The following is a 125,957-nucleotide window of genomic DNA, read 5'->3' on the forward strand; positions in this document are numbered from 1 at the left end:
GGCACTATTCAGATAGTCAGAGATATATCATAAAATTGTTGTAATTACAATTAATTATCCTTAACTAGAACAACATTTTCAGTATCGGTAACAGAACCGTTTTACTTGTTATGACTGTGATGTTTAAAAAAAAAATCAAACTTGGTTGAATGCACTGACTGTAAGTTGCTAAAGACAAGAGCAGGTCCAGATCCAGATAGGTAGTTGATAAGTTCAGTTATGGTTTATAGATACAGGTTTGGTGGCAGTTATGTGGAGAGGCTGGGCAGCAGTTGAAGAACGACTAATGGAACAAACATGTTTGGAGTAAGGAGATAAGGTGTCCAGAGATGCACATCAGTGGTTTCCACTAGACATGAGGAACTCTACACTCCACTCAGACTGCAATGATAGTAGCTGGCGCTGAAGCCAGAGTCTAAACAAAATGGATCCTCCAGGAGAGTATGTTGTAGACCCAGGATTGACTGTCAGAGGAGTAGTGGGGTTGCTGCTGGTGATGAGAGGTTTATTATACTGCTGCTATTATACTGCTGCAACGTGCCGTAGAGTGCTGCATCTCTTCTGCCTGAGCTGACCATGGGACTGACGACTGTTTCAGAGAGAGTATAGAGCGACAGCTAGGGGCATTCCTCAGGTCTGCTTCTGATTGGGCCTTAACAATTAGGCACATATCTAGGATTAGCTTGTTTTCCCTTAATTGTAACCTTAACCATTAGGGGAGTAAACACAAGACTGATCTTAGTGCAACTGTATCCTAGTCTGTGACACAGTGGAATGAATGCTTGCTGTCTGGCATAATATTGTGCTAACTCCTCCACCTTATCTATAGAAGCTATAAGAGTCAAGATGAGAATTGTGTCTTACTTTTGTGGTCACATTGACAGATAGCAGTCTTTGCTGTGATGGGCGTAACCAATGATAAATGTCCATATCCTGAACCAGTAGGTCTATTGGAGGGAGCAGTCTGGCAGCGTAGGATCCTAATTGTATACAGCTCCGCCAGTGATTACATAGACCCGGCATACTCCCAGAAATATTTACTGTACAGCCTGATTTCAGTTGGGATCAGTGTATTTAGATGAGGCGCTGTGTTAGTTTAGCAGCGTCAGTGTGTAGATGAGAGAATACCAACCAGCCTGATGCTGTTACTGTCTGTCAATGTCTTAATTATTCCCTCGTTAGTGGACTGTCAAGCCTGGATCTCTAACTAAGGACAGATGGGTTAGGACACACACACACACACACATCCACACACAAATCCACAGCAGACAGTTGGATACACTCAGAAAGAGATTTACGCCAAACCACAGTTAGAAACCAAGCATCTTGTCTCCCGAGCAACAGTTACGCTATAGTCTCCAGGCCCCCATCCGCCATTGCCTCTAAATTAGATTATGCAACTGTACTTATTATTGAAAGAAAAACTTGTGCCAGATTTCAATGAACCTGATGATTGATCCGACATGGGATGTCTCAGATACCTCAGATACCTCTGGAGCCATTTACAGAAAAGTGGTTCATAAAAAAATGTCTCCCTGTCCAATGTCAGTCATTCACCAAATTATCATTTGAAAGAGGATGCTTCCTCTTCCTCTACTTTAAGCATATGTTTTCATTTCAGTCTCCTCCATCTCCACTAACTGAAGTTAATTGTAAAGATTGGTTTTATTAATAGTGTAAAATGAACAGCTGTACAGAAAGAGTCATATGAAGGCCTAATTACAGAGGAGGAACTTCTAGATACAATGTTTTACATGTTTTAAATACTCCTATAAAAATGGTATACTATCAGATACTCAGCATAAAGGTCTGATTTCACTATTACTGAAACAGAACCCAGCTGGTAAATATAAAGATCCAGTCCACCTAAAAAAACTGGAGACCCTTTTACACTTCAGTGTTGCGATTTTTTGGGGCAAAATGCATAGCGCATGGAATTAAAATGGTATTGTCGGATATTATTCATCCTAATCAGACAGGTTTTTTACATGGACAATACATATAAGACAAGTACTGGAAAAAATAGAACACTATGACAAATCTGGGAAATCAGGTCTGGTATTCATAGCTGACTTTAAAAAAGGCCTTAAAGTACGACTGGAATTTATATAAAAAATTCCTGGACTATTTTAATTTTTGAGAATCTTATACAATGGGTTAAAGTTATGTACCCCAGGTGTGAAATGTAAATAATGGCTACTTCTCTGGAAGTATTAAACTGTCAAGAATCCATAATTTGCAAATAAATTCATAGAAAATCCCACAATGTAATTTTTTTTTCTCATTTTGTCTGTCATAGTTGAAGTGTACCTATGATGAAAATTACAGGCCTCTCTCATCTTTTTAAGTGGGAGAACTTGCACAATTGGTGGCTGACTAAATACTTTTTTGCCCCACTGTATCTATTTATGGCCCTGCCTTCAACTAACGACTTGTTTTTTAAATTATACGAGCTAAACATATTCCACTTTATTTGGAACGTCAAGCCAGACAAAATTAAGCGGGCCTATTTATACAATGAATAATGAATTTGGAGGGCAGAAATAATTAAATATTTAAGCATTGGACCTCTCACTAAAAGCTGCAGTCATACAAAAGTTATACTTAAATTCAAAATGGTTCTCCAGCAGATTAGTATGAATGGCTCACCCTGTGTTCAAGAATGGCCTTTTCCCCTTTAATCCGATTACAAACTCCCACTTCAGTTGTTTGAAAATTAAATAGTCTCCAGAATATCGCTAAATTTAAAACAAGCCATAGAAAGCTGGTTGCAATTTCAGTTTAATCCACCAGAAAATCTAAACAAATATTACAACAAATATGATGGTTAAATTCAAATATACTAATCGATGAAAATAAAAAAAAATCATTGTTTTAAGATTATTTAAAAAAAAATGGTATAATCTTTGTAAATTATATCATAAATAGGACTGGTTGAGTTACAGTATGTCACACATGCGGTAAACAAAAATATATAGAAATGTCTGCTCTATCCAAAATTACAACCAACTGATTGCAGCATTACCGCAAAAATGGAAGAGGCAAGTGGAAGGGGGAGGAGGTAAGGAACTTGTCTGTCGGCCCTGCATTAAAGACCAAAATTGGTTAAAAGAAATTGTGATAAATAAAAAAGTATACTCATTTATTTTAAGGACCAAAAAATGGACAACTGTGCCATACAGGTTGCAATAAAGTTGGGAAGAGATTTTCGATGTACCGATTCCATGGCACATGGTTTATGAACTGATACACAAAATGGCGACAGATTCTAAACTTAAGAGGTTTACCATTTAAATGACTATACAAAATTCTTGCAACCAACAGAATGATGTATATACAGTATATGGGGGATACAACCATCTGAGCTCTGCAGATTTTGGTGTGAACAGCACAATGGAAATATATATGGCAATTAGAAATACAACTGGATGGTCTTCATAGATAGATGGAAGGGGTTGAGGGTAGCAGAAGGGTTGGACTATAAACAAACAAAAAAATATAATTAATGTAAAATTTACTGTGGATCTTTTATTTCAGCACATGAAACATGGGACCAACACTTTACATGTTGAGTTTATATTTTTGTTCAGTATATAATAATAATAATAACAATATACAGTCATGGCCAAAAGTTTTGAGAATGACACAAATATTAATTTCCACAAAGTTTGCTGCTTCATTGTCTTTAGATATTTTTTTCAGATGTTACTATGGAATACTGAAGTATAATTACAAGCATTTCATAAGTGTCCAAAGGATTTTATTGACAATTACATGAAGTTGATGCAAAGAGTCAATATTTGCAGTGTTGACCCTTCTTTTTCAAGACCTTTGCAATCCGCCCTGGCATGCTGTCAATTAACTTGTGGGCCACATCCTGACTGATGGCAGCCCATTCTTGCATAATCAATGCTTGGAGTTTGTCAGAATTCTGGGTTTTTTGTTTGTCCACCCGCCTCTTGAGGATTGACCACAAGTTCTCAATGGGATTAAGGTCTGGGGAGTTTCCTGGCCATGGACCCAAAATATCGATGTTTTGTTCCCCATGCCACTTAGTTATCACTTTTGCCTTATGGAAAGGTGCTCCATCATGCTGGAAAAGTCATTGTTCGTCACCAAACTGTTCCTGGATGGTTGGAAGAAGTTGCTCTCGGAGGATGTGTTGGTACCATTCTTAATTCATGGCTGTGTTCTTAGGCAAAATTGTGAGTGAGCCCACTCCCTTGGCTGAGAAGCAACCCCACACGTGAATGGTCTCAGGATGCTTTACTGTTGGCATGACACAGGACTGATGGTTGCGCTCACCTTGTCTACTCCAGACAAACTTTTTTCTGGATGCCCCAAACAATCGGAAAGGGGATTCATCAGAGAACATGACTTTACCCCAGTCCTCAGCAGTCCAATCCCTGTACCTTTTGCAGAATATCGGTCTGTCCCTGATGTTTTTCCTGGAGAGAAGTGGCTTCTTTGCTGCCCTTCTTGACACCAGGCCATCCTCCAAAAGTCTTCGCCTCACTGTGCGTGCAGATGCACTCACACCTACCTGCTGCCATTCCTGAGCAAGCTCTGTACTGGTAGTGCCCCGATCCCGCAGCTGAATCAACTTTAGGAGACGGTCCTGGCGCTTGCTGGACTTTCCTGAGCTACCTGAAGCCTTCTTCACAACAATTGAACCGTTCTTGATGATCCAATAAATGGTTGATTGAGGTGCAATCTTACTGGCAGCAATATCCTTGCCTGTGAAGCCCTTTTTGTGCAAAGCAATGATGACGGCACGTGTTTCCTTGAAGGTAATCATGATTGACAGAGGAAGAACAATGATTCCAAGCACCACCCTCCTTTTGAAGCTTCCAGTCTGTTATTTGAACTCAATCAGCATGACAGTGATCTCTAGCCTTGTCCTCGTCAAAACTCACACTTGTGTTAATGAGAGAATCACTGACATGATGTCAGCTGATCTTTTTGTGGCAGGGCTGAAATGCAGTGGAAATGTTTTGGGGGGATTCAGTTCATTTGCATGGCAAAGGGGGACTATGCAATTAATTACAATTCATCTGATCACTCTTCATGACATTCTGGAGTATATGCAAATTGGCATCATGCAAACTGAGGTAGCAGAATTTGTGAAATTAATATTGGTGTCATTCTCAAAACCTTTGGCCACGGCTGTACACTACTGTTCAAAAGTTTGGGGTCACTTAGAAATGTCCTTGTTTTTGAAAGAAAAGCACATTTTTGTCCATTAAAATAACATCAAATTGATCAGAAATATAGTGTAGACATTGTTAATGTTGTAGCTGGAAACGGCTGATTTTCTACATAGGCGGACAGAGGCCCATTATTAGCAACCATCACTCCTGTGTTCCAATGGCACGTTGTGTTAGTTAATCCAAGTTTATCATTTTAAAAGGCTAATTGATCATTAGATAACCCTTTTGCAATTATGTTAGCACTGAAAACTGTTGTCCTGATTAAAGAAGCAATAAAACCACCCTTCTTTAGACTAGTTGAGTATCTGGAGCATCAGCATTTTTTGTACGCCTAGAAGGCCAGCATCCCGGAGTCGCCCCTTCGCTGCTGACGTTGAGACTGGTGTTTTGCAGGTACTATTTAAGGAAGCTGCCAGTTGAGGACTTATGAGGCATCTGTTTCTCAAATGAGACACTCTACTGTACTTGTCCTCTTGCTTAGTTGTGCACTGGGGCCTCCCACTCCTCTTTTTATTCTGGTTAGAGCCAGTTTGCGCTGTTCTGTGAAGAGAGTAGTACACAGTGTTGTATGAGGTCTTCAGTTTCTTGGCAATTTCTTGCATGGTATAGCCTTCATTTCTCAGAACAAGAATAGACTGAATAGGTCAGTTTAATTGCTTCTTTAATCAGGACAACAGTTTTCAACACAGGCGTGATGGTTGCTTTTAATGGGCCTCTGAATGCTTATGTAGGTATTCCATAAAAAAACAGCCGTTTCCAGCTACAATAGTCATTTACAACATTAACAATGTCTACCTTTCTGATCAATTTGATGTTATTTTAATGGACAAAAAATGTGCTTTTCATTCAAAAACAAGGACATTTCTAAGTGACCCCAAACTTTTGAACGGTAGTGTATATATATATTTACAAAAAAAACATATGGGGGATTGGAAATTATGCAGACAATTACATTGATAGAAGCCACAATCTATCTGCAATATTAAAGCTGATCCACCCCCCCCCCCCCCCTCCAAATAGAAAGTAAAGTAAAGTGAGCAGAGGGTACTGGTGATGCAGATCACATCTGAAATGGCACCATGTTCCCTATATAGTGCACTACTTTTGAGCCCTATGCAGGCCCAGGTCAACAGTACACTATAAATTATAAATTGTGCCATTTCAGGCGTACCCCCCATGGCTTCTCTGGTGGAGAAGAAAAGGCCTCTCTGACACACAGAGCCTAAAGACCTTGAGTCAGTCAGTGGGTAGGACTGTTAAAGTAGATGACCTGGCTGTGTACACAGTAGCAAAACACCTTGGAAAACAAGCCTGACAAATGGCCTTCTTTGTCATGGCACTGATCCTGACCAGAGCTGCCTGCTACTCAGTCCGTTTATGGGGTGAGGCGCTCTCTTAAACATGTCAAAGGCATTAGCAGCCTGGGCCTAATGTGCCCACAGTGTGTGAGTGACAGGCTGTCAACAAATACACCTCAAATACCAAGCGCTGGCTGTTAGCGAGCACACTGTGGAGGGCAGGGAGAGTGAGAGGAAACGGGGGAGGAAAAGGGAGAGGGCTGGTAAGCGAGGGCAGGAGGGAGCATACATAATGGAGGGAAGGAGGTAAAAACAAGGGAAGGCTGATTGACCCCCACAGGTAAGAACAACAAGCCATCAGCCAAGCGATTGTTAAATCCACAGGGTTTTTCCATGTGGGGTGTTCACCCGAGGGACTATTAATCCTACAGAAATCATGGGTCATAACACGTGCTATATTGGTCACACACACAGTCAGGGCTCTTATATGGTAGAGAAATTTATTCAATTAAAACCTTTCATTGGTAGCACTGGTGGCTCCAAACCTAAAAAAGTTAGGAACACCATATAAAATTTAGGAGCACCATCAAATAAGATTTTTTTTCATGATTGAGGTACAGACTTTATTGGGCCTATATGAATTCTAGCTACTATGTTGTGCCCTAGAAACTAATATATAACTCTGTCAAGACATATGTTTATTATAAAAGCTCAAATGTTTATACAAATACCTGTCACTGAAATTACAAAGTAATTTGTGGAATATTAGGTTTCTACATTGAGTAAAAAGCAAGTGTTGAAAATTGTCCACTGTCCCTTTTAAGAGTGTTACATTTGTGTGTGTTGACATGACATGCAAATCTGTCATTCATTAATCACTATGATCACTGATCTCCTGAAGAAGGTATACCTTTACCATTCTTTATGTGCCCCCAAATGTTTGGACATACTGGTAAAGGAACCACTTTAAAGCTTAGCGGTGGTAATATGGTAACAACTTTTGAACGGTTTGGGCCACAGACAAGCGGTTTTCTCAGTAGTAATGGTGCAACCACCACAGTAACGAATCTGTGCTAAAAATGGAAACAGAGGTACAGTGAAGCCTAATCATTACAACAATTATAATTTGGCAGATTCTTTTGTAGTCGCACTGGGTTCCCAATTTAAAATGTCAGGCCGCACAGCAAAATATTGAAGACTATACTCGACCACAATGGTCGCACTTTAGAGCCCTGCACACAGTCAAACAAACACACACACACAGTCAAACACATACTCACATAGAAAATAAGCACTGTCAAAAATGCTCATATAGTACAATGCACTTAAAATAGAAGAACATGACTAGAACTCACACACACTGGATGCATACACAATATGCTGAGCAAATTCACATGGTACACAGGCACACACACAAAAACACACATTCTCCCACAATGTGAACTGAACTTGGAAAAAGTATGTCCATGTATCCTGCCTCAAGTCACAAATCCCTGTGCTGCTGAAAGACAGCAGTTTCCAAGAGAGTCTTTAGGGTGATTGAGGTCTTTCTGGAGAGGAGTGGAGGATTACCGGAAATCTGTCCTCCGTCGACCGCTGAGCCTCATCCCCGAGACAGGTCCCTGTCAGACGTCCCCGAGGAGACAGACCCACTTTTTAAAAAACGAATCATACAGTAGGAGAGCAGTCCTACCTTGGAGTACAACAAGTGTATATTTTGGGTTCTGATGGGGTACAACAGTTGGTCATGAGGTATTTATAGGTTATTTTCTTCAAGAATCAGTGGGTACTTATCATACATTTAAAGTAAAAAAATGGATGTAGCAACTAAGGATTGCCTCTTTAATAACAGGCAGTGACCTTCATATAGCAGAAATATGCTGACATTTGAACGTGTTCCATTAACCTACCCCCCAAAAATGTATTCTGTCCACTGTTCTGCAAAATCATTCCCTTGTCCCACATTTGGCCATTTTAGATGTGGTCACTCTAATTCCAGTGGTGGAAACATTGCTCGTTGGACCTGCGTTTACAATGTATCCACATGTGAATCTGCAAAATCACATGTGAAAGTGAGATTTTCACAGTTGGAGTTTACTTACATGTTAGATTTTCACATGTACATGTTTTTCACAAGTGAAAACATTTTATTCTTCTTACATGTGAAAAAGTGGTGTTAACATGAGAGATTTAAGCTCAACATGTGAAAATGGTTATTTTACATGTTTTAAGGGACACTTTTTTTAAAGGGTGTTTATATTAGCGCGCTGTGGGACTGTGGGGCTTGGCATGCCTCAGTGCCCTGGCCTGAGACACAAGGACTGAAGGGGTGGTACAGGATACAGAAAGGGTGTGGTACCAGACCATTCTCACTCACGCACGCACGCACACGCACACACACTCACACACACACACACACACACACACACACACACACACACACACACACACACACACACACACACACACACACACACACACACACACACACACACACACACACACACACACACACAGAAGCCTGTTCCACCCCCACTCCCGACATAGGAGATAATGAACTTGTTTTAAATTCCTTCACCTCTTGACAGGATTTACATTCCAAGCCTTGAAAATAGAGCGGTTGGAACAAAGACAGGAAGTGATGTGAGAGGACTTGTATCCGCCGCCCTCCCCCTCCTCTCTCTGCATTTATATTGACCCTGCAAACTGGACTCCCTGAACAACCGGCCACCACAACCTAACACCCATGTGTTAGACTTTATTCCCTCACCTAATCCTTGGCCAATAACACCAGACAGACTGATTGTAATTATCTGCACAATAATTATTTTGCAAGTTGGTTAGGACATCTACTTTGTGCATGACACAAGTAATTTTTCCAACAATTGTTTACAGACAGATTATTTAAATTATAATTCACTTTATCACAATTCCAGTGGGTCAGAAGTTTACATACACTAAGTTGACTGTGCCTTTAAACAGCTTGGAAAATTCCAGAAAATTATGTCATGGCTTTAGAAGCTTCTGTTAGGCTAATTGACATCATTTGAGTCAATTGGAGGTGTACCTGTGGATGTATTTCAAGGCCTAACTTCAAACTCAGTGCCTCTTTGCTTGACATCATGTTAAAATCTAAATAAATTAGCCAAGTCCTTAGAATGTTTTTTTCCAAATGCCTGAATGTACCACATTTATCTGTACAAACAATAATACGCAAGTATAAACACCATGGGACCACGCAGCCATCATAACGCTCAGGAAGGAGACGCGTTCTGTCTCCTAGAAATGAACATCTCAAGACATCAGTCTGCCATAAAGCTTTGTCACAAATGGGTCTTCCAAATGGACAATGACCCCAAGCATACTTCCAAAGTTGTGGCAAATGGCTTAAGGACAGCAAAGTCAAGGTATTGAAAAGCCCTGACCTCAATCCTATAGAAAATTTGTGCGCAGAACGGAAAAAGCTTGTGCGAGCAAGGAGACCTACAAACCTGACTCGGTTACACCAGCTCTGCCAGGAGGAATGGGCCAAAATCCACCCAACTTATTGTGGGAAGCTTGTGGAAGTCTACTCGAAACGTTTGACCGAAGTTAAAACAATTTAAAGGCAATGCTACCAAATACTAATTGAGTGTATGTAAACGTCTGACCCACTGGGAATATGAAGAAAATAAATAAAAGCTGAAATAAATCATTCTCTTTACTGTTATTCTGACATTTCACATTCTTCAACTAACGTGATGATCCTAACTGGTGTATGTAAACTTCCGACTTCAACTGTATGTTTCCTGCTGCAGTTGATTGAAGTATTCCCGGTGAGAAGTATGAGGATGCATGGATAAAGGAAAGGGAAAGGGGGATACCTAGTCAGACATACAAATGAATGCATTCAACTGAAATGTGTCTTCTGCATTTAACCCAACCCCTCTGAATCACATGTCCTGGTCCTGTTTGGGTTTGATCCAACCTAAACCTGCTGTGATCTCAGGCAGGAAGAGCGGAGGCAGCAGCGGGAAAAGGATGTCATGTCTGTAATATGTTAATGTAGCTTCAGCTACTCACTAATATTACGTAGGCCTTAAATAAGACCGGCTGTTCCATTTGACTGTTGATTTTGTCACACTCACTTAAATGCAAAGAATGTTCAAACTCATTCAACATCATCTCCAAACAACCCAATAAAATATGCACATCATTGACATTTTCCTGAGGAGCAGTTACTTCAATTTCCTCATCCCAACCACCTGAATTAAGGTTCTTGGACAGAAGGAGCTGTCGTTCAGCACCATGAAAGCTATATCAGGGGGGCTGTCCTTAAAGATAATATTCCCCTCTTAAGGATCCGCCCCTTTTCATCAATTTTTGCCTAAAATGACATACCCAAATCTAACTGTCTGTAAGGCCCTGAAGCAAGGATATGCATATTCTTGGTACCATTTGAAAGGAAACACTTAGAAGTTTGTGGAAATGTGAAAGGAATGTTGGAGAATATAACACAATAGATCTGGTAAAAGATAAAACAAAGAAAAAAATTACCGTTCTTGTGCATCTTTGAAATGCAAGAAAGGCCATAATGTATTGTTCCAGCCCAGCTGTGATTTAGATTTTGGCCACTAGATGGCAACAGTGTATGTGCAAACTTTTAGACTGATCCAATGAACCATTGTGTTTCTTTTGTAAGACTGCCCAAATATGCCTATTTTGTTTATTAATAACTTTTTATTTTTCAAAACTGTGCACTCTCCTCAACAATAGCATGGTATTCTTTCACTGTAATAGCTACTGTAAATTGGACAGTGCAGTTAGATTAACAAGAATTTAAGCTTTCTGCCAATATCAGATATGTCTATGTCCTGGGAAATGTTCTTGTTTACTTACAACCTCATGCTAATCGCATTAGCCTATGTTAGCTCAACCATCCCGTGGAAGGGAGACCGATCCCAGAGAAGTTTGTTTTGGTTGACCACCTGCATTGTACCCAATTCATGGAAACTATCCAATATTATACCTGTACCAAAGAAGCCTGGAGCTACTCTTGAATGATTTTAGACCAGTGGCACTCACCTCCATCCTGAACAAACATATGGAGAACTAATCACCTTACAGCTTCTGTGGATAATCCAGTTTGCTTATAAAAGCCACTGATGCAACTCTAACATTATGCAATACAATGCCAAACATCTCCAGAAATCCAAGGCTTATTATGCCAGAGTTGTATTCATACATCTTAGATCTGCTTTTAACGCCACGAAAACACACATTCTCCTGCAAAGGCTCATTGAACGGTGGGTGAACGGTGGTCTTATTCTCTGGATCAGAGACTTCCTCTCTAACCACGGCTCTCCAACCCTGTTCCTGGAAAGCTACCCTCCTGTAACCAACCTGACTCAGTTTATCAACTAGCTAATTATTAGAATCTGGTGCGCTAGATTAGGTTTGGAGGGAAAACCTACAGGATGGTAGCTCTCCAGTAACAGGGTTGGAAAGCCCTGTTCTACCCGGCCACAAAGGGTCTCCACTAATGGTGCCATGTCAGAGCAGCTGGTTTTAAACACCAGGGCAACTCAAGGATGTGTTTTTTCAGCTGTATTATTTTCTACCTATGCACACAAAATCAAATCAAATTTTATTGGTCACGTACATATATTAAGCAGATGTAATCGCGGTTGTAGTGAAATGCTTATATTCCTAGCTCCAACAGTGCAGTAATACCTAACCATACACACAGATCCCAAAAATTCCCATTTCTGACTTAAGAAATATAGAAATATTAGAACGAGCAATGTCAGAGTCTGGAATATAAATATATATGTATATGATGGTGTGTATAGACATTATGGACAGTATATGAATAGAAAAGGCATGTACAGCAGTAGTTATATAGGATGACCCTTGACAAGAATACAGTATATACATATGAAGTGGGTAAAACAGTATGCAAACATTATTAAAGTGACCAGTGTTCAATGACTATGTACATAGGGCAGCAGTCTCTAAGGTGCAGGGTTGAGTACTGGGTGGTAGCCGACTAGTAACAGCGACTAAAGTTCAGGTCAGGGTACTGGGCGGAGGCCAGCTAGTGGTGACTATTTAACAGTCTGATGGCCTGGAGATAGAACCTGTTTTTCAGTCTCTCGGCCCCCACTTTAATGCACCTGTACTGTCTCCGCCTTCTAGGTGGTAGTGTAGTTAACAGGCCAGGGCTCGGTTGGCTGAGGTCCTTGATGATCTTCTTTGCCTTCCTGTGACACCGGATGCTGTAGATGTCCTGGAGGGCAGGCAGTGTTCCCCCAGTGATGCATTGGGCTGACCGCACCACCCTCTGGAGAGGCCTGCAGTTGCGTACGGTGCAGTTGCCGTACCAGGTAGCGACACGTCCTCGTGTTCGGCGCTGGCCCAGGTAGGCGGCACTTTGTTTTCCTCAAAACGGGCAAAGAAGGTGTTTAGCTTGTCCGAAAGCAAGGTGTCGGTATCCACAACATGGTTTTCTTTATAATTTGTGATTGTCGGGAGTCCATGCCACATACACCTCGTGTCTGAGCCGTTGAATTGCAACTCCACTTGGTCTCTGTACTGACGTTTTGCCTGTTTGATTGCCATACGGATGGCCTAGCTGGTCTGTTTTTACCCTTCCGTGTTCCCAATCACCTTGTCGTGATTAAATGCAGTGCTTTCAGTTTTGCGCAAATGCTGCCATCTATCCACGGTTTTTGGTTTGGGTAAATTCTAATCTTCAGAGTGAGAACAACATCCTCTATGCACTTCCTGATGAACTGAGTCAGTGTATACATCAAAGTTATTCTAAGAGGCGACCTGGAATATCTCCCATTCTGCATGATCAAAACACTCTTGAAGCATAGATTCTGATTGGTCAGACCAACATTGAACAGTCCTTACCACAGGTACTTCCTGTTTGAGTTTCTGCATTATAGTAAGGAAGGAGCAGAATAGAGGCATAATTGTAATAGGGCCTTGTAGCCAGGGAGCGTAGTAAAGGTCAATATTTCTTGATGAGCGAGTAGCGCAGGCAATGTGTTGATAAAACTTCAGTAGCATTTTTCTCAGAGTTGCTTTCATAAAGTCCCCAGTTACAATAAATGCAGCCTCAGGATATGCGGTTTCCAGTTTGCACAAAGTCCATTGTAGTTACTTGAGAGCCGTCGATGACCAAAGAGAATTCTCTCGGGAGGTAATGCGGTCGGTATTTTATAGTGAAGTAATCTAGATGGGGTGAACAAAAGGACTTCCTGTATTTCAGTAACTGAAAGGTCACTGGTTTGAATTCCTGAGCTGACTACGTGAAAAATCTGCCGATTTGCCTTTGAGCAAGGCACTTAACCATAATTGCTCCTGTAAGTTGCTCTGGATAAGAGCATCTGGTAAAATGTCAACCTGTCGACCGTTTAAATACTACTTGTTTTTTGACAACTCTTTGAATTTTACTGTGAACACTGACTATATTTTTAAGAAGGCAATGCAGTGATTTTATCTGTTCAGGAAGTTAAACAGCTTTGGTGTGAGCCATCATATTCTTGAGATAGTGTACTAAAGTCTGGTAGGAAGTCTTTCTTACTTACAAAAAAGTATTTAGTCAGCCACCAATTGTGCAAGTTCTCCCACTTAAAAAGATGTAATTTTCATCATAGGTACACTTCAACTATGACAGACAAAATGAGAAGAAAAAAAACCAAAATATCCCATTGTAGGATTTTTAATGAATTTATTTGCAAATTATGGTGGAAAATAAGTATTTGGTCACCTACAAACAAGCAAGATTTCTGGCTCTCACAGACCTGTAACTTCTTCTTTAAGAACTTGTTATCAGTATAAAAGACACCTGTCCACAACCTCAAACAGTCACACTCCAAACTCCACTATGGCCAAGACCAAAGAGCTGTCAAAGGACACCAGAAACAAAATTGTAGACCTGCACCAGGCTGGGAAGACTGAATCTGCAATAGGTAAGCAGCTTGGTTTGAAGAAACCAACTGTGGGAGCAATTATTAGGAAATGGAAGACATACAAGACCACTGATAATCTCCCTCGATCTGGGGCTCCACGCAAGATCTCACCCCGTGGGGTCAAAATGATCACAAGAACGATGAGCAAAAATCGCAGAACCACACGGGGGGACCTAGTGAATGACCTGCAGAGAGCTGGGACCAAAGTAACAAAGCCTACCATCAGTAACACGCTACGCCGCGAGGGACTCAAATCCTGCAGTGCCAGACGTGTCCCCCTGCTTAAGCCAGTACTTGTCCAGGCCCATCTGAAGTTTGCTAGAGAGGATTTGGATGATCCAGAAGAAGAGTGCGAGAATGTCATATGGTCAGATGAAGCCAAAATACAACTTTTTGGTAAAAACTCAACTCGTCGTGTTGGAGGACAAAGAATGCTGAGTTGCATCCAAAGAACACCATAACTACTGTGAAGCATGGGGGTGGAAACATCATGCTTTGGGGCTGTTTTTCTGCAAAGGGACCAGGACGACTGATCCGTGTAAAGGAAAGAATGAATGGGGCCATGTATCGTGAGATTTTCCATCAGCAAGGGCATTGAAGATGAAATGTGGCTGGGTCTTTCTGCATGACAATGATCCCAAACACACCGCCCGGGCAACGAAGGAGTGGCTTCGTAAGAAGCATTTCAAGGTCCTGAAGTGGCCTAGCCAGTCTTCAGATCTCAACCCCATAGAAAATCTTTGGAGGGAGTTGAAAGTCTGTGTTGCCCAGCAACAGCCCCAAAACATCACTGCTCTAGAGGAGATCTGCATGGAGAAATGGGCCAAAATACCAGCGACAGTGTGTGAAATTCTGTCATTTCCAACAAAGGGTATATAACAAAGTATTGAGATAATCTTTTGTTCTTGACCAAATACTTATTTTCCACCATAATTTGCAATTCAATTCATAAAAAATCCTACAATGTGATTTTCTGGATTTTCTTTCTCATTTTGTCTGTCATAGTTGAAGTGTACCTATGATGAAAATTACAGGCCTCTCTCATCTTTTTAAGTGGGAGAACTTGCACAATTGGTGGCTGACTAAATACTTTTTTGCCCCACTGTATGTTAAGGCAACCTGAGTGCCAAGAACAGGACAAAACTGTCCAGAGTAGTATATATGGGCAGCAAGATAATTGGTAAATCTCAAAGGCTGCTCAGTAACATGTACTGTATGTGCCGAGCACTCAGCGGAATGCACTGACTATTGCCAATGACCCCTCTCATCCCCTATTCCCAGAGTTTAAAATGCTCCCCTTTGGGAGGTGGTTCAGGATGCCGAGGACCTCTAAGAATATCTATAAAAAGTAATTTGTCCCAAGTTTCATTAGCATAGGTGCTATAATGTTCATGGATCATGATGTACTGTATGTACATAGGAATAATTGAATCATGTAGATGACCAGGTGCCCTTCAATCTTTTAGACCAATGATGAAATGTATACTAACTTGAAACTAAACTTGCACTGTAGCACTTTTGTGCTTTGTATACTTTATTTTAATTTATAGTGTTATTATTTTCTTTTTATCTATTTGCTAAATTTCCTACTTTTTAACTGCATTGTTGGAAAAGGGCTCGTAAGTAAGCATTTCACGGTAAAGTTCATATTCGACGCATGTGTATTCGAATAGTTGTATTCGACGCATGTGACAAATAAAATGTGATTTGTTTTGATTTGATTTAATGATCTTGAGGATGCTGTGCTCCTGATGGTGTTTAATGTCTGCTTTAAGACAACTTTCCACATTGCTTGGACAATAACGTTTTTCTAATTCTAATTAAGACAACAACGTCAGGAGAGCTGTGTATGTGTCTAGCTAATATAAATGTAACTAACCAGCTTTAATCTTAACTATATGAGTTGATCTTTTAGAAATTTGGGGGGACTATGAACTATATCTGTCTTGAGATAGGTCTCCATCCAGAATGTTGACACATTAAACAATGTGCAGAGGTAATAATTGTTTTGTGGGATTTTTCTTTTTAATGAACTGTTCTATAAGCCTCGGCGTTGATGTGATGATTTACAGGGCTATATTAAATTGGGAGATATAGGGTGGTAGAAGGAAAGGCTTTTAGCCTGCACTGACTCAATCTCCAGAAGCAGACTTTCCGGCCCATGGCATGGTTGCTTCCATCTGTTTAACATTATACCACAGCATTGTAGAATACTCGTTTCTGAAGGACATTCTAAAATTGACATTAAAACCAACAAATGGGACATTTGTATTTATTTGTATTTGTATTTATTGTGGATTCCCATAAGGCAGCAGCTACTCTTCCTGGGGTCATGCAAAATTAAGGTAGTTATACAATTTCAGAAACATGTGCCCTCAGGGCCCTACTCCACTACCACATACAGTGCCTTCGGAAAGTATTCAGACCCCTTGACTTTTTCCACATTTTGTTACGCTAAAGCCGTATTCTAAAATGGATTAAATACAAAAACAAAAACCTCAGAAATCTACACACAATACCTCATAATGACAAAGCGTGAAAAGGTATTTGGAAATGTTTGGAAATTTCTAAAAAATAAAAATCTGAAAAACTTTATTTACATAAGTTTTCAGACCCTTTTCTATGAGACTCATAATTGGGCTCAGCTGCATCCTGTTTCCATTGATCATCCTTGAGATGTTTCTACAACTTGATTGGACTCCACCTGTGGTAAATTCAATTGATTGGAAAGGCGCACATATAAAGTCCCACAGCTGACAGTCCATGTCAGAGCAAAAACAAAGCCATTAGGTCGAAGGAATTGTCCGTAAAGCTCAGAGACAGAATTGTGTCGAGGCTTAGATCTAGGGAAGGGTACCCTAACAATTATGCCGCTTTGAAGGTCCCCAAGAACACAGTGGCCTCCATAATTCTTAAAATTAAGAAGTTTGGAAACACCAAGACTTCCTAGAGCTGGCCGCCTGGCCAAACTGAGCAATCAGGGGAGAAGGGCCTTGTACAGAGAATGACCAAGAACCCGATGGTCACTCTGACAGAGCTCTAAACTTCCTCTGTGCAGATGGGAGACCCTTCCAGAAGGACAACCATCTCTGCAGCACTCCACCAATCAGGCCTTTATGATAGAGTGGCCAGATGGAAGCCACTCCTCAGTTAAAGGCATATGCCAGCCCACTTAGAGTTTGCCAAAAGGCACCTAAAGACTCTTAGACGATGAGAAACAAGATTGAAGTCTTTGGCCTGAATGCCAAGCGTCACATCTGGAGGAAATATGGCACCATCCCTACGGTGAAGCATGTTGGTGGCAGCATCATGCTGTGGGGATGTTTTCAGCGGCAGCGACAGGGAGACTAGTCAGGATCGAGGGAAAAAGATGAACAGAGCAAAGTGCAGAGAGGTCCTTGATGTAAACCTGCTCCAGAGAGCTCAGATCCTCAGACTGGATCGAAGGTTCACCTTTCAACAGAACAACGACCCTAAGCACACAGCCAATATGACTTAGGAGTCTCTGAATGTCCTTGAGTGGCCCAGCCAGAGTCCCCAATTGAACCCGATCGAACATCTCTGGAGAAACCTGAAAATAGTTGTGCAGTAACGCTCCACATCCAACCTGACAGAGCTTGAGAGGATCTGCAGAGAAGAATGGGAGAAACTTCCCAAATACAGGTTTGCCAAGCTTGTAGCGTCTTACCCAAAAAGACTCAAGGCTGTAATCGCTGCCAAAGGTGTTAAAAAAAGTACAGAGTAAAGGGTCTGAATAATTATGTAAATGTCATATTCTAGTTTTTATTATTTTGAATAAATTAGCAAAAATGTCTAAAAACCTGTTTTAGATTCATCATTATGGGGTATTGTGTGTAGATTGGAGGGGGAAAAAAACATTTGAATCACTTTGAATAATGCTGTAACCTGACAAAATGTGGAAAAATTCAAGGGTTCTGAATACTTTCCGAAGGCACTGTATCTACAACACAAAATCCATGCCTACGTGTGTGTATAGTGCATATGTTATCATGTGTGTGTATGCATGTGTCTGTGCCTATGCTTGTGTTGCTTCATAGTCCCCGCTGTTCCATAAGGTGTATTTTTATATATATTTATCTGATTCTATTGCATGCATCAGTTACCCGATGTGGAATAGAGTTCCATGTTGTCATGGCTCTATGTAGTACTGTGCGCTTCCCATAGTCTGTTCTGGACTTGGGGACTGAAGAGATCTTTAGTGGCATGTCTTGTGGGGTATTCATTGGTGTGTAAGCTGTGTGCCAGTCATTTATACAGACAACTCTGTGTTTTCAATATGTCAATACCTCTCACAAATGTAAGTAGTGATGGACAATATCACTTCCACTTTGAGCCAGGAGAGATTGACATGCATATTTTTAATGTTTGCTCTCTGTGTACATCCAAGGGTCAGCCGTGCTGCCCTGTTCTTAGCCAATTGCAGCTCTTTGTTAAGTGTTGCAGTCATTTCAGCCAATGTAGTAGCTGTCGTGTATAGTGTTGAGTCATCCACATACATAGACACACTGGGTTTACTCAAAGCCAGTGGCATGTGGTTAGTAAAGATTGAATAAAGTAAGGGGCATAGACAGCTGCCCTGGGGAATTCCTGATTTTACCTGGATTATGTTGGAGAAGCTTCCATTAAAGAACACCCTCTGTGTTCTGTTAGACAGGTAACTCTTTATCCACAATATAGCAGGTGGGGTAAAGCCATAACACATTTCTTAAATATTTAAATCAGCACCTAAAATGCACCTGATTTCATTCTGAATTTTACATATGAAAATGTATTTTAAATGTTCGCAAAATACATAACTTTAACATCAGGAAAATATTTATTCGTACCTTTTATTCAGCACTTAAAAAGCACGTGATGTCAACGTCTGGGAAATACTTCTAAAAGATGTCTTTTCAACTTCATTTTCATTACTGGTATGGCCAAAACACTTATCCCATATTGAACCTTTAATGCAGGGAGGTAGGACTCGGTAGGCTCAAAGCCCTTGCTTTAGATTAGTGCACCACCAGGCTGGTACAAAGCCATTCTCTGTGGGGGGGGGGGGGGGGGGGGGGGTGTCAGGTCTTTCCCCCTCTGGCTCTGTGTTGTCAACTGGTTGGCTCAGATAGAGAGAGAGTGGGAACCCTAGGATATCCTGGTGTCCCAGTAAACATATGGTAAGTATACTGAACAAAAATATAATTGCTGAGTTACAGTTCATATAAGGAAATCAGTCAATTGAAACGAATGAACTCAGCCCTAATCTATGGATTTCACATGACTGGGCAGGGGTGCAGCCATGGCCCACCCACTGGGGAGCCAGGCTCAGCCAATCAGAATTTGTTTTGCCCAGCACAAGGTGCACCTGTGTAATTTTCATTTATTTTTATTTTACTAGGCAAGTCAGTTAAGAACAAATTCTTATTTTCAATGACGGCCTAGGAACAGTGCCTGTTCAGGGGCAGAACGACCGATTTGTACCTTGTCAGCTCCGGGATTCGAACTTGCAACCTTTCAGTTACTAGTCCAACGCTCTAACCACTAGGCTACCCTGCAGCCCCGTAATGATCATGCCGTTTAATCAGCTTGTTGATATGCCACACCTGTCAGGTGGGTGGATTATCTTGGCAAGGGAGAAAATGCTCATTAACAGTGGTGTAATAAAGTTTGTGCACACATCTGAGAGAAGTAAACTCTTTGTGTATAGAACATTTCTGGGATCTTTTATGTCAGCTCATGAAACATGGGACCAGCACTTTACATGTTATGTTTATATATTTGTTCAGTGTAGATTCAGAGAGGGTAGGGGAGAGGTTGGAGGAAGGGTATGGGGTGCTTTAACATTTTTGAGTCTGGGCTGATGCTGTCGATGAGTGGGAGCGTAAACAAAGAAGCAAGTGCTGCATTGGGTCTCTTTCACAGCTAAATCAACGGAATGTTTGTGTTATCCCTATTCACTTTGTAGTCTAGTGTTCTGATAACAGCCTAATCAATGAGTTTTGTGAATGTGCATGTGTGCCCCGGTCAATGCACACTCAGAAGAGACTCCTAATGTTCACTTTGTAGCAGCATAGTGCCCTAATAACCGATGGTGTCAGCAACCTCTCCATGTGTCTTCATGAAGAAAGTTTTAGTACTTAACTCTTTTTGTATCAGAAAGACACACATACACCATCAACTACTTCACTATATTCCTTGTTTTGTTGTTCTATGTTTTCTTTTGATTGAATTACCATTTGATTAGCCTAAGTTGGATTGATTACTTATTGTTTGAATTGTTTATTATTTCGAATTTTACCTTAATGATGTATTGAATAATGTACATTTCCTTTTAAACTGATTGAACATTTGAAACTGTAATGAATTTTGGAAAAAACAAATAAATTGACCTTTATAAAGAAAGTTTTAGTAATGAACTATTATATTAGAGTTACTGTCTCAGTGTGTGTGATGTGAAGACTCAAAGCCCTGAAGTTCTGATAACTCTTTTCGCAGTCTGCTCAGCTTCCAGAAGAATACAAATGTTAGTGTAGTTGATATACAAAGGAGTTTAAATGCATGAGTGTCTTTGGCAAGAAGCAAACTCTTTCTTATTGAAACAATGAATCCTTGAGTCAAACATATTTACGGTGTATTTTAACAGTTTAGATCTGGTTTGGTGATTGAGGTGAGTGCGCATGCAGTTACAGCTAGTAGCTCTAGGTTTACTGGGGTTGTGTCAGGTTTACGGTTTAGGATGTAGGGTCAGTGGCCTGTGGGCAGGTGGACGTAAGGCTAGCCCTGTGTTTGTTTGTTTCTCTCCCCCTCTTGTTGTTTCTGCTCATTCATCTATTTGTGGTGTCCTCTCCTCAACCTTCCTTTCTCCAACCCAGGAAGGTTGTTCCCAAGACCCCTGTCACAGTGGGGTTCCCAGAAGGTACGGACCCTATAACAGACCCCCCTCTACTCAGAGGTGATCTCACTTCCTCACTTACACTTAGGGGATCTTATTCGCTCCCGCTTACCAACGTAGTCTCAAGCTGTTTCAGTTAAATGATCCTTTAAGCATCTGTACTGTACTGTCTGCATAATAATTGACTTTACAAACTTCACAGTATACTTCATTCAAAGTGTACTTCATACTATTACTTCATTCTCTGCCACATAATACAACATTGGCAGGGATGGGATATTTAATGTTCTGTACCTGGTTTTTACTTTTGTTTTTACTTATCTGTGAATGACACTCTTTAAAGGGAAAGTGACCTTGTGAGTGTTCAAACAGGTGTGTGTTTAACCTCAGAAAATATATTTATTTTGCCTCAACTATCCCTTGTAACAGTAAATATGGTGCTTATTTGTTAGTTCATTAGGTCATTGTCATGTAAAAATGTCTCCATATAGACAACAGTCATATATGGAAATCCACCACATTTAAACCACTATTCCATTACTACCATACCAACATAACAATTAATTTAACCCATGTGTTTTACATCCTTCCCACTTCCTTTTACTTTCCTTTACATTGTAATATATAATATATACATTTTTGGGCGACCTGACAAAATTCACATAGAAATGTTAGTTATAGATTTGTCACTCTCATTGAAAGCATGTCTAAGAAGCGGTAGATCTGTTCTATACCCGCTAATTCTATACTTCCCATTCATAAAGGGTTAACTTCACAATTTTCAATTTCTCATTCATCATCCCCATCACCACCCCAACATCAACATATGTGAAAATGGTACTCTTATATGTTTTGTAGTAAAAAAAAAGATAGAGGAAGATAAGTACTTCCAATGACATCAACAGTGTGCATCGTGTGATTTTGACCAATTGTGAGTATGCATTGTCTACTAATTGCCTACTAATTGGTTGATCATGTCATTAGAAACACTTACCTTTCTCAATTTTGTTTACTACAAAATATAGAAACGAACCATTTGTGGTGAGTTGTGAGTAATCGCTGTTCTGATGTCCAGAAGCTCTTTAAGACACGGTAGAAGCAACCTTATGTACAAAATAAGATACAAACAATGCACTTAAAAAAAAATAGCACGGTTGGTTAAGAGCCAATAAAACGGCAGCCATCCTCTCCGGCTCCATCTTAGAACCCTGATCTCCGTGTTTAAAGAGTGATTTATTGTCTTCCAGAAACACAGTAACATGGTTTTATGGCCATTACTGTAATCATAAAAATAAGTAATTACTACAAGCAAATGGACCCTGAAACTGGTCTGGTGTTGGCATCCTTCCTGAGTTATGGAAAGGGGCTTTGGCTGCCACCCAACCTGAACATTATAGTGTAGCTCCCTAACTGAGCTTTATAGCAGTCAGACCAGTCATATCGATCCCTCTCACCATGTACTCTCTCTGCTCCCTGTGGTTGGCTCTCTTGGAAAACAAGGTCCTTTTAATGACATCACCAGTGCTTTTAATGATATCACCAGAGTCCAATTTATGTAAAGGGATGAAATAAAGGCTTCTATAGTATAGCGGCTCCCAAACCACAACTATATAGTACTATAGAACAATAATATCATAGTGGTTTCAAAACTTGTTTTCTTACGGACCAACCAACCAACCTAAAACATTTTTTAAAGTCCTTGTGAAACGCCTTATAGATCAAATGTTTCTAACCACAAACTAGGCTTTAGCCGACTATTTGAGAAACTGTAAACTTGGTGTACTGTATGGTACAGCACAATTTTTTTTTTTTGAAGCTCACTACTCCTCTTTGACCCCTACCCCCTAGACCTCCCTGTCCCTGGTCTGAATTCTCTTCATGGGTAGCTCTCACCCCGAGAGAGGAAGACTGAAAAAGAGGAGGAAGAGGAAAAGGAGCAGGATGTTGGGTCACTTCCTAACTAGAGGCGTTAATATAGACTTTGGGTATTGGTGGATGTTTACGTTTTAATATAAAGTAGCTCATTATGATTCAATGGAACAGCTTGGAGAACGTTTCCCTATATCAGGGTTTCCCAAACTCGGTCCTCGGTACCCCAAGGGGTGCACGTTTTGTTTTTTGCCCTAGCGCTACACAGCTGATTCAATAATCAACTAATCATCAAGCTTTTATCATTTGAATCAGCTGAGTAGTGTTAGGGCAAAAAACTAAACGTGCACCCCTTGGGGTCCCGAGGACCGAGTTTGGGAAACGCTGCCCTATATATAGTCATGTGTTGTCGTGATGTGTATTGTCTATTCTCTCACTCTCTCTCTGTCCTAAGAGGATCCCTGTGAGTAGGCCGAGGTCAATAAGAATAACATGTGTTCCAGTAAAGTTAGCTTCTTAGTGTTCAGAGCCAAGGTTGTCAACTGTACCGCAAAAATGGAACGTAAATCACAGAAAATAGTTGTTGTGGTGGCAGCTGGAGAGAAGTATTTGGGTGTACGAGATTTTATTGCAGAGGATTTACAAGGTGTGCTGAACGATATCGTCCCATTCCTCCCAGAATGTCGGCCTGGGGTAGGATCAGATAGGGCCAAGTAGTGGAATAGTGGTGAGGTTTTAATGGTCAGTCAACTCTTTATGTTTATGAGTAGGGCCTGGAGTTTTTCCTTGTCAGGTCATGTGGGCAGGAAAACGTCCTAGCCCCATAAGTATTCAGTAAGTCATAACCATTGGTCTAAGCCTGATAGACATTACATTAGATAACTATACTTGCATGTGCATGCATGCGTCACAAACACACACGCGCACACACACAATGGAATTTAGTAGGCTCCAGCCCTTACTGTGCTGTGGACAGTGGATGTTGGTCTATTACAGTACACATATCATAGATAACAGAACAGGTGTTCCAGGTTATCTGTGTCGAATCGACACTTCCTTCCTCTCTGAGCCGTGTCTCTCAGCCAGCTGTGTCGTAGCCCCTATGATTAGGTCAGTAGTTCTCTCGATTGTTGAATTGGTATATAGTAGTCCCATATGTTTCACAGTATTGTAACGGTGGCTACTCACAAAACAATTGTTCTTTGGAAAGGGTGATGGTTCTATGTGGAACCATTATGACTCAAAGAAACCTTTGAGCTCTTCAATGGTTCTTTAAAGTTCTCAAAAGGGTTATTTGCTCTTTTGTGACAATTCAAATGTAGGGGAGCGGCTCATTAGAATATTTTTGGCCGTGGTTTGCGCAGAGCTCTTTTTGTGCAACCATTTGTGGGTTGTCATTCCAGTTTATGTAATGTGTTGTGTTATGCCATTTCATACAACAGGTGTGTCTAATCCTGAATACTGATTGGATAAAACCTCATTCTAGCTGGTGTCTATTATACAAGTTATCACCGGCGGAATGTATGATGTTAAAATGCCTATTTACCCTTTTCCATCTGACTGCGCAATCCATTGTCTCAATTGCCCAGCCAAGCAATTTATAAACTTGATCTCCACTATAAAAGCATCTAGACATTATCTCACATTTTGTTAAGACTAACATGTAGTTTCAACAGTGGAAATATGTGTATAAACCTTGACATTTGCAACATTGTTTCAATATTAAAATTCCATCTCCTGTCACGCCCTGACCTTTTATGTCTCTATTTTGGTTTGGTCAGGGTGTGATTTGGGTGGGCATTCTATGTCCCTTTTTCTATGTTTTTGTATTTCTTTGTTTTGGCTGGGTATTGTTCTCAATCAGCGACAGGCAGCCTTTCTCAGCCAGTCATGAATCAGCTGGCATCATTTTTATCGATATATTCAAAGAAATGTCAGCTAAAAAAAGGTAAAACGAAGTGCAGCTAGTTTTGCAGTCTTTCCAGCTTCAGTTTGAAGTGAATGTGTTAGCTGTGTTGTTGGCTAGCTCCTCTGAACAACAGTGTCCTGACGAGTGTGCAAATGTTCTATGCCAGGCAAAATCGTGCCTCATTTGCTCATTGTTATGGATGTATCCAAATAAAGGCCACTATACCACAGCTTAAGCAAATGCAAATGCAGCTACTTTGCTATTATTCTGACGTGACTGTAAGTTAGCAGTAGTTGGCTGGTTAGCAAGCAAGGGATAATAATGTTGCCAGCCAGTATGGCAATGGAACATTTAGAACGACTGGGTCGCATTTACTTTGTCTCGGGCCTAACAGCTCCCATGCCAATATATCCTTTGATGAGCTCACAGCTCTGACAATGATATGGAATGTGTGTGTGTGTGTGTGTGTGAGAGCGCATGCATTTGGCATATTTCATCTGTGGACATGCCTGTAGAAAATCACTAAATTCCCTCTGCTGGTGTTGAAGGGTAAGGACTTGAGGTACTGTACAGTCTGTAAACTATTACTACTGTAAACTCGCAATACGGTGCACCCTTGCAATTCCCAAGCACTTTAGTAAAAGGGGGTAAAGTGCATTGAAGGGGTAGGATGAGTAATCCCTGTAGCTAAGTAGTCTTGGGAGGGGGTAGGGATACAGCGAGACTTAGTATCACCTGTTGTTTCCTTTCCTCTCTCTTTTGATCCATTGTAGTTCCCCAGCTGAGGTATGCTCTCAGACCTGAGTCTAAGGGTGGATCACGTTTCTGAGACAGAATGTGTAAGATACCCTGTGTGGGAAGGAGCCTCTGCCTGTCGTGCTGTTGGTGACAGCTTGGGTTTCACCGTTGAGAGTGGTGGCCTTTGTTAGTATGGCATGATGAATAATTGTAACGTACAGTGATACTGTAGGAGAGAGAGAGGGAGAGAAAGAGAAAGACAGGGAGAGAAAGAGTATGGATCCATAGTTATGTTATGGAGAGCAGAAGTGGGGAAGACAGCTGTACACCAGCTGTACACTCCTTCTGGGAGTTGCCATTACAGTTAGAGGGGACCACTGTTACGAAGCAGATCCACAGCCAAACACCAACCCCTCTTAAACATGTTTACATTTAACCAAGAGGGGAGGCAGTATGGTATATGAACAGGGAGTGGGAGAGGATCTACAAGTACAACAAGTGATAACGTGATGGAGAGAGTGAAATAACCATTTATTCTCGGTCGATTTACTCCTCTTCACTCTCACTCCATCTTCTTTTGCCTTTTGCCTTCTTTTGGCAGATTCCCTAATTATTGACTGCACAGGAATGTGCTTTAGCCCTGGGTTTACTCTCAAAGGAGCGGGGTGCTGGGCTGATAGGGGGTGGTGGGGGTAAAGGAGTGGGAGGCTAGGGCTAACCCAGGAGAAAAGAGGGGGAGCTGGGTTCAGCCCCTGCTTTGTAGTGGCAGTGGCCTCTGTTTAAACTGAGATTAGTAGCTGACCTGTCCTCTGTCCTTCTAAGAACATGAAGCCTTCAGAGATGCCATCTTCCATTCCACAGCACCGAGCGCCATTGACTCATTGACCATTTGGGACACACTGATTCAAAACACTGGCTCAAATAACGTTATTATTATTATTATTATTATTGAAAGGATGCCCTGACCTGTCGGACTAGGCGGATTTTGTTACTACACTCTGTAGCCTAGCCAAAGAAAGAAGCCTCTCTCGTAAAACGACACACATAATTCACCGATTACAGGCTTGCTGTATAGCAGCATTTATATCTGACGCTGAGTAAGACTATATACTGTAGAATTATGTCATTCGAGATGAGAGATGGATGCTGATGTTTTATTCCAAAGCAAAAGTCACATCACAGAGATGCATTATCACCAGATGAGTCTTTATTGGGTGATTAGCTGTAAAGCCAGTTGATATTGTGGGATTATCTCTAGGGTTCCTCCCTAATACGTATACACTCTAACATCTGACCCTGTGTAATCCCTGTGAAGTGTCAGATTACCAAACATCTGAAAATGAGCTGATTGAGCAGAAGGCACTGCCACCCTGTCTCTACACAAACACAATACACACACACACACACATTTATCAAAAGAGAGAGCTGAGGACTGGGGATTTGAAAAGTTGAGGAGGATGAGAGACCCACGGTATAGGCGTGGACCGCACAGAGACGTCAAAGAGTGTTTAAAATATCGTCAAATACAAATGATTTTAACCTAAAATATTGAATAACATTTATAGTAAAATATTATGGGGAATGGAAATGAGGGATACCTTACACTGTGTTGGGAAAGTATCACAGCAGTGATTGAATGAGGGTACGAGGTATTAGTTGAGGTGGTTAGAGGCTTCAGTGCAGGACAGGCTCATCATGGCTGGAGGGTTTTGGAGAAGAGCTCAACTCATTCACTGAGGGCAGTGAAATCCATAACTCAACCAGGGATTGGAACCGGTTCAGAGAACAGAACCAAAAACCAAATAAAATTGAGGAACGGAAACAGAAACCGGAACAAAAGTGATCAAATCGTGAGAACCGGTTAATAATGTTATTTTTTTGTTCAGAAATATAAAACATTTCTACTATATTATTATGTAATTCAGTGCAGTTATAATGCTAGTTATAGCTTAAACATATTCCATTTCAAGTCGTGATGTTCAGCGCTTCAAGCCAAGCCCCTTCCATGCACACCCCTTTCTCTCGCTCGCTCCCTACCTGGGAAATTTCAGTTGCATCTCGGCGCATGCACTTACATGCCTGCACAAACATGTAAACAACTATTTTACCCGTTCCACAGCAAGCTGCACTATCGGTGCAAATTGGTGGAGTAAATTAATTAGTTGAATGTAAAAACAATGTTGATTTCACAGGTTAAAAAATGAACTTAATGAAGGTATATGAACCGTAACTTTTAGGGGGTTTGAACTGGTTCAGAACTTAATCTCTAGTCAGAACATCGGAAAGGAGTTCTGCTCAGAACGCAAAGATTGTGAATGTTTTTTTTTTTACCCCTGAACACAGCACATTTAGACAGATGAGCTAAGAATGAGTTAGTCCAAGCAAAGAGTAAAATCATTGATGTGTATATGTAATAATTAAATAGTGTTAGCTGCTAATCTGCTATGGTATTTATCCAAACATGAGGGGGCTACTTACACAGTGCTGGGAAGGGATTACAGCAGTGATTGAAGGAGGGTATGAGGTATGAGTTGAGGTATTCAGAGGCTTGATTTCAGTGCAGGAAAGGGGTTGGGGTGTTCAGAGGCTTCAGTGCAGGACAGTTTTATTATAGATGGATGGTGTTGGAGAAGAGCTCAACTCTTCCATTAAGGGCAGGACAGGATTTGACTGGGAAGACCAAAAAACAATAACACAACAGAGTTAGACAAAATAGCTATGAATGCGTTAGTTCAAGCAAGGAGTAAAATCACATTAATGTGTAATAATGTGATTGACTCTACATACAGAAGAACTTTCCCTCTCACCGTGCCCCCTAAAAGCCAACTCTTACATGGCCAAAATTGCAATAGTGTCGACAAGCTGCTTGATAAAATCTGTTACTTCTTACCTTGTCGTTGTGTTGCACAGTTTGAATACGCAGACCTTTGTCCATTACATTATCGAAGCGACTTTTTCCCAGAAGATTGAACCTGATGTGGGCAATGAAAGGGTTTTTCAACAAAAAAAATCCACTACATTGTCGTTAGAGTTAAGTTAAGTTAGTTAAGCAAGGAAAATTGTTAGCAAGGAAAATTGAAATAAATGATCACTTTCACTATTCACTATCTCAACTTCAATCAATCCAACATTGTCACCAACTCACCAAGCTTCTAAATCACACATACGAAGAACTAGGTTCATTCTCTGATCCTTTGATTGGATTGACAAGATGTTAGTTCGTACTGCAAAAGCTTTGAATGGTTGGAGGACGTCCTCCGGAAGGTGTCATAGTTACCATGTAGGTGTATAGAAGGGGTGAGGAGCATAAGCCTCCTAGGTTTTGTATTGAAGTCAATGTAGCCAGAGGACGGAAAATAGCTGCCCTGCGGCTACACCACGGTGCTACCCTAGAGGGTGCTGCTGAGACAACTGTAGGCCAATATTGCAAAAACATTTTTTTAAAATCAGTATTGGTTGACATATGAATATATTTAGTTATTTTAAAGGGAATTTTTTCAGAAATTCACTGAGTAGGATGGTCCTCCCCTTCCTCTGAGGAGACTTACTACTGTCCAGGAGGTTGTGATTGGACTGAGACAAAATTGTTGTGATTGGACTGAAACATAATTGTTGTGATTGGACTGGCACATACACATTCAAAAGCACACACACATTCCAGGTTCCGAGTTTGTGTTCTCATGTAATGACTCCCAGATGTTATTGATATCTATTTTGTTACAAACTTATTTTATTTGCTGTTGTTGTGGCACATGTTTGGTGACACAAATGGATTTCTCCATTGCCAATAACAAAACCTGAAGTGAACTAAGACTGTAATGGTAGCGGAAACTAGGATTAAAATATATAGAAAGACCATATAAGGCATTAATGTAAAACATGTTGTTGTGTTCAGACCAAGTCAAAGTGCTGAACATGAGTTATTGAGTTGCCATGTCGATGCCTTTGGTCATGATAATTGTGGCTATTAAAAAAATAGCAATAATACCTCTTGGGCTGCTCTGACAAGAAAATAACACAAACAAAACACTGAAAAACACAACAGAAACATTCCCTGATGATGGCAAATCTTATTGTTCCTCCTCCTGAAAATCTGTCACTCAATGACCTCCTTGAGAGAGAGAAAAAAGAGAAGTGCGGGTGTTTATTTCACAAATCTGGCAGAAGTGTTTGTACAGATCCCTTTGGGTGCCAAGAGTCGATGGGTCTGGGACAGGAGAATGAAGGTAGCGTGGAGAGGAGTGTGTATTGGGATGTGCCCTCTCAGCTTTCAGGCCTTCCTTGTTTTCTCACAGCTCCCCACTCTATCAATGGAAACCCAAATCCCTCTCTTTCTCTCGTCTTATCTCTGCCTGCAAGAAGGCCTGTGCTTTGTCAAGGGCCACAGCCCTCATTACCTCCCCCCCCAGGGGCCACACCCAGGGCCCTCGAAGGAAGGGCGCTGATCCTGAAACATAACGAACACACACACACGCATGCGGGGAGGAAGAGAAAACACCCGAAACAGCAGAAAACTCCAGGCCCCTTTGTTTGGCTTCTTCCCTCACCAGGCAGAGATGGCCTCTGTTGTTGACAGATTTTCAGCCAGGCCAGAGACCAGAGAGACTGCCAGGGAGGCAGGGAGGAGGCAGAAGAGAGGCAGGTAGCTGGGCGAAAAGGGTCAATATCAGGGGATATCTTTATCTATCTATATATTTCCAGATATCTTACATGTTATTAGATATAAGGAATAGATGCAGGAATGCCCACATGCAGGAACACTTCAAATAGCTGGCTGCAGTTACACACTATTGGCAGATTGGGTTGTCAGTGGGGGTCCCTCGCAGTCCAGATCCAACGTGGTGGTAGTGTCAGTCTGCGATTTACTACAAACTGTCAATGCATATCATGAATCAAAATTGTGTCGATACTCCAAGAAAATATTGTCATTTCACATAACCATACCACAAGGTAGCTACTCTAACGTAAATTCACCCCATTCCGTACAAATGTGCGCAACCGCAACATTCAAACGAGGCTACAAAGAAAAATAATGGGACTGTAGCGACTGTGTTGACTTCAAAATCGGGGGTGTGAACTACGTTTCTATTTAAGCGTTGATCGAAATGGTAATGGCTCTATAGTTTTGGAGAAAAGTTGAAAAAACGGACCCTCCGTTATGTCGTGACGTGTCATGCCATAACGTACAGCACGCATAAAGCAACTATTTCTGTCTTACAATCTCTCTCCACCAGGTGTAGCACTTCTCTCATCCTTTAAAACAAAAAATGGACAGTGACGGGGGTAAGGGGGGATACCTAGTAATTTTTTGCGTCGTCATTGCATGCGATCATCATTCTCAAAGCCACTGTTAACTTCTAAGATCACTTTAGCACCGCCCTAAAAACCCGATTCAACTGCGACACAAACCTTCAAATAGGTATATAATGTAATGACACATTATATAAACTCTTTATAGTGTTTTATTTACATTTTAGAGGCGATAAGGTGATAAGTTGGACAGATCGAGGGAAAAAAAGCTATTTTCTCACACAACATCTCTCCTTCTCACTATCACACATTAGTTTCGCTTCCCCACCCGCCCTTTTTAAAAAGACCCGACGAGGTTCATTGTCTTCTTGAATTATGCAGAAACGGGCAGCGTTTAGGTCATGTAATTGATTCTGTTTGAAAGGGGAGAAATTGTGCTTTACAATGGTATTGACATTACAGTTGATCTGGAATTATTTTGTGGGGCGCTAAAATAAGGGCAATTGTACAGACCAAGGCGATGTACGAGTTTACGTTACCTGCTTCATTCATGACGATAAAACTAAGTGGAACAAGCTAGCTAGCTAGCTGAGTTGCTAGTTAGCTAGCTAGCTTATATTAACCAGTAATTCAAAATACGCCTAAACGTTTTAAAACATTAGCTGTTACCTCGAGGCTTGTTAGGGGGTAAAAACATTTTGCTGAAGGAAAGGCAATTTTGTTATTTGTTAGCTACCTAACTTAGGCTACAAGTTAGCTTTCACCCCCTATCAAGTCTAGCTAGCCCTACTGGCTGCTGGCTAAATTCTTGATTGTAGTTACTAAGTTAAATAAAACCTCTAGCTTCTCACTTTAGTGTTAACTTCTTTTAGGTATTTTCCAAACAGCTTCTCACTTCTTTGTGTCTCCAGTTGTCAGTTCGACCACACACTGTTTACACACTCATTTGTAGTGCTCAAATTCTAAAATACGTGATTCTTGTTGCAAGGCGATCACCTTCATGCAGAAGGAATACAAAAATTATAGCTAGTGTCTGAAAGAATGATATGGGTTGGATATTTGTCATATTATTGAGTATGTCCTTAAATAAGCATCAGAAATTGTCCTTATTTAGCATATCAAAAAGTGTATCAAGATCCTGATATGGACATCAGTCAAGAGCATATGCATTGTATGTGCGGAGAAAATATACTGTGTATGCTTACTGTCAGTATTTGTCATCATATAGATAAAATAAGATGTCCACATACATAGTCCTACCTAAGGATATCTATTGAGTCAATATCCAGCCATATATCCAGAGGGAATCCAAAAAAGATTTGTGCATGAAAGGAAAATATGGATTTCATATTTGTCAAATTATTGAGCATGTGCTGAAAGTCTCAGAAATGCATCAGAAACTGTCCTTATTTTCAGCATATCAAAAGGCATATCTAGATCTGGATATGGACCTCAGCCAAGAGAAGCATATCTGGAATGTGCTGAGAAATGTGCTGAGAAAACACAGATCTGCTGATGCACACAGTATTTGTCAACATGAAGAGAGAGAAAAATATGTCACATATCTCAGGATATTAAATGAGTCCATATCCGACCATAGGAAATGTCCATGTGTGATATCCGGAGTAATCCCAGTATCATAAAAGACAAATCTGGATTCAGAATTTGTCAGGATATGGTGCATTTTCACAAAACTCAAAATATGCATTGCAAATGGTCTATTTTCTCTAGAATATCGAAAAGGTGTCATGTAAAGATATCCCCTGATATGGACCCTTTTCGCCCAGTGGGTGGGAGTCAGGGTGTCCCAGGGCTGCCGAAGGGTAACCTGGCTGATCCTGATTCATCTCTCTGGCTCTGTTGTTCACCTGTCATACATCAGCTGATTAAAGAGCACACTGATCTATGAACAGACAGATTGTGTAACAAACAGCCAGTTCACCTGCCCTAGCAGGCAGGCGGTCAGTCAGTCAGGGACCCCAAGGGTCTGATTCATATATATACCAAACCTTTTTAGTACATTATTGTCACAATTGTGCTGCTTTGCTGCATGTTCTGACCATATTGTAAGATTTATTGGATGTCAGTCCAGTAACATTGGCCATCTTGCCTGCATCTGTTCCCCCCCCTCGTCTCTTTTCACCACTTCAACTTTTTATTGTTATGTCTATATTTATTCCACACATCCCACTTCACATTCCTTAGTAAAAATCAGTATGAGTATCAGCATCCTCACCTCAGGCCCAGCTAATGTGGGCCAAGCGCTGGTTGAGGTGCAGGGTTGGAGAGGGCAGACAGAGAGGGAGGAGGGTGGATAGAATGGGAGGGGATGGAACATTTGGTTTCTATAAACCAAACCATTATCTTTCTCTCTCCTCTCTCTCTTAAAATAGACGGGCTTGATCAGAATGGCCAGAGGGGGAAATTAAGTCAAAGATGAAGGGGTCACAAGCAGGGCAATGTTATTGGTACAGAATAAAACAAGACAAGAACATTACCTTTTAATATTTAATATTTAATGTGACCCAATCTTTCTCCAAAACATGAACAGGAGGATAAACCCTAAGATATCAAAGTGAAGAGTCAAAAACATCAAACGCGATTCCCCTTGTCCACAATAGTCTTGTTATGTCTTATTCAATAGCACATCTTTGTTAATGTGTCCTCAGTCATAATGGTCTCAGGTAGGACTTGAATGGGTCTCAAATACACACAAACACACACACACACACACACTCTAGTGCCGTCATCTATCATTGAGTTTCAAGAGGGCCAACATAGTAAACATCTGGTGAGTCATTTGGAGTCAGTCTAAGGTCAGTGTAGTTTCAGTTTTGTAAAGGGCTGCTCTACTCTGTCTGGTTTGAATGATTCCCCTGGTTTCCTTCTTCCTGTGTTCTGTGCTGTGGTGTGACAGACAACCAGAAAAACCCTCATTTCACTCATTTTCGTACGCACGCACGCACGCACACACACACACACACACATTCTCTCCCTCCCTCTCTCTCTCTGCGGTGGTGTGACCGACAACCAGGGACACGAGACTGTGGTAGACCACCACTAGACTATCCCAGGCGGCGCTAGAGTGGGAGAGGATTGTCACTGTTGTGGTTGGTGCAGTGACAGGAGGGAGGGAGGTGGACGTTGTTGGTGGCATGGCCCTGAAGAGGAAGGGACACTAGACACTCTGGCATCAGGTTCCAGTCTTGTCTCTGCATCTGCATTCTGTTGATTGATGACGGGCCACCCCACCTCTCAACAGCAGTGACAAAGATGAGATGAGTGTCACACAGATGTGTACACATGCTGAAACACACACATGCATATCTATGCACACATACTGTACACATGCATATACAATTTGTATAGAGGCATATACATGTTTTGCACAGGTAGTTGGATGTACGTCCCCAACATACACAAATACATGATTTTGTGTTACATACACTGAGTACAAAACATTAGTCAAATCAAATTCAACTTGATTTGCCACATGCGCCGAATACAACAAGTGTAGACTTTACCTTGAAATGGTCAATGGGGTGGGGGGGTCAATGTAAATTGTCCGTTGACGATTTTCATGAATTGTTCAGCAGTCTAATGGCTTGGGGGTAGAAGCTGTTGAGACTTTTGCTCCTAGACATGGCGCTCCGCTACCGCTTGCTGTGCGGTAGCAGAGAAAACAGTCTATAACTTGCCTGGACTCTCTGGGCTTTCCTCTGACACCACCTATTATATAGGTCCTGGATGGCAGGAAGCTTGGCCCCAGTGATGTACTGGCACTTTACGGTCAGATGCCGAGCAGCTGCCATACCAGACGGTGATGCAACCGGTCAGGATGCTCTCGATGGTGCAGCTGTAGAACCTTTTGAGGATCTGGGGGTCTTTGCCAAATCTTCAGTCTCCTGAGGGTGAAAGGTTTAGTCGTGCCCTCTTCATAACTGTCTTGATATGTTTGGACCATGATAGTTTGTTGGTGATGTGGACAGCAAGGAACTTGAAACTCTCGATCCGCTCCACTACAGCCCCGTAGATGTTAATGAGGGCCTGTTCGGCCCGCCTTTTCCTGTAGTCCACGATCAGCTCCTTTGTCTTGCTCACATTGAGGGAGAGGTTGTTGTCCTGGCACGACACTGCCAGTTCTCTGACCTCCTCCCTTTAGGCCGTCTCATCGTTCTCTGTGATAGAAGCTATGTCGGCTATGTCGTCAGCAAACTTAATGATGGTGTTGGAGTCGTGTTGGGCCACGCAGTTGTGGGTGAACAGGGAATACAGGAGGGGACTAAGTACACACCCCTGAGGGGCCCCAGTGTTAAGCATCAGCGTGACAAATGTGTTGTTGCCTACTCTTACCACCTGGGAGCGGCCCATCAGGAAGTCCAGGATCCAGTTGCAGAGGGAGGTGTTTAGTCCCAGAGTCCTTAGCTTAGTGATGAGCTTCGTGGGCACTATGGTGTTGAACGCTGAGCTGTAGCCGATGAACAGCATTCTCACATAGGTGTTCCTTTTGTCCAGGTGGGAAAGGCATTGTGGAGTGCAAGAGAGATTGCGTCATCTGTGGATCTGTTGGGGCGGTATACAAATTGGAGTGGATCTAGGGTGTCCGGGAGGATGCTGTTGATGTGAGCCATGACCAGCCTTTCAAAGCATGGCTACCGACGTGAGTGCCACAGGGCGGTAATCAGTTAGGCAGGTTTCCTTCGCTTCCTTGGGCACATGGACTATGGTGGTCTGCTTGAAACATGTAGGTATTACAGACTCGGTCAGGGAGAGGTTGAAAATGTCAGTGAAGACACTTGACAGTTGGTCCGCGCATGCTTTGAGTACACGTCCTGGTAATCCGTCTGGACCAGCGGCTTTGTGAATGTTGACCTGTTTAACTTCTTATGGTATTGCGTCCCACTTGGCCAAAAACGAGAGAAAATGCAGCGCGGCAAATTCAAATAAATTGATATCAAAATCAAACTTTCATTAAATCACACATGTAAGATACTCAATTAAAGCTACACTCGTTGTGAATCCAGCCAACATGTCAGATTTCAAACAGGCTTTTCGGCAAAAGCATAAGAAGCTATTATCTGATGATAGCACAACAGTTAACAAAGTGGGTAGCATATTTCAACCCTGCAGGCGCTACACGAAACGCAGAAATAAAATATAAAACATGCCTTTCCTTTGATGAGCTTCTTTTGTTGGCACTCCAATATGTCCCATAAACATCACAATGGGTCCTTTTGTTCGATTAATACCGTCCATACATATCCAAAATGTCAATTTATTTGACGCGTTTGATCCAGAAAAAAACAGCTTCCAAAATGCGCAACATCACTACAAAATATTTCAAAAGTTGCCTATATACTTTACCAAAATATTTCAAACTACTTTTGTAATACAACTTTAGGTATTTTTAAATCATTAATAATCGATCAAATTGAAGACGGGTCTCTTTGTTTTCAATAGAGGACGAGAGGAAACCATAGCGCTACTTTTCAAGTCTTGGCCAATTCTCAACAGCGTTACCCTTTTCCAGGATGGCCCTACTTCTTCATTGCACAAATGAATAACCTCAACCAAATTCCAAAGACTGGGGACATCCAGTGGAAGCGGTAGGAACTGAAAAAAAGTTCCTAAGAAATATCGTTTGCCAATGAGATCTCAGTCAACAGACAGAGACCTAAAAAAAAAGAAATCTGAACGGTTATTCCTCGGGGTTTTGCCTGCTCCATTAAGTTCTGTTATACTCACAGACATGATTCAAACAGTTTTAGAAACTTCAGAATGTTTTCTATCCAAATCTACTAATAATATGCATATCTTATATTCTTGGCATGAGTAGCAGGAAGTTGACATTTGGGAACGCTATTTATTCAAAAGTGAAAATGCTGCCCCCTATAGGTTTTTGTTCACATTGGCTACCAAGAGCGTTATCACACAGGTGCTCTCCTACATGCTTCAGTGTTGTTTGCTCGTTGGGCAGCTCGCGTCTGGGTTTCCCTTTGTAGTCCATAATAGTTTCCAAGCCCTGCAAAATCTGACGAGCGTCAGAGCCGGTGTAGTAGGATTCAATCTTAACTTCTTGGTGACAGGGGGGCAGTAATGAGTAGCTTGGATGAATAAGATGCCCAGAGTAAATTGCCTGCTACTCTGTCCCAGATGCTAATATATGCATAATGTTAGTAGTATTGGATAGAAAACTGAACATTGAATTATGTCTGTGAGTATAACAGAACTCATATGGCAGGCGAAAACCTGAGAAAAATTCAACCAGGATGTGGGAAATCTGAGGCTTGTACTTTTACAATTCTTTGCCATTCCAATATACAGTGTAAATGGGGTCATTTTGCACTTCCTAAGGCTTCCACTAGATGTCAACAGTCTTTAGAACTTTGTTGCAGGCTTCTACTATGAAGGGGGAGAGAATGAGAGCGGATTGAGCCAGGTGTCTGGCAGAGTGCCACAGCTCGTGAGGCGCGGTCACGAGAGAGTTAGCTCTTGTTCCAATGCTTTTCTACAGAAAATGGAATTCTCCGGTTGGAACATTATTGAAGATTTATAATAAAAACATCCTGAAGATTGATTCTATACTTAGTTTGACAAGGTTTTTCTATCTGTAATATAACTTTTTGAACTTTTCGTCCGACGTTCGGCTGGACCTGAACGCGCGTTTCGATTTGTTTACCAAACTCCCTAACAAAAGAAGCTATTTGGACATAAATGATGAACTTTATCGAAAAAAAAACATTTATTTAATGCTATTTCTGACTAATGTTGACTACACAAATGGCGGATATCTTTTTGGCTGCTTTGTTGTCTGAACGCTGTACTCAGATTATTGCATGGTTTGCTTTGTCCATAATGTTAAAAAAAATCTGACACAGCGGTTGCATTAAGGAGAAGTATATCTCTAATTGCATGTAAATTTATGTCGCTCTCTGCACAATCACCACATGTTTTAGAACTACTGAACGTAACGCACCAATGTAAAATGAGATTTTTGATATAAATATGCACTTTAGCGAACAAAACATACATGTATTGTGTAACATGAAGTCCTATGAGTGTCATCTGATGAAGATCATCAAAGGTTAGTGATTCATTTTATCTCTATTTGTGCTTTTTGTGACTCCTCTCTTTGGCTGGAAAAATGACTGTGTATTTCTGTGAATTGGTGGTGACCTAACATAATCATTTGTGGTGCTTTCACTGTAAAGCCTATATGAAATCAGACACTGTGGCTGGATTAACGATAATTTTATCTTTAAAATGGTGTAAAATACTTGAGGAATTTTAAGTATGAGATTTTTGTTGTTTTTAATTTGGCGCCCTGCACTTTCACTGGCTGTTGGAGAGGTGGGACGATACCGTCCCACATATCCCAGAGAGGTTTTAATCCTGTTTTGACGCTTTGCTTGTTTTATGTTTTGTCAGAGGGCATAGCGGGATTTCTTATAGACGTCCGGATTAGTCTCCCGCATTTTGAAAGCGGTAGCTCTAGCCTTTAGCTCGATGTGGATGTTGCCTGTAATCCATGCCTTCTGGTTGGGATATGTACGTACAGTCACTGTGGGGGGGACGTCATCGATGCACTTATTGATGAAGCCGATGACTGAGGTGGTGTATTCCTCAATGCCACTGGATTAACCCCGGAACATATTCCAGTCTGTGCTAGCAAAACAGTCCTGTAGTGTAGCATCCGCCTCATCTGACCACTTCTGTATTGAGCGAGTCACTGGTACTTCTTTCTTTAGTTTTTGCTTGTAAGCAGGAATCAGGAGGATAGAATTGTGGAGTTAAGGTGGACTAGGATTTATTTTTTCCTGGTAGCACATGTGACATGCTGGTAAAAATTAGGTAAAACTGACTTAAGTTTGCCTGCATTAAAGTCCCCAGCCACTAGGGGTGCCGCATCTGGGTGAGCATTTTCTTTTTTGCTTATGACCTTATAGAGTTGGTTGAGAGCAGTCTTAGTGCCAGCCTCGCTTTGTGGTGGTAAATAGACAGCTACGAATAATACAGATGAGAACTCTCTTGGTAGGTCGTGTGGTCGACAATAAGGTCTACCTCAGGCGGGCAATACTCCTCTTTAATATTAGACATCGTGCACCAGCTGTTATTGACAAAAAGTCACACACACCCACCCCTCGTCTTACCCGCCAGCTCTATATTGTCAGTTTCTTCGTTCAGCCACGTCTCAGTGAAACATAAGATGTTACAGTTTTTAATGTCCCGTTGGTAGGATAATCTTAATATTGGTCATCAATTTTATTAATCTTGGTCATCAATTTTATTGGTCATCAATTTTATGCACGTTAGCAAGGAGAATGGAAGGCATTGGGAGTTTACTCGCTCGCTCTCAGAAGGATCCCCGATCTGCATCCCCTTTTCCGACGTCTTTTCTTCACACAAAAGGCATGGATCTGGGCCTGTTCCGGTGAAAGCAGGATATCCTTCTCGTCAGACTCGTTAAAGGAAACATTTCTCACAGTCTGTGGTGAGTAATCGGTTTTCTGATGTCCAGAAGTTATTTTCGGTCATAAGAGACAGTAGGAGCAATACATTCTTTTTTTAAGTTACACAAAACGCAAAAAAAAAAAATTTGCACAATTGGTTGGGAGAATGTGAAACGTCAGCCATGTTCTTCGGCACCATCTATGTCTTTCCATGACATAGACTGACCAGGTGAATCCAGGTAAAAGCTGGATTCATCAATACATTATTGATGTCACCTGTTAAATCCACTTCAATCAATGTAGATGAAGGGGAGAAGACAGGTTAAAGAAGGATTTTTAAGCCTTGAGAAAATTGAGACATGTGTACGAACGCCATTGAGTGGGTGAATAGGCAAGACAAAATATTTAAGTGCCTTTGAACGAGGTATGGTAGTCGATGCCAGGCACACCGAACTGCAACGCTGCTGGGTTTTTCACGCTCAACAGTTTCCTGTGTGTATCAAGAATGGTCCACCACCCAAAGGACATCCAGCCAACTTGACACAACTGTGGAAAACATTGAAATCAACATGGACCAACATCCCTGTGGAACGCTTTCGACACCTTGTAGTCCAAGCCCCGACTAATTGAGGCTGTTCTGAGGGCAAAAGGGGGTGCAACTCAATATTAGGAAGGTGTTCCTAATGTTTTGTGCACTCAGTGTATAATATTGACCTATTTCATTTGTTGAGTATGAATAATATCACACACAAACCTTTTTCTGTAAAATGACTCTTCACTGCTTCTTCCCCTTTATTTGTGTCATCAATCATAAACATTTGTCAGTAAGCTTAGGCATTTCTCAATACCTTAGAGCTTGTTTTAGAAACTGCTCCCTAGTCCTGATAAAGTATTTGCTTAAAAGAAAAAATGTGGTGGAAAGAAAGTACAGTATTGGTGACATGTAGTCATTATAGTTACAACTTTACTGCCACGTTAAAGCTGGGTCTCGTTCTGTGGACATGGGAATGTTGGCTAGCTTTATGAAGCAGACTGAACAAACAGTGACTGCCCTCACCTAGATTATTACTCAACACAACTCTGACTGCTGTAAGCTTAGTCAAACAACAGGTTTTCTTTTTAAATAATGAAAATATTCTGTTTTTTAACATTTGAAAAAATATATGAAATTTGTGCTCACAATTCAGTGTGACTGTGATCACATTTTCTCTCTCTCTCTCTCTCTCTCTCTCTCTCTCTCATTAAAAAATATGATAGTATACTTTGTAATGAATACTTTAGATGTATTATCTTTGACATAGCAGTGGGGGAGTTTTCCTTGAGAAAACCTACTGGACAAAATTTGAGTAATGGGACGTATGATACTAGAGCGCTGATGCTCTGATGCAGTGTACTAATGCTTGTTTCAACATAACATTATCATGTGATCAATGACGTCCAAAGCTTTGTTAGATCAAGTGGTTTTTCACTGATTTTGCAGTGGTTCCGGGGCTTTCCTCGATTCCAAGTTGCTTTCAAACACCGACCTCTACTTGACACCGTACTTACAATGTTGAATCCCGGTGGAAGCATATTCATTTGAAAATATTTGTGACACCACACTTTCTGCACTTTGTTGTTCAAACAATTTGTTTTATTTAGTAAAGTATAAGCTTCTATCCTAAATAATGCCATAGATTCATAGTTTTTGACAGCAAAAAAAAAGGGATTCACAGCAGAAAAGGAAGCACGGTGGAAGGTGCGAACCTGTAACAGTAACTGATAAGATGCTCAGACCCGCAATTAACCACTGCGCCACGGATACTTGATATACAGTGCATTCGGAAAGTATTCAGACCACTTCCCTTTTTCCACATTTTGTTACGTTACAGTCTAATTCTAAAATTGATTAAATAGTGTTTTTGCCTCATCAATCTACACACAATACCCCATAATGACAAAGTGAAAACAGGTATTTAGAAATGTTTGCAAATGTATTCAAAATTAAAAAAAATGAAATACCTTAACTACATAAGTTTTCAGACCCTTTGAAATGAGATTCAAAGTCGAGCTCAGGTGCATCCTGTTTCCATTGATCATCCGTAAGATGTTTCTACAACTTGACTGGTGTCCACTTGTGGTAAATTCAATTGATTGGACATGGTTTGGAAAGGCACACACCTGTCTATATAAGGTCCGACAGTTGACAGTGCACGTCAGAGCAAAAACCAAGTCATGAGGTTGAAGGAATTGTCCGTAGAGCTCCGAGACAGGATTGTGTCGAGGCACAGATCTGGGGAAGGATACCAAAACATATCTGCAGCATTGAAGGTCCCCAAGAACACAGTGGCCTCCATCATTGTTAAATGGGAGAAGTTTGGAATCAACCAAGACGTGGAACCAATTAGACCAAAACTCATGTTTGAGTGATACTTTACAGCTTTATTTAGTTGTTGGTGTAACTTGACCCACCGCTTTCAATGTTCTCTGACTTTATGTTAAAACATGTCATAACCACTGTAAAGGTAATCCCAAAACTTCAGAGTGCAGTGTTAGCATGTAAACAAGGGGAACATTTCACAAGGGTCAGTGGATGCTATTTCATCCTCTTTAAAGCCCACAAGAACAGAAATAGAAATGTTTTCAACTGAAAGACAACGTCCAGAGTAAATCATTTATAGCTGGACTTGAAGTGGGAAATCCGAATTGGGGACTTCTGATTTTTTTATGCAGCTCTGCTGTGTTTCCCCTACGATATGACATGCTAATACATTTCAGTCTACTTTTATTTTCAGTGCTGGGTTTTATTTTAATGTTACCTCCCACAAGCATGATTTTTAAAAAAGAACAAAAAGAAACACCTGCAAAGTCTTCCTCTTCGCCAGTCACGACTGAGCTAAACAGCTTTTCGGCATAGCCTATACTTGTACGCCTGAGCCATGGAGCAAATTAAAATACGGGGTGCAAAGTTGCAGCTCCACTTTTTTACCAGAAAATGTGATAATTTTAGTACATTTTTTAGCTTGTCTGTATTAAAAAATATATATGACCATTTTATAAATTGTATAATTGTGTGATATGATTGCATTTTGCAACCCTGCTCCCCCCGTTGCCCCAAGATAAATGGTTTTGACTACTAAAGTCTTGCTTCACTACTTTGATTGGTGCAGCTAAACCATAAGTGTCTATCCTATAATGAACAGGCACCCGCAAAAGAAAATTCAAGGAACTTGTTGATCTATTTTGTTGTGCTGTTACATTTGTATTGGGGTTTCGTGTTTGGTGTCCTCAGGGTGTTGTTACATGTTATTTTCGATGTGGACCATGAGCAAAGTCATTGTAGCCTATCATTTCACTTACCCTGTGAGAAGTGAACCATGAGCAAGGGACTGACTTGGCTTTGCTGTAATGCTGCCAAAGCCTACCAGCAGCCAACCTACCAAAGGTCACACTGTGTACATTATGATGTAGAAAAACACATGTCTCTTCATGGAAAAGTGGTGGAAGACTACTATGCAGCCACTGGTGCCCTCATCAACAGGGTTAAGAGTGAACTGTACCTGTCACAGGACTGGCATGAGACTCTCTCACTAACGCTTTCCCTGTCAAAACAGAGACCATAAAGCTGCTTGGGGTCAGAGGGATGGAGATGGCTCCGTCAGCTGGGACGAGACCATCCACCATGTCCAACAGAAGATCTGCGAATGGAATGCACGGTCCCTCACAATGACGGGTAAGATCCAGGTCCTGAATGCAATCGTTCTCCCCATTCTACTGTACCTAGGCAGGTTGTTTCCCCCGGAGAGAGCGACCAACAAGAAAATCGAACGTATGATGCTCACCTTTGTCTGGGGGAGCCAGATGGAGCAATTCAAGCACAGCACCCTGCACAAAGCAGTTGAGACTGGGTGGACATCCTTAACATCATTAAGGCACAAGGACTATCCAACTTGGTCACTAACATCCACAAGACAGACAGGAAAGCCAAGTAATTTGAACGGTACTTTGCAACTCCTATCCTCAGAACCCTGGGACTCAGCACCATCGACCACACTGTACTCTATTGCTGGGACCACCCACCAGTGTACAAGACGTGGAAAGATTTTGCCTTCAGGTCAGATCTGCCCACAGTTGAGGCTGGCATCCTGGATGTACAAGGACATCATGGCCCACCTGAGAGTCAGCTCAGCCATAGACACGCAACAGGTATGGTTAAAGTTCAATCACTACAACATCACAAACAAACAGAAAGACATCTCATGGATGGCTGTTCATGGTTGCTTCCCCACTAGGTAATTCATGTAAAGACGGCACATAGCACGTACAGAGGGCTGAAAACATCTACCACCTGTTTGTTGAGTGCATAGCCTGGGAGACAGTGCTGCTTGTCAGGCATTGTTCAGGTCTTAAATGCCCCATGAGGGCTTAAATGCCCCACAAGCTCTTAGCTCAAGGTAAGAGACATTTAGCTTGCCAACATTCTAATTTATAAACTGATAATGAGCTCCAAACACAAATTAAACCATGATCTTAACATGAAATGTACCATCCCTTAGTGTAGCAATCAATAGAAACGTATATGCTGATCCACCATGAGCTCTGCTGCCTCAGCCATACTGTCACTCTATTATCAATAGCTCTCCACCGATATATAGAGTTTATCTCGTGATCTCAACAAAACAATTTTGTTATGTCGTGATCATGAAATAAATAATAAGTTAGGATCTCGACACAACGAGGGAATTTATTTATTCATGTGTCCTCTCTGGACTTCCATAGCATTGACCTCTAGTGGGCGCCTTTAAATTCTGAAAACCGCGGCACATAACGGCAAACAAACTTAAAGATTCATGACATACAAATTAATATAAAGTGCCTTCGGAAAGTATTCAGACCCCTGGACCTTTTCCACATTTTGTTAAGTTACAGCCTTAATTTTAAAATTGATTACATTTCCTCCCCCATCAATCTACACACAATACAACATAATGACAAAGCAAAAACAGGTTTTTAGAAATGTTTACTAAAAACTGAAATATGACATTTATATAAGTACTCAGACCCTTTACTCAGTACTTTGTTGAAGCACCTTTGGCAGCGATTACAGCCATGAGTCTTCTTGGGTATGACGCTACAAGCTTGGCACTCCTATTTCTCCCATTTCTCTTTGCAGATGCTCTCAAACTCTGTCAGGTTGGATGGGGACCATTGCTGCACAGCTATTTTCAGGTCCCTCCAGAGATGTTCGATCAGGTTCTAGTCTGGGCCCTGGCTGGGCCACTCAAGGACACTCAGAGAGTTGTTCCGAAGCCACTCCTGCGTTGTCTTGGCTGTGTGTATATGGTCGTTGTCCTGTTGGAAGGTGAACCAGTCTGAGGTCCTGAGCACTCTGCAACAGACTTTCATCAATGGTCTCTCTGTACTTTGCTTTGTTCATCTTTGCCTCAATCCTGACTAGTCTCCCAGTCCCTGCCACTGAAAAACATCCCCACAGCATGATGCTGCCACCACCATGCTTCACCATAGGGATGGTACCAGGTTTCCTCCAGACATGATGCTTGGCATTCAGGCCAAAGTGTTCAATCTTGGTTACATCAAACCAGAGAATCTTGTTTCTCATGGTCTGATAGTCTTTAGGTACCTTTTGGCAAAGCAGGATGCAAGCAGGATGTCATGTGCATTTTACTGAAGAGTGGCTTCTGTCTGGCCACTCTACCATAAAGGCCTGATTGGTGGAGTGCTACAGAGATGGATGTCTTTCTGGAAGGTTCTCCCATCTCCACAGAGGAACTCATGAGCTGTCAGAGTGACCATCGGGCTCTTGGTCACCTCCCTGACCAATGCCCTTCTCCCCCAATTGCTCAGTTTGGCCAGGCAGCCAGCTCTAGGAAGAGTCTTGGTGGTTCCAAACGTCTTCCATTTAAGAATGATGGAGGCCAATGTGTTCTTGGGGACCTTCACCACTGCAGAAATGATTTGGTATCCTTCCCCAGATTTGTGCCTTGGCACAATCCTGTCTCGGAGCTCTACGGACAATTTCTTCGACCTCATGGCTTGGATTTTGCTCTGACATGCACTGTCAACTGTGGAACCTTATATAGACTGGTGTGTGCCTTTCCAAATCTTGTCCAATCAATTGAATTTACCACAGGTGGACTCCAATCAAGTTGTAGAAACATTTCAAGGGTGATCAATTGAAACAGGATGCACCTGAGCTCAATTTCGAGTCTCATAGCAAAGGCTCTGAATACTTAAGGTATTTATATTTTACATGTTTAATATATTTGCAAACATTTCTAACAACCAATTTTGCTTTGTCATTATGGGGTATTGTGTGTAGATTGCTAAGGACTCCCCCCCCCCCCATCCATTTTAAAATACAGTTGTAACGTAACAAAATACTTTATGAAGGCACTGTATGGTGAATGTAAAGAGTGTAGTATAGGTGATTTTGTAGACTTTAAAAAGGTGGCTGTAGTGCAGCAGGATAATTCCCATTGAGAAGGTAAGGCAAGCCATTTACTCTCTACAATACAAGGATGCCCTCTTCTGGTAGGTCTATCGATTAAAAAGTGGCATCAACCATAGCTTTTATTCTATATTCTTTCTAAAGACTTAAATAGTTCTGTCTCTTTTTTAAATCTTTTTTTTTTATCAAACAAACATGAAGTAAACCAATCATAGTACCATATACCAGGAAATAGCCTAATATTCTGGATAGCAGTGGCACATTTGTTTGTGATAAAACATTCTGTCATATTGGTCCCTTTAAACCTTGATAACTGAGTTTACTGTTTTTACATATAGAAAATCAATATTATGCAACCTTGTTGAAAATGTACTTTCACCATCTCTTAGGCTTATATTGCACTCATCTTCAACTCAACCTTACCTATTCTCATTTCTCCTAGCTGACCAATGTTGTTAACAAATGTAATAAATCTATGCAGGGGGAGACATAATTATTATATATATATTTTTTTTAATATAAAAAAAATATCATATATATATACATTTAAAAAAGAATCTAGTCAGATAAACAAGAGAGTGTTGGGCCAGTGACTGAAAGGTTGCTGGATCAAATCCCCAAGGTAAAATCTCTTGTTCTGCCCCTGAGCAAGAGCCTCTTGGCGCACCGATCCCTTTAGCGGGATCATTTCCGTCAACATCCGGTGAATTGCAGAGCGCCAAATTCAAATTAAATGACTAAAAATATTTAATTTTCATGAAATCACAACTGCAATATACCAAAACACAGCTTAGCTTGTTGTTAATCCACCTGGCGTGTCAGATTTAAAAAAAAGCTTTACGGTGAAAGCAAACGGTTATGTGAGGACAGCTCTCAGCAGACAAAACATTACAAACAGCTAGCAGCAAAGTAGATTGGTCACGAAAGTCAGAAAAGCAATACAATTAATCGCTTACCTTTGATGATCTTCATATGTTTACACTCACAAGACTCCCAGTTACACAATAAATGTTTGTTTTGTTCGATGAAGATTATTTTTATATACAAAAACCTCCATTTGGTTGGCGCGTTTTGTTTAGTAATCCACAGGCTCATGCGGTCACGACGAGCAGATGAAAATTCCAAATAGTATCTGTAAAGTTCGTAGTAACATGTCAATATTTTTTTTATCAATCCTCAGGTTGTTTTTACAATAAATTACCGATAATATTTCAACCGGACGGTAGCCTTTTCAATAGGAGAGAGAGCGAGAAAAGGTCTCGCTACAGGCGCTCGCGCATGCACAAATCTGGGGACACCTAGCTATCCACTGACGCGATGTGATCATTCTTGCTAATTTTTCAGAATAAAAGCCTGAAACTATGTCTAAAGACTGTTCACACCTTGTGGAAGCCATAGGGAAAGGAATCTGGTTGATATCCCTTTAAATGGAGGATAGGCTTGCAATGGAAAAGAGAGGTTTCAGAAAAACAGCACTTCCTGGTTGGATTTTCGTCAGGTTTCCGCCTGCAATATCGGTTCTGTTATACTCACAGACAATATTTTGACAGTTTTGGAAACTTTAGAGTTTTCTGTCCTAATCTGCTAATTATATGCATATTCTAGCTTCTGGGCCTGAGAAATTGGGCACGTTTTTCATCCAAACATCAAAATACTGCTCGACTGTTCCCTGGACCTGGATGTTAATTAAGGCAGCCTCCTGCACCTTTCTGATTCAGAGGGGTCGGGTTAAATGCGGAATACACATTCATTGAACAACTGACTAGTATCCCCCTTCTAAAAGAAAAAGGTGCCTTGTGACCAAAAACTGGACGGAAATGTAATACATTTTTTAAAAACTATTTATTTAAGTCTGCAAAAATAAATAACTGTACATTTTCACAGGAGGGGAACATTGAACATCAGCTCACAGCGCATGCCACACCTGTACAAAATGTGGAAAACAACACTGGACACTGGACCATCGTTAGTCTGGTGTCTCAAGCAAGTCTGTGATGAATTGTGCCCTCACCCAGCCTGGGGGCATGTCAGCTTAAATACAAAGGGGCATCCAGAGGAACAGTGGATATGCAAAGAAGGAGGTCGGGCAATCCACTGCTGGCCGCCAGTTCACACTGGACCAACGTTGGTCTGGTGTCTCTCAAGCAAGTCAGTGCTGAATTGTGAACTCCCCATGCTGCTCCTGGTCAAGAGCGTCCAGCCAATCCACCTCTGCTGATGCTTGTTGAGAGAGGGAGAGAGTGTTAAACTACTTATAGTCAACCCAATATTAGCAAATATTCAATTACAATTTCTATGCTTAACGTTTATTATAGAAAAACTCACCCTAGCACTTTCTGAGGCAAGAAGGACATCGCCCTCTTCTGCTAGTCTTCACCCCACCGGGGGAAAGACAGAAGCCTGGGGTAGATCACCCAGGGCAGGCCTGCCGTGAGGCAGGAGCGAGCACTGGAGGTACTTGTACGTCCAAGGGTTCATACATAATACATACAGAGAATACATAAGTGACAGCTACAGTATTAATCATTCTCAACACCATGAGAGCAAATCTACAGCCAAGCAGCAGCATGGATGGTAAGTGACAGCTACTAGATTTAGTTAGCTAGCTATAGGACAAAGAATGCATAGGCCTATATGACAGATACAGGACGGGAGTGTCATCATGGAAGGGTTTTCATCTTTGCAAAGTACACACTGCATTTATGGAAAGCATGTGGTAAAGTTGTTTAGCATTCAATGCATGTGAGATTTAATGGGCAAATAGTAAGACTAACGCAATGCAGATCATTCCTTACTGTAAAGTATTCATGTTTGCGGAATGTCAAGGGAATTCAATGCCTACCAAACACCATATTAGCTAATTAGCTAATACATTACTGATACTGCCACATACACTGGAACAGAAAAGAAACTACTGTAGCATGATACATTACTGTACTGTAGCCTGCGTCACGTGCACACGATCTCACAACTATAACAACTTCACAGATGTCTTATACCATAAAACAAAGCATGAATTTAAGCAATAGTGTGCATTAAAATAGATACGATTGTGGAGGTGTCAGAAAAGTTACCACAGGGATAACTGGCTTGTGGCGGCCAAGCGTTCATAGCGACGTCGCTTTTTGATCCTTCAATGTCGGCTCTTCCTATCATTGTGAAGCAGAATTCACCAAGAGTTGGATTGTTCACCCACTAATAGGGAACTGAGCTGGGTTTAGACCGTCGTGAGACAGGTTAGTTTTACCCTAATGATGATGTGTTGTTGCAATAGTAATCCTGAATCTGGTTTCAGGTTATAGAGTGAATTTCAGAAACATCGATTTTATTCTATTAACACTTTTTATTAACTTAAGCAATAAATGGTAAATGCAATTTTCATATATAGGGTTCGCTGTAATACCACGCAGGGCAGAACAGAGAACTGGCCAACACCCTAACGGTATCTTCTTTAATACTCTGACAGAAGTAGTTCCTGCTTCCGAGCTGGCCTGTCAGATTAGAGACTGGGCGTGGTTTAAACTCACTCAGCCTATCGTTGGCGCACAGGCTGGTCCCAGCCCCCAGGCACTCCAGTTGATAGATGTAACTGTTGCTGTGTAGAATATCTATGCGCTCATACTCTAGATACCGTTATCACACATCTGGTTATTGTTAATGTCTAACAAAAGACTGTTTGTTTTCGTAACAATATGCTCTGTATGTGTCCCCCACAACTCATGATAACTGCCTACACCCAAGGTTAGCCATAGCCTTTCCGCTAGTCACACCATATGTCGCAAAATGTTACTTCTAACACACACAGACACCCTCATGTTAGGCCAAGCATATTTTCAAAACCCCACAATTGTAAAAATATGATTGAAAATGCAGACAAGCGGTGGCTGTTTCAACTGGTAAAGTTAGCTACCGATGCCGAAACCAATGCTACTGTACGTGCATCATAGGTAGTTGACACCAGAGATCACACTGTATAATAATGTTTACAATTAGCTTTTCCATTCTTACGACTTCACAGATGTAGCAATAACATTACAATCGATTTCATGCAAGCTTACACAATATACTTACTCTGTAACTATCTCTCCGTGTGATGTAAACAATGATAGGATGCGGGGAAAGTGTCATGGCCGCCGTATGTTTTCTGAAAATTCGAGTTGGGGCGGTGGCTAAAGTCAAAGGGCGAATACGATTGCACCACACATCAAACGGGCGATGGTGGGTTGGATACAGTCATTTCTGGGGTTCTACTGTCTGTCTATAGATTATATAAATGCAGAGGGGGGGGGGGGGGGGCATAGTGGTTGAAGCTAAAAGGTTTTTCTTCAAATATTTTTTCTTAAACCCACACAAGAATGGTGTATATGTATACAAGACAGGTATACAATTCTTATCTAAACATAAAAGAGCATACAGGAACAACAAGACCCAGAGTTCTGGGTGCAAAACAAATAATACAAAACACGACATACAAAACAAGGACACGTAGAAAGAAAGAGGGAAGATGTCCCACCACTTATTCCCCCCCCCCCCCCCCCCCCCCAATGTCCCCCCCCCTACCCAAAGTTAGATTAAAATATTACAATTGAGAGTGCGTTAATAAGTACAAATTCACAGCGCCGACTCGTCCAAGTAGGAGAGGAAAGGCTGCCAGATTTGATCAAATGTTGATAATTTATTGTTCAGAATATATCTAATTATTTCTAAGTGTACAGTGTTTGCCAATTCACTGAGACATAATTTGGTAGAGGGCGCTTCCCTCCTTTTCCAAAACAACAAGATTCGTTTTTTTGCCGAAATGAGACCGTACGAGATTAGTTGTTTTTGGGGGTTGGTTAATCCGTTTAGGGACTCAGATACTCCCAGGATTATCAGAAGCGGGTCTGGATCTGTTGAAGTCTCCAAAACTTCAGAGAGGATCCCAAAAATTCCACACCAATAACCATGCAAGCTACAGCATAGGGCAAAGCAGTGGAGTAGTGTACTCTGCGCAGCCTGACATTTATCACATGTAGGGGATATATCAGGAAATATCCTAAGCAGTTTAGTTTTGGAATAGTGTAATCTGTGTAATACCTTGAATTGTATGAGACGATGTCTGGAATTAATGGAGCATGTGTGGATATACTCCAAGCTCTCTTCCCAGTCTGCCAGAGAAATGTCAGTCCCTAGTTCTTCCTCCTATTTTGCCTTGATGGCATCTGTAGAAGGTGTGCTAACAGATTGAAAAGCATCATATAGACGCGATATCAGTTTATCTGAGGTGGGGCATATTTTTATGCATCCTTCAAACATGGAAGGTTTAGCATTCCCAAATGTTGGGAGGTGTTTTCTAACGTAGTCTCTAATTTGTAGGTATCTGAAAAAATTACTTCTGGGAAGATTATAAGTTTCCCTCAGCAACTCAAAGGAAGCAAAGGTCCCTTCTATGTATAAATCCCCTATGGTACTTATCCCCAGCTCTCCCCATTGCTCAAAGGTGTTATCAAGGTTAGAAGGGGCAAAGGAGGGATTCCTGGCGACAGGGAGCATGAATGACATTGGTCTAAGCTCAAAGTGGACTTTAATTTGCTTCCAGATTCGGACTGTGCTATGTATAATAGGATTGTTACAATAAAGTGACATCTCCAGATTGACATGCGACAAAATCACAGCGCCAATAGAGAAGGGGTGACACTCCTCACGCTCCATAGTAAGCCAGCTGGATGCCGGAAGTGCGTCATCCAGCAGAAACGTAACAACGTGGAGGTTAGCGGCCCAGTAATAAAATATAAAATTTGGGAGAGACAATCCTCCTTCCATCTTGGATTTACAGAGGCGTTTTTTACCTATCCTGTGTGTTTTATAATGCCAGATGAAAGGATTGATAATTGAGTCCAGTTGTTTATGAAAGGATTTAGGTATGAATACTGGGATGTTCTGATATAGGTAGAGCAGTTGTGGGAGGAAGACCATTTTAATAGCATTAATTCTTCCGAGCAGAGAAATTAGGAGAGTTCTCCAAAATAGTATGTTTGCTTTGAGTTTTTGTATCAGAGAGGGGAAATTGTCTTTAAATAGTAAGGAGTATTGTTTGGTAACTACAATTCCTAGGTAGGTACAATTTTCTGAAGATAAAATGGGAGATGTTCTAGCCAGGAGGTGTTTTGCGACCGTATGGGCATTAATTCACTCTTGTTCCAATTTATTCTGTATCCCGAGAAGGTACCAAACAAATTGATCACATCAAGAATAGCTGGGATACTAGCCTGGCGTTCTGTTACATAGAGGAGGATGTCATCTGCGTATAGGGAAATCTTATTTAGAGTATCTTTAGTATTATAGCCGTGTATTGCTACATGAGATCTAATCGTCTGAGCGAGCGGTTCGATAATTAGGGCGAAGAGCATAGGCGACAGCGCACAACCCTGCCTTGTCCCCCTGTTGCGAAAGTATTCAGCCCCCTTGAACTTTGCGACCTTTTGCCACATTTCAGGCTTCAAACATAAAGATATAAAACTGTATTGTTTTGTGAAGAATCAACAACAAGTGAAGTGGAACGACATTTATTGGATATTTCAACCTTTTTAACAAATCAAAAACTGAAAAATTGGGCGTGCAAAATTATTCAGCCCCTTTACTTTCAGTGCAGCAAACTCTCTCCAGAAGTTCAGTGAGGATCTCTGAATGATCCAATGTTGACCTAAATGACTAATGATGATAAATACAATCCACCTGTGTGTAATCAAGTCTCCGTATAAATGCACCTGCACTGTGATAGTCTCAGAGGTCCGTTAAAAGCGCAGAGAGCATCATGAAGAACAAGGAACACACCAGGCAGGTCCGAGATACTGTTGTGAAGAAGTTTAAAGCCGGATTTGCATACAAAAAGATTTCCCAAGTTTTCAACATCCCAAGGAGCACTTTTGCCAAAGGGGGCCGAATACTTTCGCAAGGCACTGTAAAAGCTGGATCCAATTTATGAACCCATCTCCAATATAACATTTCTGTAGGACCTTGAATAGATAGGGCCACTCAACTTGGTCAAAGGCCTTTTCGGCGTCAAGAGATATGACAGCAAGGTCCACGTTGGGTATCTTGTTGGTATCTGGGAATACATAATATTGAAGAGGCGCCTGAGATTGAAGAATGAGTTTCTGTTAGGGATAAAGCCGGTCTGATCCGAATGGACGAGCGTTTTTGGAGAGAGAGATATTGGTCTGCCTCTTCTGGATCTTTACCCTTCTTATGTATAACTGTAATGAACGCTTCGTCCAAAGTAGAAGGGAGAGCTCCATCCTCATTGGCCTGAACCAACATTTTGTGCAGGTAGGGAGAGAGCATGTTGCTGAATGTTTTATAGAATTCACCAGGGTATCCATCTGGGCCCGGGGTCTTGCCACTCTTTAGAGATCTGGTTCAGGGCAGGAAGATTACAGTCTTCCAAAAATGTTTGCATAATTAAGGGGTTAGGATCCGCTTTAACTGACGGAATCTGTCATTGATGTCTTTGGGGGAAGAGAGTAATTCCCCAGATGCAGATTTAACTTTGTGAATCATTCGGTCACCCACATTTTTTCGAAGTTGTCTGGCGAGTAATTTGTGTGGTTTGTCACCAAACTCAAAATAGTTTTGCTTGGCATAGAGAAAAGATTTAGCCATTTTAGCTGAGAGAATCTGATTATATTCAAATTTTAAAGAGGTAATTTTTTTATGTTTCTCCATAGATGGGTGCCTAGCATTCTCCTTATCCAGTAAGTGAATTTGTCCCTCCAGTTCTTCCAGTTTTCCTCTGTTTTGCCTACTCCTGGCAGCCTGAAAGGAGATGATACAGCCTCTCAGATAAGCCTTCAGTGTTTCCCACAATAATGCTGGGGAGGTCTCTGTGTTGTCGTTGGTATCAAAGAAAAATGTAATTTGGTCTCTAAGATATTCACAGAATGTTGGTTCTGTGAGGAGCAGAGGATTCAACCTCCAGACCCTCTCGTTTGGTACAATGTCACCCAATCTCAGGGAGAAGGTGAGTGGACTGTGGTCCGAGATTATAATATCATGATACCTCACATTACAGGTATAGGGGAGTAGTCTAGCATCCAAAAAAAAGTAGTCAATTCGAGTGTAAACATTGTGAACATGAGAGTAAAAGGAATATTCCCTACCCGTAGGGTTAGCAATCCTCCATATATCAAATAAGTAAATATGTAGGTATTCAAGAATTCGCTTGAATAGGAGGTAGGGGTTTGCCGGGTAGAGGATCTATCCAAATACTGGTCTAGCACACAGTTAAGGTCCCCTCCAATGACCAGGTTAGTATGGGAGATATCTGGAATCAGGGCAAGGACTCTTTTGAAAAAAGAGAAGTTAGAGTGATACACTTGCCCCACCCACCTACACTTAAGTCTGCTATGAGAGTTATTGTTCAGATGGGTTTCTTGCAAAAATATAATATCAGACGAGAGTGCTTTCAAGTGGGCTAGGACCTTGCCTCTCTTAATTGGTTTGTGTAAACCCTTGACATTCCAGGAAGTGAATGTAAGCCCCGCCCTCCTCTCGTTTGTAGTTCCTATGGTGGCCTGCATACCATGTAACTTGATAAAAAGGTAAGAAAGCGCACCAAACCATCACGATCAGCATATGTAGCACCTACACCCGAGCAGTATCCAACCCACCCCTCCCCCTGCCAGCACCTTTACTACTACTTTACTTTACCTAAAATCCCAACTATATGTTCACCTCTTACTATCCTAGAACTTCTACTAACATATGAACTGAGGAGGCTCCCGCGAATAAAGTGTTCAGTTGGCATCTAATAAACCTAAACAGAATAAGTTGCAACTTAAACATATTGCGCATTTAAGCGTCATCCTGGGTCAATCCCAGAGATAAGCAAGATATAGCCTCAAGATTATATTGCTAAGCACTGCCGGTCAAAAATAAACCATCCGCAACCGACATAGTCAGCCGTACCTTTACATACTGTGGGTCAGGAGATCGGAACAAGGATTTGCTAAATTAAACGTTCCCCCATAAACATTTTTTTTAAAAATAAAAAAATAAAAATAAAAAAACATTATATACATATATATATATACACACACATGCATACACACATGCACATACATACACATATATACACATACACACATACATACACACACACACACAAACACACACACACACATACATACACACATGCACATACATACACATATATACACATACACACATACATACACACACACACACAAACACACACACACACATACATACACACATGCACATACATACACATATATACACATACACACACACAAACACACACACACACATACATAAAAATATATATTTAAAGAATATGTATATACATCCATATGCACATATGCACATATACACATACAAACATTCATACCCCAGAATAACAATCTACACTGATTTAAAATATACACATACATAATACTAAAATGCTAAGAGAAAATAGTAATAAAGTACAAATAGTAATTATATGTATGCACACCTACACAGCCATAAGCACTACAGAGGGCTGGTGGGAATCTAGTCGGGAGAGCGGCCCACGGCTAGACAAAGGCAGAACGGCACAAAACTTCAACTTGCTAACCAGGTGTCTGCGTCTGCCCCTTCCCAACCATCACCCCCAGTCCCCTGCAAGCAACAAATAAATGGTATGGTAGTAAGAATAATGTAAGGATTGTAAAATAAATAACGAAACAAAACAAAAGTGGGGGAATATAAGTATATCCATCCGATATAACCAACCTCAAACCTGGAAGTAAAAATATGCATCGCTCTGAGCACAGCCGGGATGAAAGTGAATTTAACGTTAAATGAGAGCTCTGACCGCCATCCATTGGTCGGCTCAGCGTCTTACATGTTCGGTAGCCCTTGTTGAGCCCGTTTAATACGGTTTCACCCAATATGGTATAGTATGGATTCGAGTCCATGAGCAGACCCTAACACGCAATGACAAGGCACTCTAACCTGTACGGGGGATTGGTGTATATCCCCGGATAAACTTCTCTGCGTCCAAAACCGAGGAGAGCCAAATCTTCTCACCGGAAGGCGGGGTAATTCTTAGTCTTGCAGGGAAGAGTAAGGCTGGGCGAAGATGGAGTTTGTAGAGTTTGGTCATGACATCTCTGTAGTCGGCGCGATGCTTTGCCACATCGGGCGCATAATCATCATATACACGGAATGGATGCCCTTTATGTGACAGGTTGCCCCTCATTCGAGCTTCACGCAGGATAAGATCCTTGGTCTTGAAACTGTGACAACAGATGATTACTGGGCGAGGACGTTGGCCCGGTCCAGGCACTGGGACAAGGGAGCGATCTGTACGGTCCAGCTGGGGATCCGAATCCAAAACATCCGATCCCATTACGTCCTTCAATAGCTTGGCGAAGAAGTCGGTGGGGTGAGAGCCCGCCTCTACCCCCTCTGCCAGACCAACAACGCAAAGGTTATTACGTCTGGATCGGCCCTCCAGGTCCACCACTTTCACAGAAAGCCTCTGCACACTATCCTGCAATGACGTGCATAGCTTCTCTAACTCGTCGATCCTACCAGCGTTGAATTCAGAAGCTTTGTCAAAGTCCACAATACTCTGGCCATGCGAAGCGACCGTTCAAATGATGCTCTCGATTTTGGTGTCCAGTTCAGCAATAGTGGCCTTAAGATCCTCAGCTATAGCAACACGTAGCTCCCCCAAAGCCCGGGTAAGTTCTGTAAGTGTCACGTTGTTGCAGGTGCCTCCCGCCATGTCCGTCTCGTTGTTTAGTGGGGAGTAGGCCTCCGCTGTGGATTTATTGTCCTTTGGTCGCTTATTACTCGGCATTTTCATATAAAAAGTTACAATCTTGTATTAGAAAGAAACGTTTGTTTGTAAAAAGTGCCATAAAGTAGGTTAAATTAGATTATTTCGCAAAAAAGTTGCAGGAGCCTCTCACGCACAGCCGTTCACTCCAACATGCTAGCTCCGCCTTGAGCTAAAAGGTTTTTCAGTAAGAAAGAGGGGCAGAGAAGTTAAAGTCTGTCAGCATTATTCATGTTTGAGAAGGCTGTACCTAAGAAAGCACAGATGGGCTTTCTGCCTTTCACTGTTAGAGAGTGTCCCACCTCTATTAAGGTGTTTTAAATGCCAAAGAATGGGACATGTAGCGGATCTGTGCAAAGGAAAGAAAATATGTGCCAAGTGTGGAGGGGAACATGATTATGGTGAACGTGGGAACCATGTCAAAGTTAAATGTAGTAATTGTGGGGGGGGGAACACAGTGCAGCATTTGGTGGATGCCAGGTGCAGAAAGAGTAAAAAACATATAAAATCACTCATAATGTCTCTTATGCAGAGACTGCAAGGTAGAATGATGGAGATATCAGGGTTACTCCTGGAATAAGCGGACCTACTGTAGGAAATGTTGCTCATATTGGTCCAGACACGGATACAAGACCTGTTCAGAAATCTTGCTCTCGCAAATGTGTTGTTTCAAAGGACACCTTAAGAGTTAATCAGATTGACTTTATAGCCTTCATTGGAAAGATTATCAACCTGACTGTGTTTGTGGAAAAAAATAACTGCCAAGTTGAAGATCATTGTGGAAGACGCAACAGAGTTTTTAAGAGTAACAGATGTTACTATCGCCATGATTGTTGATATGTTGACTCCTAATAATACTAATGAGGGAATGTCTCAGTGTTACGATCAACTAGGAGTGGTGGTGGGTGGAATCAGGCGCAGAGAGCAGTGTTCAGTCTTTCCTTCAAATTTATTCCCCAGTGCAACAAAACACAGACACAAAACACAGCCAACACACAGGGCGTATAATAAGTTGCCGGTCCAAACAACAGGACAAAATAGTCCGGAGAATAAATGTACGAATAACTCACACCATCAAACACAGAGTAACACAAACAAGCCCGCACAAATACCCAGCGGGCCTAGTGCCCTTAAATACCCTACAAACAAACCCTAATACAAAACAGGTGTACCCAATTACCCAATAACCAAAAACAAACGGAAAGGAAATCGATGGCAGCTAATAGGCCGGCGACGACGACCGCCGAGCACCGCCCGAACAGGAAGAGGCACCGTCTTCGGCAAGGTTCGTGACAGTACCCCCCCCCCCCTGACGCGCGGCCCCCGCAGCGCGCCGACCCCGGCCTCGAGGACGACCCGGAGGACGAGGCGCAGGGCGATCCGGGTGGAGGCGATGGAAATCCCTCAAGAGGGAAGGATCTAAAATGTCCCTCCCCGGTACCCAGCACCTCTCCTCCGGACCGTACCCCTCCCAGTCCACGAGGTACTGCAGGCCCCTCACCCGGCGTCTCGAGTCCAGAATAGCTCGTACTGTGTACGCCGGGGACCCCTCGATGTCCAGAGGGACCTCCGGTACCTCACTGTCTTGTAGGGGACCAGCTACCACCGGCCTGAGGAGAGACACATGAAACGAGGGGTTAATACGATAATAAGAGGGAAGTTGCAATCTATAACACACCTCGTTTATCCTCCTCAGGACTTTAAATGGCCCCACACACTGCGGCCCCAGCTTCCGGCAGGGCAGGCGGAGGGGCAGGTTTCGGGTCGAGAGCCAGACCCTGTCCCCTGGTGCGAACACCGGGGCCTCGCTGCGGTGGCGGTCAGCGTCTCTCTTCTGCCGTTCACTGGCCTGCCTGAGAGAATCCTGGACTGCCCGCCAGGTCTCTCTAGAGCGCTGTACCCACTCCTCCACCGCAGGAGCCTCGGTCTGACTCTGATGCCACGGAGCCAGGACCGGCTGGTAGCCCAGTACGCATTCGAATGGCGACATATTCGTGGACGAATGCCGAAGAGAGTTCTGGGCTAACTCTGCCCACGGGACGTACCTCGCCCATTCTCCTGGCCGGTCCTGGCAATACGACCTCAGAAACCTGCCCACTTCCTGGTTTACTCTCTCCACCTGCCCATTACTTTCGGGGTGATAACCAGAGGTAAGGCTGACCGAGATCCCCAGACGCTCCATAAACGCCTTCCAAACCCGAGACGTGAACTGGGGACCCCGATCGGAGACGATATCCTCTGGAACCCCATAGTGCCGGAAGACGTGGGTAAATAGAGCCTCTGCAGTCTGTAGGGCCGTAGGGAGACCAGGCAATGGGAGGAGACGGCAGGACTTAGAGAACCGATCCACAACGACCAGAACGGTAGTGTTCCCCTGAGATGGGGGAAGATCAGTAAGGAAATCTACCGAGAGATGGGACCATGGCCGTTGTGGAACCGGGAGGGGCTGTAACTTCCCTCTAGGAAGGTGCCTAGGAGCCTTACTCTGGGCGCATACCGAACAGGAAGAGACATAGAGCCTCACATCCCTAGCTAAGGTGGGCCACCAGTATTTCCCCCTAAGACCCCGCACTGTCCTATCAATCCCCGGATGACCCGCAGACGGTAGTGTGTGGGCCCACCGAATCAACTTATCACGGACACCAAGCGGTACGTAACTTCTACCAGTCGGACACTGTGTAGGCGCAGGTTCAACCCTCAACGCTCGCTTGATGTCCGCGTCCACCTCCCATACCACTGGGGCCACCAGCCGAGAGGCTGGAAGGATGGGAGTGGGTTCGATGGACCGGTCCTCGGTGTCATAGAGACGGGACAGCGCGTCAGCCTTAGTGTTGAGGGAACCTGGTCTGTAAGAGATCGTAAATCTAAAACGTTTAAAGAACATGGCCCACCTAGCCTGACACGGATTCAGTCTCCTCGCTGCTCGAATATACTCCAGATTACGGTGGTCAGTCCAGATGAGAAAAGGGTGTTTAGCCCCCTCTAGCCAGTGTCTCCACACCTTCAGGGCTTTTACCATAGCTAGTAACTCCCGGTCCCCCACATCATAGTTCTGCTCCGCCGGACCCAGCTTCTTAGAAAAGAAAGCGCAGGGACGGAGCTTCGGTGGCGTACCCGAGCGCTGAGACAGCACGGCTCCAACCCCAGCCTCGGACGCATCCACCTCCACTATGAATGCTAACGAAGGGTCCGGATGCGCCAACACGGGGAGCCCCAGTGAACAGTGCCTTCAACTGGTTGAAGGCTCCATCAGCCTCTGCTGACCACTGCAGACGCACCGGCCCCCCCTTCAGCAGTGAGGTAATGGGCGCCGCTACTTGGCCAAAACCCCGGATAAACCTCCGGTAGTAATTGGCAAACCCTACAAATCGCTGCACCTCCTTTACCGTGGTCGGAGTCGGCCAATTACGCACGGCGTTAACGCGGTCACACTCCATCATCATCCCCGAGCTGGAAATGCGATAACCCAGGAAGGAAACGGCTGGTTTGGAGAACACACATTTCTCAGCCTTGACATATAGGTCATGCTCCAGCAGTCGCCCAAGAACCCTGCGCACCAGGGAAACATGCGCGGCGCGTGTGGCAGAATAAATCAAGATGTCATCAATATACACTACCACACCCTGCCCGTGCAAGTCCCTGAGAATCTCATCTACAAAGGATTGGAAGACGGCTGGAGCATTCATCAACCCATACGGCATGACGAGGTACTCATAGTGGCCTGATGTGGTACTAAACGCTGTTTTCCACTCGTCTCCTCCCCGAATACGCACCAGATTATACGCGCTCCTGAGGTCCAGTTTTGTGAAGAAACGCGCTCCGTGGAATGATTCCACCGCCGTAGCGATGAGAGGTAGCGGATAACTAAAACCCACTGTGATCGAATTGAGACCTCGATAATCAATGCACGGACGCAGACCTCCCTCCTTTTTCCTCACAAAAAAGAAACTTGAGGAGACGGGTGACATGGAGGGCCGAATGTACCCCTGTCTCAGAGCTTCCGTGACATATGTTTCCATAGCCACCGTCTCCTCCTGTGACAGCGGGTACACATGACTCCGGGGAAGTGCAGCGTTCTCCTGGAGGTTTATCACGCAATCCCACCGTCGATGGGGTGGTAATTTGGTCGCCCTCTTCTTACTAAAAGCGATAGCCAAATCGGCATATTCTGGGGGAATGCGCACGGTGGAAACCTGGTCTGGACTCTCCACCGTCGTGGCACCGATGGAAACTCCTATACACCTCTCTGAACACTCGTCTGACCACCCCTTAAGAGCCCCCTGTTTCCAGGAAATAAGGGGATTGTGAATAGCCAGCCAGGGAACCCCCAACACCACCGGAAACCCAGGTGAATCAATAAGGTAGAAACTGATCCTCTCCCTATGATTCCCCTGCGTTACCATGTCCAGCGGAATCGTGGCCTCCCTGACCAACCCTGACCCTAACGGTCGGCTATCTAAGGAGTGCACGGGGACAGGTGGGTCTATCTGTACTAACGGAATACCCAATTTACGGGCGAGTCCACGATCCATAAAACTCCCAGCTGCGCCTGAATCGACTAGCGCCTTATGCTGAAGAGAGGGGGAAAACGCAGGATTTTTTTTTTACAAAAACATGTGACCAACAGGGAGCTCTGGGTGAGTTTGGTGCTTACTCACCTGGGGTGGCCGAGGAGTGTTCCGCCGACCCTCTCGACTCCCAGAGGGACTCCTCCAACACCGGTCCGAGTGTGTCCTCTCCGTCCACAATAGGAGCAGGAGGAGCCCCCTCTGATCCCCCTAGATGCAGCTCCTCCCAACTCCATCGGAGTGGGAGTGGGAGAGCTGGAAGGTGGAATTAACAGGACCCCTTCTGAACGCCCGCGGGCAGCTAGCAGGTTGTCCAATCGAATAGACATGTCTATTATTTCATCCAGGGAGAGAGTTGTGTCCCTGCAAGCTAGCTCCCGGCGGACGTCCTCCCGGAGACTACACCGGTAATGGTCCATCAGGGCCCTGTCATTCCACCCAGCACCAGCAGCTAGGGTCCTAAACTCCAACGCGAAGTCCTGTGCGCTCCTCGTCTCCTGTCTGAGGTGGAACAGTCGCTCACCCGCCGCTTTACCCTCTGGTGGATGATCGAACACAGCTCGGAAACGGGGGGTGAACTCCAGGTAGTTGTCCCGAGCCGAGTCTGGACTGTTCCAGACCGCGTTAGCCCAGTCCAGGGCCCTGCCCGTTAAACAGGAGACGAGGAGGCTCACACTCTCCTCACCCGAGGGAGCCGGACGCACGGTAGCCAGGTAGAGCTCTAGCCTGGAGCAAAAATCCCTGGCACCCAGCCGCCGCTCCATCGTACTCCCTCGGGGGGGGAGAGACGCAGTGCGCCGGACCCAGAGGATGACGTAGGTGGAGTAGGTGATGTCGGCAGTTGGGGAGCTGGGGTAGACGTCGGTAGGCCACTCCTCTCCCATCGTTCCATCCTCTCCATCATCTGGTCCATCGCGGTACCAATCCGATGGAGGACCGCTGTGTGGTGGTGAACGTGCTCCTCCATAGTGGGGAGAGGGGTGGTCGCTGCTCCTGCTGATTCCATTTCAGTGGTGCGGGCTTCTGTTACGATCAACTAGGAGTGGTGGTGGGTGGAATCAGGCGCAGAGAGCAGGGTTCAGTCTTTCCTTCAAATTTATTCCCCAGTGCAACAAAACAGTCACGCCAACACACAGGGCGTATAATAAGTTGCCGGTCCAAACAACAGGACAAAATAGTCCGGAGAATAAATGTACGAATAACTCACACCATCAAACACAGAGTAACACAAACAAGCCCGCACAAATACCCAGCGGGCCTAGTGCCCTTAAATACCCTACAAACAAACCTAATACAAAACAGGTGTACCCAATTACCCAATAACCAAAAACAAACGGAAAGGAAATCGATGGCAGCTAATAGGACGGCGACAACGACCGCCGAGCACCGCCAGAACAGGAAGAGGCACCGTCTTCGGCAAGGTTCGTGACACTCAGTATGATGATCATTAGAGTCATGATTTTTGTTATCCTTCAGTGGAATTCCAGACGCCTTATTGCTAACTGTCAGGAGTTTAAGAAATATGTAATAGATTTAGAGATCAAACTTGATGTGATATGTGTTCAAGAAACATCTAGATTTTTTTATTCCAGGTTATTGTTCAATCAGATCTGATAGATCAGCTAAACAGGGTGGTGGGTGTGCTACATTCATAAGGGAAAGTCTTGTATATCGTAATATAACTGTCCCATCTGAATATGAATGCTCAATGGTGGAAATCTACAGTGCAGGTAGTAATATTAAGTTACACCATTTTTTACCACCCTTGTCGTCAACTATCATTAGAGGTGTTTGATGAAATATCAGGAGAGTTGGGCTCTAGAGGTATGTGCAGCGACTTTAATGCACATAGTAGTTTATGGGGAAGCACACATACAGATGCTAATAGTACTATTGTGGAAGATATGATGGAAACAAGAGAATTTGTATGTCTTAACGATGGATGTGGTACAAGAGTTGATGTTGTTAGAGGGGTTGCATCCGGCCTGGACCTCATAACGGCTTCTAACTCTATTGCATCTTTGTGTGAATGTAATGTAATGAATTATTCTACTGTTGGAAGTGATCATTTCCAGATTTGGTTTTACCACAAACTTAGATGTTACTATTCCAGATACGGTACCATTCAGAAGCAGACTGGGAAAGGTTTGGAGATCATTGCTTAAAGTCTATTGGACAGTTGTCTTTAGAGAGGCTGGTTGATGTATGTGCTGCCTCTGTGACCTCCGATTTTGAGTGCTGCGAATGTATATGTACCAATGAGTGAAGTGGGTGGTTCCAGTGAGTGAAGAAGGTGATTCCTTGGTGGACTGAAGAGGGACTGTTAGTCGAGAACGAAATAGGGCTTAAAGAGTGTTGCGTAGGAATATGACTCCTGATAATCTAGTCGATTTCCTCTAGTATGTAGGGTCATTAAGTCTGTCAAGAGAAATGCACGAAGACAGTTCTGCTTTACAATAGGCAAGGGGTACTGAACTGATAGATTTATGGTCTATGTTGAATAAAATGATTGGAAGAAGCAAGTCCACTCGAATTCCATTTATGGTTGTGGGTCAAAAAATGTCCGTAACTGATAAAGAAAAAGCTGACTTGTTAGGGAACACATTTGCTAGGGTACATACTGTAGTTGGGTTACTTTGGATGAAGTATTTAAGCAACGCAGGTGTGAGATTTTAAATCGTCATGTTAATGTGTACAAGAAAAGAGATACTGTTGACTCTTCTTTGGATGCTGTTTTTACCATACATGAGGTGCGTTCAGCCATACAACATTGTATGATTTTTAAGTAATTAATTTGCATTTTATTGCATGACATAAGTATTTGATACATCAGAAAAGCAGAACTTAATATTTGGTTCAGAAACCTTAGTTTGCAAATACAGAGATCATATGTTTCCTGTAGTTCTTGACCAGGTTTGCACACATTGCAGCAGGGATTTTGGCCCACTCCTCCATACAGACCTTATCCAGATCCTTCAGGTTTCGGGGCTGTCCCTGGGCAATACGGACTTTCAGCTCCCTCCAAAGATTTTCTTTTGGGCTCAGGTCTGGAGACTGCCTAGGCCACTCCAGGACCTTGAGATGCTTCTTACGGAGCCACTCCTTAGTTGCCCTGGCTGTGTGTTTCGGGTCATTGTCATGCTGGAAGACCCTGCCACTACCCATCTTCAATGCTCTTACTGAGGGAAGGAGGTTGTTGGCCAAGATCTCGCGATACATGGCCCCATCCATCCTCCCCTCAATACGGTGCAGTCGTCCTGTCTCCTTTGCAGAAAAGCATCCCCAAAGAATGATGTTTCCACCTCCATGCTTCACAGTTGAGATGGTGTTCTTGGGGTTGTACTCATCCTTCTTCTTCCTCCAAACACGGCGAGTGGAGTTTAGACCAAAAAGCTCTATTTTTGTCTCCTCAGACCACATGACAGGTGTCTTTTATACAGGTAACGAGTTCAAACAGGTGCAGTTAATACAGGTAATGAGTGGAGAACAGTAGGGCTTCTTAAAGAAAAACTAACAGGTCTGTGAGAGATGGAATTTTTACTGGTTGGTAGATGATCAAATACTTATGTCATGCAATAAAATGCAAATTAATTACTTAAAAATCATACAATGTGATTTTCTGGATTTTTGTTTTAGATTCTGTCTCTCAGAGTTGAAGTGTACCTATGATAAAAATTACAGACCTCTACCATGCTTTGTAAGTAGGAAAACCTGCAAAATAGTCAGTGTATCAAATACTTGTTCTCCCCACTGTATACAGCCCCAGGTCATGATCAGTTGTGCTATGTAGTATAAGCATCTACCTGTTCTCCTGGGATTATTTAATACAATTTGGAGTGAGGGTGTTATTCCTTCTGATTGGAAACGTGCAAAAATATTACCTTTTGTAAAGCCTGGTAAGGACCCTTCATGTGCTGATATTTATAGAACAATAGCACTGACCTCTAACTTGTGTAAACTGATGGAAAAGATGATAGTCAGTAGATTGTCATATTTCCTGGAACATAGAGGTTTATTGAGTCAATGTCAAAGTGGATTCCGTAAAGGTAGATCTACTTTGGATGCATTAGTAAAGGTGAGCAATGAATTTGAAAAAAACTCTGGTCATGAAAGAAGTCATGGCTACTGTCTTTTTTTTTTACATTGAAAAGGTTTATGACACTATGTGGAGAAAAGGCCTACTGAATAAGATGGAAAGAATTGGTATTGGTGAGAGATTATATAACTGGGCTATGGCCTTATGTAACCGCTCTTTTCAAGTAAAAATAGGAGCATTTTTATTTGATGCCTATGGAGTTGACAATGTTATTCCTGAAGGCAGTGCTATCAGTCCTATTTTCTTCAACATTATGATTAACAAAGTGTTTTCGAATGTAGGTAGAGGTATTAGGGCTTCCCTATATACTGATGTGGCTATTTGGAGGGGAAGGAATGTTTCTCATGTGATCAAATCTATTCAACAAGCTATAGTGGATGTTGAAAGATGGTTGATTGACTGGGGTTTTAAATTGTCAGTGGCGAAGTCTTTTATGTTCTTCTTGAATAAGAAAGTTTCAGATAATATACAGTTGTTTCTGTATGGACAGCCTATAAGGATGGTTTCTAAGTACAAATATTTGGATCTATTGTTCAATGAGTGATATAAATGGAAAGATAATGTCAATGTTGAAACAAAGTGTAAGAAGGTGATGAATCTTATGCGCTCGGTCTCTGGTTATGAATGGGGTGCTGACAGACAATCGTTGATTGATATTTATAGAGCTCTGATCAGGACGACAATTGATTACGGGTGTATAGTTTATGGAACAGCGCTAAAGATTTTGCTTCAGAAGCTGGACAAAATCCAGTGTATAGCTTTAAGGATATGTATTGGTGCATTTAAATAAACATCTGTATGTGCCTTACTAGTGTAGGCAGGTGAGATGGCTTTGGATATACGGCATAAAAAATGGTCATTAGCTTATTGGCTTATGTTGAGAGGCTGAGGTTGTGCATCCCATTGCTACTGTCCAAGATGATGGTTGGGAACATACTAGTAGACAAGGTAGTGGTTTTGGTTGGACAGTTGAAAAGATTTTTTATTTAACTAGACAAGTCAGTTAAGAACAAATCTTATTTACAATGACGGCCTACCCCGGCCAAACCCTAACCCGGACGACACTGGGCCAATTATGCACCGCCCTTTGAGACTCCCAATCACGGCTGGGATGTGATACAGCTTGCTCATGAGAGTGGTTTGAGGGACTTAGAGGTTGGCCCTCCTGTGGTGATAGGGGATGTTCTTCCATAGTTACTCCCAGATCCTGTTGTTGATCTAACCTTGGTAGGGAAGAGGAAAGATTGGTCAGAAGTCAGTGATATAGGGAAACTGGTTGACAATTACATTGGTAGAAGTTTTTAGCCTTTTTTACCTCTTTTCACAGATGGATCCAAGGACCCAGATAGTGGGCGCACAGGAGCAGGCGTTTACATTCCTGAATTTGATGTGCAGATATGTAGAAGATTAAGAGATTAACTTTCGGTATACTCAGTTGAACTGTTGCCGATAATAGTTGCCCTCCAGTGTGTGGAGGATATGGGGGAGGGTATGCTAGTAGGGCTCTTTTGTATTTTCTCAAAAGTACTGATTTAGGAAGGAGGATTTAGAAATGTTGTATGCACACTACAGCAGGTGGCGGCATACACGGACCGCCATTATATCATAGAAGAAGCTCAAACCACAGAGTTGTGGCTCGCTCAGGTGGTGTTGTCTGTATTCTTTGATACCATTTTGTGTCTAATTTTACTTAACCTAGTCTGCAATCAAGTTTGTATAGGTAAATATACACAGCTAGCTAGCTAGCTCGTAAACACTGTCAAAGATGCGACAGTTTTCTGCCAGGGTTTCTGTTGTTGAACATCACTGCGACGATTTATCCCATCAGTACCAGCATAGCGGTTGGTATGTGTTTTACAATTTTCACGAATGTTGTATACCAGAGTGGATCTCCTAAAAACAGCAGGTAATATCAACATTTAGTATCGGTGTGGTAAGGTTTATTTTGGGGGGTATTTCCTAGATGTATTAATGGCGTTGCAGCTTTAGTTTCTTTTAACATATCCTCGTTTGTAGTAAGTAAATGTATTGTGGTCCTTCCTTCGCTACTTGCATCTCTCTGGCTCAGCAGGAACACCTCTGGCCCTTAACATTGTGTGCGTTTGAATATAATTAGCTGTTTTAACTTTGAAATGCCGAATGACATCCATGTGACAAACCATGGTCTAACGTAGCCGATGTTGAATGCGATCCCTTTTCTGGCTGTGGGGTAATGAGTGGCAACCAGCAAAAATGCTAGTAGGAACTAGTGAACTCGGAAATGCCCGACTTGTCTCATTGAAAGCTGCACGTATATAACTAAACAAGTTAGCAATTCAAATAATCAGAATTTCTTACTTACGACTAGTATTTTTATTTTTTATTTTATTATTTATTTATTATTATTTTATTATTCACAATACAAAAATCAACTTACATTGCTACATCAAACATGTCTAGCAAACCAAACACAGGTATTAACAATGCTCAAACATACAGAAAATATCAATAAAATACAAAAAAAGAAACAATTTAAGTGCAATTATATTCACTCTGAAAATATCTTATTATAATGATATCTTTTTGTTATTCACTAGGGTTAGTGTTTTAATAAGATAATTAAATTCAATCAGAAAAATTTGTAATTTTGGTATAGAATTCTGGAATTTTTGTTTGTGTATAAAGTATTTGGCAACAAGAATAAAAAAAATACAATAATTTCAGTGGTTTTGTTATCATTGCAATAGTAACATATTATATCTTTTATGTTCAAATTATAGGCAGTGTTCATAATTGTATATAAGTACTTTGCAAGGTTTTCCCAAAATTCGGACACAAATTTACATTCAAAGAACAAGTGAGACAGATTCTCACCTTCTTTTTCACAGAAAACGCAGATATCATCAATAGCCACAAATTTGGACATCATAGAATTACATGGATATATCTTATGCAAAATGTTGAAGTGCACTTCCTTAACTTTGTTACAGTATTTGTAAGGTCTTAACCATGCATTTTTCCAGACAATGTTAGAAATAAGCATGTTCCAGAAAAACTTTCCTCTCGGTGTAAGCTGGTTTTGTGAATGAATAATTTGTCTTATATATTTATTACAACAAGATTTCTCAAGTAAGCCCACGCCTTCCAATCTGAGTTCTGGATAAACTTTGTGATCATTCCCAAAATTAAGATGACTTTTCATAAGTGTAGTTAGACCACTGGGAACGGCTTTGATCACAGAAATAAACTCTCTGAAAAGTATTGGAAACTCTTTCAATGTTATAAATTGTTCATATGTGAGAATATTACCCTTGTTGTCGAAAATATCAAGGACAAAGTCAATATTCCTCTCATGCCAGCTGGGGTAGAACAATGACTTATTCCTTACAGTTATGTCTGAATTATTCCACAAAAGAGCTTTATGAGGGGAACAATTGTGCAGGAAACATATTTTCCAGGCCAGTAAAGCTTGTGAAACCTAGTCAATTTAGCAGGTAATTTTTCAGAAATATAATGACATTTCAGTAAGAATTTAAGACCTCGCATTTTATTAAACACATTATTGAATCAGTATCGAGCAAACATTTTTTCAACCAGTTTATCTTGAAAGTGTTATTTATGTCAACAAAGTCCAACACTTCTAGACCGCCTTCAGCTCTTTGGTTAGAAAGGACATTTTTTTTGTGAGACTTATTTTTCCAGATGAAGTCAAGAAAGGTCTTATTGATCTCTTTACAAGTAGCTGGATTTACACATAACGATAATGAGGGGTACACAAAATGAGACAGTCCCTCTGCCTTGGACAGAAGTACTCTCCCAAGTAGAGAAAGATCTCTTTGTAGCCAATTAATAAATATATTTGTAGTTCTCTTAATTTTAGGAGAAAAATTCAAATGTTGTCTGACTAAGTGGTTTTTTGACAGATGTATTCCTAAATATTTAACACAGTCCTTTGCAGGAATATTTTCAATTTATTTATCATCAGAGTCAAATAAACATAAGATTTCACATTTAGAAACATTCAGTTTTAATCCTGATGCAATAGAAAATGCAGTTATAGCATTAACGGCATGTGCGACCTGGTCTTTGTCTCTTAAGAAAAGAGTAGTATCATCAGCCAGTTGGGACATTTTAATTTCTTTGTTAAAAATGGTTAAGCCATACAAATTTGCATCATTCCGAATTTCTAGAGATAGAAGTTCCACAACCAAAATGAATAAAAATGGCGAAATTGGGCATCCCTGTCGTACACTTCTGTTGATACTAAATCTTTTGGAAGTATTAAGGTTTAGTAGCACAGAACTATTTATATATTTGTAAAACATGCGAATTACTTTAATAAAATGTTCAAATCCAAAAATCCAAAAAGTTTAAGAGACCTAAAGAGAAATTAATGTTCAATTGTGTCAAAGGCTTTACAGAAGTCCAGAAATAGGACAACCGCATCTGAGTCAATTGCATCTGAATAATCTACAAGGTCCAAGACTAAACGAATGTTAGAGCTTATGTGACTGCCCTTCATAAATCCTGTTTAAGTCTCATTTATAATGGTATCTATTCCTTTCTTTAATCTTTTGGCATAAAGCAGAGCAATCAATTTGTAATCAGTATTTAATAAAGTAATTGGTCTCCAATTGTCAATGAGAGAAGGGTCTTTATCAGGCTTCGGAATCAGTGAAATAAGGCCCTGTTTCATAGTGGAGACCATTTCCCCTTTTTTAATGCAATCTTGAAACATATTGAAAATCGGGTCTTCTAGTAACTCCCAAAACTGTCTATAGAATTCAACTGACAGGCCATCAGGGCCAGGTGATTTCCCTTTTTTCATTGAATTCTCTCTAATTTCGCCAATTGACACAGGTGAATCGCAAACTGTGAGTGGAAATCATCCTCAATTACAGGGACACAATTCTGAATGTGGCAAATGTAACTTTCACAACCATCTTCCTGAGATTGTAAAGGTTTTCATAAAAGGAATTGACAAATGATGATATTGTAATGGGATCTTTGCATAAAACATTGTTAATTTTGAGTGCAGTTATAGATTTTCTTTTGTAGTTTCTCTTTTCAAGTGCAAAAAAGTAACTAGTGTTTTTTTTCCCCCTCTTCAATCCATTTGGCTCTTGACCTTACAAAGGCACCCTTTGCCAGATCCGTGTAAGTCTGTTCTAATTCTAGTTGTAAAGACCTGAACACAGACTCCTCTTCTTCAGATAGAATATCTTTCTTTAGAAAACGGTCAAGCTTGCTCATCATCTCCTTTTCTCTATTGTTCTTTAATTGCATCAGCTCTTTGGCGCGTTTAATGACTACCACACTGACTTTATATTTGAAAAATTCCCATCGACTTCCATGACCCAAGTCTTTTCTAGCAAAAATATCTTTAGCTAATGATTTGATGTTTTCAATGAGATCAGTATCTTTAAGAAGTGTATTGTTTAATTTCCAATATCCCCGAGTACCTTTTGATTTTTTTAGTAGCTTGCAAATTCAGGGAAATCAAGTGATGATCAGAAAAGGGAGCCAACTGATGATCTACATCTATAACAAATTGTAACAAAAAAGGGGAAATTAGGAATAAATCTATTCTAGATTTACGTGACATAGTTTTGTTGGTCCAGGTATAACCCTTAGCATCCGGATTGAAATAACGCCAAGCATCCTCAACACAGAGATCCTTGCATAATGTAATGATAATGTTACTATTTTGAAAGTTTTGACTGTTCTAGGAGGAAAACGATCAGCAGATGCATCAGGTGTTTCATTAAAATCCCCTGAAATAATTAGAAAAGCCTCAGAGTATTTGTTGTTTAAATCCTGTACATTCCTGGTAAATTGGGTAAAAAGGGTCTTATTAGGAGCATGTGAGTTATGTCCGTATACATTACAGATGATGAAAATAGCATTGTCAAGTTTAACAGTTACTATGACCCATCTGCCCTCTTGTGAAGATGTGGATTCTAGAATGTCACCTTTAAACGTGTGAATAAATGTCAAAACACCAGCAGAATGATTTGATCCATGACTAGTATGTAAACGCGGATTATACCTGGTGACGACAATTTTGCTACAGATACATTTTTGCTGTGTTGGTGTCGCATAATGAATACGTAGGAGGAAATATCTGTTTTGCATTCTTTCTAACGTCTTTGCACTCCTAAATGACAAACTTGGTAGCTAACTACGTGTTTATTTGAAGTGAAAATGAGAGCAACATACAAAACCTTTTTCGTATTTTATGTCTTGATATCGAATGTTTTTGTGAACGCGTTCGAACCAATCTCAACCACATTTGTCGGTTTGGGATTTACAGCAGTCGGGCGGAAAATGTACAATTATGTATATGGTGAAAGTTGCGATTCAAAATGGATTACTTTTAATTCAACAGGTATGTGCACAACTAAATATTAAATGGTTGATGTGTTAACGTGGTTTACTTAGGCTGTTTGATCGTGTAGACACAGTCAGTCCTTTTGCGTTTTAATCTTGCAATTGCTTATCGATCTCCACCAATATACCGTTTGTCTACTTTAGAAAACCAGGGTTGACTTTAGGATCGTTACATATTGTGTGGAGGAAGTTCGCGTGGTAGGCGGGCGGCTTGAGAAAACGATACCTTAAATCCATAAATGTTTCAGTCTTGTGCAGTTTATATCTGTGGGCTGCATATAAGTTGTGAAGTGAGTTAGGAACAACTGAATCAGTGCCTCTTATAGTTTTTACATCAGGTGCAACTTTGGTTTTAGAAGTGGGGGGAGGCATAACCATAGAGGGGGGTCCTCCCTCTGAATGGTTTTGGACATCTATAGCTCATTTACTGCATTTCTACTAGGACCGGTCCGATAAACCAAGAGTAGTATTTTCTTTTGAGCAATCTATTAATACATTTTTTTAACGTGTATTTTTCCATATATAGACACACCCTATGTGTTTTAATAAAATCAACAGTAAGTACTGAACTAGTCAGCTGCTTTTAGCACACTGTTTGATTAAACAAAAGAAGACACACAAATGACTCAAATGGAGCCGGAGACCAAGATAGCCTAACCAGAAGGAAAAAAAACTGTTCCTGACCCGCCTTCTCCTGCTGACTTTCACAGATTCAGCTGTTATGCTCCTGAAGTTGCCGGTAATAGACTACACCAGCGGTCGGCAACCTTCTCCATTTGGAGTGCCAATTTATCTTACCATTTCTACCAATTTCCGTGCCAGTTATGATTTTCATATGCAATTTTGTGGAACAGGTTCATGTAATTTATTATAGTCTTTGTATCTCAAAATCATTGGCTGTTGTTAATTTACATTCTATCTAAATGAAAATGATACAAATCTAAAAGTTACTTTTATTGCCATTTGCCAACTATAACCTACATAAAGCCAACACATACAAACATTACAGCCGGCAGGTAGAAAATAACAATAATTATCCTATAAATTACATTGGCTAAGCATGGCTTGTCTGCAACGATTTTAAAACGTTGTATCAACTGTCAACTGTGTCGCCCCAAAACTCGTGCTAGTGTAGCAGGATGTGAAATGGCTAGCTGGTTAGCGCGAGTGGCGTTTCAATCGGTGACGTCACTTGCTCTGAGACCTTGAAGTAGTGGTTCCCATTGCTCAGCAAGGGCCGTGGCTTTTGTGGAGCGATGGGTAACGATGCTTCGAGGGTGACTGTTGACGTGTGCAGAGCGTCCCTGGTTCGCGCTCAGGTCGGGGTGAGGGGACGGACATAAAGTCTATACTGTTACATTGATGCTGTTGACCCGGATCACTGGTTGCTGCGGAAAGAGGAGGTCAAAAGGGGGGTGAGTGTAGCCGATGTGAAATGGCTATCTAGTGGCGTTTCAATCGGTGACGTCACTTGCTCTGAGACCTTGATGTAGTGGTGCCGCGGCTTTTGTGGAGCGATGGGTAACGATGCTTCGAGGGTGACTGTTGACGTGTGCAGAGCGTCCCTGGTCTATACTGTTACACTAGCAAACTTGAGACATTGTATAGTCTAGGCCCTGTTGATGAATAGGTATATGAGAAATGAGACCAAGTCGAGACGCTGGACAAGGCGGATACGGTATAGTAAAGGCCGTTTATTCAAGAGTAATGATATCTGGCAATTACGTGCACGGCTCCTTTCGTCAAGTTCTCATGCGAACCATTGGAAAAAGAAAGAGGCCGGTCACAATCATACAGTTCATTTTATACATTGAAATGACGTAGGTAGATTCTAGTAGTCCTGGCTTTCTGATGGGTTGTTTGCAGATGATAGACAGTCTCCTCCAGCCTGGTGTCAGTATCCCATTGGTTCTCGACGGAGTTCTTTGTCTTCGGAGCTCATCCAGAAGGGGAGGGGCTGCGTGTGTGTGCGTTCCTGTCTTGGCAAGTCTGTGTGTCTTTTCAGTGAGTGCGTGTGTGAGAGATTCTGTATGGCCCTTCCATGTTTTACTGTGAAAATACGTTGCTATGTGTTGTCACAGTTATAGCAATGCAATAGCAGTAAGCTGGTCATTTGCATAGGAAAATAGCACTTCATTACAAATCCCCCTTTTCACGTCTCCTAAGAGACGTGACAGGAATTAAAAGCAAATAAAATTTATAGTCCCCTTCTTTACGTCTCGAAAGAGACGTGACAACTACTCATATGTGCATGTTTCAAACTCCACCAGAGGATCCCCCTGTTGTAGGAGGGGGAACATCAGTGCAGGGTCATTATTTGGTGGAATAGCAGAAGTAATAACACGAAAAAGCAGGGAGCGGGCACATGGGATGCAACAACAGCCACAGAGGGTTAATATAGCAACGAACACCGAGATAGAGACCAGAATAGTAGATACCAAGACCTTATATTTACCAAATGCATCCATCCAGGAGTCCCACATGCTGGTATCAACCCCAGAGTGGGATTTCATTTTACCATTAAGGGTACGCAGGCCTTCTAACGCCAAAGTGAGGCTGCCATCAGAGGCTGTGTTATTAGGGATAAATGTGCAACATTGCTCCCCAAACATAAAACATATCCCACCCTTCTCAGCCAGCAATATGTCAACGGCAATGCGATTTTGAAAAGCCATAAGTGAGGTGGCAGCCAGTTGACCATGTACGGCCTCAAAACCTTGTTGAGTCCAATTACCTAGTTTTTGGACATTGAAATGTATATAGTTAATGCGGTCAACATTTTTATTCACAGTGCACCACCAGCAGAGAGATGATTCAAAACCTGCGGCGACCTGGTCCACCAGCTTGTACTCATCAGGGACCCCCCTAGGAACCCCTATGGCATCAATATATGTGGGATCCCCACCAGTCGGGGCTGCTTCCCGCTTGGTTCTGGTAGGCAGAAACTGTGGGTCCACAGCCTGTATCCGGGTCACCAAATCACCCACACCTATAGGGTAAACAGAGATAGGCAGCAGAAGTGTTACAAGCGCACAAGTACCCGTGGCATTATTGGGAGTTCTGTCAAAAAGCCGAGGTCCCCCACACCACCACCAGATGTCAGCCCTGATCACTGGCTTAAAACCACCCACTACTATAATAGTATTTGTACACCAACCCACAGGGAGCAACCCTAACTGTAGTATACCCCCTGTCATGTTAATACAGGAGAATTTGGCCCTGGCAACATCAGAGGAAAATACTGGTGCCCTGACCGTAGCGGAGACCACAGGGTAAACTGCATCCCACAAGGAGCAATTGCCAGTCGGATTGTCTTTGTCCATAAGGGGCATTAAACATCCGATGTTGACAGTGGCCGGGACAATGCGGAGCAATGGTCTTGCACCCATGCAAACTACGCAACTAGTGGGGGTTGTATTGGCTGCTTGTTCGGTCAATAATAACCAATTGTTAGACAAACCTGAGACACCTGTAGCAACCAGAATGTTCTCATCCGGGGTAGGGGTAGTGGCCACTAAAACAGCAGAACCCCACCCATCCCTGTGCTGGGGTAGGGTATGTGGCTTCGCCATATCGTCCCGCACCGTCACAGAAGTAGGCTGTGGTTGTGGCGTAAAGCAGATATATAGTGTGAAATAGACTTCGGTCCTGCTGCTATCTACATATGGGGCCAACGTAAAAACCTGGCAACCCATAGTGGTCCCAGGCCGTATAATCAGCTTCATTTGAAAACCAGTGCGTGAAAGTGTAAGCCGTTTGCGCCAGGCAAGGACAGCCCGTCCCTTGGAATAGCTGGACCAGTCATATCCTGTTTCTGCCACCAGGTTTTTCCAAGACCACTCACCATATCCCCCTTTGGTTATATACCAGTTAAAACTGGAATAGGTCCAGGCAGGTAGCCCCAGACTATTTCGCGCATGACCCAAAAGGCTCCAAGGCAGGTAAGCAGTGGTGGTGGCATTGAAAGGCAAACACAAAGTGGTGCTCTTCAACTTCTGGGGGGTGCACTTAGTTACCCTCACCTCACGCCTAGAAACGGTATGGTCTTGTGGTAGATAAGAGGGAAGAGAGAGAGAGTTAGTTTCACCTGGCAGAGTAGAATTCAGTGTGTGAATCGGTAGTGGGTGCATCTGTTTGTCTATGAGCCACGTGAGTGTAAGTAGAGTGACCCCTCCTATTAGAAGAAAAATAACAAACTGGGATCTCGAGATTCCCAACCGTTCCCAGGGGGAAAAGTGTGATTTAGTCAGGGAGTATGGGTTGAACCTCCCATTTTCCCTGGCTAAATAGATGTAGAATTTGGGACCGAATGTAGACCACTTAGGTCAGTTCTGACTTCCGTCAGTGTGCGGGAAGGGGTTGGAGCTGGTGTACAATGTGTGAGGTGGTGCCAATGCGCCCAATTTACCTTTGACCTGGACTGAGTGTGAAGTAACCTCCTTCACTTCGTACGGACCAGTCCACCTGGGTTCCAGCCACTTTCTTTTGTGGACCTTCACCCTTACTCAGTCTCCAATTTTTACCTTCAGTGGTGCTGGAGCTTCCGGCAGTTCTCTCTCCTGGACCTTGCGAACCTGAACAGAGAGAGCTACAGAGAGAACCGTCAGTTTTTTCACATAATCAGACATTACAATTTGTTGTACATCAAGGGCGGGCATATGACCTCCCTCCCTTGGTGGACCAGGCATGACTCTACCAGTCATTATCTCATGAGGAGAGAGATGGTTGCCTGACCCTGGTGAGGCTCTCATGGCCATCAACGCCAGGGGCAGGGCTTTGACCCATTTCAACTTCGACCCGGCACATACTTTAGCTCTTTTGGATTTAAACTGTTGACCTGCGTTTCACGAGACCTTGGGATCGGGGGATGGTACACAGAACCAAATCTGTGTGTTATGCCAAATCGCTTCCACCTGTCTCAGGTGTTTGTTATTGAAATGTGAGCCAAATAGTCAAATTAGAATTTTCTTTGGATGCCATACCTGGGTATTAGTTAGGTTAAGTGGCTAACAAACCAATCTATCATAATTAGGAGATAGCGTTTATCTTTAGAATACCTTGTCGGGGCCCATGTCGGTGTGGTCTATACTAATATCCTGAAAACATGCATTAGGTACTGAGTATGAGCCCATTGGTGTTTGATATGGTTTCAATGGGTTGTGTCTGTCACAAACATTTCATTTGTCATAAAATAAATCATCGTCATATAAAGTAAAATAATTTAAACAAAAAAAAATCTGTCATATTTTCATGTGAGGGTGCCACCAGATGTGAGACACCTTCTGTAAAATCCTTAGTTTGCCTTCGTGTGTGTGGCTATGTGCTTCTCGTAAAAGTTCTGGGTCCGTCAGTGTGGACTGTTCCATGGGCATAGGCTGAGTCTGTATAGATATTCACAGTCTTTCCTTTTCCTCTGATGAGGGCCTGCGTCAAATCCGATGATTTCACCTAATTGGCAGGTGCTGGTTGAGGGATGATGGCTGATTCAAGGGTAACGTATGAGCCGTCTGGTCCTGCTGTCCCACTGCATAGTCCGCCACATCACCATTCTCTCCTTTGTTGCAGCAGCCACCTGTGTATAACCATAGGTCAGGTTTGGTCCGTGGTATGTTTTCCCAGGTCGGGTCTTAGTTTCAATTCTTTAGCAGCTGTTTCGGTGGAGGAGTCAGGTCCTTCTCTCGTGGTGATGATGGGCAGCTTCATTGCCATGGTGGGTGTTCTCCTGACATACCCTGGAACGGCGCCTGCTGTGGTGGGTAGGAGGCAAATGGCACTGGGTGGTTGTATGCAGGTTGTTCACTCTCAATTCTTGATTGCGGCTGTGGTTGTGGCTGAGGGGATGGCCTGTAGCCACCCCTCCCTCTAGGTGGGCCGTAGAAGGGCCTTCTTCCCCTGGGTGGGGACTGAGGTTGAGACCGTGGATATGGGCAGTCCCTTGAGTAGTGACCGGGCGTCCTACAGTTGTAGCAGACTCCCCCTTTAGGCAGTCCTGGAATCCATTGTGGCAGGCCAGGTAGACTAGTCCTACTTCTATATGTGTAATTAGGTGCTTGTCCTTACTCAACATTGACAGGAGCGTTTCAAACAAAAGACAATGAATAAATTGACAACTCGTAAGTGTAATGAAATAAAACAACCTTTTTCTCACAAGTGTAACATAGGTTGTGAGTTCTGCAAATCACATGTCCACTCCGACAATGAGAACTAATGGTAAATGACTAATACAAATATATTGAATGCATTAACAGAAATGACCATAAACAAACAAACATTGCAGATTAGAGCTGATGGGAATTAACGTTAAATGCTGGCTACTACTGGTAATGTAAACTCAGCAAGAAAAGAAATGTCCCTTTTTCAGGACCCTGTATTTCAAAGATAATTCGTAAAAATCCAAATAACTTCACAGATCTTCATTGTAAAGGGTTTAAACACTGTTTCCCATGCTTGGTCAATGAACCATAAACAATTAATGAACATGCACCAGTGGAACGGTCGTTAAGACCCTAACAGCTTACCGACGGTAGGCAATTAAGGTCACAGTTATGACGTCTTAGGACACTAAAGAGGCCTTTCTACTGACTCTGAAAAACACCAAAAGAAAGATGCCAGGGTCCCTGTTCATCTGCGTGAACGTGCCTTATGCATGCTGCAAGGAGGCATGAGGACTGCAGATGTGGCAAGGGCAATAAATTGCAATTTACGTACTGTGAGACGCCCAAGACAGCGCTACAGGGAGACAGGTTTTGACAGCTGATCGTCCTCGCAGTGGCAGACCACTTGTAACAACACCTGCACCAGATCGGTACATCCGAACATCACACCTGCGGGACAGGTACAGGATGGCAACAACTGCCCGAGTTGCACCAGGAACGCACAATCCCTCCATCAGTGCTCAGACTGTCCGTGATAGGCTGAGAGAGGCAGGTCCTCACCAGACATCACCGGCAACAATGTCGCCTATGGGCACAAGAAACCTACCATCGCTGGACCAGACAGGACTGGCAAAAAGTGCTCTTTGACGAGTCGTGTTTTTTTCTCAACAGGGGTGATGGTCGGATTTGCGTTTATTGTCCAAGGAATGAGTGTTACACTGAGGCCTGTACTCTGGAGCGGGATCATTTTGGAGGTGGAGGGTGTGTCATAGCATCATTGGACCAAGCTTGTTGTCATTCCAGGCAATCTCAACGTTGTGCGTTACAGGGAAGACATTGTCCTCCCTCATGTGGTACCCTTCCTGCAGGCTCATCCTGACATGACCCTCCAGCATGACATTACCACCCCAGCATGACAACACTTCTCGTTCTGCGCGTGACTTCCTGCAAGACAGGAATGTCCGTGTTCTGACACGGCCATTAAAGAGCCCGGATCTTAATCCTATTGAGCACGCCTGGGAACTCTTGGATCGGAGGGTGAGGGCTAGGGCCATTCCCCCCAGAAATGTCCGGGAACTTGCAGGTGCCTTTGTGGAAGAGTGGGGTAACATCTCACAGCAAGAACTGGCAAATCTGTTGCAGTCCATGAGGAGGAGATGTTCAGGGAAACATTATTCAATTTATGTTGGTCACATGTCTGTGGAACTTGTTCAGTTTGTCTGTTGTTGAATCTTGTTATGTTCATGCAAATATTTACACGTGTTAAATTTGCTGAAAATAAACGCAGTTGACAGTGAGAGGACATTTCTTTTTTGCTGAGTTTATGTAAGGGGGAATTTATACACAGCAAATAATGCACACAATGAAGTTATGAAACAATGAATGCCCACGAAATGGAGGAAGAGTGCATTCTGGAGAGAGACTTGTGCATCTGTGCCACAATCCCCATATTCTTGAACCATGGTATCCTCGCAGCCTTGTCAATTGATTAGTCCACTGAGACATTCGCAAATCACACAGGTGTCTCTTGGGCCATGAAAAAAAAATTGTGGGGCAAAAAAGTATTTAGTCAGCCACCAATTGTGCATGTTCTCCGACTTAAAAAGTTGAGAGAGGCCTGTAATTTTCATCATATGTACACTTCAACTATGACAGATAAAATGAGAAAAAAAAGAAAATCACATTGTAGGATTTTTTAATGAATTTATTTGCAAATTATGGTGGAAAATAAGTATTTGGTCACCTACAAACAAGCAAGATTTCTGGCTCGCACAGACCTGTAACTTCTTCTTTAAGAGGCTCCTCTGTCCTCCACTCGTTACCTGTATTAATGGCACCTGTTTGAACTTGTTATCAGTATAAAAGACACCTGTCCACAACCTCAAACAGTCACACTCCAAACTCCACTATGGCCAAGACCAAAGAGCTGTCAAAGGACACCAGAAACAAAATTGTAGACCTGCACCAGGCTGGGAAGACTGAATCTGCAATAGGTAAGCAGCTTGGTTTGAAGAAATCAACTGTGGGAGCAATTATTAGGAAATGGAAGACATACTTGACCGCTGATAATCTCCCTCGATCTGGGGCTCCACGCAAGATCTCACCCCGTGGGGTCAAAATGATCACAAGAACGGTGAGCAAAAATCCCAGAACCACACGGGGGGACCTAGTGAATGACCTGCAGAGAGCTGGGACCAAAGTAACAAAGCCTACCCTCAGTAACACACTACGCCGCCAGGGACTCAAATCCTGCAGTGCCAGACGTGTCCCCCTGCTTAAGCCAGTACATGTCCAGGCCCGTCTGAAGTTTGCTAGAGAGCATTTGGATGATCCAGAAGAAGATTAGGAGAATGTCATATGGTCAGATGAAACCAAAATAAAACTTTTTGGTAAAAACTCAACTTGTCGTGTTTGGAGGGCAAAGCATGCTGAGTTGCATCCAAAGAACACCATACCTACTGTGAAGCATGGGGGTGGAAACATCATGCTTTGGGGCTGTTTTTCTGCAAATGGACCAGGACGACTGTAAAGGAAAGGATGAATGGGGCCATGTATCGTGAGATTTTGAGTGAAAACCTCTTCCATCAGCAAGGGCATTGAAGGTGAAACGTGGCTGGGTCTTTCAGCATGACAATGATCACAAACACACCGCCCGGGCAAAGAAGGAGTGGCTTCGTAACAAGCATTTCAAGGTCCTGGAGTGGCCTAGCCAGTCTCCAGATCTCAACCCCATAGAAAATCTTTGGGGCTGTTTTTCTGCAAATGGACCAGGACGACAGTAAAGGAAAGAATGAATGGGGCCATGTATCGTGAGATTTTGAGTGAAAACCTCTTCCATCAGCAAGGGCATTGAAGATGAAACGTGGCTGGGTCTTTCAGCATGACAATGATCACAAACACACCGCCCGGGCAAAGAAGGAGTGGCTTCGTAACAAGCATTTCAAGGTCCTGGAGTGGCCTAGCCAGTCTCCAGATCTCAACCCCATAGAAAATCTTTGGAGGGAGTTGAAAGTCCGTGTTGCCCAGCAACAGCCCCCAAACATCACTGCTCTAGAGGAGATCTGCATGGAGGAATGGGCCAAAATACCAGCAATAGTGTGTGAAAACCTTGTGAAGACTTACAGAAAACGTTTGACCTCTGTCATTGCCAACAAAGGGTATACAACAAAGTATTGAGAAACTTTTGTTATTGACCAAATACTTATTTTCCACCATAATTTGCAAATAAATTCATTAAAAATCCTACAATGTGATTTTTCTGGATTTTTTTCTCTCATTTTGTCTGTCATAGTTGAAGTGTACCTATGATGAAAATTACAGGCCTCATCTTTTTAAGTGGGAGAACTTGCACAACTGGTGGCTGACTAAATACTTTTTTGCCCCACTGTATCTATTTGTGACTGCTCGACTAAAGTAAATTAAATAGAGCCATTTGTCATACAGTAGGCTATTCCATATAAGACACCTAGACATTATGAATGTTGCACAGTAAACCCTTGTAATAAATCAAATCTAGTGATACATCTTGGCATTTTTGCCATCCATTGTGACATTGTGGTAGGATAACCAACCTTCCAATTAATGGCGATGCGTTTCATAGCCACTATAAATGCTAGGTTACAGTCTTCGGATAAGTTTCCAGTATCAACATTTCCAAGCAAACAAAACCAGGGAGAAGGGAGAATCTGTAGACATGCAGAGATAAAATAATACACTCTTTGCCCGAATTCAGCCAGCCTTCACAAGTTCATAACATATGCAAATATGTCCCTTTTGTGATTTACACATCCAGCAGAGATGGATAATATTCAGTTTCATTGGCATATAGGATGTTCTGTGGATGGTCTTAAACTGCAGTAATTTACAGTGGGGAGAACAAGTATTTGATACATTGCCGATTTTGCAGGTTTTCCTACGTACAAAGCATGTAGAGGTCTGTAATGTTTTATCATAGGTACACTTCAACTGTGAGAGATAGAATCTAAAACAGAAATCCAGAAAATCACATTGTATAATTTTTAAGTAATTAATTTGCATTTTATTGCATGACATAAGTATTTGATCACCTACCAACCAGTAAGAATTCCGGCTATCACAGACCTGTTAATTGTTCTTTAAGACGCCATCCTGTTCTCCACTCATTACCTGTATTAACTGCACCTGTTTGAACTCGTTACCTGTATAAAAGACACCTGTCCACACACTCAATCAAACAGACTCCAACCTCTCCACAATGGCCAAGACCAGAGAGCTGTGTAAGGACATCAGTGATAAAATTGTAGACCTGCACAAGGCTGGGATGCGCTACAGGACAATAGGCAAGCAGCTTTGTGAGAAGGCAACAAATGTTGGCGCAATTATTATAAAATGGAAGAAGTTCAAGATGACGGTCAATCACACTCGGTCTGGGGCTCCATGCAAGATCTCACCTCGTGGGGCATCAATGATCATGAGGAAGGTGAGGGATTAGCCCAGAACTACACGGCAGGACCTGGTCAATGACCTGAAGAGAGCTGGGACCACAGTCTCAAAGAAAACCATTACTAACACACTACGCCGTCATGATTTAAAATCCTGCTCAAGCCAGCGCATGTCCAGGCCCGTCTGAAGTTTGTCAATGACCTCCTCTGCATCAACCAGATGGAATTGGAGAATGTCATGTGGTCTGATGAGGCAAAAATAGAGCTTTTTGGTCTAAACTCCACTCGCTGTGTTTGGAGGAAGAAGGATGAGTACAACCCCAAAGCACACCATACCAACCGTGAAGCATGGAGTTGGAAACATCATTCTTTGGGGACAGGGGACAGGGGACAGGACGACTGCACCGTATTGAGGGGAGGATGGATGGGGCCATGTATCGCGAGATCTTGGCAAACAACATCCGCCCCTCAGTAAGAGCATTGAAGATGGGTCGTGGCTGGGTCTTCGAGCATGACAATGACCCGAAACACACAGCCAGGGCAACTAAGGAGTGGCTCCGTAAGAAGCATCTCAAGGTCCTGGAGTGGCCTAGCCAGTCTCCAGACCTGTACCCAATAGAAAATCTTTGGAGGGAGCTGAAAGTCCGTATTGCCCAGCGGCATCCCCGAAACCTGAAGGATCTGGAGAAGGTCTGTATGGAGGAGTGGGCCAAAATCCCTGCTGCAGTGTGTGCAAACCTGGTCAAGAACTACAGGAAACAATCTCTGTAATTGCAAATAAAGGTTTCTGTACCAAATATTAAGTTCTGCTTTTCTGATGTATCAAATACTTACGTCATGCAATAAAATGCAAATTAATTACTTAAAAATCAGACAATGTGATTTTCTGGATTTTTGTTTTAGATTCCGTCTGTCACAGTTGAAGTGTACCACTCCTTAGATAAAAATTACACACCTCTACATGCTTTGTAAGTAGGAAAACCTGCAAAATCTGCAGTGTATCAAATACTTGTTCTCCCCACTGTATGTCTGAGATTATATGAACATGACTGTACTTTCAAAGATATCTGTATCCATTCATCATCAATATTGTGTTGAGTACTGACCGTTCACCATGACAGTGTAGTCTGTATAGCTGTTCCTACCGTGTCTGTTTGAAAGTAGGGAATTAGCTAGGGAAACTGACAGATCAATAACATTACATTGCTAAACTGACTAATATAAACTTCAGAATATCAGTCTAAAATCGTTTTGTCTGCTGGTTCCATCGTTTTATTCAGGTCTAGTGTGATTGAGACAAAAATAATATCTAAAGTTTGTGAGCTAGCCAGGTAAAGTTAGCCAACTTTTGGCTACCTCTAATGGTACATCAACTGGCAAAAACTAGCCAAGTTAGTTTGAAACGGGACAAAAAGGCTACAAAACATTTCCATACACACAGCAGTCTGTAGCTAGAGCCTCGAGATGAGCTGGCTGTGGTAGCTAGCTAGCTGCACTACCGTTTAAAAGTTTGGGGTCCTTGTTTTTGAAAGAAGAGCATTTTTTTTGTCCATTAAAATAACATAAAATTGATCAGAAATACAGTGTAGACATTGTTATTGTTGTAAATGACTATTGTAGCTGGAAATGGCTGATTTTTAATGGAATATCTACATAGGCGTACAGAGGCCCATTATCAGCAACCATCACTCCTGTGTTCCAATGGCACTTTGTGTTAGCTAATCCAAGTTTATCATTTTAAAAGGCTAACACAACGTGCCATTGGAACTCAGGAGTGATGGTTGCTGATAATGGGCCTCTGTACGCCTATGCCAAAAGTTCCCGGATGTCGTACTACATTGGCCAAAATATGAAGTATACACGCAGAGGACACTATTTCTGTACTTTAGGGCCCATAATGCAATTCTTCAGGAAATAGGCATGGCTTCACATCGTTTTCAGATTTGAAGAAAATGGCGGGAAATATGTAGCTGAAGTTCATCGAGAGCGGATACAAATTCATTGCTTTAACTAATTATGACAAATGTTAAGAAAATGTTGAACAATGTAATAAAGTAATGACTTTTCAAATAAGTTACTTTACATGTTATGTTGGCTGACAATTTAGCATATCATTACATCAGTATGTACCGGTATGTTAGCTAGCCACCTAACATTAGTTGGCTACTTATACATCAAACTTGCCAGTATTTTAACTACAGGCTATCTAACTAACTACCCAACTAACTACCCTAACTACCCAACTAACTACCCTAACTAACTACCCAACGACTTGATTGTTCCCGTCATTTAGCTAAATGGTATAGTCGTTGTGCCTTCTCAATGGACATTTGGGTGACTTCGCTCTAGCTATCTACTCCGATTTCCGAGCACTCTCGTCTGAGTGTACCAGAGCACAGAATAATTGATTTACGGGTGCTCAACACCCGTTGAATATGGCCAGTGTCAGTAAACGTTGGCAAAAAAGAGTCAAATTGTTTCCAGCAGCACAGTTAGTCACCAATGGATAACATGAAAACTGCCGAACCAGCTCTGCTAGGGTGAGTAAAATGGTTTGAGTGGTCTCATTTGTGTCTGGAAGTAGCTAGCAAGCTAGCCAACATTAGCTTGGGTGCTTGACTGCCGTTGTAAGGCCAGAACGCTCAAATCAACCCTACTCTTCGGTGTGAACGTCCAGTCAGAATTTACAAACGGACAAGCTGACAACTCTCTGAATTCATGGGCACACTGAACTCCAAATTGAATTGAAGAATACACCCGAAGTCATAAAATGTCTAACTAGTAATTTATGCCAACTAGCTAGCAAGAGGTTGCATAGCAACAACAACTTCCTGTAGACAAGCAAAGAGCTAGTACACTCAAATTAAAGTATACCGTTCATTTGCAGTATACTAAAATGAACTAATAGTATGTAGTGTATATAATCATTGTAGTATACAATATGTAAGTAGGGGTATCCGAACGCCGCTATAGCTATCTAAATCGGGCAAAAAAAATATCCTGCACCCCCTGACAAAAATCAGTCCACCATCTGGCTGTAGCCTACACCACAGTTTCTATATTAGCGGGTTAGGGTTGGATGCGGGCCTCAGATTTTCACATTATCGCGTGTTGTGACTATCATTGTGATGACATGCTGTTTAATCTAATCGATTACCTAACGTTTAATTATTACTTGACTATATTAATCATGCAACAATTAACTCATTAGTAACCTGGGGCACCACAGGAAAAGTTTGTTTAATGAGTTACCGTTTCTCGAATTAACTCAAGAATATCAGAATTTTGATATAATATTAGTCATCAATCAACCATTAATTATAATTGTACCTCATTTTGAACATAGTTGACTTCAAATTTGTACGAACCCTAACATAAATGATGAATCAGCGATATACAAATTGGCTTAATTATTTATTTATTGACTAAATAATCACACACATACATACACACACACACACACACAGCATAGTTATTGGTTACTAACACAATGCAATGATCGTTTCCCAGTGGACTAAACTGATATGACTCTGCTTGTTACACAATGTGGCGGATTCAAAAGAGAGGGAAAGGGAGAGACAAAGGAATTCAACTATCAGGACGTTTGTAAGCTATGCTCATGGGAATATGAATACTTTGCACATGAACGACCGCTCATTCGACAAGAATTGCAATGTACTTTTTAAAGACATAGTCAACTTAGTGTATGTAAACTTCTAACCCCCTGGAATTGTGATACAGTTAAATAATCTGTCTGTAAACAATTGTTGGAAAGATTACTTGTCATGCACAAAATAGATGTCCTAACCTAACCAAAACTATAGTTTGTTAACAAGAAATGTGTGGAGTGGTTGAAAAACAAGTTTTAATGACTCCAACCTAAGTGTATGTAAACTTCCTACTTCAACTGTACAGCTACAGACTGTGAATGTGTAGTCTCGTCTTCACCTTCGTATACTGGTCTTCTAGTTTTAACCATTACGTGACGTCCGGTTTACACTGTCCGCCTGCTTGGTCTAATGTAACTTTCATGAGGACTACTTCATAAGCACTCTGGTAAAAGGGGCGTTCCATCATTTTGGCATAATGTCTGTGCTCACATGGGCGTGGTTTCTGACTTGGCAAAGTTTATATGGAAAACGATTTTTGACTCCATACTGCAGTGCAAGAGGGAGAGAGTTTATGACCGGTCATTAAAGTCATACAACCTGCCCCACTCCCCCTCTTCTTCCACTCACCCATGAGGGAAAGTCATAACAGTCGGGTGGTTGTGGATGGGTTATTAGCAATTGCGGGCGGGCGAGTAAGAGTGAACAAACAGCTAACTGATGCCCCGCTAGCCTACTAAGCAGCTGTGCCCTATATGTGTAACTAATCACGTTATTAAGATAACCACCTATAATTAATATAGAAATAATGGTGGTGTATTCATAGCACATCCCATTCATTGACACTAATAATCGATTTTTGCCCTGTCATCAGGTTTGGAAGTGGCTCTAGATCAGAAACTGTTTGGTCAACATGTTGCCTCCAGAGTCATCCAGAAATCTGTAACAGGTTTCATGAACAATAAAAACCCTAGAAAGCCCCTGGTGCTCTCTCTACATGGCTGGACTGGCACAGGGAAGGGCTTAGTCTGGAAGTTGATGGCTGAAAACATCTACAAGAAGGGCATGGCCAGCAGTTTCGTCCATCAGTTTGTGGCTTCTACTCACTTCCATCATCCGAGTCAGCTTGAGAACTACAAGGTAAAACAAGTATTTTGTTATATTGAAGTGTAATCCCCAGTAACCGTGGCAGGGAAATTCTCAATGGAGAATTAGCCTGTAAAAAAATCACTATGGTGCATATTCTATATCAGTGGAATTCAAATCTTACCCTACAAGGTCTGGAGTACTGTTGGTTTTCTGATCTACCTGATAATTAATTGCACCCACCTGGTGTCCCAGGTCTAAATCAGTCCCTGGTTAGATGGGAAGAATGAAAAAGAAAAAGCAGTGGAACTGGCTTCAAGGTCCAGATTTGGATTTGAGGGTTCTCTATGATAGGGAATGTACAGTATCAGTCAAAAGTTTGGACACACCTACTCATTCCACATTTAAAAAAAACTATTTTCTATATTGTCGAATAATAGTGAAGACATCAAAACTATGAAATAACATATGGAATCATGTAGTAATCAAAAAGGTGTTAAACAAATCAAAATAAACTTAGTTAAAAAGAACAGCTCATAAGCAAAGATAAATTACAGTCTGTAATTACTTTAAGACATGAAGGTCAGTCAATACGGAACATTTCCAGAACTTTGAAAGTTTATTGAAGTGCAGTTGCAAAATACACCAAGTGCGATGATGAAACTGGCTCTCATGAGGACCGCCACAGGAAAGGAAGACCCAGAGTTACTTCTTCTGCAGAGGATAAGTTCATTAGAGTTACCAGCTTCATAAATTGCAGCCCAAATAAATGCTTCACAGAGTTCAAGTAAAAGACACATCTCAACATTAACTGTTCAGAGGAGACTGCGTGAGTCAGGCCTTCATGATCAAATTGCTGCAAAGAAACCACTACCAAAGGACACCAATGAGAAGAAGAGACTTGCTTGGGCCAAGAAACACAAGCAATGTGAGATGTCTTTGTGAGACGCAGAGTAGGTGAATAGATGATATCTGTATGTGTAGTTCCCACCGTGAAGCATGGAGAAGGAGGTGTGATGGTCTGGGGGTGCTTTGCTGGTGACACTGTTGTGATTTATTTTGAATTCAAGGCACACAACCAGCATGGCTACCACAGCATTCTGCAGCGATACGCCATCCCATCTGGTTTGTGCTTAGTGGGACTACCATTTTGTTTTTCAACAGGACAATTAGCCAACACACCTCCAGGCTGTGTAAGGCCTATTTGACCAAGAAGGAGAGTGATGAGTGGAATGCCAAGAGGAGAGTGGAATGCTGCATCAGACGACCTGGCCTCCACAATCACCTGACCTCAAACCAATTGAGATGGTTTGGGATGAGTTGGACTGCAGAGTGAAGATAAAGCAATCAACAAGTGCTCAGCATATGTAGGAACTCCTTCAAGACTGTTGGAAACGCATTCCAGGTGAAGCTGGTTGAGAGAATGCCAGTGTGCAAAGCTGTCAAGGCTACTTTTGAAGAATATCAAATATATTTTGATTTGTTTATAACACTTTTTTTGGTTACTACATGATTCCATATGTGTTATTTCATAGTTTTGATGTCTTCACTATTATTTTACAATATAGAAAATAGTAAAACATTTAAAAACGTGGAATGAGTAGGTGTGTCCAAACCTTTGACTGGTAATATATATATTAATTTTTTTAAATATATTTTGCGGCTTTCCTGTAAGCTATCTTCACTGCTGTAGATAAGTCTGTGGTTTTACTGCTGTGACCATATCCCCAGTCTGAACTGCAACAGTGGGTAAAAGGCAATGTCACCAACTGCCCACGTTCCATGTTCATCTTTGACGAGATGGACAAGATGCACCCTGGCCTGATCGACTGTATAAAGCCCTACCTGGAATACTATGAAAATCTGGATGGGGTCACGTACCGCCAAGCCATCTTCATCTTCCTCAGGTAGGCCAGACAGACCAGCAGTGTGTGATAAGAATTCCTGTGTTGTTTTTGGATACTTATGTATTTTTTTTTTTCATTTTGGATATACAGTCAAATATATTAGACATCCATCATCTTTCCCACAACTTAATTATTCGTTGTAGTGACCATGGTTTTACTTAGCTAAAAGTCAGCTGTCAATCAGATACGGCCCCCCAAAACTAGAGTTCAGTTACTTCACATAGATAAGATGTTTTATTTATATAATATGCTTATGTGAGATACTTGTCATTAGAATGTCTCCCTTTGGACTATACTGTTGTCAGTTGCATTTTTCCCTTCTCAGCTAGGGCTCAGTCACCTGGGGCCCAGAGAGGGGAGAGGTCAGAATGGAACATTGTTTTCATATGTGAATGTTTCTGTTAAACCATGTGAAGGGATGGCGTGATTAAGGGGGAACCAATTATCTCTTGGCTCCACAATGTCTGTGCGCAAGTCACTCCCCTCAGTGAGCTTGTCCAGGAGTGGAGAGAAGAGGGGGTTTACTTGAGATGGGAAAATATAGAGTTGACAATTGAGTTATGCCTTGGATGAGTAATGTTTTGGTACTATGAAGTACCAGGAACGAGATTAGAACCTCGTTTTAGAGACCAAACTGAGCGATAATTTATAGCAAATGCAATCTGGCTAAGGGATACTCCTTTCTCAAGTAAAAGGCCCTTTGTGAAGAGTTCCTAAGATCTGTGGTTCGTCATGTAAGTTGAGAGGGGTGTATCTTTGCTATAAAAGATCTCAGTTGCCATTATGTTGGGACTCAACAATTTATTATAGATAGTGAATTGTTGAAAGTCACAGGGCTATGGTAAAGCTCATATTATTAAAGATGAAGTTTAAGTATAACTCTGACTGGTGTGTGGTTTGTAACTCTCCTCATTTGGTAATATAGGAAATTGCCACGACAGTGTCGATTATTTTCATTCTTTTACACCAGCAGCTGAAACAACAATATTATTAGTTGTAGAAAATATATTTCACAGTGGTTTAGATGGCACAGTGATTCTTTACTAGCTTATTTAGTCACATAAACTGAAATTAGGCTAACTATTAGAGTTTTAGCAACCAGGAAATTTCTGCATAGTGCAACTTTAATATCTACTAGTTTGTTTTGCTCATCTCCATAGCAATGCTGGAGGGGAGAAAATCACGCAGGTGGCCCTGGACTTCTGGAAAGCAGGTCGAGACCGAGAGGAGATGAAATTGCATGACTTAGAACCAGCTCTCTCCCTGTCCGTGTTCAACAACAAGAAAAGTAAGCCACCTCTTTTGCTGTCCTTCTTTAAGGCTGAAGCCTAACTTATGCACTTTGGTAACTCTTTTTTTTATATTTAACAAATCATGCACATGTTTGTCTACGGTCAGGATTCTCTCCTTTGTGTTACTACGCCTGGGATTAGAAGACTGGGGATGTTATTGGAGTCTTTTTAGACCTTCAATACAAAGATGACTTGTGATATCTATATTCTGTCCATCTACCTTTCTTGCCCCTGCCCATTTTATGACTATCCTTACCCCCTAGGCACGTGTGTACATCTGAGAGGATTGGGTAAGCAATTGGTGGTAGCTTCTTCTTGCCCATCTCATGCCTGTGTCCTTCCCTCCCTTTCTCTGTGTAGGTGGGTTGTGGCACTCTAGTCTGATAGACAAGAACCTAGTTGACTTCTTTGTCCCCTTCCTGCCTCTGGAGTACAGACACGTGCTGCTGTGTGGCATGGCAGAGATGTCCGCCAAGGGCCTGGAGCCCAACCAGGATGTGGTCGACCAGATGGCCAGAGAGATGGTCTATTTCCCAAATAGCGAGAAGATCTTCTCCGTCAAGGGCTGCAAGACCATCAACGGAAGGCTAGATTACTTCATAGTGCATGTTTGAGGCCAACTACGTTGCTGCCGGCGGCTGCAGACTGACTTATCTAATCATAATGAGTAGTAATTTAGGATGAAAAGTGGTTTATAGGTCTGATCAGTCGTTCTGCATTTGCTGACGGTAATGTAGACGATCTCCGAGGGAACAGCTACTGTATCTATCTACCTCCTACTCTACTGTGTGCACTTTCTTTTTTAAATGTAAAAAAAAAAAATGTTTCCCCTTTTTAGTAGCTACTATCTTGTCTCATCACTACAACTCCCGTACGGGCTCGGGAGAGACGAAGTTTGAAAGTCATGCGTCCTCCGATATACAACCCAACCAAACCGCACTTTTTCTTAACACAGCGCGCATCCAACCCGGAAGCCAGCCGCACCAATGTGTCGGAAGAAACACAGTGCACCTGGCAACCTTGGTTAGCGCGCACTGCGCCCGGCCCGCCACAGGAGTCGCTGGTGCAAGATGAGACACGGATATCCCTACCGGCCAAACCCTCCCTAACCTGGACGACGCAAGGCCAATTGTGCGTCGCCCCACGGACCTCCCGGTCGCGGCTGGTTACAACAGAGCCTGGGCACGAACCCAGAGTCTCTGATGGCACAGCTGGCGCTGCAGTACAGCGCCCTTAACCACTGCGCCACCTGGGAGGCCCTGTGTGCACTTTCTTAATGAGAACATCTCCGCCAGTCGGAGTGAGGAAGTCAGTGACTGATGATGACCCGCCCCTCAGACCTCCCACTGTCAACAACCATGTCGAGAACATCAACGGCCTTGTTCTTGTAGTGTCACTTCTCCCTGAAGATGGATTACCGAGAGAGAGGATGCCAGATTTAAGAAGAGATATAAAATTAAAACACTGAGGGGAAACGCTATTATTTTTAACCAATCAAGGTGCTTGTTTCTGATTTCAATTTTTTTTGTAAATGATTACCTCCAAATAATGATTTTCTTTTTCATGGAATTCTGCTGCACATGAACTGTGGCAAGTGAAAATTAGTTGTGTATTAGAAACAAATGTGGTTTAAAGTTACAATCTCTAGTACTGTAGAAAGGGCCCATGGTGGAAGAATCCTTTAATTCATGGCCACTTACTCAGCTTGGCCAGGAGCGCTTTAATTAGGTCAGGTGGAAATGTCCGACAGATCTCAACTCCATAAAAGGAGGAAATCTCCGATCTGACTGCTTTCTCTTCCTTAACTCCGTCTAATCCAGAAGTTCTGTGTATCCATGAATCCACGTAAGTCCACCAAATCTGTTACCTTTCATCTGAACTTTTCATCTGAACTTTTCATCTGAACTTTTCATCTGAACTTTTCATCTGAACCTTTCATCTGAACTTTTCATCTGAACCTTTCATCTGAACTTTTCATCTGAACCTTTCATCTGAACCTTTCATCTGAACTTTTCATCTGAACCTTTCATCTGAACTATCTGTTGCGATCGGGAGAGTGGGCCATAAGTTATTGTTTATAGTTATTACCGCAGAGCGCAGCTTGGAGAGCACGCTTCAAACCTATTGTTTAATGTGAATGGTCAATGATCACAGCCCTACGGATCATCACAGGCCAATTATGCCATCGATATATGGTTAATATGTCGTGAAATTACATGTACATATGAAGACACTTGAAAGGGTGAAATATGAAACGTCATCGTTTGCTGAACTGATCGATTCTGATATCAAACTAATGGGGATTATAGATTGAATAACCGATCACTGTTTGTATTATTCTTCTCATGATTATGATTAATAGTTACGAGCATAAATGACTCAAGGATGATTCCTATTGACTTCTTAATGAACTGATTTGTTGAATTCCCAAATTTGAATTAATGAATGATTGTTAATGATTTAATATTTCTGATTATGAATTTGATTGTATACATGTTATCAATTTGATTGGATACATGTTATTCTGTTTCCTTGGTTATGCAGCAGACTACCCAGTAAATATACCACTTTATGGTTAAAGGAATTCCTGCCTCAGTCTCATTCATTCCTCCCCACACAGATTCCACTAATCTTTCCTTCGAGCAGGATCATGACTGAGCTAAAGACAGGTGAAATGGAGGGAGAGAAGGAAGAATTGTCTCCACTGGAAGAAAGGAGAGAGGAAGAAAGAGCAGCTGAGGAAAAGGTCTTGGAACAAATAAAAGATCCAGGAACTAAGCCTAAAGCAACAAGGAAGGCTTCATCCTCAACCACCAGAAGAACCAGACAAGCACCTGGTTATCTTTATTATGTGTTTTCCACATCAAAGGGAAAGCCCACCAGAGCTCAGTGGTGACGGATCAACTGTACGTTTCAGCCATCAACCATCCCCGGAGAGCCAAGGACCGGAAACTGCTTTGGGACGGGAAAGTGGTCTACAGGAAGAACCTATGGAGGAGGTAACTCCCACCGCACAGGTCGACCAGCTTCCTGAGGCAGGCTCCGCTCACCCCTTAACTAATGGGAAATTGTCGAGGCACTCTAGACGGGAGTGAGAGTTCGACCAGTGGATACCCCTTTCGAAGTGGCCATGGCAGCCGCCATTCACTAGCCCTCAGCGATTCACAGACCGCTGTCCTACTAGCGTTCGAGGAAAGCGAGCGTCAGATTGAGGTGGAACGACAGGCTGACGAACAATGTCACCTATTGGATGTGCAGGCCCGTAGAGCTCTACCGGAACGGGAATTCATTGCCAAGGACCTGACACAGCAGTGACAGCACCGTCAAGCAAGAAGGGAATTTGAGGAGGCACGGATGGTCTCATCCTTCCTGGAGAGGAACGAACAGGGAGTTGACCTGACCACCCCTCCACATGGACCTAACCTGTCTGGGATACTAGGGCCGGACAAATGTCACCACTCTCTAAACGACAGAGGACTCGCAGTCCATGAGATCAATGTGATGGTTATATTCTTCAAGAATCAATGGGTACATATCGTTAATTGAAAAAGATTTGGACAGCTGTAAGTATTGCAGGTTTCCCCTTTAATTGTCATTGAAAATGTATCACCTGAAATATTGTCCACTGGATTCCCATTGTGTATTTTATATCTGTTGTCAATACCCAGTTTACCAATACCTAAACATGGAAAAATATGCCTTGACTTGCATCTATTTTGCATTTGTTTTTAATCGTTTCATTCACCAGAAGCATTGTGTACATTTTTCAAAATCTGCTGTAAGTTTATCTTTGGGGGTAGTCATGACTGGCCTGTGAGGATCAGCTCTATAGAGATATCCCTCACTCCAGCAGAGGGGAAGAGGTGTGTGTCTGGGGGGGTTTATGACCCCTCACGCCCGTTGTATATTATAAGGCAGCAGACCAACTCCGTTCTGGTCTCTGAGATATCGTAATGTCTTTGTCCCTTATGGAGTATCTACCTCAGAACTGTCACATGCAATAAATGGACTTTGGGACATTATATTTCATAAACATAAACATAAAATGAGGGCAGTTGGCCTATGAAAATGAATGTCAATTTTGTCATGTAATTAAAAGTTAAATGAGGACGTTATGACATACATTGTAACTTGTTTACATACTGTGCATTGTGTAGAAAATATCCAGATCAAAGATAATGTTTTTGTAAAGATGAACTGAATTTAGTTGTCTAAACCAGATCCTGGTAAGTCTAATACCTTGCCTTGTAACTAGCTACACCTCAGGGAACCAAGGGAGCGTGCCACAATGACTTAAATGCCCTCTTTTCCCCTGGGTATAAAGCATTTGTGTTAAGAGTTAACACATCATACTAGAGATCACGTGCTGCAGCCTAGGTCTACTATTATTTGACCGCAAAACGCAACACGAGGTTGAAGAAGACAAAGGATCCTCTTAACAATTAATGCTACATTTGAGTAGCTGTATCTAAGAAGGGGAATTCAAGCAGGACCACCTGGTTATTCTCTCCAAGCAATTGTGTGTCTACACTGCTTTTCTTCCCACTCTGGGAATATCTAAACGGCTGATTAGCCATCCTCAGAAGACCAATCTTCCAGAACGAGTACAAGGAGCCAGACAACTAAGGGAAAGGACATTGTGACACCTTGTGGACAATCAGAGACTTGCACCCGGCCATCCGAAGAACAAGACCCACTAAGTGGAACGCGGCCCTTGAAGGCCTGGGCCCATCAGGAACTCGGCCCACGAAGAGATACCCAACGGAGACCTTCAACCAGTAAATACATTCATTATAATTCTGACAAATAAGAGCGGGCAGTTCAGGGCAAGGTGTTAGGGCTAAACTAAGCATAGTTTACAAATGTATCCAAGTGTGCTTTTCTCTCGTGCACTTTCTCTCTCTCTCTTGAAATCTCCATCTGTGTAACTTGTCATATTGTGTTGGCCCGCTAGGGACCTGAGTAACTGAATTAAATTCTAATCAATAATCCTTAACCTAGACTGTATGTTTATCTTATATTATCATTTAGCTTGTTAGTAAATAAATAATCAACCCAGTTGGTGTGGTACGGAATGATTCAGTGAGACCCGGGTTTGTGCAGATTTAAGAATTATGCGACATTCAGAATGAGACTTATGAGGAAATTAAATAATTAGTGACTGCTAAGAAATTGATATTCTTTGAGTTAATTTGGGAAACGACAACATATTAAACAAACTCCCAAGGTTACTGAGGTAATGGTTACCTGATTAATTTAATCACGTAATTATAAAAATAGTTAATCATTCGTTGAATAGCATGTCATCACATTAATGATAGTAAATGTCACGACAGGGTATATTTCATTTTCAGTCCACCAATTTCATTTTTTACAAGGTTTATCCAGATTTGTCCTAAATCATTTAATTGAGTAGTCCAACAGTCCTTGATTAAATATCTGCAACGAAGTAAATCCAATTGTAATATGTTTTAATATAACTTAACCACAATGAAACAATTGTATATTGTATGTACAACTGTATACTGTGCCTTAGTTGGCATACTGTTCCCTGTCTAAACAATGCACAAAATAATTACAGGAAGGAAGGTTTGCAATTTTTCATAAAAATGTTTGGTTTGAGTACATGCAATATCTAACATTTTTTAAGGTAATGTAAGAACTCCTACTGTTAATTCAGGACATCATAGGAGGCATATTTGTAAATTTGACTGTACTTTTTTTTCTCAAGCCCAAGCATTAAAGCTCTGAATATTTACAATAAATCTCGAAGCATTCAAACTTGCTCATTTATGCATATTTGGATGCATTATATTCATGCGAGACCATAACAATTTAGCTGGGATTTTAGTCTATGGATAGGTTGTAGGCTTGTCTGATCTAGTCAAGAAGTGTAATATTCTCTTTCTCATCTCTTCCCTCACCTCCCAGATCATGGCATGCAGGGAGGTCAGCTCCACACTCTTCACCCCTTCTGGTGGTCTTGAAAACAGGGCCGTCATGACGTTGGTCATCACTACACTAACATCAGCAGCACTCTACGACCAGTCTGATGGTGAAAGCTATCAGCTTTCAATAGAAACACATAAAACATTTTTTATTTAACCTTTATTTAACCTTTATTTAACTAGGCAAGCCAGTTAAGAACAAATTATTATTTACAATAACGGCCAAACCTAACCCGGATGACGCTGGTCCAATTGTCCGCCGCCATATGTGACACCTCTAGCAATGAGATGCAGTGCCTTAGACCGCTGCGCCACTCGGGAGTCCTAAAATTAGGGGATTGATCATCAGCAAAACTGATCCCTGATCTAGGATCAGTTTTGCTCTTTTGATCATGTTGAATAAGATTACATGGACAGTGGGGACCTAATCTTAGATCTGGGCCCATTTTCATAGTGTCTAAGTGTCTGTGGAAATATGTCAATTTTGACAAAATCAAAAAGTTAGTTCCATGTTCAGTTTACCTGTGACAATGAGGGAGTGGAACTCACTCAGAGAAGTTATGACAGAAGAGGTTATTCTTATGAACACAGACGTAGTTCCCTTGGTGGAAGTCATCTGTAGCAGAGAAGAGGAAGGCAGTAGAGTGGTTGACAGCTGGCTGAGTCTGGGTTCTGTTGGAGCCGGTGACCGTGAGAAAGAAGGAGCCTCCTGAGCAGATCACCACAAAATAGGATGGTATTTAACAAAAATGAATTACTACAAATTAAGCATCCTTTCTATGGGGAAAATACTCAATTGCAGATTCAGAGCCATCACATTTAAAGGGTATAATAAGTATCTCTTCTGGAACAGTGGTTTAGCATTGAAACAGGAAAGCCACAGCCCAGTTGTCAGCACACCACTTCTGCAACACCCATTTCTTGAAAGAAGCCGCTCTAGCCTTTAGCTCATTGCGGATGTTGCCTGTAATGCATGGCTTATGGTTGGGATATGTATGTACGGTCACAACACGGAAGTGGTCTGATGAAGCGGATGCTAAGCTACAGGACTGTTTCGCTAGCACAGACTGGAATATGTTCCGGGACCCATCTGATGTCATCAAATCTGGGTTTGGCTGATGCCAGGAGAAAGCTACCTGCCCCAAAGTTTTGTGGAGGAGGAATAATGGTTTGGGGCTGTTTTTCATGGTTCGGGCTTAGTTCCAGTGAAAGGAAAGAAATCTTAACGCTACACAATAATACAATGACGGCAGTGGTGAGCACGCTGAGATTGAGCCAGTCCAGGATGAAGTGGGCCTATCTGCGGCGGAGGTGTAGTGGAGACTTCCAACGTTTTCCCTGAGAATCCTACCAGAGATGATTTTGGAACGGTAGGAGTGAGATTTTTGGAAAGAGTGAATTCCTGGTTTTAGCCTAGTCTTGCTAACACCAGCCTCTCTAGCTCACTGTGTAGTCACATGGATAGGTTAGGAAAGATGAAAATAAAACCTAATATAACTCAAACGGAAAGCATTTGCATTTTTGCGCAGTCCAGGCTGCACCTGACGACACCTGCGCAGGTAAAAAAACAACGCCCTGTTAAGAACTATTTTTATTTATTTAAATATTTTTTATATATATTGACTTTCAATGTTAGCAAGTGGAGTTTTAATAGGAAAAACAACTCATTTGGGCCTTGGAAAACCTGGTATACAAAACCTGTCAGCCTGGCTAGTTTTAGCCTATCTTGTGGTCCTTTCAAGACAACTTGGAACTCTAGGAAAGGAGAAAATGGTGGAAGCGGATGTGAAGTTTGAATCAGATGGTGTGTCGAGTGGAGATGAGTGAGAAGAATTGGATTACAGTGGTGAATGCAAAAGGAAATAAGATGGTAGTGGTAGTGGAATCTTGTAAATTCAAGCCTAGTTCTGATTCTTTTTTGGCCCGAGTAAGTGTTTTGGATCAATGTTAACTGGGACATCCGATTTGAAGTCTCTACAAAAATTGTGGAGTCGTTGAATGAGGTGGCGTCGATGAGAGTAACGACATGTGGGCTTATTTCATTTGTTTGTGTATGTATCAGAAAGAGTGTGTTATGCGCCTCAAGAAGATATTGGATTGAAATGTGTGTGGATCTTCGAAGCAGGGCGCCTATCAAGAGTGTTATCTTTGGGGTGTCGCTAGAAGTAAAAGCAAAGGATATATGTGAAGAATTGGATTGAGTGGTTGGTGCACACCGACTGACCTGCGTGGTGGATGGAGTGAGGAAGCCCACTCCATCAGTCGTGGAAAAAGTACTTAATTGTCATACTTGAGTAAAAGTACCAGTCAAAAGTTTGGACACACCTACTCAAGGTTTTACTTTATTTGTACTATTTTCTACATTGTAGAAAAATAGCGAAGACATCAAAACTAGGAAATAACATCATGAAGTAACCAAGAAAGTGTTAAACAAATCAAAATATATTTTATATTTGAGATTCTGCAAAGTAGCCACCCTTTGCCTTGATGACTGTTTTGCACACTCTGGGCATTCTCTCAACTAGCTTCATGAGGTAGTCACCTGGAATGCATTTCAATTAACAGGTGTGCCTTGTTAAAAGTACATTTGTGCAATTTCTTTCCTTCTTAATGCGTTTGAGTCAATCAGTTGTGTTGTGACAAGTAGGGGTAGTATACAGAATATAGTCCTATTTGGTAAAATACAAAGTCCATATTATGGCAAGAACAGCTCAAATAATCAAAGCGAAATGACAGTCCCTCATTAACTTAAGACACGAAGGTCAGTCAATTCAGAAAATGTCAAGATCTTTGATCTTGCAGTTGGAAAAACCATCAAGCGCTGTGATGAAACTGGCTCTCATGAGGACCGTCACAGGAAAGGAAGACCCAGAGTTACCTCTGCTACAGAGGATAAGTTCATCAGAGTTACCAGCCACAGAAATTGCAGCCCAAATAAATGCTTCATACAGTTCAAGTAACAGATACATCTCAACATCAACTGTTCAAAGGAGACTGTGTGAACCAGGCATTCATGGTCAAATTGCTGCAAAGAAACCACTACTAAAGGACACCGTTAAGAAGAAGAGACTTGCTTTGGGCCAAGAAACATGAGCAATGAACATTAGACCGTTGGAAATCTGTCCTTTGGTCTGATGTATCCAAATTTTAGATTTTTAGTTCCAACTGCCATGTCTTTGTGATACGCGGAGTAGGTGAACGGATGATCTCTGCGTGTGTGCTTCCCACCGTGAAGCATAGAGGAGGAGGTGCTTTGCTGGTGACACTGTCTGTGATTTATTTAGAATTCAAGGCACACTTAACCAGCATGGCTACCACAGCATTCTGCAGCGATACGCCATCCCATCTGGTTTACGCTTAGTGGAACAACCATTTGTTTTTCAACAGGACAATGACCCAAAACACACCTCATGGCTGTGTAAGGCCTATTTGACCAAGAAGGAGAGTGATGGAGTGCCGCATCAGATGACCTGGCCTCCACAATTACCCGACCTCAACCCAATTGAGATGGTTTGAGATGAGTTGGACCACAGAGTAAAGGAAAAGCAGCCAACAAGTGCTCATTATATGTGGGAACTCCTTCAATACTGATGGGACAGCATTCCAGGTGATGCTGGTTGAGAGAATGCCAAGAATGTGCAAAGCTGTCATCAAGGCAAAGGGTGGCTACTTTGAAGAGTCCTAAATATAAAATATATATATATATTTTTGGTTACTACATGATTCCATATGTGTTATCTCATAGTTCTGATGTCTTCACTATTATTCTACAATGTAGAAAATATTTAAAAAATAAAGAAAAACCCTAGAATGAGTAGGTGTTCCCAAATGTTTGACTGGTACTGTATATGTTGAAGAGGGTTGGGCTTAAGCTGCATCCCTGTCTCATCCCCCGGCCCTGTGGAAGGAAATGTGTTTTTTTTGTGCCCATTTTAACCTCACCTTTGCTTGTGTACATGGATTTAATAATGTTGTATGTTTTTCCCCCAAAACCACTTTCCATCAATTTTGTTTGTCAATTAGGGTGTGCGGGGCGGATATGTGGTCTGTCTTACGGTAATTTGGTTTAAAAAAAAGCCAATTTGACAGGAAATGTACAAGCCTGCTGGTAATGATAATGCAGAGGATTTCCCCAAGGTTTCTGTTGACGCATACCCCCACGGTAGTTATTGGGGTCAAATTTGTCTCCACTTTCAATGATTGGGGAGATCAGTCCTTGATTCCAAAGATTGAACAAGTTCCCAGAGCTGAGGATGATGTTAAATAGTTTTATTATAGCCAAATGGAATTTGGGACCTGTATATTTTATCATTTAGAATACCATCACCCCACAGGCCTTTTGGGGCTGGAGGGTTTGTATTTTGTCCTGTAGTTCATTCAATGTATTTGTAGAATCCAGTGGGTTCTGGTAGACTTTAATAGTTGATTCTAAGATTTGTATTTGATCATGTATATGTTTTTGCTGTTTGTTCTTTGTTCTTTGTTCTTTGTTATAGAGCCAAAAAGATTGGAGAAGTGGTTAATCCATACATCTCCGTTTTGGATAGATAACTGTTTGTTTGTTTTGAGTTTTCCCAGAAGTGGTTAGATTCTATGGATTGTTCAATTACATTGAGCTGATTTCTGATATGCTGTTCCTTTTTTTTCTGTAGTGTATTTCTGTATTGTTTTAGTGATTCACCATAGTGAAGGAGTAGGCTCAGGTTTTCTGGGTCTCTATGTTTTTGGTTGGATTGGTTTCACAATTTCTTTCTTAGGTTTTTGCATTCTTCATCAAACCATTTGTCATTGTTGTTCATTTTCATAGGTTGTCTGCTTGAAAGTTGTAGATTTGATAGGGAAGCGGAGAGGTCAAATATACTGTTTAAATTTTCTACTGCCAAGTTTCCACCTTCACTATTAATTACAGTGAAACCTTGTGTGCAGGAAATTGTCTAGAAGGGATTGGATTTGTTATTGCCTAATTATTTTTTGGGTATATTTCCACACTATTTTCCTTCAATCTATAGCGTTTCTTTGGCTTTGATGCCTCATGATTGAGCATAGCTCTGTTCAAACAGTGTTATTTTGCTGTGATCTGATAGATCACTATGTACATTGGCCCAGCGTCCGACAGAGCTGCAGGAGTTGTGACCCATTTTTGTTGGCTATGTTGTCGTAGTTGTGTCTAGGGGGGAATATGGGGGAGGGAATGCTGTCATCTCCAGGTAGGTGTTTGTCCAGCTGTGCTGAGGGGTTCCTGTCCGATTCTGGAATTTAGGTCAACACAAACTAGTACGTATCTAGTCGAGCCTGGAAATTGTTGATCTCCCCTGTCTAAGCTAGCTAACTGGGCTAATTGAGGCTAGCCATAACATTACTGCGCTTCTCACATTTGCATGACAATTACCAGCTGACAAATTATAATGACCGCCACAACCTTAGTTGTAGCTTGCATTAATTTATATGTGTATAGTTATAAGGGATCCTTCATGTTTTGTGGATAATATTTACATTTACAGTGGGTGAGCTCCATTTAGACAGGCTGATCAGATTCAACTTCAGCCTCGTTAGCTGATAAATCAGGAAGCTGCCTTGTCGGCTGTTTCATAGGTAAAGCCCCTGCAGGCAGATTAGCTGTCAAAATACTTTATAGGCAGATGCATATCTGATCCAGGAGGTGAGCTCTATTCCTGACAGGCTAGACAGATTCAATAGCAGCCTCAGATCATATACATAATGCACTGACTACTAATCTGCCTGCAAGGAGCTTTACATTTGAAACAGCCTACAAGGCCATGTCCTGAATTATCATTCTCTGAGGCTGCTATTGAATCTGATCAGCCTGTCAGTAATGTATCTCTGATCCCAATCTGTAAAATAAATTCCATTAAATAATGGTGCCGGAGGGGATGGCTGCCGTTTTACGGGCACCTGTACTGATCTCGCCTACTGGATGATAGCGGGGTGAACAGGCACTGCTGTTTTCTGAAGTCCAGGGTCGAGACCCAGGGTCTCAAGCTTAATGATGAGTTTGGAGGGTACTATGGTGTTAAATGCTGAGCTGTAGTCAATGAACAGCATTCTTACATAGGTATTCCTCTTGTCCAGATGGGATAGTGTGATGGTGATTGTGTCGTCTGTGGACCTATTGGGGCGGTAAGCAAATTGGAGTGGGTCTAGGGTCTAGGGTATCAGGTAGGGTAGAGGTGATATGATCCTTGACGAGTCTCTCAAAGCACTTCATGATGACAGAAGTGAGTGCTACGGGGCGATAGTAATTTTGTTCAGTTACCTTAGCTTTCTTGGGAACAGGAACAATGGTGGCCATCTTGAAGCATGTGGGCACAGCAGACTGGGATAGGGATTGATTGAATATGTCCGTAAACACACCAGCCAGCTGGCCTGCGCATGCTCTGAGGACGCGGCTAGGGATGTCGTCTGGGCCGGCAGTCTTGCGAGGGTTAACACGTTTAAATGTTTTACTCATGTTGGCCACGGTGAAGGAGAGCCCACAGGCTTTGGTAGCGGGCCCTGTCAGTGGCACTGTATTGTCCTCAAAGCGAGCAAAGAAGGAGCAAGACTGCAATGTCCGTGATGAGGCTGGTTTTCTTTTTGTAATCCGTGATTGACTGTAGACCCTGCCACATACGTCTCATGTTTGAGCCGTTGAATTGTGACTCTACTTCGTTTCTATACTGACGCTTTGCTTGTTTGATTGCCTTGCGGAGGGAATATCTCCACTGTTTGTATTCGGTCATGTTTCCAGTCGCCTTGCCATGATTAAAAGCGGTGGTTTGTGCTGCCATCAACAGTTTCTGGTTAGGGAAGGTTTAAATAGTCACAGTGGGTACAACATCACCGATGCACTTGCTAATAAACTCACTCACCGAGTCAGCGTATATGTCCATGTTATTGCCTGAGGCTAACCGGAACATATCCCAGTCCACGTGATCGAAGCAATCTTAAAGCGTGGAATATGATTGGTCAGACCAGCGTTGGATAGACCTGAGCACGGGCGTTTCCTGTTTTAGTTTCTGTCTATAGGCTGGGAGCAACAAAATGGAGTCATGGTCAGATTTGCTGAAGGGAGGGCGGGGGAGGGCTTTGTATGCATCCCGGAAGTTAGAGTAGCAATGGTCCAGAAGGCTACCAGCTCTTGTCGCGCATTCAATATGCTGATAAAATTCAGGAAGCCTTGTTCCCAGATTAGCTTTGTTAAAATCCCCAGCTACAATAAATGCAGCCTCAGGATATATGGTTTCCAGTTTACATAGAGTCCAGTGAAGTTCTTTCAGGGCCGTTGAGGTATATGCTTAGGGGGATATACACAGCTGTGACTATAATCGAAGAGAATTCTCTTGCTAGATAATGTGGTCGGCATTTGATTGTAAGGATTATAGGTCAGGTGAACAAAAGGACTTGAGTTCCTGTATGTTGTTATGATCACACCATGAGTCGTTAATCATAAGGCATACACCCCCGCCCTTCTTCTTACCAGAGAGATGTTTGATTCTGTCGGCGCGATGCGTGAAGAAACCGACCGGTTGGCTATACCGACTCTGACAATATATCCTGAGTGAGCTATGTTTCCGTGAAACAGAGAATGTTACGATCTCTTATGTCTCTCTGGAGGGCAACTTGTGCCCTAATTTTGTCCACCTTGTTGTCTAGAGATTTGACATTGGCGAATAATATGCTCGGAAGCGGTGGATGGTATGCTCGCCTTCTAAGTCTGACCAGTCGGCAAATCCATCGCCTTTCTTGCGGCGATGACGTTGTTTTGGATCGGCCTCTGGGATAAGATCCCATGTCCAGGTCCGAACAAAGGGTCCGCTTCGGGAAAGCCGTATTCCTGGTCGTAATGTTGTTATGTTGACGTCGCTTTTATAACCAATAGTTCTTCCTGGCTGTATGTAATAACACTTGAGATTTTCTGGGCTAACAATGTAAGAAATAATACATAAAAAAACAAATGACTGCATAGTTTCCTAAGGACCTGAAGCATGGAGACCATCTCTGTCAGTGCCATTACTTACATAAAGGTCTGATTGGTGGAGTGCTGCAGATATGGTTGTACTTCTGTCAGAGTGACCCGCAGGTTCTTGGTCAACTCCCTCCCCCAATTGCTCAGTTTGACCGCCAGCTCTAGGAAGAGTCTTGGTGGTTCCAAACTCCTTCCATTTAACAATGATGGAGGCCACAGTGTTCTTGGGGACCTTCAATGCTGCTGAAATGTTTTGGTACCCTTCCCCAATTTTGTGCCTCGACACAATCCTGTCTCAGAGCTCTACTGACAATTCCTTCGACTTCATAGCTTGGATTTTGCTCTGACATGCACTGTCAACTGTGGGACCTTGTATAGACAGGTGTGTGCCTTTCCAAATCATGTCCAATCAATTGAATTTACCACAGGTGGACTCCAATCAAGTTGTAGAAACATCTCAAGGATGATCAATGGAAACATGATGCACCTGAGCTCAACTTCGAGTCTCATAGCAAAGGGTCTGAATAGTTATGTAAATAAGGTATTTTTATGTTTAATACATTTACAAACATTTCTTACAACCTATTTTTGATTTGTCATTATGGGGTATTGTGTGTAGATTTCTGTGGATTTTTTTATTTCATCAATTTTAGAATAAGGCTGGAACGTAGCAAAATTTAGAAAACGTCAAGGCGTCTGAATACCTTCCGAAGGCACTGTATGATGAATGGAAAGAGTGTAGTATAGGTGATTTGTAGACTTTAAAAAGGTGGCTGTTATGCAGAAGTATAATTCCACTGAGAAGGTAGATGTATATCAAGGTAAGGCAAGCCATTTACTCTCTACAATACAATGATGCCCTCTTCTGGTAGGTCTATGGAAATAAAAGTGGCATCAGCCATAGTTTTTTATTCTATATTATTACTAAAGACTTAAATAGTTCTCTCTTTTTTTGTTTTGTTTATCAAACAAACATGAAGTAAAACAACCATAGTAGGCTATACTAGAAAATAGCCTAATATTATGGATAGGTGTGGTACATTTGTTTGTGTTCAAACATATTGGTCCCTTTAAACCTTGATAACTGAGATGACTGTTTTTACATTTAGAAAATCAACATTGTGTAACCTTGTTGAAAATGAACTTTCACCATCTCTTAGGCTTATATATGCACTAATCTTCAACTCAACCTTACCTATTCGAATTTGTACTAGCTGACCAATGTTAACAAATGTTGTCCATAATATATCTATGCAGGGCCGCAATTTTGGTTTTACAAGTGGGGGGAAATAATAATAATTATATATAATTTTTATTCGAGTCAGATAAACACTCCAAACAGCCTACCCGACGACACTGAGGCGTCCGCATGATCCTAAAGCACATGGTTGACTGTTTTGTATCATATTCCAGTGATAAAACTGTGGTAGACAAAAATACCATTTCTGAATGTGCGGGGGCAGGGCATGTCCCCAGTGAAATTTGCACCCCTGTAGATATTTAAACAATTTAATGTTTATTTTAGGCTATTAAGAATTAGGCCTACATTTGAGACATTTTCCAACATTGTCCTTTAGACCATGATGTCATGTAAACCCTGCATGCATCTTTAGCTCAGACTACAGAGGTGTAACATGCTGACTAGACGGGGGAGCTAGTAAGTCCGCATGCGCCATCGCGCGCATGTTGATTTTGTCCATCGACACCAGACACAATCAGGACACACAGGTTGAAATATCGAAACAAACTCTGAACCAACTATATTAATTTGTGGACAGGTCGAAAAGCATTTAATTTTCATGGCAATTTAGCTAGCTAGCTTGCTGTTGCTAGATCATTTTTCCTGGGATATAAACATTGGGTTGTTATTTTACCTGAAATGCACAAGGTCCTCTACTCAGACAACTAATCTATAGATAAAAGGGTAAACCGAGTTAATTTCTAGTAATCTCTCTTCCTTCAGTCTTCTTCTTTGGACTTTATATGGCGGTTGGCAACCATCTTTAAGGTGCATTACCACCACCAACTGGACTGGAGTGTGGACCTCGCACGTAACGCGAGTTGTGTGGTCAGCATGTAAGCTTGGAAGTGAGAGGTTCGACTTCAGACAAGGAAGCGAAATAGAATCCATCGTTCTGTATTGTGGTAGGTGGTTCTATCAACAGCTGTGCTTGACTGTGGTCGACATGGATGATAGTTCTGATGGTATGGGTGGGAATGATGAAAGTCATGGGCAGTCTGTGGTGAAAAGGAAAAAGAATGCCCTGCTATAAGTGCTGCTGACATCAGTGGCACTTCTAGTGTTGAGAACGTGAAGGAAGTGAAAAACAAAAGTAATGATGTGTCGGAGTGGAAAGTTGTAATCGTGTTTGATGCGACCATGGGGTCTCATCTATACACTATTCGATTAACCAATGCCATTAAGAAAGACATTAGCCCAGTTCATTGGTAATGGTTGACTACTAATATTTTGTGCTGACCATGTTCAGCAAGGGAAGATTATGAAAATGAAAACTCTCAATGGGAAGAAAATTATGAAAATGAAAACTCTCAATGGGAAGAAAATCACAAGTCATGTCCCTGGAGCTTCAGCTAGGCTGAGGGGGTCATTTCTGGGGTTCCACTGTCTATAATATAAAATAAAATGTAAAGGGGGGCATAGTGGTTGAAGCCAAAAGGCTTTTCAATAAGAAAGAGGGGCAGAGAAGTTAAAGTCTGTCAGTATTATTAATGTTTGAGAAGGTTGTACCTAAGAAAGCACAGATGGGCTTCCTGGCTTTCACTGTTAGAGAGTTTGTCCAACCTCCATTAAGGTCTGCCGAAATTGTTGCCACCCCTATTACTAGCCTGTTCAACCTCTCTTTCGTGTAGTCTGAGATTCCCAAAGATTGGAAAGCAGCTGCGGTCATCCCCCTCTTCAAAGGGGGGGACACTCTTGACCCAAACTGCTACAGACCTATATCTATCCTACCGTGCCTTTCTAAGGTCTTCGAAAGCCAAGTCAACAAACAGATTACCGACCATTTCGAATCTCACCATACCTTCTCTGCTATGCAATCCGGTTTCAGAGCTGGTCATGGGTGCACCTCAGCCACGCTCAAGGTCCTAAACGATATCTTAACCGCCATCGATAAGAAACATTACTGTGCAGCCGTATTCATTGATCTGGCCAAGGCTTTCGACTCTGTCAATCACCATATCCTCATCGGCAGACTCGACAGCCTTGGTTTCTCAAATGATTGCCTCGCCTGGTTCACCAACTACTTCTCTGATAGAGTTCAGTGTGTCAAATCGGAGGGTCTGCTGTCCGGACCTCTGGCAGTCTCTATGGGGGTGCCACAGGGTTCAATTCTTGGACCGACTCTCTTCTCTGTATACATCAATGAGGTCGCTCTTGCTGCTGGTGAGTCCCTGATCCACCTCTACGCAGACGACACCATTCTGTATACTTCCGGCCCTTCTTTGGACACTGTGTTAACAACCCTCCAGGCAAGCTTCAATGCCATACAACTCTCCTTCCGTGGCCTCCAATTGCTCTTAAATACAAGTAAAACTAAATGCATGCTCTTCAACCGATCGCTACCTGCACCTACCCGCCTGTCCAACATCACTACTCTGGACGGCTCTGACTTAGAATACGTGGACAACTACAAATACTTAGGTGTCTGGTTAGACTGTAAACTCTCCTTCCAGACCCATATCAAACATCTCCAATCCAAAGTTAAATCTAGAATTGGCTTCCTATTTCGCAACAAAGCATCCTTCACTCATGCTGCCAAACATACCCTTGTAAAACTGACCATCCTACCAATCCTCTACTTTGGCGATGTCATTTACAACATAGCCTCCAATACCCTACTCAACAAATTGGATGCAGTCTATCACAGTGCAATCCGTTTTATCACCAAAGCCCCATATACTACCCACCATTGCGACCTGTACGCTCTCGTTGGCTGGCCCTCGCTTCATACTCGTCGCCAAACCCACTGGCTCCATGTCATCTACAAGACCCTGCTAGGTAAAGTCCCCCCTTATCTCAGCTCGCTGGTCACCATAGCATCTCCCACCTGTAGCACACGCTCCAGCAGGTATATCTCTCTAGTCACCCCCAAAACCAATTCTTTCTTTGGCCGCCTCTCCTTCCAGTTCTCTGCTGCCAATGACTGGAACGAACTACAAAAATCTCTGAAACTGGAAACACTTATCTCCCTCACTAGCTTTAAGCACCAACTGTCAGAGCAGCTCACAGATTACTGCACCTGTACATAGCCCACCTATAATTTAGCCCAAACAACTACCTCTTTCCCAACTGTATTTAATTTTAATTTATTTATTTATTTTGCTCCTACTTTGCACATTCTTCCATTGCAAAACTACCATTCCAGTATTTTACTTGCTATATTGTATTTACTTTGCCATCATGGCCTTTTTTGCCTTTACCTCCCTTCTCACCTCATTTGCTCACATTGTATATAGACTTGTTTATACTGCATTATTGACTGTATGTTTGTTTTTACTCCATGTGTAACTCTGTGTCGTTTTATCTGTCGAACTGCTTTGCTTTATCTTGGCCAGGTCGCAATTGTAAATGAGAACTTGTTCTCAACTTGCCTACCTGGTTAAATAAAGGTAAAATAAAAAAATAAAAATAAATAAAAGGTGTCTTAAATGTAAAATCAAAGTGAAAAGTTACAGTGAAAAACTTACTTACAAGCCCTTAACCAACAATGCCGTTTAAAGAAAAATACCTAAAAAAAAGAAGAAAGAAAAGTAACAAATAATTAAAGAGCAGTAGTAAAAAAAACAATAGCGAGGCTATATATAGGGGGAACCGGTACAGAGTCAATGTGCGGGGGCACCGATTAGTTGAGGTAAATTGAGGTAATATGTACATGTAGGTAGAGTTATTAAAGTGACTATGCATAGATAATAAACAGAGAGTAGCAGCAGAGTAAAAAGGGGGGGGGGGGGGGCAATGCAAATAGTCTGGGTCGCCATTTGATTAGGTGTTCAGCAGTCTTATGGCTTGGGGGTAGAAGCTGTTAAGAAGCCTTTTGGAGCTAGACTTGGCGCTCTGGTATAGCTTTCCCTGCGGTAGCAGAGAAAACAGTCTATGAGTAGGTTGGCTGGAGTCTGACAATTTTTAGGGCCTTCCTCTGATATTGCCTGGTATAAAGGTCCTGCTTGGCCCCAGTGATGTACTGGGCCATACGCACTACCCTCTGTAGTGCCTAGAGGTCAGAGGCCGAGCTGTTGCCATACCAGGCAGTGATGCAACCAGTCAGGGTCCTCTCGATGGTGCAGCTGTAGAGCTTTTTGAGGATCTGAGGACCCATGCCAAGTCTTTTCAGTCTCCTGAGAGGGAATAAGTTTTGTTGTGCCCTCTTCAAGACTGTCTTGGTGTGTTTGGACCATGATAGTTTGTTAGTGATGTGGACACCAAGGAACTTGAACCTCTCAACCTGCTCCAATACAGCCCCATCGATGAGAATGGGGGCATGCTCTGTCCTCCTTTTCCTGTAGTCCACAATCATCTCCTTTGTCTTGATCACGTTGAGGGAGATGTTGTTGTCCTGGCACCACATGGCCAGGTCTTTAACTTCATTCCTATAGGCTGTCACTGTTGTGTAATTGACAAACTTAATGATGGTTTTGGAGATTACATAATCTGTGGACCTGTTGGTGCGGTATGCAAATTGAAGTGGGTCTAAAGTTTCTGGGATAATGGTGCAGATGTGAGCCATGACAAGCCTTTTAAAGCACTTCATGGCTACAGACGTGAGTGCTACAGGTCAGTAGTCATTTAGGCAGGTTACCTTAGTGTTCTTGGGCACAGGGACTATGGTGGTCTGCCTGTTGGTACTACAGACTCAGACACGGAGAGGTAGAAAATGTCAGTGAAGACACTTGCCAGTTGGTCAGTGCATGCTCGGAGTACACGTCCTGGTAATCCATCTGGCCCTACGGCCTTGTGAATGTTGACCTGTTTAAAGGTTTTACTCACATCGGCTACGAAGAGTGTGGTCACACAGTCGTCCGGAACAGCTGATGCTCTCATGCATGTTTCAGTGTTATTTTCCTCAAAGCGAGCATATAAGTAATTTAGCTCATCTGGTAGGCTTGTGTCACTGGGCAGCTTTCCGCTGTCTTCCCGTTGTAGACTGTAGTAGTTTGCAAGCCTTTTCCAAAAACAAGCTCGAAATCATGTTTGATGCACTCTGGATTTTTTTTTTTTTTGCTGTACTGTTTATTCAGGATGATATGAACATTGTGGACAATTTCAGCAAATTTCAACATTGAAATACAGAAATAACCACGTTTCCAAAAACAAGCTCTAAATCATGTTTGATGCACCTTTGGATGTAAAAAAATAAGAAAAAGTTATTTCTTTAAGGATGTGCATTTAAATCAACATCTGTATGTGCCTTAATAGTGGAGGCTGGTGAGATGCCTTTGGATATACAGAGTACAAAATTGTCATTGGCTTATTAGGGTTAAATTGAAAGGCTGTGAGGTTGGGCATCCCACTGCTACTGTTTTAGATTACTGTTGGGAATTCTAGTGGACAAGGTAGTGGTTTTGGTTGGCAAGCTTGCTCATGAGTGGTTTGAGGGAGTTGGAGGTTGGCCCTTCTGTGGTGATGGGGGTTGTTACTCCCAGATCCTGTTGATCTAACCTTGGTAGAGAAAAGGTTCACAATTACATTGGTAGAAGTTTATGCTTGTTTACCGCTTTTCACAGATGGATCCAAGGACCCAGATAGTGGGCAGGTGTTTGAATTCCTGAATTTGATGTGCAGATATGTAGAAGACTAACAGATTAACTTTCAGTATACTCATTTGAACTGCTTCCAATAATAGTTGCCCTTCAGTGGGTGGAGGATGTACAACCTGTTAGAATTATAGTATGCTTAGATTATGTGTTGAATAGTTTATCATCAGGTAAATCTAATAGGAGTGACCTATAGGAGGTATTAATGTTATTATGGAGAATTGAGAGAATGGGTGTATTAGTGAGATTCTGCTGGGTCCCAGCACATTCGGGTTTGGAAGGGAATAAAATTGAAGACCAATTAGCCAAAATAACTTTGAAACCAGATATAATTGACAGTTCCACTGGGTAGAGGTGAGGCCAAATGTAAAATCGGAGCCATTTTGATAGATGTGTGGCAGAAGAGAGAACTCTGAGCCCAAGGGCCGGCCTTTAAATGCCCTCCAAAGAAAGACTAGGAAGGAAGAGGTGGTGTTTGCTCGATTGCGCTTAGGACATTATATATTGAACTTGTTATTACATCTGGTTGGCAAGCATGTGAATGGTTTGTGTCTGGATTTAGAAAGGTTGTAAACCGTGATTGACCACACACTAAAGCACAGTAAGTGGCGGCATGCACCTTTAATGTTGGTTTGCGGACAGCCATTATGTCATAGAAGCTCAGATCACAGAGTAGTGATGGGCATTCCGGCTCTTCTCAGTGAGCCTGCTCGTTTGTCTCAGCTCACCAAAAAGAGCCATCTCTTTTGGCTCCCAAACGGCTCTTTAAAAAAAATGTTTCGTATTTTTTCAAGTCAAACAGTTTGTTAGTTTGACTATGATTGGTGTTTAAAACAATTCTAATGAAACTATTAAATGAAATCATACTCTACCTTAACAACAATGTATTTAAAAATGCATTGGTTTGTCATGAAAAATAATGCTTTTAAACGTTTAATGTATATGAACAAAGTGGATATGAATGTAACAATTTAAAACGAATAGAATATGGCACCATATAAAAATAAATAAATAACGATGTGCAAAACTGCAGCATCCCACTTAAAACATTAAACTGGTCCCTCTTTTCTCCTTAATTGCCATGTTATAACCAGCAGCACACAGCAATGCTGACCATATTTAGCTTTTGTGAGATTTGCATTCAGAAATGCAAGCTGCCTCACTTTTGCGGGGCTGATGCGGGTTCTTCTCTCAGTAATTATTTGCCCGTTTTCGAGAAGACCCTCACAGAGGGAACGGATGTGGCCATTAATTTGCACCTTTAATTTTGGTTTGCGGATAGCCACTGTCATGGAGGTAGAAGAAGCTCTGACCAGAGTTGTGGCTCACTCATGCGGTGTTTTGGCTATACTATTGGGGGGCATTTCCAATTAACGGTGTTGCAACTTAATAATAAACAATTTAAAAACATTCTCATGTGTAGTACGTAAATACATTGTGGTCCTTCCTTGGCTACTTACAGTTCTCAGGCTCACTCAGAACACCTCTGTCCCTTAAAATTTTAGGCTTTTTGAATATAATTAGCAGTTTTACCGTTCAAATGCTGAAACACATCCATGTGAAAAACCATGGCCGAACGTAGCCGATGTTGAATGCGATCCCATTTGTGACTGTGGTAACGAGTGACAACCAGCAAAGTCAAAATGGGCTATATTGTAAAAATTAATGAACATAAAATGTAGCTTTTTGGTCTTCATTTCAGGTTAGTGGTGTAGTTATTGTTGTTTAAAATCGGGGTGTAAGAACATAACATAACTTGTAAGAACATAGCGTTCATCTGCTATTCGGAACTAAGAAACTCGGAAATGCCCGATTTGTTGGTTCGTTGAACACTGCACGTGTATAACTAACACCAGTTAGCAAATCGGAAATATCCGAGTTTCATAGTTGCGGCTAGAATATACCTGGTGACGACCCTTTTGCTACAGATTTGCTTTTGCTGTCGCATAATGATTACGTATGAGGAAATAGTTGACTTGGACTGTTTACGTCTTTTCGTTCCTAAATTATAAACTAGGTATCTAAATGTTTATTTGAAGTTAAAATGAAAGCAACATACGCAACCTATTTCGTATATTATGTGTTGATATCGAGTGGTATTGTGAATGCGTTCGAACCAATCTCAACCACATTTGTGGTCGGTATGGGAGTAGGCCTAGCAGCAGTGGGCCGGACAATTTACAATTATGTATATGAAAGTTGCGATTCAAAATGGATTGCTTTTAATTCAACAGGTATGTGTACAACTACATATTAAATGGTTGTGTTAACGTGGTTTACATTTATTTATTTATTTTTTCGCCTTTATTTAACCAGGTAGGCTTGTTAAGAACTAGTTCTCATTTGCAACTGCGACCTGGCCAAGATAAAGCGTAGAAATTCGACACACAACAACAGAGTTACACATGGAATAAACAAAACATACAGTCAATAATACAGTAGAACAAAAGAAAACAAAAAGTCTATATACAGTGAGTGCAAATGAGGTAAGTTAAGGAAATAAATAGGCCATGGTGGCGAAGTAATTACAATATAGCAATTAAACACTGGAATGGTAGATCGGCAGAAGATGAATGTGCAGGTAGAGATACTGGGGTGCAAAGGAGCAAAATAAATAAATACCAGTATGGGGATGAGGTAGGTAGATAGATGGGCTGTTTACAGATGGGCTATGTACAGGTGCAGTGATCTGTAAGCTGATCTGACAGCTGGTGCTTAAAGCTAGTGAGGGAGATGTGAGTCTCCAGGTTCAGAGATTTTTGCAATTCCTTTCAGTCATGGGCAGCAGAGAACTGGAAGGAAAGACGACCAAAGGAGGAATTGGCTTTGGGGGTGACTAGTGAGATATACCTGCTGGAGCGCGTGCTACGTGTGGGTGCTGCTATGGTGACCAGTGAGCTGAGATGGCGGGGCTTTACCTAGCAGAGACTTGTAGATAACCTGTAGCCAGTGGGTTTGGCGACGAGTATGAAGCGAGGGCCAACCAACGAGAGCGTACAGGTCGCAAGGGTGGGTAGTGTATGGGGCTTTGGTGACAAAACGGATGGCACTGTGATAGACTACATCCAGTTTGTTGAGTAGAGTGTTGGAGGCTATTTTATAGATGACATCACCGAAGTCGAGGATCGGTAGGATGGTCAGTTTTACGAGGGTATGTTTGGCAGCATGAGTGAAGGATGCTTTGTTGCGATATAGCAAGCCAATTCTAGATTTAATTTTGGACTGGAGATGCACATATAGTCGGGTGGTTGTGGAAGGGTTATTAGCAATTGAGGCCGGGTACGAGTGAACGAGCAGCTGACCCGTGCACCACTAGCCTACTTAGCAGCTGTGTCCTACATGTGTAAGTAATCATGTTATTAAGATAACCACCTATAATGTGTATAGAAATAATGGTGTATTCGTAGCACATCCCATTCATTGACACTTAATAATCAACTCCTGCCCTGTCATCAGGTTTGGAAGTGGCCCTAGATCAGAAGCTGTTTGGTCAACATGTTGCCTCCAGAGTCATCCAGAAAGCTGTAACGGGTTTCATGAACAATAAAAACCCTATAAAGCCCCTGGTTCTCTCTCTACATGGCTGGACTGGCACAGGGAAGAACTTCGTCAGCCAGTTGATAGCTGAAAACCTCTACAAGGAGGGCATGGCCAGCAGTTTCGTCCATCAGTTTGTGACTACTCACTTCCCTAATTGGAGTCAGCTTGAGAACTACAAGGTAAAACAAATATTTTGTTATATTATAATCCCAAGTAACTGGCAGGGAAATATCAATGGAGAATTAGGCTGTAAAAAACAACAACACTCTTGTTCATGTTCATTATCAGTGATATTCAAATCTTACCCTATGAGGTCCGGAATAATACTGGTATTCTGTTCTACCTGAGAATTAATTGCACCCACCTGGTGTCCCAGGTCTAAATCGATCCCTGGTTGGATGGGAAGAATGAAGAACAAAAAAGCAGTGGAACTGGCTTCCAGGTCAAAGATTTGACTTTGAGGGTTCTATATGATACAGGATGTGCATCAGATTTTTTTTTTCAAATGTATTTTGTGCCTATGCTGTAATCTATCGTCACTGCTGTAGATAAGTCTGTGTTTTTACTGCTGTGACCATCCCTCAGTCTCAGCTGCAGCAGTGGATCAAAGGCAACGTCACCAACTGCCCACGTTCCATGTTCATCTTTGACGAGATGGACAAGATGCACCCTGGCCTGATCGACTGTATAAAGCCCTACCTGGGTTACTCCGAATATCTGGACGGGGTCTCGTACCGTCAAGCCATCTTCATCTTCCTCAGGTAGGGCAGACAGACCAGCAGTGTGTGATAAGAATTCATGTGTTTTTGGAGACTTTTGAAGAAAAAAAAAATAGGCAAATATATTAGACATACATCATCCTATTTTCCCACAATTTAACGACTCGTTGTAGTAACCATGATTTTACTTACCTAAACGTCTGCTGTCAATCAGATATGGCCCCCAAAACTGAACTTCAGTTAGTTCTGAATTTTTATTTTGCAAATAAAATCACTACACATGAACCTAATGCATTTATAAACTACCCCATGTCCGGACCAGTGAGGAAGAAAAAGAAAGTTGAACCCAGCTTAAAATGGCAATATGCAACTTTTATTTTACCTTTATTTAACTAGACAAGTCAGTTAAGAACAAATTCTTATTTTAAATGATGGCCTAGGAACAGTGGGTTAACTGCCTGTTCAGGGGCAGAATGACAGATTTGTACCTTGTCAGCTCGGGGATTCCAACTTGCAACCTTTCGGTTACTATTCCAACGCTATAACCACTAGGCTACCCTGCCGGGCGACCTGACCAAACTCACACAGAAATGTGAGTAATAGATCCATTCTACTTGAAAGCAAGTCTAGGTTATGTGCTCAATTTCTATGCTTCCCATTAAGTTTTTTATTTATTTTTTACACCAGCTTCAAACAGCTGAAACAACAATATTATTAGATGTAGAAAATATATTTCACAGTGGTTTAGATGGTACAGTGATTCTCTACAAGCTTATTTTGTCACATAAACTGAAATTGGGCGAACTATTAGAGTTTTAGCAACCAGGAAATTTCTGCATAGTGCAACTTTAATATCTACTAGTTTGTTTTGCTCATCTCCATAGCAATGCTGGAGTACAGCACATAACACAGGAGGCTCTGGACTTCTGGAAAGCAGGTCGAGACCGAGAGGAAATAAAATTGCATGACTTAGAACCAGCTCTCTCCCTGACCTTGTTCAACAACAAGAAGAGTAAGCCACCTATTTGCTGTCCTTCTTTAGGGCTGAAGTCTAACTTATGTACTTTGGTAACTATTTTATATTTAACAAATCATGCACATGTTTCTCTAAGGTCAGGATTCTCTCCTTTATGTTACTACGCCTGGGGTTAGAAGACTGGGGATGTTATTGGAGTCTTTTCAGACTTTCAATACAAAGAAAACTTGTGAGATCTATATTCTGTCCATCTGCCTTTCTTGCACCTGCCCATCTTATGACTATCCTTACCCCCTAGGCACTTGTGTACATCTGAGAGGATTGGGTAAGCAATTGGTGGTAGCTTCTTCTTGCCCATCTCATGACTGTGTCCCTCCCTTTCTTTGTGTAGGTGGGTTGTGGCCCTCGAGTCTGATGGACAGGAACCTAGTTGACGTCGTTGTCCCCTTCCTGCCTCTGGAGTACAGACACGTGCTGCTGTGTGTCAAGGCAGAGATGTCCGCCAGGGGCCTGGAGCCCAACCAGGACGTGGTCGACCAGATGGCCAGAGAGATGGTCTATTTCCCCAAGAGCGAGAAGATCTTCTCCGCCAAGGGCTGCAAGACCATCAACAGAAGGCTAGATTACTTCACATAGTGCATGTTTGAGGCCAACTACGTTGCTTCCGGCGGCTGCAGACTGACTGATCTAATCATATTGAGCAGTAATTTAGGATGAAAGGTGGTTTGTTGGTCTGATCAGTCTGTCTGAAGTTGCTGACGGTAATGTAGAAGATCTCAGAGAGAACAGCTACTGTATCTATCTACCTCCTACTCTACTGTGTGCTCTTTCTTAATGAGAACATCTCCACCAGTCGGGTGAGGAAGTTAGTGACTGATGATGACCCGCCCCTCAGGCCTCCCACCGTCAACACAACCATGTGGAGGACATCAACGTTCTTGTTCTGATGGTCTCTTCTCCCTGAAGATGGATTACTGAGAGGGAGGAGGGCGGATTTAAGAAGAGATACAAAAATATAATTAAAACACAGAGGGGAAACTCTATTCTATTTAACCAATCGAGGTGCTTGTTCCTGATTTGTATATTCTGTAAATGATTATCTCCAAATAGTGGAAGAATCCTTTAATTCATGGCCACTTACTCAGCTTGGCCAGGAGCGCTTTAATTAGGTCAGGTGGAAATGTCCGACAGATCTCAACTCCATAAAAGGAGGACATCGCCATCGCCCGATCTCGCTGCTTTCTCATCCTTAACTTTGTCTAATCTAGAAGTTCTGTGTGTCCATAAATCCATGTAAGTCCACGGAAATCTGAATTCCCTAATTATGTTAATAATGAATGATTATGATTTGATATTTCTGATTATGAATTTGATTGGATACATGTTATTCAGTTTCCTTTGTTATGCAGCACATACTACCCAGTAAATATACCACTTTATGGTTAAAGGAATTCCTGCATCAGTCTCATCCATTCCTCCCCACACAGATTCCACTGATCTTTCAATGGTCCTTCGAGCAGGATCATGACTGAGCTAAAGACAGGTGAAAAATAAATGGAGGGGGAGAAGGAAGAATTGTCTCCACTGGAAGGAGAGAGGAAGAAAGAGCAGCTGAGGGAAAGGTCTTGGAACAAATAAAAGATCCAGGAGCTAAGCCTAAAGCAATAAGGAAGGCTTCATCCTCAGCCACCAGCAGCACCAGAAGAACCAGACAAGCACCTGGTTATCTTGAGGATTATGTGGTCGAGTATCCCACATCAAAGGGCAAGCCCACCAGAACTCAAAGTGGTGATGGATCAACTGTACGTTTCAGCCATCAACCATCCCCTCTGAGCCAAGGACGGGAAAGTGGTCTACAGGAAGAACCTATGGAGGAGGTAACTCCCACCGCACAGGTCGACCAGCTTCCTGAGGCAGGCTCCGCTCACCCCTTAACTAATGGGAAATCGTTGAGGCACTCTAGACGGAGTGACAGTTGGATACCCCTTTGGAAGTGGCCATGGCAGCCGCCATTCAATAGCCCTCAGCGATTCACAGAACGCTGTCCTACTAGCTTTGGAGGAAATTGAGCTTCAGATTGAGGAGGAACGACAGGCTGGCGAACGATGTCACCTATTGGATGTGCAGGCCCGTAGAGCTCTACAGGAACGGGAATTCATTGCCAAGGACCTGGCACAGCAGCGATGGCACCGTCAAGCAAGAAGGGAATTGGAGGAGGCACGAATGGTCTCATCCTTCCTGGAGAGGAACAAACTGAGTTGACCTGACCACCCCTCCACATGGACCTGACCTGTCTGCCTTTCTTTCCCAATCTGCCTCTCTGGCACAGCATGGCACACAGTCCCCGGAGGCTCCGAGGCCAGCACGGGGGACATGCCGCTCCGCCAACGCCCTCTATGCCAGTGACACAAGTTAGCATTCCTCCTTCATCTAGACAAAGCATCACTCCTTTGCTTTTATGCCAATTACCAACCACGGCAAATCGTTCCACTCGGCCTGGGCCAAGCCAGTCAAACATTTTTCAGCCAAACGGCTGAGGGATACTGGGGCCGGACAAATGCCAACACTCTCTAAACGACAGGACTCGCAGTCCATGAGATCAATGTGATGGTTATATTCTTCAAGAATCAATGGGTACATATTGTTAATTGAAAAAGATTTGGACAGCTGTATGTATTGCAGGTTTCCCCTTTAATTGTCATTGAAAATGTATCACTTGAAATATTGTCCACTGGATACCCATTGTGTATTTTATATCTGTTGTCAATACCCAGTTTACCAATACCTAAACATGGATAAATCTGCCTTTACTTGCATCTATTTTGCATTTGTTTTTAATCCTTTCATTCACCAGAAGCATTGTGTACAGTTTTCAAAATCTGCTGTAAGTTTATCTTTGGGGGTAGTCATGACATGACTGTGAGGATCAGCTCTATAGAGATATCCCTCACTCCAGCAGAAGGGAAGAGGTGGTGGTGGGGGGGGGGGGGGGGGGGGTTGTGACCCCTCACGCCCGTTGTAAATTATAATGCAGCAGACCAACTCCGTTCTGGTCTCTGAGATATCGTAATGTCTTTGTCCCTTATGGAGTATCTACCTCAGAACTATCACATGCAATATATGGACTTTGGGACATTCTATTTCATCAACCAAAATGAGGACAGTTGGCCTATGAAAATGAATGTTAATTTTGTGATGTCATTAAAAGTTAAATGAGGATGTTATGACAAACATTGTAACTTTAATATGTACATTATATACTTTATATACATTATATACATTACATACTGTGTGTTGTGTAGGAAATATCCAGATCAAAATGAATGTTTGTGTGAAGATGAACTGTGAATTTAGTTGTCTGACACCTTGCCTTGTAACTAGCTACACCTCAGGGAACCCAGGGAGCGTGCCACAATGATGTAAATGCCCTCTTTCCCCCAGGGCATAAAGCATTTGTGTTAAGAGTTAACACATCAGACTAGAGATCACGTGCTGCAGCCTAGGTCTACTATTATTTGACCGCAAAATGCAACACGAGGTTGAATAAGACAAAGGAACCTCTTAACAATACAAGGAGTACAAGGAGTCAGACAACTAAGGGAAAGGACATTGTGACACCTTGTGGACAATCAGAGACTTGCACCTGGCTATCCGAAGAACAAGATGCACAAAGCAGAACGCGGCCCACGAAGGCCTGGGCCCATCAGGAACTCGGCCCACGAAGAGATATCCAACGGAGACCTTCAAGTAAATACATTCAATATAATTCTGACGGATAAGCGCGGCAGTTCAGGGCAAGGTGTTAGGGCTAAACTAAGCATAGTTTACATTTGTATCCAAGTGCTTTTCTCTCGTGCACTCTCTTTCTCCATCTCCATCTTGTGTAACATGTCATATTGTGTTGGCCAGCTAGGGACCTGTGTAACTGAATTAAGTTCTAATCAATAATCCTTAACCTAGACGGTATGTGTATCGTATATTATCATTTAGCTTGTTAGTAAAAAAATATTGAACTCAATTGGTGTGGTACAGAATGATTTAGTGAGACCCGGGTTTGTGCAGATTTATGAATTATGCAATGTTCAGAATGAGACTTATGAGGAAATTAATTAATTAGGGACTGCTATGAAATCGATATTTTGATATTCTTTGTGTTAATTTGGGAAATGACAACTGGTTTATTTTTCCCATGGTGCCCAGGTTACTGAGTTAATGGTTACCTGATTAATTTAATCACGTAATTATAAACAAAGTTAATCATTCGATGAATAGCATGTCATCACATTAATGATGATAAACGTAACGACATATTTGGAGCCCCGTGCGAGAAATCTAAGCTAAAACTAGGTCTCACTGTTTAAGTCCATAGGAATTGTGTAGCAAGATACTTATGGACCAATAGCGCTGTAGCAAGCATTATTGTTGAGTGGGGTGTGTGTTGTTTTGTTTCACCCAGATACGAATAGGGAGAGATTGACTCCGGTTGTATATCTGACAGAAGTCAGTGTGTATAGGGGAATTGCCAAATGCCTACGAGTCATGACATAGGGGCTGACCGTTTTAAGCATTTTAAGCGATAGCAGCGTTGGGCCTAAACAAATGCTATTTCTGTCTCTCGCCCTCGGCGTGGGTAGACTCGGTCATTATTAATTTCTATGAGTCTATGTACTGGCCGTTTCAGAAATTTTAGTAGATATATTTGCTTGACTGAAGCGAAGTCATTATCTCTCACGTTTGGTAATGTGAGGAGATCAAGGCGGGTGTTTATTTATGTTTCCGCATATTCCGGAAACATTGCTAGAATAGATATCCAAACTCCGCCGAAAGGGTGAATGTCAAAGTTAACAAAGTGAGAGCAGACATTTTTGTTTTTCCTTTGTTCCCTGTTTGATTTTAGCTTTTTGCTATCAGTGACCCCTGGTGATGAAGAATCGCTAGTATTTTTCTTTTAAATTTTTGCTAAAAAAAATTCAGGTGGCATACGTTTCTCACACCTATTACAATGGGGCACACTGTATGGTATCCAACCAATCTCAACTGATTGGATATCATTGTCTCGTTCAATTTAATAAATAAGTTAAATTGCCATACTACCTGTTCAGGTCGTTCATTGGGATAATACACAAATTGATTTGTGCCAACCGATGAGACATTGTTAAACTTTTCCACATTAACTTAAGTACATCACCACTTTCAGGTGGTGAAAGTAGGTATGAGGTATGATTCATCAATAATTGTTTCTAAGTAATTCAGGCTACACTGTATATCATTTTAAACTGATTTGATATCATTGTCTTATTCGATTTAACCTTAAGTTGAATCGCCCAACAAACCTTTTTCAGGGTTTTTCTTTTGGATGACGTCCAAATGTATTTGTTCTAACCAATGAGACATTTTAAACCTTCCCCCATTAACTTAGAAACAGCAACGGGTTCAGGTGAATTAAAAGTTTAATTCTCAAAGAGCAATCAATTAAGAATTACTTTTGCAAGTTCATTAAAAGCCCAACTTCCACATTACTGTAATTGATGATTCATTGACGTCTATAAACTGATTTAAATCGTGTTTGCAGCTTCCAACTCAACCCAAACTTGACATAAATTGAAATAACTGATAATCATAATAATGAGCAAGCTATTAGGTGGGATGCCATCCCTTCCCCCACTAATAAGTGAACCCTCACCCACCGAAAGATTGATCGCTGACCTCAGCAGCGATGCAAATCCTAACTATGGCGAGGGGCTGAAAATTTGATTATGATGCCATAAGTGGAAAAACAACAGAAATGGTGCAAGACGCTCTCCAAAATAGACCATCAGGCACAGGATTTGTGAAGGTTCTCTCCAGTTTAGCCTTAAACTGTGCAAACCAGCAGAGATGGACAGTGGTCCAATACCTCATTGGCCAGCAGAGGCACGAGCTGAAAACTGCGGAGTTGACGGCACAGGTGGAGAGATCCATTAGCTCTGCTAATGACAAAAGCTGACAAAGATACTGATAGCCAAGGAGCTATATTTGAGAACGGTCCAATTAAAAGATCTGGCAAACACTTATGACGAAGAGCGAGCACAAACTCGAACAAATCCACCTTCTAAAAGGTACATCTCGATTAAGCCAACAGTAAATACGAAGTCCATGCAAAATTAGATGTATCTGACGAGCTAGCTAAAACTAAGGGTGTACAATTCGATGCCCTGCAAACAGTTTTGAATAACACCACGAAACGTAATAATGCCCTATTCCTTCAGCTGCAGACCAAAGACGATCAGACAATGAATACGATAACCAAGTTGGATGACAACTCATTGAAGTCACTGATCAAATGAGCGATGAGAGAACCCAGGTGAACAAGATGGAAACCTTGGCCTCTAAGCAAGCAGAGGACATGTCCTCACTGAATCTCTCGCTCCGCACGTGTGACCTCTCCCTGTAAACCATGACTGATGAGTATGAGGTAGAATAAAATAAATACCTTAACCTCCCAAGTGGACTCTGCGATGCAGCAGAATACCACCCTTAGGTACCATCTGGAGGAACTCCAGACCTGCCACTCGCTGTCGCGTGACTACCCAAGCTTGCAACCAGAGCTCGAGGTTATGAGTGTATGTAGACGAAAAGAGGTTTCAGACTTTTACCTCCCTCAGGGGTCTCTGTTTTTTCCTCTTGGCCATTCGGCCCAGGGAAACATGGCGTCTCCTTGCCAACAAAGCCAAAGTTTGCCTTTTCCTCTTGCCCTTTCGGACCAAAATTCCCCACAGGATTAAGTAGACGCTCCCCGCGCATTTGGCACGGAACGACTTGACAAAATTGTCAAAAGCTTCTGCATCTTTGACCCCGTCCCAGGTAAGCCAAACAAGATCGAGACGATCTTAGCAGACATTGAGGACGCCTTGGATGGCTACCCAAACGTTACCAATGGCGACAGGCTCTAAACTCACCAAAAAAAGAAACTGCCCTTTTTTCAGGACCCTGTCTTTCAAAGATAATTTGTAAAAATCCAAATAACTTCACAGATCTTCATTGTAAAGGGTTGTAACAATGTTTCCCATACTTGTTCAATGAACCATAAACAATTAATGAACATGCACCTGTGGAACAGTCGTTAAGACTAACAGCTTACAGAAGGTAGGCAATTAAGGTCACAGTTATGAAAACTTAGGACACTAAAGAGGCCTTTCTACTGACTCTGAAAAACACCAAAAGAAAGATGCCCAGGGTCCCTGCTCACCTGTGTGAACGTGCCTTAGACATGCTGCAAGGAAGCATGAGGACGGCAAATGTGGCCAGGGCAATTCATTGCAATGTCCGTGCTGTGAGACGCCTCAGACAGCGCTACAGTGTGACAGGACGGACAGCTGCTCGTCCTCGCAGTGGCAGACCACGTGTAACAACACCTGCACAGGATCGATACATCCGAACATCACACCTGCTGGACAGGTACAGGATGGCAACAACTGCCTGAGTTGCACCAGGAACGCACAATCCCTCCATCTGTGCTCAGACTGTCCGCAATAGGCTGAGAGAGGATGGACTGAGGGCTTGTAGGCCTGTTGTAAGGCAAGTCCTCACCAGACATCACCGGCAACAACGTTGCCTATGGGCACAACAAACCCAGCGTCGCTGGATCAGACAGGACTGGCAAAAAGTGCTCTTCTCTGACAAGTTGCGGTTTTGACTCCCCAGGGGTGATGGTCGGATTCGTGTTTGTCGTCGATGGATAGATTGTTTACACCAAGGCCTGTACTATGGAGCAGGATCGATTTGCATGTGGAGGGTCCGTCATGGTCTGGGGCGGTGTGTCACAGCATCATCGGACTGAGCTTGTCATTGCAAGCAATCTCAACTCTGTCTGTGCGTTACAGGGAAGAGATCCTCCTCCCTCATGTGGTACCCTTCCTGCAGGTTCATCCTGACATGACCCTCCAGCATGACAATGACACCAGCCATACTGCTTGTTCTGTGTATGATTTCCTGCAAGACAGGGATGTCAGTGTTCTGCCATGGCCAGCGAAGAGCATGGATCTCAATCCCATTGAGCACGTCTGAGACCTGTTGGATCGGAGGGTGAGGGCTAGGGCTATGTGTTGAGGAAGGGACACTTCCGTAAAAAGCATTCACAATAACTCCCGTATGGCCACTTGACTACGCATCGACATTCAGTCGATTCTGAAAACGAGCTGTTGATCTACTCCATCGTCACGGAGGATGATATCACATCTCCTTCTGCATGCGAAGTACACACTGCTTAGATAACAGCTAATGATTCCCCCACCATTGACACGCCTTCTCCACTTGATGAAGACCTTTACAATATCGCTGAACCATATCCTGGGTTCCATGCGCAGGTACTACAACTACTGTCTGAGGCAGACGCACTTGTCAATGACATTGAACAACAGCAGTTGCGGGACTTGTTTGTCAAAATCAGAGAGATCTGGTCAACAGACTCGCTGGATTGCGGGGTAACAGGTATTCATGTGGTGCGTATTCCTACGCCACCCGGAGCAGCTCCTACATTTGTTAGACAATGCAAAATTCTATGCGGTACAAGAGATTATCGATTCCCTATTAGCTAAACAGATCATCAGGGAATGTAACACTATGTACAGTGCCCCCGTGTGGTCTGTTCTGAAACCAACAGGTAAGTGGCATCTTACTGTCGACTATAGAAAACTCAACAAGCTGGTTCCGTTGTCTCGTTGGCCAATGACACAGTTTGACCAAGATTTGCCTAAAGTGGCTAATGCAAAGTACTTCTCTAAAGTCAATGTGGCGAATGGTTTCTGGACCATGACAGTTGACCCTCGTGACCAACAGAAGTTGGCCTTCTCTTTCTCGAACAAGCTCTTCACATTCAATCGTTTCCGGTTCGGGTATGTGAACTCCCCCACAGAGTTCAACATCTTCCTACACAAGGTAAAGCCAGATGCAGACTACAGGGGCACGATAATCTATGTGGACGATGTTCTCATGAGGAGCGAGACTTGATCACATCACCTCAATGAGATGGACCATGTTTATACCCAACTCAGGGTGACAGGGGCTAAGTTTGTTAATATGAAAAGACAATGATGCAGGACCAAGGTAAACTTTGTGGGACTTCTGGTGGGTGCTGAAGGCATCCTGCCACAATCTAGAAGACTCCAAGCGTTTCGCAGCATCAAAATGTCAACAAACATTCATGAATTGCGTAGCTTCTTGGGAGTTTGTAATTACTCCCGTCAGTTCATCGAACATTATGCAGACTTGTCAAAGCCTTTGACCCACCTTCTTCAGAAAAACCTGCTTTGTGAGGCACCCTGCCTGGTATACCCCAACAAACAAAGACAAGCCGTTCTTTTTGGAAGTCGGTTTCTCAGAGCAGTCTTAGTGCTGGGTTGTGCCAAAAATACAACCAAGACAGACATGTGGTTGCTTAGGTGAGCAAAACACTCAACCCTGCTGAACACAAGTACTCAGACTGCGAAAAAGCGCTGCTGTCGAC

General features: G+C 42.2%; 2 protein-coding genes across 3 annotated transcripts; both read left to right on the forward strand.

Annotated features, from left to right (window-relative positions):
* Positions 1-71,546: 71,546 nt before the first annotated feature.
* On the forward strand, positions 71,547-94,671 carry LOC109874140 (torsin-1A-like). Its single transcript, XM_020465941.2, has 5 exons — positions 71,547-71,863; positions 87,143-87,408; positions 89,086-89,261; positions 90,422-90,549; positions 90,914-94,671. The coding sequence occupies exons 1-5, from the start codon at positions 71,680-71,682 to the stop codon at positions 91,165-91,167; spliced, it is 1,008 nt and encodes a 335-aa protein (XP_020321530.1). The 5' UTR covers positions 71,547-71,679; the 3' UTR covers positions 91,168-94,671.
* An 18,496-nt stretch (positions 94,672-113,167) lies between these two features.
* On the forward strand, positions 113,168-121,561 carry LOC109873533 (torsin-1A-like). Of its 2 annotated transcripts, XR_004206143.1 has the most exons (6): positions 113,168-113,472; positions 114,695-114,957; positions 115,364-115,539; positions 116,382-116,509; positions 116,865-117,766; positions 117,961-121,561. XR_004206143.1 is itself a non-coding variant. In XM_020465194.2 (5 exons), exons 1-5 carry the CDS (start codon positions 113,283-113,285, stop codon positions 117,107-117,109), a joined length of 1,002 nt encoding a protein of 333 aa, XP_020320783.2. In that variant the 5' UTR covers positions 113,168-113,282; the 3' UTR covers positions 117,110-121,561. The 2 variants fall into 2 exon arrangements, 1 of the variants encoding a protein (XP_020320783.2); XM_020465194.2 differs by having other exon boundaries at positions 116,865-121,561.
* The last annotated feature ends 4,396 nt before the right edge of the window (positions 121,562-125,957 follow it).

This window comes from Oncorhynchus kisutch, linkage group LG29, assembly GCF_002021735.2.
Source record: "Oncorhynchus kisutch isolate 150728-3 linkage group LG29, Okis_V2, whole genome shotgun sequence".
In the NCBI taxonomy this organism is placed as follows: Eukaryota; Metazoa; Chordata; class Actinopteri; order Salmoniformes; family Salmonidae; genus Oncorhynchus; species Oncorhynchus kisutch.

Bases quoted from the DNA above. Each gene is read 5' to 3' on its own strand.
- LOC109873533 (XM_020465194.2), top strand. From the start codon at position 113,283: ATGAAAGCAACATACGCAACCTATTTCGTATATTATGTGTTGATATCG. The intron at 113,473-114,694 runs GTATGTGTACAA...CCCTGTCATCAG, and splicing joins GATTGCTTTTAATTCAACAG to GTTTGGAAGTGGCCCTAGAT. The intron at 114,958-115,363 runs GTAAAACAAATA...ACCATCCCTCAG, and splicing joins GTCAGCTTGAGAACTACAAG to TCTCAGCTGCAGCAGTGGAT.
- LOC109874140 (XM_020465941.2), top strand. From the start codon at position 71,680: ATGAGAGCAACATACAAAACCTTTTTCGTATTTTATGTCTTGATATCG. The intron at 71,864-87,142 runs GTATGTGCACAA...CCCTGTCATCAG, and splicing joins GATTACTTTTAATTCAACAG to GTTTGGAAGTGGCTCTAGAT. The intron at 87,409-89,085 runs GTAAAACAAGTA...CCATATCCCCAG, and splicing joins GTCAGCTTGAGAACTACAAG to TCTGAACTGCAACAGTGGGT.